This window comes from Tauraco erythrolophus, chromosome Z, assembly GCF_009769465.1.
Source record: "Tauraco erythrolophus isolate bTauEry1 chromosome Z, bTauEry1.pri, whole genome shotgun sequence".
In the NCBI taxonomy this organism is placed as follows: domain Eukaryota; kingdom Metazoa; phylum Chordata; class Aves; order Musophagiformes; family Musophagidae; genus Tauraco; species Tauraco erythrolophus.
The window spans coordinates 17355720-17499898 of NC_141496.1; the positions used below are offsets into that span (position 1 = coordinate 17355720).

A 144179-nucleotide genomic window follows, 5' to 3' on the forward strand; every position below is an offset into this window, starting at 1 on the left:
CTCCTGTTTAGCAAAGACATACCAAGACTAATGTGCTGTTTCAGTTAGTTGGTAAACCAGGTCTTAATGGTTATCTGTAAGGATTCACCTGGCTTTAGACAACAAAAACTATGTTGAAAACAGGAAAAGCAAGACTAAATTTCATTATCTAAATTGCTGTTTTGTACTTGAAGATTTAAACCTGATTAAGACCAGTTATTTAAGTTATTTTGATTTTAAACAATACATTTACAATGAGACTATTTTTTCCTCAGAAATTTCGCAGTTGCTGGGAGGAAAACAAAAATAAATGAACAATGCTAGAAACTGTAGCTAGGGTACTAAGGAGCAAGAATACAGGCCAAAAATGTGTAAGTCCTATTTATCACTTACGCTGTGCCTATGCCCACAAACTGCCTATTTCCAGAAAATCTATTTAAAATTGACCTTGCAAGAGAACTGTTGCCTTTTAATTGAGCTCTCTTATTAAATTAAAAACATAAAAAACATTTTTTCTTTTTTTTGTCTCACCTCCTCTCAATCCAGTGGCTTAATACAAAATTACTTTCTAGAATCAGAACCATTTACTAAGTACGTGTCTTACCTAGTGTTACATATGATTTACAGGCATCGGCACCTCATCTGGTTGTGTTCTCACGTATCATCAGACCACTATACTAACAGCTAGAACAGAGGCAACCCATATTTGGAATAAAGTAGCTATTGCAACAGCAGGATAAAGTTGGCCTGCTGATGCGCCTATTGGAGTAGTTTAGGAAAAAAGGAGAGGGAAGAGAACCACTTTTGCAAAGAGGAAAATTAATTCTGTGTACTGGGCAACCCATACTCTCCTGTTGGTAAAAGAGCACCTGTAGGGTAGGAAAAGGAGGGGGGATGTTTTAAGCTGCAGGCAAATTTAATTCATGGATTTCTGCAGAAAGGCACTGACAGAGAGGGCTCCTTGGCATCGCCCATCCTTCATGGAATCTTCTTGGGCAACTCTGGTAGCCTGCGCCTGGCTCCTTGACTCCAAACTGGGCCAAGTGAGAGGGTAGAGAGCGTGTGGGAGCAGAGCACTGGGGCTGAGTTTGCCTGTGCCTCTGTGGGAGAGGTGAGCAAAAGAGGTCTGTCCTGGAAAACAATGCCTCTGGCCTCGCTAGGAATAAATAGGGCTTAGCTCCCAACACTCACACTGCACCACCGCAGGACGCTGCAAAGCCCAGCCTTGCTGGCCGTGCTCCTGGGCATGGAGAGCTCTTGGTGCAGGGTCTGCCTGTGTCCCCCTCCAAGGAGCAGGTCCCTGAACCCCATGGAAGGCACTGGGGAGATGAGGAAGGGAATGACCTGCTGGCTGGCATGCCCTGGAGCCAGGCTGGAGGCAGTGGCAGGTCTACCCCACCAGCACCTGCAGCAAGCTGAGTTTGCATCAGTGGAGGGCACCCACCCCTCACCATGCCCGTATGAGCTACAGGCAGCAGAGCTGAGAGTGACCAGGGGAGCAACGTGACAGACCAACATCTCAGAGGTCTAGTCCTGGCTTCCCATCTCTCGCCTTCTTACAGGACACCAGCAACAGCAAGAGCCAGCAGCATGGGCTCATGCAGGCTACAGAACTGGGTCATACACTTTGGTGCTTGGGACAAATCAGGGCTGGAGAGCCCTGCCAAGGACTGAGGGAGCCGAGAGGCTGCTGTGTCGCTGGCAGCACAAAATCATCACAGAATCCTGTGATTTTCAGGGGTCTCACAGCAACCAGGTGGAAATGGTACTCCTGCTGTTGATACCCTCACAGGGCAGTCCACGTATGCCCCTAACATAATAGCACAGCCTGGGTCTAACATCTGACTCCACCTTGTATTGCAGAACTGTGTTTAAGAAGCCTCCTACATGTAAAGTCTTGAATGCAGCAATCAAGCCATAAACCAATACAGGTACCAGAGCTTTATTAGATGTTTTACTGGATACAAAGAAACTGGATTTTATATTACTCTTTTTTTTTGCATTAAATACACATTCTTGTCATAAAAATTCACATTTGCTATACAGAACTGTAGGCATTTTTTTACACAACATTTATTAAAGTACCATTGAATAGATCCTAAAAAGAGAAGGTGCAGCTCTGTGAACCTTTGTGGGCACAACACACAGGGAGCTCCATGTTCTCAGTATTACATAATCGTCCTTCCCACCAAAATGGAGAAAAGTCATTCAAATGCATTAATGCTCATTGGGAATAATAAGGCTTCTGTACAGAGACCCTGAACAGTGTCAGGAGGCAGTGTGGAAGTAACATCCTAATCATCCCCTAAATAATGTTAAAGCTCTTGATGGCTGAGGCAGTCAAAAACTTAACAACTGTCCTGGCAAGCCCAGATAGTTCTTTTTTATTTTAAAAACTATATTTTTAACCACATATTTTTATTTTCAGCAATAATAATTACACAAAAATCCAGGATTCTGCTGTAAGGAACCCAGCTTCACAGTAAAACTGATTTCAGCTACTTGAGGAATCTCTCCCAATAAATTGACTATTTGTAGGACACAGAGCTAAGGGAAAGGACTAGTATGTGTCATCTCACTACAGAAAAAAATCTTTAAGTGTACCTCCATCTTAGGAGATACTCACTGGCGTATCATCCAATCTGTTTTTCATTTGGAGGGAGAAAGTCAGTCAAGGTGAGGCCCATATAAAAGGACATGTCTACATAACTTGAAGTGTGGAGATAAACCATTCTGGGACATCAGATGTGGGACACTGCCATCTTTTAGCCCCCTGCTTAACATCTTATAAGAACTTGTGGACTGCTATGGTGTACTGAGAACGACAAACCTATAATACTCACTTTGAGCAGTGTTGCTCACAGCTGGCAGTTAAACGGATGTGTACCCAGAAGCTGAGATAAGGAGGACTGAGCAGAGGCAAGGGAGAAGAGTAGCAAGATGCTGCATTTTAACTAAACAAAGATAACAGAAGAGGGTCTGAAATCAGACTTCTGCCTTCCCTCAGTCACTGTTCAGGCGGATCCGAGTGAAGTTGACCTCACACCAAACATACTGCAGGGCAGACACACTCTGCCAACTCCTGTCCAACCAGCCAGGCACAAGGTAGACCCCCTCTGTGTTTAGTACATCTTTCAGAAGTACCCTTGGCATCAGGCAGAGCCATCTCAGACAGAAACCATAAAGGGAGAGCCAGACCTGGCTGTAGGAATGGCAGAGGGGCCATACCTGTGGGCATGTAGAGATTCCCAAGTAGAGCACTAGGTCCTGCAAGCCACTGGGAAATTATTAAAGCTTTTTTAATTACAGCTGCCACGGCTCCTGAAAGCAGAATGCTGTGTGTGGGCAGGCCAGGCCAGGCTGCTCAGTCTCTGACATTTATCATTTTCACAGGATTGTTACTGTCCAACCTAGACTGGAGCAGAGTTCAAAGCTCTTCCTGCGAATTTACAGCTACATTCCAGCACAGGACATGAGCAGTATTGCATAGCATCCAGGCACTTCCCCAAAGTTAGGGTATCACCACCCTCCTATCACAATTGTATCCCCAAAGATGAATTTTAGGCCATTCAATTACAGGATCACAATACTCGCTGGCATCAGCAGGAGCTGTGTGTGCACAGAAGTGACTTCATCTGTATCAAAGCAGAAACCACGTCTTTACCACCTTGTACAATCAAGGTAGTCGATCAGGCAAACATCCTATTTATTTACCAATATGTGAGTTCCAAGCAACTTCAAGTTAACTTCTTAGTGCCAAAAAGTGAGGGAGTCAGCCCTGTGGACAATCCTCAGTAATGCTTGAAATCTGAACTGGTAATACGGGATTTAAACAATATTAAGCAAATGCATTAAGGCAGGTTACATAACTGCCCTTTTCCTTTAGGATTAATTATTATTTCTTTGTACACTGTAGACAATCTGTACTCCCATACACACACATACCTACAAAACAGCAGCACAGTAAAAACTAAATAGATCACTGAACTCCAACATACTTGGAATCAATACATTGCACATACTATACAGCATATTTTAACCTCATCATTGGGTAAACATACACAATTTGGAACAACATTGACTATACGTAACACAGAAGCTACCACCGAGATATGGCAAATATATCATATACACTATTAGCTTTTACATTACTGAAAGGAGTTTAGAAGTTTAAAATGGTGTTAACTGAAATCTTGAATTCACCACATAGCCTGCTCTGTTGCTAATACCTAGTGCTCAATATACTATATTCAGGATAAACAGCACTGGAGCTGTGTTTTCAGGGCAATCTGCTTTTTTGATATTGTGGAGTTAAACTCCACAATTTTAAATTTCTTTTGCAACATAGCATATACTTACTACACACTGACTATCTGATCCTTCTCATACCAGGGTAAAGGTTTAGTAACTACTTTGAAGTTAGTAGAAACGGTCTAGATTCATATCAGTATGGCAGAAAGACTTAGCCCAGAATACAGGATCATACACTCCCTCTCATGCACGTATGCATATATATATACATACATGTGTATGTTTAAAAAAATGGCTTGAAGTGGCAGGACCTACAAAACCAGTAATGTAACCCTCAGCAAAGGAATGCAAATAACCCACTGATTTTAAAACTAGGTTCCTGTGATCTGATTCTGATCTTAGCCCCCTTTATACAAGGCAGGAACCAGACCCTGGGACCAGCTGCTATTTGGTCGAAATCACTGTGGGTTGGATCAGTACAGAACAAAGACATCTCAGACAGTGTAAACTGAAAAATGGAGCCAGGTAGGTTTACACCAGCTGAGACACTGCATGTGTTGTGCAGCGCAGTCACAATTTTTCAAGCATCGCTGAAAAGAAAGGATCAAGTAATCATGTGAAACCATCAGAAAACAACACTACATGTGTACAATGAACATAGCAAGGGAGAAAACGAGCACAGGAAGAAAAAAAATGTTTTGGTGGAGAATGACATGACAGTTTGAGTAAACAAATGCTTATGAAGATCAACAGCGTAGACAGTATTTTTCCTTTGATGGGCTGATTACAGTCATCTAATTTCCCATGTAAGATTCCTCATAATACATGTGTAGAAACCTCCCAAATGAATCAGACCAGAACAACCCATCTGACCCAACCCTATAAGCTGGTTGAAATCAAAGAGAATTTTAGCTGCATATGGGTGGCAAAACTGGGCTCCTGAATGGTCCAGTTGTGCTGCATAGTCTCTTCTGGCTTGTTCTTTTCTGGCAAGATCTCCCAAACAGTATCAACAAGGAGTGCATCCCTATCAGGACTTATAGTTTTGAGACCTCACAGATGAAATCGCCAGAAAAGCATGAATAATATGTCCCCCTACACACTTTTTTGTTTTAGTAATTAAGGCAAGTTTGTTTCCCTGTCCCTAACATAAAGTGCTGTGCTTGTCCAACGGAAAGGAGATCGACAGCTAAATGAAAACATAATTTTTCTGACCAAAATCTAACATTTTGCTTAGCCGTTTTTTCCCCCATTAATGGAGAAACTATATGACTTGTCTACTATCCTTCTTGCCAGAGGATTTTTTTTTTTGCTTTGCTTTTATTTTCCAGCACCCAAATAACAATTAGAATAAAACTTACACAAAGCAAACATTTCATAACAATGCTAACAAGCTCAAGATAGCTCTATATTTATTCATATATACAGGTACACATACACACACACACACTTTTCTTAAATACAGCAGAACATTTGCTTTGAGTACATCTCTGTGTAAGCAAAAAGCTTGGTGTGTCTGGTGTGTGTTTGAGCTGGGGGGTCCCAGGAGGAACTCAGTGTTGTTGATGCTCTCAGATCCAGCAGAATTTCTATCAGAATCCAAAAGAATAAACTAGCTTTTGCTCCACCCAAGGATTCAGAGCAATTTACTATATTAAAAGGATAGGTCAACTCTTCTGACTATACCTAAGCAGCTGAGGGGTGACAGGAAGAATCTGGAAGCAAATAAATCCAGCTAAACAGAAAAGCAAAAACAGCATTTCACACCACATCGCCAATAAATATGCAAACATCTTCATGTTTCTATGTGGGACACCCACACAAGGTAGGTTCAAAAAAACCACATGCTTATGTTTCATTTTATGTGTCTGTTACACGAATTTGGCCTGGAGAGCCTGTGGAAACTGGAAACAAAGTGCACCAACCCACTCCCTACCTTGCTCTAGTTGTGGGTGAAAGCACTAGAGTCCTACCCCTTGTTCAATGCAGAGATGGGCTATGACTCTTAGTAAATTTTTGAGGCAGTTTGGGTAAAGTTTTAATGCTATAAAAAACTTAACTGGCTTAGATTACAGATTTCACTGGGAATGAATCTTATAGCCCTAACCTACACAGAAAAACCACTACTGAAGGAGACATCATAGCTTCATAACAGCTGTACGTTTTTTTCAAACAAATTTATAATACTCCTGTCCAGAAACCCAAATATCATTACACAAGTGTGCATGGATGTCTTTGTGTCATATACATATATTTTAATGTGTCATTATACTACACATACACCTAAATGTTTCTTTATAGTACACACACACGCATGCTTTTTCCAAGGCACCCTCTCAGTACAAAATAGCAGCAAGTGTTCATTTTATTCCACTTTTTCCTAAACTAAAAGCAAAACAAAAACTCTATAACCACCCCCTGTAACCCTCCTGTTTGATAAGACCATTTTTGTTTTTCTAAACTCTGATGCTAGATGGTATTCCTTATCATCTGACAGAAAATAGCAAAGGACTGTACAATGCCATTCTTTTTTCTCACTCAAGTAAAAGTTCTAGTAGTATCAATGGAAACTTTACCTTAGTCTTATCCAATAAAGCCCTGTGATATTTCAAAGAGCATTTTCCTTGTAAGACATTATAGCATCTCTTGTTTTGCACAAATGAAATGTTTTGTTTCCAAAGCTGCATGTCTGTGCATTGATGTATCCAGGAGATAGGACTGCTTGCATTGTATCCCGTTCGGTGTCATACAGTGGCAATGCTCTTATTTTATAAACCAGTAAGTTTTCCATACATTTGAATTTTGTGTATGTTTCATTAAAAGTAGGATGACCAGTGATCCTGCTGCTAGAAGAGTGCCATTCTGTAGACTTCCAACCATGTGTTATGCAGTATTATAGCCCACAAACAATTTAAGGACTACAGAGTATTGTTATTAGCTAGAAATTGAACTACTACACACTTTAGTACAGCAATTTTTCACTGATGAAACTGACACTGATTTTTTTGTAATCAGCAGAGAAGTGGTGTGTTTGCATCTGCCTTAAAGAGACGCTTAGACTGCACCTATTTTTTTTAAGTGCAGTTTTAGTCCTGCAGAAAGCAAGTTTCCACTATGGAACAAAATCTTGCCCACCTTACAGTACACACAATTTATTGATTCTATGCCCCATCTATGCTAAACACAGGAAATTTTCCTATTAAATTCACTGGACATTGGCTCTTACATAAGATTAATCCTGGGAGGAAGTGGTGCTCCAAGCTGGCCTAACTTTGTTCCTGCTAGAACCAGGGGAAAATACGCACTGGCATCTCCTAGTACAGAGTCAGGCCAACATCACATATCTGCCGACTTGATCTGGGGCAGAGACATTAGAAAAAGCCATTTTGAGAATGAAAAGCAAGCAGGACTTAGTCTATGCTCTGTGCAAGCTACACAATACATTATGTTTACTGTCCACTGATTATGCGTGTGTTAGAGGCATGACTTTGGATTTACTTCACAAAGGCATTTAAACCTGTAGCTCACTGATAAATGCGATCAGCTTAACCACCTAGTAGATGAAGTGTAGTGGCTTAAATTTTTTAGGCCAGAAATACTGTCCTCAGTCTCCCGATGTAAGCTCACACTGTCGGGAATCCTGCCGTGGGCAGGCAGAGGGCAATATATATCCCATTGCTCCAAAAGCAGCAAATTTCTTGGCACTGCTCATAACCATAGAAGACACATGAATCGCATTTGGTACTTCATGGAAAACATGTAAATGGCCTTCTTTTATCAAACACTGTAAACACGTTTAGTTTTGCTCTTCACATGAAACACAAATGTAAAAAAATGATAATAATTGATTAAAACATTTCCCCTACGCCCACCCACTAAAGCCCTAAACACTTCAGTGTGTTATAGGAAGATTAGTGTTTTACAAGATAATTCTTTTAAAATGCGATCTTTCTTTTTCAAATTCTAAATAACAGAACACCGCACATATTACAGTACTATCAAGTAGTGTCATCTTCACCTTCATCCAGGGCATAGTTGAGCTTTATGACTGTGCTGATAAAGTCACCAAGTTCTACAAAATCTGCAGTGATAATATTCACACCACTTTCTCCTGGTTTCTGAGTTCGGACCCACTGCATCATTGCAGGAAGAGCCCTAAGGAGAAAACAGGAACAATAATTACTCACAAAGCAGCGACACAAATGCATTGAGGCAGGATTTACCAACAGTGACTCCCATTGATCTTAGTTTCTAAGGGAACCATGTAAGAAAGGACACAGGTTTCTGCTCAGGCTTTCTGAAAACGCTTCTTTTTATAATTTTAATTCCCTATGGAAATAATACGTTGATTGTACTTCAACTTCTCAGTAGAAAAGAATGAAAGGAAGATCATACAAGCTCATAGTAATTATTGAACTCGCCTCGGGCAAGGGCATGGACCAGATACCTTTCCGATATCATCCATCCATATGACTCCATGGGAATTGTTTATGAAAAAAGACAGAGAGCTCAAGCCATTTGCAAAGCATGTTTGACACATGCAAGGAAATATGGAAAATAATATTTTGGGGGACACTGGAACCACCATGATTTCTACAGTGTAAGTGAAGCATATACGGAACACTTTTTCTTTCCCAGTATTAATATCCCAGTCATGAACTATATTTAATCATAAACCAGTGGTTAGTAACCGAAATAGAAGGCACCACAGTCATATCGGCTCTTTTCTAAGATGGTATGTTTGTTATGTCAGACCCTTAGCTCAGGAATACTGGGGTGTAAAAGATGTCTGCCTAACTGGGTGTGTGAGTATAAAGAAATTTTTCTTACACTATGAAAATATAAATTAACAATCACAAAAAATATCTGTGGGAAAACAAAGGGCTCCTCAGTCCTGCTGAGGAAGTCAAGCAGCAAGATCCAGTTTCTGGAAGGCAGAAGTTAACAGTGTTACAAAAAAAATAAGGCAGAGATTTTTCAGAGAACAGACACTTTTCAGAGAAAGGGTAATTGACCACTGGAAGAAACTCCCAACGACTGTGACAAACTCTGCAGCACTTGGAGTCTTTAAATCAAGCTCCGATGTCATTCCAAAAATACACTCCCGGTCAACCTCAAGCTGCTGAGTTAAATAAAGGAACCTACAGACTGGGCAGGGCCACAGTCAGTTTAGATGAACATTGCGTTCTCCCTTTCCTCTAAAATCTATAAATCTGTGATTGCCCCTCAGCCAGTATATTATACAGCCTCTTTCACAGCGGCAAGGTACATGTAAAACGTTGGCCTGAGAGTAATTTAAATCAAGCCGAACATGCTGAACTTAAATCTGCTCCCAAAAGCTTTAGGAAAATAGATCTAAAGAAAACAGAACTATTAGACACAGAATGTACTTGTCAGTGGCCACTAGAATCAGTAATTTTTAAAACAATTTAGTACTGAAAAAAATCCAAGCAGTTTTATTTAGCCCCCTCTATGATTTTACAGAAGAATGCACAACACTAAGGTTTTGCTTCAGTAAAACGTGCTTAAATCCACTGTAAGATTCACATTTAAGTGTAGCACGACATTTTGATTCATGCATTGATTCTGTATGACTGAAGCACATGTATGTATGCACATCAGCTCATAAAACTGAGCTTAAGCACTCTGCTATATAAGAACCCAAGATTTAAGTTTATGTAACCCTGAAAAGCTGCACTCAGTAGAACTCTTTAACAGGCACAGGTCAGGTGTTAAGTATTGAGCAATGCCTGGGCTGTTTGACAAGAGCCGTGAGCAGCCAAACCTAGGACAGATCTCAGCAAAACAGCATGAACCACCAAGGTGATAAAAGGCAGTTCAGGGTAGCTGAAAACTCCACCGTATCTTCACATGCAAGAGATACTGCTGAACACTGGACAAAGACACAAGGCTGAACTTCTAAGATGGCAGTGTATTGCCTTTATCTTTAATATTATCCTATTTAAGCTCGAAGAGTTTCAGGTTTAAAGGTGAACTGATTGATTGCAGGCAGACACAGATTTTTGCTTCCTTCCTTCGGCTTAAGTTGATACCCTTGATATTTTACTCCCCCTTGAGGCATAATTAACTTCTTTTGATGTCCTTTGTTTGTTCTGAAGCTGTTTCTGATGTAATTATGTCTTCAGACCATACAGCTTCCTGTCTATACACTTTAACCATATAGACTGAAATAATGTTTTCTTTTTCCTACTGTGCTCTTACTAAGCCAGCCTCTAATAGATGGTCATGGCTCCTTTTGATTAGTGCTGTACCTTAAACTCAGTTTGCCCTGCTATTTAATTTTCGGTTACGCTTAGTAGTTAAATGGGTTATTTACATTTTACTGATATTTCACACAGGACACAGTTGCATGACCCCTTGCTCAGACGCAAATGATAAAGCGACAGAAATATTTGTTCATGAGACTAGAGAGCATTCAAAGGTAAGTCAAAAAGTGAATCCGATTGCCCGACAAAAAGCTTATTTGCATAGCAAAGCCAAAGAACGTAATCCTGTAAAAAAAAAAAAAAAAACACACAAAACTGAACAAAAGTTTCCACTGACCTCAAAGATTTGGTCTAGGCTATGCAACTCTGCTTATGATACAAATTCATAGAAAAAAACCCATATGGATAATCTTTCTCCCATAGTGACATCTTGAAAGTGGATTACACCAATGACTGTAAGAAACCACACGTTGCTCAGTTTCAGTACAAATATTTCACATGCTCACAATAATTATTAGAATAAGCCTGCTTTAACATTTCTCAGGGTGCCTTTGTGATAGCAGCACAAACCTTGTTCACTCTTCCTTGTAATTTCCAGTCTCTGCATGCTTCAAACTAGTAATTGTTCTAATTAAGGGTTTTAGTCAGAGGAACACAAACCATGCTGTGTGGCAGCCACCTAAATGGCTGTGCTCACAAAAACGCAGTACGTGACATGGTCTTGTAAGATATTCTTGCAATGTTGATAACAAACAATTTTGTGCATGAGCATATGCAAGTCTCTCAGCTTGTGAACCCTGATAGTATCACTGCTTCTGTGTTAGGCAGGTCCTGGCTCTCCTACGGAGGATGTTGATGGCCGTGCTTATGGGTCTCACTGAAGTTCTGGCATCAATGGTTCAGATCCCAGCCCTGCAAGGGCTGAAGACATCTCAGCCATGTGAGTATGTGCCACACTTGTAGATACTCAAGGTTAGTAATCTGTGCTGTTACTCACTAACTACAGGGCTATAGTCTTACTGTAATGATATCCACAGCTCCATTGTGCTAGTGTAACAAGTTTTCCTAATAAAATAGTGTCATGCTGGTAATAATGACAGCAATGGCACTGTTGAAACTTTATGCAGGACAGGCTCTAGCTCTCCTGAGGGCAACCTCAAGTCTTCCAGCCCTCCTATGCCTCAGCTGCCTCTGCTGCAAATGATACAGTGAAAGCTGGATGAATTGATCAGGAGTCCTACTGGCCTTAGAGATGTGTTGTGAGGCTTCCGTGCCATGGGTAAATATTCTGAAGGGCACACAAGATGTAAAGTCCTACACTGACATGCTGCAAATGAGGAGCCAGGGCATCTGGAAAAGCTCACGGATGAAGAATATTGTCAGGGTTAAACTTAAGTGAACTCAGCTCTGTCTCACAGCTGTGCAGTCCAGCCCTTGCAGCCACAATCCCAGTTCTTTGAAGGAATCTCTTCTAACCCCTAAGGGTTGCAAAAGCTGCTGTGTCATGCCGAGCCACACACAGAGAAGGCTGCTGCTTGCCTGAGCCTAGAGCCAGGCAGGAGAGGTGTGCTCATCAGCAAAACCTGCACGGGGAGAAAGAGGAGTCTCCTCCTCCCAGCCCACTACCCGGGGCACTGTTTTCACCCTGCTGCAGCTCCACTGACCTGGGTCGGGGCTGGCCAGATCCAACGCTGCCAGGCCAGTGCAGCACTGCCCCACAAACCAGCATCTGAAGTTGACTCCTTTTTCCACGTGCATGGCAGGAGGGAGGGCTAGCAGCACAAGCAGGGCAGGCAGAGGAAAGCCACAGGACTAGGGGGTAAGAGCAGTGGAAGGGAAGAAGGGGAATGGCACGTTACCTAGGTTTGACTATGGATTGGGATCAGTAATCTTGGTGAAAAATTTTATGTCCTGAAGGCATACGTAGAATATATCATTAATTTGCACTGACTGGGAACTAGGACGTACCAGGCTGCTGCCCCTTACACGCAGCAGGGTGGGAGACCAGGGGGATGAAAGCAACGCGACTGGATGCAACGTGGAAAGACATCATGGGAAGTGCTGTGGTCCAGTCCCAGCCCACCACCACTGCACGTCGGCACCAGGGGCCAGATTCACCCCATCACATATGCTACCCAGCAGCCTCCTGCATGGGCTCTTGGACCCATCAAAACATCTGCATGAGGAGGAGAGTGAAGGAGATGTGAGCAGTAGGAACCTACCCACGCTGGACAATGCAGTGTTGTGCAGAGATGCTTAAATTATTATTTTATTTATCTTTTAACCCTTCTGAGATCAAAGCTTTTATCCCTAGGTGGCACCTCACTAAGTCAGTCACAGGTACTAATCATTTGGGTATGGCTTAGGTATTAGGATGGCTCACATCACACATGCAAACATGTTGTACATCACCGTTTCCAGCCTTTTTTTGTTGAGGTGCCATGTACTTTCTCGTGTAGCATTGCTGCAGTGATTTTCATTTACAACCCAGTAAAAACTAGGCTCAGCTTTGACAGTTATTTTATTACCTCTATTTTCCCCGGTCGTATAAACAGAAATGCGTGCAGATTTCTTTTTCTCACTTCTTTCAGGAAGCATTTTCTGAAGCATTAAAGAACTTGGTTGAGAAACACTGCCCTAAACTACAAAACATGCATAGCCCTTTTCAAAGCTAATGAATATTCAAGACTTTTTTTTTTAAACGCTCAGAGATCTCAAGCGGTTTCCAATGGTATTTAATTTTGTTTAAAAAATAATAATTAAACATTCAAGTTGCTTCAGTTCAAGTAGCAAAACTCAGACTCTCATTACCAGCTTTCAGAAAGAAAATATGACTCAACTAGTTGTATTAAAATTTGCTTTAAAAAATTTGCTCTTAGCTGATTTTAGTTCAGAAAGAGGGGTGGTTTTAGTGGTGGGTTTTTTTTTAAATTCCCGAGTCATCAAAACCTGACAAAGTGACAGAAGACTAATGACAGCAGTGCTTTAAGCCAGGACCTCCCATGGCGAAACAGCCATTCCCCTCTGCAGAGCTTTCAAGGGAGGGGAGGAGGAAAAGAAACTTCGTAAACACAAAACAAAAGGGCTGTTCACTGTTTAATGACAGTTTGATCACTAAAGGCAGAGAATAGGTTTTCTTCGGGAGCCAGGGAGCCAGTACAACCTGCTCCAGAGTAAGAAACTGGTCTCATTTACAGAGTGTGGTGCTGCCCAGCATTAAGCGCCCATTACCAGTAACACCAGAGAAATGAAGCAGGTCCATTGGCTCAGGGCAAAGTGACACGTGGCATTTCTTCCCTCTCCAGCGAAGCACACACCCTGCCTCCCTGCAGCCTTTTGCAAACAGACATTACTGTTGCAGGAAAACAGCACTGCTCTGCAGGAGAATGTATGCACACGAGCCTGAATATGAATCCCCATACTCTTAACGTTTCACCCCCTTCATCCTATTTAACTCACATATGCAAGAACACTCATTAGTTCTGGAGCTGCAATTCAGCGCGCACTGACGTTGGTTTTTCAAATGGATGATGTCACTGAATCATAAAACCCACGACTGGAAAGAACCTTGAAAAGCTATTCAAGTTGATCTACACAAAGATCAACGATACAAACCACTCCTGATAAACGTTCAATTTAATCGGTACTTACAAGCCCCTAGTGATGGAGATGTCACAGCCTTCCTCTGTATTCACAGGATCGCTACGTAAATATCCTTATACATCCTCATTAGCTTCAATGGGAGAACCCACAAATAGATGCCATCAAAAATAATGGCATTAAGGTGTGCTGCTCAAGAGTGTTCACCAAGTCGTCACTTTGCTCCTGCTAAAGATTTACTGTTCATCAGTAAATAAACTTCCCTGCAGAACATGAACCTTAGGTACAATTCCACAGTACATCATTCTAGCACAATTTTCTCTGTGGCAAAATTAGTTTAAAAGATCCTCTTCTTTTACATGCCAGCTGTTTGTTTCTGCTCCCTGATCAAAATTTACCATTCTTTCAGTTGTGCTAATAGACCCGTAGGGATAAAATAAAAACCAGCACATGGAAATGGTGTGGATTAAAAGAAACACATCAACCATTTTTGTTCTCCCTCTGTCCCAAATGGCCCAGTTCATTGAAGAGATTTGATTTACAACAGGATCTCTCAAATTGTTGAAGTGACACAATCAAGGAACAAAAGAACTCAAGAACAGCAATCTACATGAGCTCACCATGAAAAGGCTGAGAAGGAACTCCTTAGATTCACTTCCTTGCTGCTCAGATCCTCTCTAGGCAGCAGTAGTGTGGCTATACAATTGGCACTATCAAGGCCAGACGGACTAGAACCAGAAAATTTGGGCAACACTGGGTGAAATTTTATTAATAGTCTCAAAGGTACGCAGGTGTGATTTCCTTTCCCCAGATCCTGAATGGATGTGACACTGCCCATGAGCTGTCATGTCACAAGAACTACCTACATTAATGTCCAACAGGCCTGAATTTATTCTTCTGAAATGCTTATCTGTCATTCAGTCATCTTCAATTGCTTTAAACAGTTTGGAAATGCATCTAATCTGATGATGCAGCCTACTGTGCTGGGGGCAGATAAATATTTTAATATAATTAATCATAATACTGTACTCTGCAGAGTCACCAGGGGCCAGATGTCTTGGCTCTCCTATTCAGCTGCTGATGGCTTTCTGGGTTTCGTTTTCGAAAGGAGGCAGAAACCAGCTCAAAAGGGCCTTTCTGGTCCCCCCTTCAAAGAACATTTCAGTTGAATTTATTGAACCTACACCTCTATGCTTGTACAAAAATGCAATGGGACATTTAATAGCAGCAAATAGTCATTCTGGAGGTGATTAATGATCAACATGCTATTTTTCCCTGATTCCATGTTTTTAGCCATTGCACCTAGGGCATTAACTAATAGCATTAGGAATGCAGACAGCTGGGAAAGGACTCAGTGGACCCTGTAGTACAAAAGATCTCATTAATGAGGTAACTCCAGTATTTTGGCTACTCTCTTGGTCAATGTAGTGGGGAACTGAAGTGGGCAATGCCGGAGCTAAAAGCTTGAACAGCTACCACATAAAGTGAGGCATTTAGCTTTTGCATCATGACTGAAGAAGGCCTTGTAACACATGTAGTTACAACACTATTGACAAATACATGATAGTCCATGGATTAATAGGAAAACTACTGCCTGCCATGGGGATGCCTGCATTGAAAGGCTGTCTCTTCTCGTGATCCAGCAGATCAACTGCTCTTCTAATCAGTTATCTCTCTGGAGATCACACAGGGGAGAAACATCTGCCATTTTCATAAGAGCAGTGCCAGTCTTAAGCTATGAAAAGGAGGGGAATAGAGAGAGCTGAGTGCTGTTCAGACGTAGTTCTTGTCAACCTTTTGCAGCTCAGAGATAAATCTGAACAGTCATTTACGCAGGTGCCTGCACGTGGCATGGTTTACCTGCTCGAGACAGTCAGTACTGATCTCAGTTCCACACAGAAATCCTACAGTTCAAGAAATGCCAAGAAATTCACAGAAATGACAATAAGTGTGGACTGTGGAAATAGGAACTGGAACTTATTCCACTGCCTGTGAAACAGAGAAAACCTCTGCTTTACATAAGAAAACATCTGTCACAGATCAAGGGAATAGCTAGAGGTTTGGAGCTTTTTCCTATCTTCTAGTTCTTTAAAAAAAGAGTTATGATTTATTCATACACTCATTATACTTGAATCACTGTATTACAACATTCAAATCAGGTGTTAGAGCTGACTGCAGAGCAGGAACTGCTTTGTCACAGGTGTGTGTTGTAGCCAGTACTAGACCATTCACAGCCAAGATTTCCTGCACCAGATGCAGCGAAGGGCTTTGTTTTCTCTAAAGGTTGCCACCGTGTGTCACCTAGGACCTTTCAAAGAGCTCTCCTGCTGAGGAACTTGGTAGGGGACTCCAGGTACGGAGCTGCTCAGTTACTCCCCAGTTTGGTGTCACTTCCTGCTGATGGCTCAGCCCTTTGTTACAAAACTCACATTCTTGAGCATGTAAAATTTGAATGATGTAAGAAAGAAGAGAGATATTAAAAGGCAACAAATTAAAAAATAAAAAAAGGTGCACGGAATAGATACTCTGAAATTTAATGTGGAGAATAATTACATAGGGCCCATCAGCGCAAACAAGAAAAGATGATTTTTACCAGGGTTTAGTTCTGTCCAGAAACTTGGAATTAGCAGAGCCATTCTGAAAAAAACTCACTTTTGAGTAACTGGAAAAGTTAGTAAAAAGGTACATACCATTATCAGGGAAAGCAGAGTGGCTAGGTGGAAGGCAGAGTTTATTTAAGAAACTTTTGGCTGCCAGCACTACCACTCAGCTGCATAATTTGTAACAGAATTTCACACATCGTTGCAGTTTCCACTGAAATAGGTATTACAATAAATCTCAATTACTTAATTAAATAGATAAAATATGGATTATTTTTTTGTAGACTAATATCATAACCTGCAAAATTAATGTTTTCTTCTTGAAGATGCTTCGAAATTAAACTATATCTCACCTATGTTTGAATCCATTGAATACAGAGCAAAGCAATTTCCATTTTCTTTCAGATAGACAGCTCTAACTGGTTCTAATTTTTTTGTTCCATCAAGTAGAGATATAAAGTCAGTCTGCAGTGGCAGAGAACAGACAACCAAAGTATACACAACTGCACGCAGTTGTTTGCCACAGTACCTTGCTCAGTATGTTCCACAATACATAGTGGACGGGATGCCATCCAGAGGGACCTTGACAGGCCTGACAGGTGGGCCTGTACAAACCTCGTGAAGTTCAACAAGGCCAAGTGCAAGGTCCTCAACACGGGTTGAGGCAATCCCAAGCACAAGTACAGGCTGGGCAGAGAATGGATTGAGAGCAGCCCTGAAGAGAAGGACTTGGGAGTGCTGGTGGATGAGAAGCTTAACATGAGATAGCAATGTGTGCTGGCAGCCCAGAAAGCCATCTGTATCCCGAGCTGCATCCAAAGAAGCGTGGCCAGCAGGTCAAGGGAGGCGATTCTGCCCCTCTACTCTACTCTCGTGAGACCCCACCTGCAGTACTGCGTTCAGCTCTGGGGTCGCCAACATAAGAAGGACATGGACCTGTGGGAGTGAGTCCAGAGAAGGGTCATGAAGATGATCTGAGGGCTGGACTATGAAGACAGGCTGAGAGAGTTGAGGTTGGAGAAGAGAAAGTTCTGGGGAGACCTTCTAGAAGCCTTCCAGTATCTAAAGGGGGCCTACAAGAAAGCTGGAGAGGGACTTGTTTGTGGTGATAGGTGTGTAGTGATAGGACATGGGGCAATGGTTTTAAACTGAAAGAGGGTAGATTCACACTAGACCTAAGGAAGAAATTTTTAACAATTTGGGTGATGAGGCACTGGAACAGATTGCCCAGAGAAGCTGTGGATGCCCCATCCCTGGAAGTGTTCAAGGCCAGGTTGGATAAGGCTTTGAGCAACCTGAACTAGTGGAAGGTGTTACGTGCCCATGGCAGGGGGGCTGGAACTAGATGATCTTTAAGGTCTCTTCTAACCCAAATCATTCTATGATTCTATGATTCAGGCAGACATACTGTAGAATAATTCATATTGAATGTAATGTTGAAAAATGCGAGGAAAATAACCATACTCAGAGAAAGTCGCAGGGAAGAGATGGGTCTTGCAGCATTCTCAGCAATTTAACATTCTCTGATTCTTCAGAGAAGGTGAAAATCTGCTTAATTCATGAAACATCAGCAAGCAGATTGCAATGAAGCAAACCACCTAGCAAAGTATAATGGAAACTAAAAAAAAAAAATTGCCTTTGAAAAAAGATACAGGGAAATAGTCATTTTTCATCACTCCTGCTATATGGACAGCAAGAAGAAGCAGAGAATATAGTAAAAGCTTCAGGCTGCGCATCCAAGTAACAAAAATTGGTCATAATTACAGCTCTGATTTGAATGATGTTGTGATTAAACCAAGTCAGGAAATGAGATGGTGGGGGACAAAATTATATAGGAATGTACAGTTTTTCAGTTAATTAAAAAAATTAGATGTGTAGTTAATGTTCAATGTAGCCAATTAAACATTCTTTTCTTACTTTTTGGTCATTTAAAATTTAAATGATTTTAAATTAGATGTAATTTTGAAATAAAGTTATTCTGAAACTGTCAAAACACTTCAATATTTCTAAAACATTAAGTTAGAAAATACCAAGGTGAAATGTTTTCTTATATTATTATTATATATATAAACATAATTAGTCATCAAGTTCGACCCATTTCCACAAATGGTAACAATGGTGCTCACAATTCTGGTTTTCCATCAAATTTCTGTTTAGCATCAAAATTCCTCCCTGCTGTACCTCTCTCCATCTGAGGCACCACCTCTTCTGCTTCCTGCTGTCGTTTCCTGTGATTATATTAGCAACTGCCCTTTCACATGGACTGAACTTCCTCCTCCTCTTTTTCCCACCAAGCTTTCATGTGCAAAGCTAGTTTTACCATTTCCCTTGTAAGGTGTGTATCAAATAGATACATGGCACCAAGGATTATTATTACACTGCTGTCATTGCCACCTAGGGTTTTGCCGTCCAGCACCCCTGCCCGGTGGCCAGACTGCAGGCTGTGGGGATCCATGGTCGTCACACACCCACTAGCTCCTCCACAACAACTGCTTCATCACACCAGAGAGGAAGGCTAAGCTGCTTAATATCTGGCTTCTAATTTTGGCCTCACAGCTAAACCAGCTTTGTTAATCAGCTGGATCCCAGAGGCAATATCCTCCTAAACAGCATCCTGGGCATTGCTGTGAATCATTTACCAGCAGCAGCCTTCCCTGAGCTATTCCTCATTCCTTCCACTTGCTTTCCTCACAACACAGTATTAACAAGCCCAAAGCATTCACAGGATAAACCCTGTATTATATCAATTATAACTAAGCCGAGTGCCCAAGAGATATTATGGAACAGCCACTGCTCTTTCACAGTGAGAAATGTTTGTTCTGGCTGGGGAGACACACGCTTACTGGGCTACCTTCCCGCCAAAGTGGTCCTATGTCAGGAGGATTTGTCCCTCTAACACAGACTTCTCTTGACACCTCAATAGCCAGTGGGGCTATGAACAAATATTGCAAGCATGCCTTCTTCCCCATCCCCAGTGGTGGCTTCTCTCGTGCCTTGAACCCAGGCTGCTCCCAGGGCTCCCGCAAGCAGCCTAGCAGGGAGAGGAACGACGTGCCATGCAGTCCTGCCCTCCCATCTCCAGTGACAAAGGAAGCGGCATGGACAAGACTGTGGACAGCTGCCATTGAAAAAGGAGGGCTAGAAGCTGTGATGTTCTCCTGCAGAAGGGGACCAGGGAGGAATTTGCTAATGACCTCTGTTCCTCTTTCAAAAGCTGATAAAATTCATCTTAAAAGGAGTCAGCTTTCTCTCTCCCGCTTTTTCAGCTGTAGGACTGTTGGAAAACTTCACTGCTCTGATGGCAGTTTATTTATTTAGTCAATTTCTCCTGAAAGCTTGTGGGGGCTCAAACCATTTCCCTGGCATTTTTAGATAAGGGCGTGATGTTTGCTGCTCTCCACTCCTAACCACTGTTTTCACAGGTCGGCTTTCATGTGTGCAATGCTCATGCTAGACCTCAGCAACTCTGCTATGAAGATTACACAGATCACTTGGCTCTCTGCTTGAATGTATTAACTTCTTACAGCTTTTATAAAACATCTTCTGCAGTGATATCAGGAGTCACAAAGAAGGCTCCAAGAGGAATCCTGACAATTCAAACACTGGATGAAAAACTAACTTCCAAGCTCCACAGTGAATACAGCAGAACTTAACATGAAGATAAGCAGGATTAATACAGTTATTTTAACCAACTCACAAGGGCCTATCATTAGGGTAACAGTGGTACAATTTATTTACTGTGCTGTGCAAAGGAATCCACTGGAAGGAATAAAATCTGCTTGTTTCTCTCTGGCAGATATTTCTTCTGACCTTTGAGCCCTCCTTTTTCACATTTATTACTGGCAGATTTTGTAATCAAATGCTAATAGTCATCTTCTAACTCAACATACAGCCAACGGTCTTAAAATGTCTGGATGATGCAATCAATGGCAACATAACATGGCTGACAGCAAAATTCAGATCAGTCATAAAGCTGAGTCAGACTCTGTCATGTTGCATAGTCCCGAATCACTAGCTGTAGACTACATCTACCATCATGCTGTCTTCCTTGACGTCAAATAATTTTAAATTTTAAAAAGGGCAGCCAGACCATTTCACTTTTGACCAAAATAATGAGGTTGAACAGTCTTAGAGAAAAATTAAAACCAGATTCTGACTTATTTTTCCTGCAAAAAAGTGAAAGTCTTGGAGATGTGCCACAGTATTACTTAGATGATAGTGTCTCCCTGAAGAACTCTTTCTATAGTGTTTATTACCATGCACATCTGGTGAATTATTATTGTTAATAGTACTGCTACTTTGCTTGGCCAGTGTTATTCACCCTATAACTAATGGATAACACTGTAATTTTCAAGAGTCATAAGCAAAATCAGAATGGACATTAGAAATGAGAGAAGAAGTACGATACTGCCTGCAGACTGTCACTTGATCAACAGTGATATCAAGAGGCAAGTAAATGCTGGGTACTTCAGTGCTATACACTCATCGTGATATTAAATAGATCTGGCCTGAAACCAAGATCTGCTGGTCTATGAGAAACTTCAGCATTTCAAAATGTAATTTTGTTTTGAATTAGAAAGCAAATACAAAATGTTGGCCTTTTCCATCAAACAAAGTTCAAGACCTATTTCTGAACACAAAAATGAAAAGCTGTGAATATAGTAACAGCATTAAATATTCCAATTAACACTGTAACATAAATCTGAAGACATTATTAATACAAGTACAAAGTTGAAATGTTTTGACATAAATTGTTTTGCTAAAATAGACTTCTCCCCAGAGAAAAACACTGAAAAAAAGAGCAGACTTTAAGATATCTGCTGTTTTCAATAAAAAGCTGCACCAATAGGAAAAAGAACAAATGGTTTTGTAATTCCTGGATGGAAACAATTTACACAAACATGCACTTGCTGCCACATCTAACAAAACTAACAACCGTAGACTAAACACTAAAAAAAGGAAATAAAATATTAACCAATACACTACTGTTGTGATTCCAAATTAGCTTTAAAAACAAAAATGTTTTGATGATTTGGAAAGCTCTTACTGGTTCTGATCAGCACTAAAAATAGTCAGACATAGTGAGAAGTCTCATGTTTCCAGTAATACTGATAACTTCTGAATTGATCTCATATTTTATTTAAGTGAGAACTCCGCATTGATGAACTAGGTTTGCTATATCACAAATGAAATAAACCACATCACAGACCATCAGGGAAAAGGTAAACTAAAAAATGCATTACAGCTTGTAAAAATACAGCAAGGGATTGTGAGGATGCATCAACGATCAGCTAAAATCCTCCTGGAGTTAAGCCAAGATAGATACTTGGTTGAGACATGCCACAACAAAGAGGTCACAGAATCATAGAATAGTTTGGGTAGGAAGGGACCTTTAAAGGTCATCAAGTCCAACGCCCCTGCAATCAGCAGGGGCATCTTCAACTAGATCAGATTGCTCAGAGCCCTGTCCAACCTGATCTTGAATGTTTCCAGAAATGAGGCAAATACCACCTCTCTGGGCAACCTGTTCCAGTGTTTCACCACCCTCATTGTAAAAAATTTCTTCCTAGTCTGAATCTACCCTCTTTCAGTTGAAAACCATTCTCTCTTGTCCTATAGCAACAGGCTTCTACTAAAAAAGCTCTCCCCATCTTTCTTATAAGCCCCTTTTAAGTATCAAAATGCCATGACAGGGTCTTCCTTGAGCCTTCTATTCTCCAGGCTGAACAACTCCAACTGCCTCAGTCTGTCCTCTTTGGAGAAGTGTTCCATCCCTCTGATCATTTTTGTAGCCCTTCTCTGGACACGCTCCAACATGTTCATATCTTTCCTGTGCTGAGGACCCCAGAGCTGAACGCAGTACTGCGGGTGGGGTTTCACAAGAGCAGAGCAGAGCGGCAGAATCCCCTCCCTTGACCTGCTGGCCATGCTTCTTCGGATGCAGCCCAGGACACAGCTGGCTTGCTGGGCTGTGAGCGCACACCACCAGCTCATGTCCAGCTTTTCATACACCAGTACCCTCAATTCCTTCTCTGCAGGACTGCTCTCAACACCTTCATCCCCGAGCCTGTACTGACACCAAGGGCTACCCCAACCCTTGGTGTCAAGGGATATAAAAAGCAACAAGAAATGGCAAGGGATATAAAAAGCAACAAGAAATGGCAAGGGATATAAAAAGCAACAAGAAATGCTTCTATAGGTATGTAGGGGACAAAAGGAAGTCCAAGGAGAACATAGGCCCCCTCCGGAAGGATACTGGTGCTCTGGTTACCCGGGACATAGAGAAGGCTGAGGTACTCAATGAATTTTTTGCCTCAGTCTTCACTGGTAAAGCCTCTTGTCTTGCCACCCAAGCTGTGGGAAGAACTAGCAGGGACTCTGAGGATGAACCACCGCCCACTGTACTTGAAGACCAGGTTCGAGAACATCTGAGGAACTTGAAGGTGCACAAGTCCATGGGACCTGATGAGATCCATCCGCGGGTCCTGAAGGAACTGGCGGATGAAGTTGCCAAGCCACTGGCTATTGTATTCGAGAAGTCGTGGCGGTCTGGCGAGGTCCCCGATGACTGGAAGAGAGGGAACATAACCCCCATTTTTAAAAAGGGGAACAAGGAGGACCCGGGCAACTACAGACCGGTCAGCCTCACCTCTGTGCCTGGCAAGGTCATGGAGCAGATTCTCCTGGGAACCATGCTAAGGCACATGGAGAGCAAGGAGGTGGTGGGTGACAGCCAACATGGCTTCACCAAAGGCAGATCGTGCCTGACCAACTTGGTGGCCTTTTACGATGGGGTGACAACATCGGTGGACAAGGGTCGACCAACGGATGTCATCTACCTGGACTTGTGCAAAGCTTTTGACACTGTCCCGCACGACATTCTTCTCTCTAAACTAGAGAGGCATGGGTTTGATGGATGGACCACTCGGTGGATAAGGAATTGGCTCAATGGCCGCACTCAGAGAGTAGTGGTCAACGGCTCAATGTCCAAGTGGAGACCGGTCACGAGTGGCGTCCCTCAGGGGTCCGTGTTGGGCCCGGCCCTCTTCAACATCTTTGTCGGTGACGTGGACAGTGGCATGGAGTGCACCCTCAGCAAGTTCGCCGATGACACCAAGCTGTGTGGTGCCGTCGACACGCTGGAAGGGAGGGATGCCATCCAGAGGGACCTCGACAGGCTGGAGAGGTGGGCCCGTACCAACCTCATGAAGTTTAACCAGGCCAAATGCAAGGTCCTACATCTGGGTCGTGGCAATCCCAGGCATAAATACAGACTGGGTGGTGAATGGATCGACAGCAGCCCTGAGGAGAAGGACTTGGGAGTACTGGTGGACGAGAAGCTCAATATGAGCCGGCAATGTGCTCTTGCGGCCCAGAAGGCCAACCGCGTCCTGGGCTGCATCAAGAGGAGCGTGGCCAGCAGGTCGAGGGAGGTGATTCTCCCCCTCTACTCTGCCCTTGTGAGACCTCACTTGGAGTACTGCGTCCAGTTCTGGAGTCCCCAACATAAGAAGGACATGGACCAGTTGGAGAGGGTCCAGAGGAGGGCCACGAAGATGATAAGAGGGCTGGAGCACCTTTCCTATGAGGACAGGCTGAAAGAGTTGGGGCTGTTCAGCCTGGAGAAGAGGAGGCTCCGGGGTGACCTTATAGCGGTCTTCCAGTACCTCAAGGGGGCCTACAGGAAAGATGGGGAGAGGCTGTTCAGGAGGGCCAGTTATGATAGGACAAGGGGTAACGGTTTTAAAATAGAGGGAGGTAGGTTCAGGTTGGATATTAGGAAAAAATTTTTTACCATGAGAGTGGTAGAACACTGGAACAGGTTGCCCAGAGAGGTGGTGGATGCTCCATCCCTGGAGACGTTCAAGGCCAGGTTGGACAAGGCCCTGAGCAACCTGATCTAGTTGGAGATATCCCTGTTCCTTGCAGGGGGGTTGGACTAGATGACCTTTGAAGGTCCCTTCCAGCCCTAACCATTCTATGATTCTATGATTCTAACCCATGTGCAGGATCTTGCACTTGGCCTTGTTGAACCTCATGAGGTTCACATAGGCCCACTTCTTCAGCTTGTCCAGCTCCCTCTGAATGGCATCCTGTCCCTCGAGTGTGTCAACTGCACCACTCAGCTTGGTATCACCTGCAAATATCCTGGGGGTGCATTCGATCCCACTGTCTATGTCACTGATGAAGATATTAAACAGTATCAGTCCCAATATGGACCCCTGAGGGACACCACTCATCACTGATCTCCATCTGGATATTGAGCCGTTGACCACTACTCTCTGGTTGTGACCATTCAGCCAATTCCTTATCCACAGAACTGTCCACTCATCAAATCCATATCTCCAATTCAGAGAGAAAGATATTGTAGGAGACCATGTCAAAGGCCTTACAGAAGTCCAGATATATGATAACCATAGCTCTTCTGTTGTTCACTGATGTTGTCACTCCACCATACAAAGCTACTCGGTTGGTCAGGCAGGACTTGCTCTTGGTGAAGCCATGCTGGCTGACTCAAATCACCTCCCTGTCCTCTTCATGCCTTAGCATAGCTTCGAGGATGATCTCTTCCATGAGCTTCCCAGGCAGAGAGTGAAGGCTGACAGGTCAGTAGTTCCCAGGGTCCTCCTTTCTACCCTTTTTAAAAGTTTGCAATGTTTGCCTTTTTCCAGTCTCCGAGCACTTCCCCTGACTGTTGCAACTTTTCAAATACCATGGAGAGTGGCTTGGCAACTACATCAGCCAGTTCCCTCAGGACTCTGTGATGCATGTAATGTCACAGACTTCTATAAGTCCCATAGACTTCTATAAGTCCCATAGACTTCTGTACGTTCAGGTTCCTCAGGGAGTCTCAAATCTGATCCTCTCTTACAGTGGGAGGGATTTTGCTGCCCTGGATCCTGCCTTGAGGTCTATCCACTGAAGAGATGCAGGAAGAGAGATTGCTAAAAGCAATCATTCCCTCATTCTTCAGTGTGACACAGTCATGCTGGACCACTCTGTTCCACTGGCACAAGCAAACACAGACCTGCCGTGTCAGTCATGCACTGAGCGTGATAGTCCCTGTGGTGGTTCACATTCCTCTTGTGGGATACAGACCACGCTGCACATTCACCATAGAGCTGCTGCAGTCCCCTTCCTGCTACAGACCTCTCACAGCAGATGCTTATGGTGGTTGGCCTCAGCTAAGCATCTGCCTTGCATCAAGTGTCAAAGACCAGCCAGAGAGACCTTGCACCCCTCCACTCAGCACCGACTCGGGGGACAAATCTGCTAGACAGCACAGCCTCTGTCAGTGTGACCCAACACACTGGTATATTGTGCATCAGCAGACATGTTATTGAAGAGATGACAAGTTCACAAGTATGGGCATGGGGAAAAACACAAATAACTGGGGGGGTGGGGTGTGTGTGAAGCAGATATGAGTCTGCCTCTCAGAAGAGATGTACCCTGAGAAGAGCTGCACTGCCAGTACGGTTCAGGCTGGCTGTAAGCAGAAGAAAAGCCTAGAAGGTTGCAGAGAGGGAATTACAGTAACTGAGCCTTGTGGTGAGTTCATCCAATTACTATAGAATAAAGAAAAGACCTTCCTGGGCTGCAAAATATTTTTCAAGCAACGGCCTACCTATAACTCTCATGAGAAATAGCTTGGAAGAAAAAAATGCTAGATGTTCATCAGACGGATTAATACTTCCACAAATCTCCCTCAGACTACAGAGCTCAAAGGAGGGAGCTTTCCACCAAGAGAAAACCATTCAGTTGGATTTATGTCTCTTCTCTACTAGCACAGCCAGACAGTAATAGCACTGATGGAGAGAGAGAGCCAGCAGCGAATGCCACTAGGTGAGACAGATCATTATCAGTCAAACTCTCTCTGAGCTGAGATTAGCAACTGGCTCAGAATTTACTGTGCCTGGTGTGAGAGGCATGCGAGAGCACAGCTCTCATTTCCAGTGCTGCAGCAGTGACCTTACTTACCCCTCTTTGCTGAGCCTTGTCCTTTATCTTCTGTAGAAAGATGCTTAACAGATGGACCAAACCGGGTGCAGACACTTGCCATGCCATGTGCTCATACTCTTCAGAGAAACAGGGCTGGTTTTAGACAACACACAAGTACTTCGACGACCTTCAAGCAATGAGCTTCAGGACCACTCGTCTAGCACCCAATGACAGCCTGAAACAGCATCTCTGGGTATGAAACATCCTTTCCTAATCCCTCCCAGTGGCAACTTTAAATGCTGATGGTAACGCTTTGGTTTGCCATTGAATTATTTCAACTTAATTGTCCAAATCCTAGCCATCACCGTGCCTGCAGCTGCAGTGGAAATTAAACTTGCTGGGCTGACTACTTGTAAGCCCAGAGGAAGAAATGAAAACAAAGTAAAAAGAGTGTGCGTGGGAGGAGAAAGATGTTGAAAGGCAGCGAAGGAAAGCATGTTTCAACAGTGGTCCTGAGCAGAGGCAGACCCTCCTCCTGATGCAGGGACAGTGATCACAAGCCCCGCACAGCTGACAGCTCAGTTGAGACAGCAGGGAAGAGTAGTGAGGAGTTAAGTCCTCACTGCTTCAGCATTTTCCTCAATCTTTTCCTCCGGAAAGCAGCAAAACCAAGGCAAATCATAATAACTTAGCTCTGAGACAAAGCCTGCTCACAAGGAGGCAAGTTTCTTTCCAATATCCACTCAAGCGTTCGAAAACAAGGCAGTGAATGCATTGGCTAAAATCATCCTTTCCCAGTTACACAAGCAACACAAGTACACGACCATACCTGTAGGAATTATATGGATTATGGCATTGTCTCAGAGCTGTAATTCTAAGAGTCTCACTGGAAAAGGACAGAAGCCAGTTTCAAACTTCAGAGTGTGTAAATCCAAGTAGGAAGGGAACAAAGGTCCATGGCTGTCCCCTTTCACTGTCCAGCAGAAAAATTAAAGAGCATATCACTCAAGATCTGATTTCATTCTTGATTTACTACCCAAGGGCTTGCTAGAACAACTGAGAACACCATGGCGCTGTTTTAAGGACAGAGTTAAGAAGGTTTCAATATCCCACCATTAAACAAGTGATGGTAAGGTTTCTTTTTGTGATACAGTTCAGAAAACAAAAATTTTCAGTGGGAAAGTGCCTGCATCTCACTACGGCTCCTACTCCACTCCAGCCACTCAGTCTCCTTCATATCTTAATACTATTTTATAATATAATACATTCTGGATGACAGTTGCTGAGTTACAAAAACTCTCAGATCAACAGCTACAATATAAAAGTCTCGCCAAAGGTCAAATCCCACTGTATAATCATTCAATGTCTTACGGGCACGTATTTTATTATTTTTCTTAGTATCTGAGATAAATGTTGAAAGACATTTTACTGTAATAGACTGTGCTCTGTTGAAGCAACTGTACAGCCTGGGACAATACATGCAATACTATTATTACAATTATGGAGAAAGCCTTATTATAATCTCTGAATACATAAAGTTTGTATATTAGCTCTAGCCCCTCTACAAAAAAAAAAAAAAATCAATCCTGGAAGAAAATGGAATTACAAAACATTTGCCTAGGGGTAAAGATGTAGAGAAAAGATCAGTAATATGAAGTTAAACATTTCCAGGCTTTAAGAACAAAAGAAATAAAAATAAGCCTTATATTGTATCAAACCAGTATCTTTCACAATGACAGTGGCTCCCTAAGGAAGAATCGCATCGCATCCCACAGAAGTTACCGAATTCCTAGGAACAAACTTTATCATTTCTGTTTAACAGAAGAAAAGCATGGCATTTTTATAGCCTATGCAAGTTCTGCATCATACAGAAGAAGGTATATCACCAAGACCTTTGGCCCGGCTGCCTTCCCTATTTACAAGTCCTTTTTCACTCCCTGTTTCAGCCATTTCTTTCGTACAGGATATCAGGATCCCTTACTGCTTCCTCCACATGCTTTGCCCCAACACAACTCTCGCTGTAGCCTGAATGCCTAACTGCTCATTCAGTCCACAAATGCACAGGGAAGCATTTAATAAAACCAATTGCAGGCTTGGACAATGGATCCCAGAGGCTTTCTGTAGCTGAGACTTCCTTAGCCTACCATCCAAGCAGAGACAGCCACTGCAGAAGCTGGGGATATGCAGGTGACTTCTTGTTGTGTTTTAGACCAAGCCAGCAACTAAGAACCAGGCAGCTGCTTGCTCACTTCTTCACCTCAGTGGCGTGGAGAGGACAAAATGTAACAAAAGGCTTGATGGTCAAGACAAGGACAGGGAGGGATCATCCACCCACCATGGTCACGGGCAGAACAGACTCTACTTGGGGAGAAATCAATTTAATTCATTACCAATCACATCAGAGTCTATAATGAAAAACAAAGGCAGATCTTGAAAACACCTTCTCCCATCCCTCCGTTCTTCCTGGCTCTACCTCCTCCTCTCCGCGGTGCAAGGGGATGGGGAATGGGGGTTGCGGTCAGTTTGTCACACATTGTTTCTGCCTCTCCTCAAGGGGAGGACTCCTCAAACTCTTTCTCTGCTCCAGCGTGGGGTCCCTTCCCATGGGAGATAGCTCTCCACTAAGCCCTTCAGGCACAGCCACCCACTCCAGTGTGGGGTCTTCTCCCATGGGCTGTGGGTGGATCTCTGCTCCACCATTTCTCTCTCATGCGTGGCAGGGGGGGCCGCCTGCCATCTCACCATAGACTGAGGGGAATCTCAGCTCTGGCACACCACCTTCCACTCCATCTTCACTGACATTGGTGTCTGCATAGCTGTCACTCTCGCATCTCACTCCTCTCTATATTGCAGTCATGCTGGGCCTGACCAGCTTGACGAACCTCAGTAGTCCTGGCAATCTCTGTCCAGCAGGCACCCTGGAAGCAGGGCACTTTGGAGTGCTCCAAGCGGCACTGCCACAGCCATCTCCATGGCCCAGCAAGGGCAATTGCCCACCCAGGAGACCGGCGAGCCAGGACTCTGGCCTTTCCTTTCTCTGCTGAAGGCTCCACATGAAGCAGGTTTCTTTGTCCCTTTCTTAAATACATTATTCCCAGAGGCTCTTGTGGGCTTGGCCCTGGCCAGAGGCAGATCCCACTTGGAACTAAGGAAGCTTCCAGCAGCTCCTGACAGAGGCTATACTTTTAGCCCCTCCTCTGCTGCCAAAACCTCACCACATTAACCCAATACAATTCTCCAGGAAGAGTGTGGATGCATTTTCTCTATATTATGATTAAAAGCCCTCTAAGGCTTTGGAGGATGCTGAGAACTGCCCAAATCCATCAGGAATGATACTCCATGTGCAATAGGGTTTTAAGAGTTGACAGGAATTTTTTGACAATTTCATAGAATCATAGAATGGTTTGGGTTGGAAGGAACCCTAAAGATCATCTAGTTCCAACCCCTCTGCCATAAGCAGGGACACCTTCCACTAGACCAGGTTGCTCAAAGCCTCATCCAACCTGGCCTTGAACACCTTGTGCTGGGTTTATGGGAGAGGCTGCGGAAATGGCCCCTGTAAGTAGCTGTGAAAAGCATTGCTGGCTCCAAAACCGGTCAGGCTGCCTCTGGCCAGGTGAGACCCCCCATCCCCTCAGGCCAGTGCTGATGCAAACAGCACCTCTGCAAATGCCATATTTAAGATGGGGACAAAGGAGCCTGAACTGAGGCTGGACCCACACTGAAGAGAGAGGGCAGGCAGGGGGCTGGCTACCCGACTGGAGATGGCTGCAGCAGCGCAGTTTGGAGAGCTCCGAAGTGCTCCACTCCCATGGTGCTTGCTGGGAGGAGTTCGTGGTGGAGGGACTGCTGAGGTTTGTCGAGAGGACTAAGACCTGAGAGAAACAGCCATGCAGACACTGAGGACAATGAAGATGAAGTGGGAGGAGTTGTGCTGGAGCTGAGCTTCCCCTGCAGTCCGTGGAGAGACGGCAGCAGCCCCTCTGCCACCCGTGGAGATTACTGATGGAGCAGAGACCCACCTACAGCCTGTGGAGAACCCCACACTGGAGCAGAGATGCCTGATCTTGAAGAAAGTCGTAGAGAATGGTCTCTGTGAGCTGCTGGAGACTAGTGATGAGGCTGAGAGGCATCTGAAGCCTGTGGAGAACCCCACGCCAGAGTGGGTGGCAGCTCCCTAAGAAGCTGTGACTTTGTGGGGAAGAAGCCCGTGCTAGAGCAATCTGATGGGTCAGGATTGCATCCTGTGGGAAGGACTCACGTTGGAGAAATCTGTGGACTGTCCCATGAAGAGGGGATCCACTGGAGCAAGAGAAAACAGTGTAAGGAGCCCTCCTCCTTTAAGAAAGGAACAGCAGAAACAATGTGTGATGAACTGATCTGCAACTACCCACATTCCCTGTCCCCCTGTGCCTCTGGGGGAGGAGGTGGAGCCAGGAAGAAGGGAGGGGTGGGGTGGAGGTGTTTTTGAGATCTGGCTTTGGTTCTTGTTATCCACTCTGAATGAACTGTTAACAAATTAAATTGATTTGTCCCCAATCCGAGTCTGTTTTGCCCAGGGCAATGGTCGGTGGGTGATCCCTCCCTGTTCTTATCTCGACCCTCAGGCCCTTTGTCACATTTTTCTCATCTCCACCTCACAGAGGGGATCGAGCAGCTGAGCTGCCGCTGGGCTGAACCAGGACACACTTCCAGGTACCGGGCATTCACGACTTCTCTGGGCAACCTGTTCCAGAGCTTCACTACCCTCAGAGGGAAGAATTTCTTCCTTAGATCTATTCTGAATCTCCCCTCTTTCAGCTTAAATCCATTACTCTTTGTCCTGTCACTACAGGCCCTTGCAAAAAGTCCCTCTCCAGTTTTCTTGCTTCTATCCACATCCTACCACTCCAGGACCACGCAGCAGCTACAGGAGATCAAAAACTCAAACTTCCAAACATAAAGGGACTGTATGTTACTTAGTCCAGAATTGCCCAGTTCTCTGCTTAAACATTGACAGGGACATGCCTATAGATCTACTTACTCATATAGTCCTGAAAGCAAAAGTTTGCAGCATGCAAGTGCTAATACAACATAGAGACATGGGTCTTGTTATACCTGCTGAGTTTGTATTAAATGTCTTTGTATTACAGAAAGTCATTATCAGCTGGAAAGCCACCGTGTGAATAAATTTGGAAAGGCTTGTTTGTGTAAACCTCTGTGCTCATTTTGTACCTTATAAATGAAGACAAGAAGGACCAATCCATCAAGGAACTGTTCCCTGCACAATGAGGTAAAAAGCAGCATCAACAAATGCACTTCCTCCAGGGTCAGCACTTGTTAGCATCTATTAGCTGCAGTGATCCAAGTAATGTCAGAAAGATGAAAGAAAACCTAACTGACTTAATGAGCCTTTTGCCATTTCACTACAGCAGCCATGCAGATTGAAGCATGAAATCTTTGAGACAAGTAGGTGTTAGTGACAGCTTACAGCAGTGGGGCTGAAGGAATGAACATTTTCTTTCACGATGAAAAACACTTGCTGCTTTCTGTGTGTGTGTAGGGTCAGACTGTGCACAGACTGTGATGATGGGATCACATTAAATATCTTTACAAGTAGTCACACAGCATATACTGTAACTGTAAGCAGGTGTTCTGGTGCATAACATGACACAAATTACAAGGAGGCCAAATAGAGGAAAAGATTGTGAGACACCTCCATCCCACAAAGTCAACTACCCCAAACCAACACCACAAAGGTAAGCCACTGATAATGCTGATGGTCACAGAGCTGGTGATCACCACGCTAACTTCCTTTCTGGACTAAATCCCACAGGTTACTAATAGGTATGTAGATAAATACTTTTCCCTGACAAAGTTATTAAACATTCTGTGCTCTTGTGTTTTGTAGCATTTTAATACTATTCCAGGTTCAAGACCAAAGCCATCAGACAACCACCCAGAACTTCCCAAAGTAATGCCATACTAAAATCCTTGTGCAGATAGATCCTCCGATGATGAAATGCCACTAAGATGCCTGCCAGCAAAATCAGCCAGAACATACACAGCCCATTTGAGATTATACTGTGCAGGCCTGTTGATGTGGTGGATAGATGCTTCAAATGAAAATAAGGTCTCCCTGTGCTGCTCTGTGTGCAAACCTGGAGATTGCCTCTTGTGTAGAAAGACTAGTAAAGTAATTAGGGTAGTCTGAGAAAGAATAGAAATATTAAGGATTTGGCTGGATTGCCCAAAGTCCTTTTGAATTCCCTCGTAATATACAAGAACCGTAGTTTGTGCCGTCTGGGGTCAATTAAAAAAAAAAAAAAAAAGAGAGAGAAAAAAGGAAAAAAAAAAAAGAGAGAAAAAAAGAAAAAAAAAAAGACAACTGCCTCCAAAGTCCAACGCAGTGAGGATCAAGCATGCTTGTACCATACAGATTAGTGAAGGATCAGGTCTACACTTGTCTCTCGGTAGTAAAAGAGCTCACACACCACCTGTGCTGCTATAGGGTCGCCGACTCCTAAACCCAAACCAGCTCATCCTGCTGCTATCCTGCAGCCCATAACGGAGACAGACATTGAGATTACAAGCAGGAAGGATGCCCAGACAATTAGCAAAAGACAGTTGCCACAGTTGCCATTTCTGTTGTTGTTCTTCACAGACAGAATGGCATCAGTCAGTACCAAGCATGGACTGAAATATTGTCAAACCCCACTCTTTCAGCAACACAGAAAAACTCAAAATTCAGCTGGCGGAGATACGGCTTGGAGGAGTGCACCCTCCATAACTGACTCAAAAATTCCATTTCTTGCAACTCCAGGGATTATTTTTCATATAATATCCACCTATTCACTAGCTAAATCTGACCCTGCTTAGTTTATGACTGTACTCAGAGACAGCTTTTCTCCAGACAGCTTCTGTGGCCTACTTACTACCCCTTTTGTTAATAGTGTGGCCGCTTTCCCTCCACTTCAAAGGTTCATCCTCATGTGCAGGATTTTTTTTTTCTTTTGCTTTGGTTGCTAAGGGGGAAGCTTAGTATGGTGGGTTGGGATTTAGTCACATGTGAGCTACAGGAAACATTATCCTTAGAGATTAATTTGGAAATAAAGTGACAATCGGCTGGGTATGTGTTTATTTTCTATTTCTTGAAAGCTTTAAAAGTACCACAAGATTTTTGCATCCTCTGAAGGAGATCTATTCTTCTTCTGTATTATTCAACCTCAGACAACAAAGAGAATATCATGCTTGTCTCCAGTGTCAGAGATAAAATTAGTAATTTCACTGCAAATCAGAAAACAAACTATATTATTATGAAGAACAGCTCTACGCTCATCAAAAGGTTGTTTCACAGCTGCCTTTCAGATGTACTAATGGTAGCTGCCTCCCTGTGAAGTTAATTCAATATGCAGAGGGAACGTAATTCATTTGGTACGTACTGCTTGCTAATCAAAGTGTATTTCTTGGCATCTAAACTGTGCGTGGCAGAACGTTAAGCCTGAAAACATATTGTTAGTCCTCCAAGTTTTTCATCAAATCCAAGAAAGATAACACGCACGCATGCAAGTGATTCTCTTCATTCAAGTAAGAAAGATGCAAGCTGTGCTACAAAGTTTCGTAATGCTGAACTGTGGTCCTAGGATGAAAAATGGCTTTTCCCTCTTGTATTTGTGCAGGATAGAAAGCTTGATTTTCTCCTTCTTTCAAATTATTGACCCACAAAGCATTACCTGTGATGACAGCAGCAAAGCCTGTGAGGAAGCATTACTGGTAAAAACCAGTCCTGGTACATCTTCTACTGAATTCAGTCTTAGGAGCATGAAACTGGTTTGGGTTTGGTTTTGGTTTGTTTTTTTTTTTTTTTAATCAAGGTTACCGTGGGCCTCCCATCTTGCCTATCTGTGCTGTGGGGAACAAGTTGCAGAATAACATCACTTCTGCTTCTGAAATGTGTCGCCTTAGGAGACCACTCTACTGCAGTTTTAATATGAGGGCCTCCGCCACCACAAGCAGCCATGATGAAAAGTTCTTAAAAAAACCATCTTGGCTATGGAGGAATATTTCACCGTGCTCTTTCACAATGTGAGCTAGGAAGCAGCAGAAAGGAGCACGGTGTCTGCTTACAGTTTTCCTGGTCTGACGGATGCTGCAACTTCGAGAAATCAGTTTCTCCCTCTAAGGTGGCCACTACTCTTCAAATCATAAATAATCTCATGAGTAACAATCAACTTCGGAGATCAAAACCTGGTATGTTTTATTGGATCTGAAAGGATATAAGCTTTGCTCTATTTTGAGAATTAAGTCAATATGTAAATTAAATGCCACTGTACAGATGGGGGAAAAAAAGAGATGATGGGTTTTATTTGAAAATGCCAAAGGAACGTATCCTAAATGTAGTATTTAATTTAGGGGGAAAAAACCCACACCAGAATAATTTGAAAAATTCAACCTTATTCCATATTTGCATTCAGATCTTTCAAAATTCAATGTGAGAGAAAAACCCCACCCAAGTATGGTTACAAAACTGCTGCCAAAAGTACGATACTGCATTCTTAATGCAAAGCTCTTTGCCAGCACTTCTTAATAAGCAGAAAATAGTATAAAATGTAAAAATCTATACAGGAACTGGCAACAAAAGCACGTTATCTACCTGGACACAATAATGGGATTAGATCCCTGTCTTTATTCTGAAAGGACAAAATAATATTTTTATAAATAACTAGGAGATGGTTCAAAGTAGTAAACAGCACAGCTGGAACATATGCCCCAGCTCCTTTAGTACAGACTACATACTTTTAAGGTACTGAAACATTAATACAGCAAGATTGAAGAGAATTATATAAAGTCTACTAATTGTGCTGCATCCTTTAATTGCTCATCTATTTATTTTTTAACAGTATCATCATCATATGAGAAGCAATTCTGAGTATACTTGATGTTTATTTTTAGAGCAGTTAACTCGATATACAAGATCAGTTTCAATGTAGATTAACACACATTCCAAGCTTGTGTCTTCCTGGAGTGTACTTTTGTAATAAAAATACAACTAAAAATTCAAAAGGAGATGCCACATTTGGAAGACTAAATGTTAGTTTTGGATAAAATTTAAAGATCCATTTTTTTTGCAATGGTTAAAAGAGTTATACAAGGAAGGAAAAATGTATTCATGCAGCAGACATGATTACACACTTGTGGCTCATGTGAAAAAACCCAGCTGCAATTTGGAAAAACAACATTTCCCGGTATTCTAGCCCAATAATTTACTGACATTTCAAGTTAGTTATTATTTCAAAATTTGCTGTAGAGAAGGGCATACTAAGAGTTCAATGGCTCAAGTCATTCAGAGCTCAGCCAAACATATCCAGAATTCATCTGAAATTTTTATTTTTCCAAACAGCTTCAAGGAAACACATTATAAGCCAGAGAACAAGAAAAGGGTTTTTTAATGGCTATTATATTGATGCAGCAAGTTTTAAGAACCTCCTAGTTTCTTGATGGTGCTACTTCATGTTCTAAAGAACACTCAGAAAGATGTTTACCAGGGAAAACAAATCCCTCAACAATAAGGTGAGTGTTTAACAGTAAAATTCATCAACAAAGTAGTATTTCAGTACAGATAAGTGCTTTTCAGACTCAGCAGAAAGGGAGATCCCCAGTCCAATGGAGCCTATAAAAGCATATGTGGAGGATATATAAACAGCTGCAAGCGCAGTTGCACAAGCACTTCTGAATCATATTCCACTGCTTATAAAACCTTCTGTGCCAGTGTTTTACCATTTCAGGTAAAGTTTTTCCCTGTTTTTTCAAGTTAACAGTCATTTGGGAAAGCTGTCATAAAAATGGCTCAACCTTTCTTAAAAATGAGGCATGTTGTCTTTGCAGGTTGTAGTGTCACAGGCACTGCAGCATTCATCTTATAGAAGGGTACACTGTCCCCAGTAGACCCTCCTAGCACAAGCACATCCATGCAGAGAGAAGAACATTAGCAGGCCATTGATCCCCATTATACTTTTTTTTTAAAAAAAAAAACACTCTGCAACTCTTTTTTTTTTTTTAAGGGGAAAAAAAATAGCTCTTGTGCCTTGGCATTAAATTTCAGGTTCCCTAAGAAGTTGTGAAGAACATAGTCACACATATATGCCTTTACGTTGAAAATTGGCTGTGATTTATCAAAGTCAGAATGGTATAAATAATGCATGTCTTGCACAGATGGCTTTTTTGGTAATGTAACAACTAATGGCCTGTCGACACAGTATTACACGTACAGAACCTCTACAATAGTCTGCAGTCTCTTTCCTGTATGATAAATGAAGGCCTGTTAGGAGGCAAATTCACTCTAATGGTGTCTTCATATCTTTGATACAACAGGTGATGGTATGCAGAGAGAAAAGCCATGCATCTTTAAGGTGTGTAAAGGCAGATAAGGATGCAAATTCTGCAGTGTCAGGCTTTGCTGATGAGCCAAAATAAAAAATTATTTACTCCATATCTGCAGACTGATGCATAAATAAAAACTTAAACAATCCAGATCATTCAGATAGATTTGTCCACATCCCGTAATGAAATCTGAGGAAAGATCATAGAATCATACAATGGTTTGGGTTGGAAGGGACCTCGGAGATCATCTAGTTCCAACCCCTCTGCCATGGGCAGGGACACCCTCCACTACACCAGGTTGCTCAAAGCCTCATCCAACCTGGCCTTGAACACTTCCAGGGATAGGCATCCACAGCTTCTCTGGGCAACCTGTTCCAGTGCCTCACCACCCTCAGAGTGAAGAATTTCTTCCTTATATCTAATCTAAATCTCCCCTCTTGCAGTTTAAAACCATTGCCTCTGGTCTCATCATTATATACCTTTGTAAAAAGTCCCTCTCCTGCTTTCCTGTAGGACCCCTTTAAGTACTGGAAGACTGCTGGAAGATGTTCAGTGCTTATGGTAAGAAACCACATCTGAAAACCAAAACAAATGGAAAAAAACAGCAGAAAAAAAAACGGCTAAGACAACCGCATAAAATCTCATTAAGCTTTAGTGCCATGTTTTCTTTCAAGATACAAACGCTTCTCCTTCAATGTATTTCTCTTTAAATATTTTAGGATTATGCCCAAGTTCTGGCTAATGTACAGTAGCATGGAAGAAACACATCTACTGCAGTTTCTTTGAAAGCAGAGTTACCAACACACACATTCATCACAGTAAGCACGTTACCTGCCAGAACCTTACCTTTCTGTGATGGTTTCTCTGAGACCACTAGCAACCCCCTTCACCACTGTACTAGCCTTTGGCGTCAGCACTACTTGAGATATAAAAAAGGAGCCCTTCTTTCTTCTTTCGGTGATTGATGCCTGGAGGAATTGAATCAGTTTGTCCGGATCTGTTGTGTTTGCCCAGGGAGCTGGCATCATCTGGCCTGGCCAAAGAAACGGTACCTCAAGAGCCACTGGACTGTGGTAGAACACCAGCACTTGGTGTTCCTTTTCCCACAGGTACTGGAGGCTGACTTCATGGGCGAATATAGCAGGACACATTTTGTTTCCGTATGTGTCTTTGAGCATTTGGACAAGCTTTTCATGATGGCATTTCTGCATCCCATAGAAGTGGTTGAAGTCCAAGAAGACCACTTCTTTTGGGTGGTCAGCGAGAAACGCATTGATCTCTTCCAGACCCTCCTTGACTTTGGCACTGAATAAACCATGAGCAAAGTACAGTTCATTGTCTGGGTCTCTGGGCTTGGTGGAAATTCTAAGATCAAAATACCGTATACCTGCCCCCAGCTGGCTGGTGAAGTTCATGGTCTGTGTAGCCAACCACTTCCTCATCAGCTTTTTAGCCACAGTCCCAAAAACAGACACAAAATTCTGGACAGTCTCTGGCTGTTCAGGCCCAACTGGAGAGGCTTCATCGATGTAGAAGCTAAATGAGTCATGAGACCCTAAAAACACAACAGAGGAAAATTATCAATAATTGTATTCATATATTAAAAGTTATTCATTTTCTCACCTGCACCAACACTCACCAAAGCACTCCTCCCCTGTCCTTCTTCTTAATACAGTACATTTGTCTGGCAGTATTTACCCCACCAGCACCTCGCACGACCTTCAAGGAAAGGTAGTGCCTGTTTCACTGCTTGTCTGGGCACTTCCTCCCTCTTCTAGCTGTTACTTACGCCTTTAAGCTTACTGAAGTAAGCAGGTTCTGAGCGTTAAAGCAATCCTGGTGTAACTCCAGCAAAGCTAGTCACATAATAAATCCCTGGAGCCAAGAAGAGGAGAGTCTGGCCCTGCACACTGAATTGTGCACTGTCTAGTTTGCAGAATGAAAGGAAAAACTAAATCAAACCAACCCAACAACATCCCACAAGCAACTTCATAGTCAGGTAAAATATGAGTTGAAAAATGCCACGGACATGTAACCTTTCTGATATTTTCTTTATTTCCAAGTCTCATGTGGTCATCAATAAGGTTACTGAATGCTGTTTTCCTTCTTAAATTTACCTCTAAAATTCTTTGCTAGGTTAACTACAACAGATAGAGCGAAGGATAGCATTGTATTCCACTGACAAAATACAGAAATTTCACTGCATGCTCTTGTCAAAGACAAGAGGTACTACTTAACATGCCTACGTACAGAAGTGATCGTTTTCCACAATATAACAAAATTGAACACAAGTATGTAAGACACTTTGCTATGCAAAATTCTCTCTGTCTCAAGGTATATCCATTAAAAAACAAACCCCATCACCACAAAATAAAAAACCAACAACTTATTTCGCTCAGCATTTAGACATTTATATAAAAGCAGCTAATAAAGCTAAGGATATCTCCAAATACATGATCGTTCCTCTGCAAGGGACTTTGTCTTGCTTTATGAAGAGATGAGCTCACCCTAGGAGATGCTTATCACTCTTGTCTACCACTAGCCTTCTGAATACCTGTTGGTGAAATATGGCAGTTTATAGAGAAACTCTGCCTGGCTACAGGCAGAGCCCCACTGCTGCTGTCCCAGCCAGAGGGTATGCTTCTGGTCAGATTCACCACAGCAAGCAAGTCTACTCCTCAGCCTACATCACACCGCTTGTAAAACTCCTTCAAGGTCAGCAGGACTTATATTTCTGAAATGGACTGTAGTACTAGGCCCTCAGAGATCCAAATCCTAGCATTAAAACGAGTTCAGAGCACAAGTTTCGCCTGCTACTGATGCTTTTGTAGGCGCTTTTCAAAGTTACTTTCCAAAGCATGCATGCTGTGGCAAATAAGTATCACATTAATGAAATGCTGCTAGTCAGTCATTTCTGATGGCAATGCTATTTTAACTGAACTGGAACAAACTCTATAAACTGAAATGACAGCTATAACATTTTCTTCTTTAACAACAAATGGAGTCACGACAAATCATCTTAGACTCTGGCTTGGATTTGGCTTTGTTTAATCTCAGAAATGTCTTAAAATTCTGTACACCCCTGCTTTTCATGGTTGTCTCTTTGAACTGCATTTTACTTTTAATATTAGATAAATTTTCCATTTTGATGAAGCTTTCTACTTCTAAGTGTTGAAATGATTGCATATTCCTTGCAGAACCTGATCAGATCATGAAGTATCTGGTTACACACTGATATCCCAGGGGACCAGATCTGCATACAGAATTTTAATGGTGAAACAAATGATTAGAGCAGTGACTTGTGTTTCAACAGTATTACAGGGAAAATCAATGAGATACATTAAATGTTCTGCTCAATGTAACCTGCACTAATCTAGAAATCAAAGTAAATCCAGTCTTGTTTAAAACAAAGCATAGCTACCAATATTAGCAAAGCATGGACCTTGCAAACCCTCACTTTGTCCATTTTTATTTCAGTAGGATTTTATGTCAGAATAAGTACATGCATAAATATGATCAATTGATTGCAGCAGTAGGCTCAAAATGGTATTAAGATTGATTAAACCATTTGTCCTTTATTACCTGATCTACAGCTACTGGCAACCTGAAGTTGCAGAAGAGGTGGCTAAACTTGACCACCACAGCAAACATCCAACACAGTGCCAAACATTATTTAAAACTACGTAAGTCAAGAGAGGCAGCACAGTTCTCACAGCAGAGAACTAAGGTGAAGAACTAGTCAGCAGGTAGCTTTTAGGTACTGGCAATGCAAAACAGTGAAGAGAATATGTGTGTGGGGAAATACCACTGTTAGAAATGACTGAACATTACAAGCAGTATAGTTTAGAACAATTTTTTTTTTTCTTAATTAAGGTCTTCATGCACATTTTTGAGCCTAAAAATGGGGATTCCTACATGGAAGGTACAGAGAAGAGTGCACAGTACACTGATAACCTCCATGTTTTGTAACTCAAACAAGGAAGCCTACAAAAAGAAAATGAGGCTTTACTTAACTTGGTTGACACTGAATGAAGCAGATGTCAGCTATTCAAGAGTATGTAAAGATTCCTCCTGACTGAAAAATACAACAAATGTTTTTTCTTTCCACATGCGTAAGTAATTTGAACAGGTCATTGAAATATTTATTTTCATCATACACTCATCTACATTTCCTTTTGCCTTCATCCTGCCATGTCCTAACCAGCTTAATCATATAACTCGGGGAAATTCAAAATCCTTACACTTGGCAGAGCAAATTAGAGCATGATCTTTTCCACTGTCATGCCTAAAATCACTATGTTCCTGGTAACAACAGAATCCTGTACAATCATACGCTTGTTTTTAGTGACTAGGTTTCCTTTCAATCTTACTTTGGTGCATGCGGACATTTCCATCCTACTTTGCCACTGGGAAGTAGACTTGCAGGTTCTCTCGATCACTAAATCTCAGCTCCCATGAAGACAGGATGCAGAGTGCATTGAAAAATACCAATGTCTGCAGTCTTAGGAAGGTGGAAGTGCTTGCACATCCGCTACCTTTTTATAGTAGGCAGGGGACAAACTGACCTGATGTGTGGGACAGTCTCTACCATAGAGACTTCACAGTCTGAGGCATGAAGAAGCAAAGACAGGAGAAATGACTCCTCTCAAGTCATGCAGGAAGAAAGAGTAAGCTGATATTCCTTGTGTGCAAACATACTTCCTTACTCATTTACCACATGTATAGCACTTTCTTAAAATACTGCACACTGGTTTTTCAGTATTTCAACACCACAACGTATGTTGCTCCAAGGAGTCAAGGATGAAGGCTCATGGATCAGGATCACAAGGGTGACGAACAAGGGGCAAATATGGTGCGCATGTGCTACAGACTGCCCACTCAAGAAGAGAACGTGGCTGAAGCCTTCTTTAAACAACTGGAAGAAGCCTCACAATAGCAGGGCCGATTTTCATGAGGAACTTTGAGGCATTTGCTGGAAGGGCAGAACAGCAGGGCACAGGCAATCTGGAGAGAAGTACTATTTTCCTGCAGGAACTCCTTTAAGTAGACAAGGCGCACTAGTGGATGCGGTACGAATTAAGGAAGAAACGGCTAGGGACATGAAGGCTGACGACAGCCGTTGCCAGAGTGACTATGAGGTGATACAAGAATTTAAAATACTGAGGAATATGAAGAAGGCAAATAACTGAATAAAGATCCTGGATTTCAGAGCAACAGTCTTAGCGTGTTCAGGAAATTGGTAAGTGGGAGAATTGGTTCTGTGGGAGAATTAACTTAAATGCCAAAAGACTCAGGAGAAATGGCTGAAATTGAAAGACAACCTCTCTGAAGCATATGAACAACTCACCCCAGTGTGCAAGAAAACAAGGAGGTAAAGCAGGAGGCAAGTCTGGCTGAACGGATAACTCCTGAGTGAGCTCAAACTTAAAAAGCCATGTACAGAAGGTGTAAACAGGGACAGGCTCCCTAGGAGGAATAGAGCAGCGATGCAAGGAGAGAGATAGAAGTCTACAGCTTGTCTGGAGTTCCTGCAAGGGATGGCAACAGAGAGCTACTGCAGATACATTAGCAGTAAAAGAAAGCATGGACAACATTGGCCCACTGCTGAACAAGGCAGGAGACCTCACAATTCAGGACGAGGAAACTACTGAAGTAGTTGGTATCTTCCTTGGCTTAGTCTTCACTGGTGAGGTCTGCTCTCAAGCACCCCATGTACCTCTGTCTCGTACTTTCTCTTTTCAAAACTGCTTCTCATTAGTAAAAGATGACCACTTATATAGATTAGACACATATAAGTAGACAGGACAAGACAGGATTCATCCGAACATGCAGAAGGCACAGGCCAAGATCACTGTAAGGCTGCCCTCTTTCACCTTTGACAGGTCATGTGGACGTGAGGAGGCGAAAGTTACACTCATCTTCAAAACAGGAAAGCAGGACAATCCAGGGAACAACAGTCTGTCAGATTAATTTCAGTTCCAGGGAAGATCACAGAGCAAGTCCTCATGGAAACCATTTCCAGCTTATTAATGGTAAAAAGGGGACTGGGAACAGCCACCATGTATTTAGCTGGAGCAAATCATGACTGTCCAACCTGATTGCATTCTAGGATGGAACGACTGGCTTTGGGGGAAAAAAAAATTCCTTTTACTTCAGCAAGGCTTTTAACGCAGTTTCCCTGAAAATGCTTGCAGTCTAACTGGAAAGACACCAACTAAACAAGTGCACTATAGAGTATGTGAAAAACTGCCTGGACCATCAGGCTCAAAAGGTTGTGGCTGAAGGTTCAAAGTCTTAACTCGCAGCTGATTACAAGCCAATTCTGCTTAACGTTCTCCAGTGACACAGATAACATGATGGGAAGCATCCCGAGCAAGTTTGCAGGTGAAAACAAGTTGAAGGGGTTAATGATCTGGAGGGGAAAGCTGGTATTCAGAGAAACTTCAGCACAGCGGAGAAGCTGGGTGACAGGAACCTTAAGAACTTCAAAGGCAAGGTGGACCCAGAACAGACAATCCCATTGAGTAGTACAGCTGGGAACCCATTGGCTAGAAAGCAGCTCTGCAGAAAAAGGCTTGTTCACTTGGAAGAAACAACTTCCCCACAAGACCAGTTAAAGCCCTGGAGCAGCAGCCCATCAGGGCTTGACTCTGTAAGCCTGATTCTCAACGCTTGGCTCAACAGCTTCATCTAACTTGAAGTTACCTCTGCTTTGAGCTGAGGATGGACTAGATGACTTCTGGAGCGTCTTTCAAACATGAATTATTCTGTTTTTCTTTATTCCCTCCTCCCTCAAAATACAAAAGTCTTGTTTCTAGTTTCTCAACCTTAGAACCACTTATTAAGAGACACTTAAAATGTCTGTATCAGCCGTGATCAAAAAAAAAAAAAAAAGGCAGCCAGTTTCAACCACCAAGATATTAATTTTTCATGTGGCCAAACACTATTTAGATATTCAAGAGTAAAATGTGCAGTATGACTTACATTGCAAGAAAACAGTTTCGTGTACTTTTACTTGGGAGAATGGTCTCCTGTCTTCTTTACTGAATTCCCTTAATAGGACAATCGGGAATATATAACTACAGCTCAGCTATGGACATATTTATGGCTTCCCTGCAGGGCCAAACCTTCCACTTAAAAAATAACGGAGCTCAGTGCTGAAAAAAGTCCCTAAGGACTAAAAGTGCGTTTTAGTTCAGAATCGTTTCTTCAGTCCTACAGAGATTTACAACAAGGCACAACAAAGCTACTATTTTTGGTGGCTAAGTTTTAACATATCATTCCTAAAGCAGACAAGCGTAGCTGAACTTTGCTCTGCCCTGCCCTTGCCTCACCATCAGCTCTGGCCATCTCCCTTAACAACTGCTTGGTAAACAGCACCTAAAACAGAGGTACTGAATCGAACAGCACTGCCCAACATGCTCCTGACAGGAGCAATCACACCCCAAAGATCCATAAGTCACAGGAAAACCACAAACAGATGGAACCAAAGTTTCACAGGTTTTGGCATGTTTTACTCTCCTTTCATCCTCCCACAGACCTCCTGTCTGCACTGGGAGTTACCTAACAGCTGTTGGAAGTGCACTTTTTTACTATTGCTTTGGGCATCATTGAAAGCTTTACCTGCTGTTGTCTTCCTACATTTAGGAGATGACTTCCCTTGGTGACTATTGCTGAAATGTCACATGCAGTGCAGTCTCACTTTTCTGAAAACATCCTTGTCAGTGAGGGCTATACAGTGACTGACACCAGATCACAACACCTTTCTTGCATGTTGCAGAGAACAGCTAGGACAAATTCCATGACCTCTCGCACACAGGAGACCAATATAGATGTTCTCCCAACTTCATATGGTCTGTTCTTACTATCTCGTTCGGCCTTAAAAATCAAAGAAAAAAACTACTATGAATCTTTACCTAGCCACGCTACTATTCCAAGGAAGAGCAAAGCCTAGTCAGGACCACTAGAATTGGTGCACCTCAATATTGTGTTTTACCTTCTTTTTAAGATGGCTCTCCACCAAAGCCATAGCACATCTCAGGAAGTCAAAAGGTTTTACTAAGAGCAATGCAGTTCAGACTTTACAGTTCAGTTACCTTTAGCGTTTAAAGTGCTTGAGTGATACAATCTTTGTTTGATAAAAACATTACCCAGGAGAGCAAAACAAAAACAACTAGGGAAAAAAGAGAATATAGATTGTGCAGAGACTCAGCTTCCCCATAGGTAAGTGCCTCACTTCTCAGCTGTTCTTCCAGTGTTCACTGCCAGTTGTGTGCCCCTGACATCAACCGAAGGTCATAGGGCTTAGCCACTTACATACACTCAGCACGCCATGATCCAAAGGAAGGCAAGACAGGCAGACACTACCTCAGGTAGTGCAAAAATCCAGATAATGAACAAGTCAGAGTCATAACAGGAGTACCTGTATGACCCATTCTCATATACTCAGACCCACTGGTTATGTATCTGATCACATTAAGTTATAAGGTATACAGACAATTCTCTGCTACCCATAAAACCTCCTTCTAGACTCAAACTCTGTCAACACTCTACGACAAATAGCTTGGTGTTTCAAGCACCATGCTGCTGTTTCCAGGTAAACCAGTGACAGATTCACAGACAGCCCCATGCTAGTCAACTTAGATCTAGTGAAGAAGAACTGAGAAGCCTAAAACTGCCCCTCTGCAGAGAGACCAAGGAGCTTTCTCCCTGCAATCCCCAAAACTTTTGTCTTGTTCTGTGTCTGAATTAAGAAGCCTTGGGAGACAGAGCTGGCCACCTCCCAGGTCTCACCCACCCAAACCCCATGGTCACAACCAGCTAAACCACCACAGTTAGCCAAGGGCGCAGGTGCCTGGCGAGGAAGCTCATCTAATTCCCCCCTCCCCGCCTCAGCCTCCAACGGTCATATGTGATTTCTGCCGCTTCCTACTCGCAAGCAGTTCCTGCACTGCCCATAAATTTGCCCATCTTTTCAGGCAAGATTGCCTGCACCACGAGCAGGATCTGGTGCTTTTCACCAGAAACCTTCTCAACAGAGAGCCAGAGCAGTGAGTGCTCTTCCCAGAGTCCTGGCCAGCCAAAGAACCATTCTCAAAACCCGGTCTCAGCATGAAGATTGGGATTTTATCTAAAAAGTCATATTTTGCTTTACATGAGAGGAATAATTTATAATATGTAAGAATATCTGGTTTTATTCAAGTGAATTGTCTGATCAGAAAGTAAGAAAAAAGTATTTTATAAGTCTGCATTTTGTAGGTGGTGAGCTAGCCCATATGTAACTCAAATCAAACTGAATCACCCCCTCTCAAGCAGTGAAAACAGAAGAGCTATTTCACTTTTTGCATATAAAGCTCTGAAGTTTCTATTGAAAAAAAGACATGAACCAAAATGAAGACATTTTTAAAATAAGCCTATTAAAGAAACTTAAAATGTCTGTGAAATAATGTGAACATAAATCATTCAACTTTTTAAACAAACTCCTTTTCCAGGTCATACAGCACAAACAGTTTCATATCCAGACAGTTAAATCTTTTGAAGTCAACAGTTTTAGCCTGTTAAGTAGGTATTTTAATGCTTTCAAACTATAACTACAGGGATGAATTAACCTTGGTCTTCAATGGGAGATTACTGAAAGTACAAATCCAGAGCTCAATTCTAAGCACACTTAAATGTTTGAATGATTTTAATTATGTACACGAATGTCTGCAGAAAGAGCCCCATTTTGCTTTAGCTTCTTTCAGAATAATAGAATTCCAAATTGCTTTGGAGTTACATTAACACTAGCTAAATTGAAGTCATTGAATATCTGGGAGCAAGAAGAGGAAGGCAGCGAAAAAAGAGAAAATGTATTCTAGTCGTGTTTGAGAAGGTAAGCAAAAAAGGTGACAGGAGTGACAGAGAGTAAGCTGTTAAAGCAACATTTGTTACGTTACTATTAACTTCACAGGAATTTAGATGCTTCTGCAAATACAGCACAATCACAATTTCCCCATCAGAAATCCACTCCTCAGTCTGCCCACGTCCTCTGTGTGAATCCTATCGCCTCCAACAAACTCTTTTCTTCTCCACTCGTATCCCTTTCTGCCTCGAAGGCCTTGGTGATAATGTGGGAAAAGGAAATGAAATGTTTGCTTCCTTCCTGCCTCGCTGCTTCACAGAACTGGTAGCTTCCCACCCTCGTCCTGCAGGAGATAAAGGTTCATTTTCCACCCGTCACCTGGTGAGTCCTGGACCAGCCATTGGAATTGCATAAAACCATAACTTGGACCTTGGTCCTGTGTGTCGGGATCAGGAGTTTGCACTGTGCTGCCTAATCAGGACTATTACTGCAGGTGACATTGTGTGTCAGAGACAATCTGAGAAACCACATAGGTGCACAGTAATTAGCGTGAAAACATTTTAATATGGTTTGCTTGCGAGGGTGAGTAGAACTACTTTGTATTAAAAAACCACTTCAAAGTCATATTTTGCCAACCTCTGCCAGCCATGGTTTCAAATACTACTCCTGCCATAGGTGGAACTCTGCATTTCTCAGCCAAAACATCTCAGCTAGAGCACCGCATCGTATGTCACGGCACAACTACAACAGACACACCAATTACTGGATCAACAGACACAGCCTAGAGCCACACGTGGCAAAGTTCAAAACATTCAAAACCCAGCACAAAGCAACTGCTTTTTGATCAATGTAATACAGAACAGAGAGCTTAGCCTTCACAGAATCAGAGAATAATTGAGTTTGGGAGAGAACTCTGGAGGTCATCTGGTCCAACCCTCCCTTCTTTTGAGTCCAAAAAGGAGTAAGTAAAAGAAAGAAAAATGTTTGCACAGATTACTATAAATCATTGAAGACTGCTCAAAAAGACCTGTCTGAACCAGCTTCTTAGCTAGGAAGAAAGAAGAACTGGTAGTCCCTCAGTCTGGAGATGGCATCCCGTATCTAGTGACCAACTTTCAGACCTGGAATGACTCTCTGTTTTTGTCTTCCCCATAAACAAAATTTTCACACACAAGAAAGGATTTTAAGCAACTAGTTACTCTTGTTCCTCCTAATCCCCTATCAAATACTCCTGAGGATCATTTTGTTTTGTGCCTTTTAACATGGCTAAAATTGCCTTCGAGGGAAGCCTAGGACTGTCGAGCGGAGCCTAAAACTGTTGAGGGGAGCCTGGGACTGTTGACATTGCCAGTAACCTCCCTGAGCATGACTAACGCTCTTGACTCAAGAAAAAGCTGTTAACACTTTAAGCTGTTTTTTAAGAGACAGCTTGTGGACTATGGCAGTGCCTGCACTGGGGAAGTGTTTCTGGTCACTAGACTGATCATCTCCTCCAAGTTCAAAGGCATTGCATCCCTAAAAGGAAGAAATCAGGCAAAAACACCAGGAGATCTATATGGATAAACAAAGAACTCCTGGCTAAAATCAAATACAAAAGGGGAATACACAAAGCATGGAAGCAGGGACTGGGAACCTGGGGTGAGTACAAGGAAGTTGCTCGTGTACTCAGAGACCAGTTAGAAAAGCTAAAGCCCTGACAGAGTCAAATCTGGCCAGCGATATTAGAAATAACAGAGAAGGATTTTATAGGTACGTGAAAGAAAGGAAAAAATGAGAGAGAATGTGGGGCCTCTCCAGAAGGATACGGGGTGACCTGGTTGCTGAGGACATGGAGAAGGCTGAAATATTCAACAACTTTTTTGCCTCAGTCTTCACTGGCAACCACTTGAACCACACCAGTCAAATCACAGAGGATGTTGGCTGGATCTGGGAGAGTGAAGAACCACCCAGGGCAGGAGCAGATCAGGTCTGGGAACACCTAGAGAACCTGAAGGTACACAAGTCCATGGGACCTGATGAGATACATCCACGGGTCCTGAAGGAACTGGCGGCTGAAGTTGCTAGGCCACTACCCATCATGTTTGAGAGGTCCTGGCAGTCCGGTGAGGTTCCTACAGATTGGAAAAGGGCAAACGTAACCCTCATCTTTAAAAAAGGGACCAAGGACAACCCAGCAAACTACAGACCAGTCAGCGTTACCTCTGTGCCAGGTAAAATCATGAAACAGATTCTCCTGGCAGCTGTACTAAGGCACATAAAAAATAACCAAGTGGTTGGTGACAGCCAACATGGCTTCACTAGGGGCAAGTCGTGCCTGACTAATTTAGTGGCCTTCTACGACAAAGCTACAGCGCTGGTTGATGTGGGTAAAGCAACGGATGTCATTTTCCTGGACTTGTGCAAGGCGTTTGACACTGTCCCACATGACATCCTTGTCTCTAAAATGGAGAGACATGGATTTGACAGATGGACCACTCAGTGGATAAAGAACTGGCTGGATGGTTGCACTCAACAAGTCGTGGTCAACGGTTCAATGTCTACATGGAGACCAGTGTCAAGCAGTGTTCCTCAGGGGTCTGTTCTGGGTCCAGTGTTGTTCAACATCTTTGTCAGCGACATGGATGACAGCATTGAGTGCACCCTCAGTAAGTCTGCCAATGACACCAAGCTGTGTGGTGCCATGGACTCACTTGAGGGAAGAGATGCCATCCAGAGGGACCTTGATAGGCTTGAGAATTGGGCCAGTGCAAACTGCATGAGCTTCAACAAGTCAAAATGCAAGGTCCTTCACCTGGGTCGGGCCAATCATAGGCACAAATACAAACTGAGTACATAGTGGGTTGAGAGTAGCCCTGAAGAGAAGGATTTGGGGGTGTTTATAGATGAGAAGCTCAACATGAGAAGGCCAACCGCATCCTGGGATATGTCAAGAGAAGCGCGGTCAGCAGGTCAAAAGAGGTGATTCTTCCCCTTTACTCTGCTCTTGTGAGACCCCACCTCGAATACTGCATCTAGGTCTGTCCCCACCATAAGAGAGACATAGATCTGTTGGAGCATGTTCAGAGGAGGGCCACAAAGATGATCCAGGGGCTGAAGCACCACTGCTACGAGGACAGGTTGCAGGAGCTGGGATTGTTCAGCCTTGAAAAGAGAAGACTTCGGGAGGACCTAATAGCTGCCTTCCAATACCTGAAGGGAACCTGCAGGAAGGCTGGGGAGGGACTGTTTACAAGAATGTCCACTGATAGGACAAGGGGAAATGGCTTTAAGTTGAAGGAGAACAGATTTAGATTAGATTTTAGGAAGAAATTCTTCAATACGAGGGTGGTTAAAACTTTGGAATAAATTGCCCAGAGAAGTTGTGGATGCCCCCTCCCTGGAGGTGTTCAAGGCTAAGTTGGACAGAGCCTTGAGTAGCCTGATCTAGTTGAGAGGCGTCCCTGCCCATGACAGGGAGGTTGGATTAGATGATCTCTAAGGTCCCTTCCAGCCTGTGCCATTCTATGATTCTATGAGCCAGGATAAGTGCCTTACCTAAGCACTACTTATTTGCTGTAAGGAACTCACTTCTAAACAAACCATTTGGAAGGTGAGGAAGGATTTACTTGGTTTTAAGGCCCAAGATAACTGGCAATTATCACAGTACGACAGGCAAGATAGGCTAAAAATCTGATTAGATTACTCATTATTCAATTCATACTAATACATTTAGTATACATAAAAGTACCCACATTCAGTCTCTTACAGCTCCCTCCTGCAAACACAAAAGCCACCTCCTGCTGCCCTTAGAACACTACCTCAGTTAATTCCACATTTCAAATTCTCAACACTCTGTTGAAAAGTAAAGAAATAAGAAAAAAACAAGCTATAATTGTATTTCCAGCCCTCCAAACAGTGTGTGCACATTCACAACTATGGACATCACAAGGCCAATTCTGCTAAAGAAGCTATTATTTAACAGAAAATTAGCACATGCTGCCCTCCTGAAAGCATGTTTCCCCTCTCACTTGGTAACTTCCTTACTGTCCTGTAATTACTTGTGTAGGAGGAGGTGCTACAATGTTTTCTGAGACACTGTTAAGCGTAGATAGCCTCCCACCTCTTCCCAGTCAAACCACCTCCAGACAGATTTCCTTGCAGACTTCACGGAGGCAGTGTACAGAAGACAGCACAGTGGAGCAGTACCTGGATGGTGGGGGCTTTCCAAGAGCTCCAGATTACTGTACTCCAAAAGCTCACCACTAAGTCAACTATTAGTTTCATTAAATGTAGGTTCTAAACAAGCCGGTCTTTACCCAGACAAATGTAAGATTAACATCACTGGAAAACTGAAAAAGGGCTGCAAGACCAGGCATGCTAATTCTGACATTTAATCAGCTCAGTGGAGACCTCATCCAATGCCACAGTAGGAGCCGGGCAAGCTCTCGGCAGCGCCACTGCTCACAGCCTCTCCCCATCTCCATGGCCCCAAGAGCCATATCCAGCTGCTCTGCCGAGTGCATATCAGGCCACCAGATTACCTGCAGCCATCGAAATGCAAACAGCCTGGGGAATAATTTTGCATTATAAATGTAGAAGTGGAAATGATTGTGTTGAGGATTGAGAGAATCAGTTGGTGCGCCTTCCCCACTATTTTTTCCAAGTATGATCTAAACCTCTCAGCTGTACGCAGAAGAAAAGCTGGAGGAGGAAGGCCGTAATATCTTTTGGGCATATACCAAATGCACACTGCCCCCCCTCCATTGAACATTTATGCACTGCATTGAAAATTTTAAAAGGAGGCGAAGGCCTTAGAATTTTTAAAACCCGCCCTACAATAAGCCACTAAAAAAGTTATTTTTATTTATTCAGTCAAGTGAAACTGTAAAGATGATTTCATGATGGTTTGTGAGTAGACACATGGCATGAATTCTGTAACAGAAGGCTCCGTTCACCTATCCAGTTGAAAACCAGCAGGATGCGTGGAAAAAGAACTTCAGCTGACACTTACAAAAATTATTTTATCATAGAATCATAGAATCATAGAATGGTTAGGGCTGGAAGGGACCTTCAAAGGTCATCTAGTCCAACCCCCCTGCAAGGAACAGGGATATCTCCAACTAGATCAGGTTGCTCAGGGCCTTGTCCAACCTGGCCTTGAACGTCTCCAGGGATGGAGCATCCACCACCTCTCTGGGCAACCTGTTCCAGTGTTCTACCACTCTCATGGTAAAAAATTTTTTCCTAATATCCAACCTGAACCTACCTCCCTCTATTTTAAAACCGTTACCCCTTGTCCTATCATAACTGGCCCTCCTGAACAGCCTCTCCCCATCTTTCCTGTAGGCCCCCTTGAGGTACTGGAAGACCGCTATAAGGTCACCCCGGAGCCTCCTCTTCTCCAGGCTGAACAGCCCCAACTCTTTCAGCCTGTCCTCATAGGAAAGGTGCTCCAGCCCTCTTATCATCTTCGTGGCCCTCCTCTGGACCCTCTCCAACTGGTCCATGTCCTTCTTATGTTGGGGACTCCAGAACTGGACGCAGTACTCCAAGTGAGGTCTCACGAGGGCAGAGTAGAGGGGGAGAATCACCTCCCTCGACCTGCTGGCCACGCTCCTCTTGATGCAGCCCAGGACGCGGTTGGCCTTCTGGGCCGCAAGAGCACATTGCCGGCTCATATTGAGCTTCTCGTCCACCAGTACTCCCAAGTCCTTCTCCTCAGGGCTGCTGTCGATCCATTCACCACCCAGTCTGTATTTATGCCTGGGATTGCCACGACCCAGATGTAGGACCTTGCATTTGGCCTGGTTAAACTTCATGAGGTTGGTACGGGCCCACCTCTCCAGCCTGTCGAGGTCCCTCTGGATGGCATCCCTCCCTTCCAGCGTGTCGACGGCACCACACAGCTTGGTGTCATCGGCGAACTTGCTGAGGGTGCACTCCATGCCACTGTCCACGTCACCGACAAAGATGTTGAAGAGGGCCGGGCCCAACACGGACCCCTGAGGGACGCCACTCGTGACCGGTCTCCACTTGGACATTGAGCCGTTGACCACTACTCTCTGAGTGCGGCCATTGAGCCAATTCCTTATCCACCGAGTGGTCCATCCATCAAACCCATGACTCTCTAGTTTAGAGAGAAGAATGTCGTGCGGGACAGTGTCAAAAGCTTTGCACAAGTCCAAGTAGATGACATCCGTTGGTCGACCCTTGTCCACCGATGTTGTCACCCCATCGTAAAAGGCCACCAAGTTGGTCAGGCACGATCTGCCTTTGGTGAAGCCATGTTGGCTGTCACCCACCACCTCCTTGCTCTCCATGTGCCTTAGCATGGTTCCCAGGAGAATCTGCTCCATGACCTTGCCAGGCACAGAGGTGAGGCTGACCGGTCTGTAGTTGCCCGGGTCCTCCTTGTTCCCCTTTTTAAAAATGGGGGTTATGTTCCCTCTCTTCCAGTCATCGGGGACCTCGCCAGACCGCCACGACTTCTCGAATACAATAGCCAGTGGCTTGGCAACTTCATCCGCCAGTTCCTTCAGGACCCGCGGATGGATCTCATCAGGTCCCATGGACTTGTGCACCTTCAAGTTCCTCAGATGTTCTCGAACCTGGTCTTCAAGTACAGTGGGCGGTGGTTCATCCTCACAGTCCCTGCTAGTTCTTTCCACAGCTTGGGTGGTAAGACAAGAGGCTTTACCAGTGAAGACTGAGGCAAAAAATTCATTGAGTACCTCAGCCTTCTCTATGTCCCGGGTAACCAGAGCACCAGTATCCTTCCGGAGGGGGCCTATTCAGCTCTTACTTCTGAAACCGCAAGAGTAACTACCAATATTTTAAAAGAATCTTTACATCAGGTGTGTCCAAGCACCTAAAACATACCATTTAAGATCATCAGAAGTTACAGCTTCAACAGCAGACTGGACATAACACTATGGCTTGCATGATGCAGGTCAAGTGCTGCAGCAGGCAGACTGCCATGGCCTTCTCATTTATGAATTTGACTGTGTATATGAAGATTGAATAGTATATTCTGTATAAAATTAATAAGCATCACATACAACCTTGTATTTTATAGACAACTAGAATCTGAAGACAAATTAGCTACCTAATCTCTTACAAATAACATACTTGGGGGCAGAGCTGTAGCTACTATCTGTCACCAGCACTCCACAAATGACAATTCTTTCAAGCTTTTGCATTTTTGGGAACACTGCAAAAAAATCTACTATGATATTTTTTCTTTTTGCTCTGCAAGCTCACTGCTGCTTGTTCAGATGTGTCAGAGATCTCCATCAGATCTGATGGTTTAGTTAAACATTAGTTTCAGCAGTACTATATTAGCTATTTTTCTTCTTAATTCAGGGACTAGCATACAAAATGTGAATATTTCAGTGAAGAAAAAATAGCAAGAGGTATATCTAATTCTAAACATAAAATTAATGTGCCAGGAATAGTTTGGGGTGTATTTTATTCCAGCACCAGCTTAGTTTGACTGAATATGTCATCAGCATCCAAATCATATCTCCTGGGGCAAGCAGCAGCACTTGAAATGTAAGCCAATAGCTTTGGGACTAGTGAGAAGCTGTGATGACCCCAGGTAGCTCTGCTGAGCATGCATCTCCTCAGTGACTGCCTTCCCATCGTAATTCTTGTTCATAACTCTAATGCTGCCATTGACAGGACAGGCTGGAAGGGCAGTATGCAACTGAGGAGGCTTATGAAAAGAGAACAGGCTGTTGATATCTTCATGTCCCTTCCTCTCCCTGCACAGAGAAACATAAAGCATTACTTATTACATACAGCCACAAGTAATTCAATGTTCGCACTCTAAACCAGGCACAAATCAGCCAGCCTCTGCTTCTTGTGCTTTTATTTAGTTGATTTCTTTTCATGGAAAACAGCCTTTAATACTCTTGGTAACAAGACAAACTCCCCTTGAAAAAAATTGCTTCTGATTACTTCTTTTGCCACTTACTGCATCTTTTCGGCAACACAGAACATTTTGGAGACTTGATTTTGCATTTCTCCCATCTCTTGCCTCTCTTCTTCGATGTGCATTTTTTTCTCTGGCATATACCATATAGCCCTCTCCTAATTCATGGCCACATTGACACATGTATTAGCCTCGTTACAGGTCTTACTTCATAGTGTTCCTTCTCTCTCTTTTTTTATTGAAAACAAATCCCACAAGCAACCAAACAGTGCAGTATTTTCTAATAAATCTGAGCATCACTACTGAACAGTTCTAGTGATCTTGTAGCTGACAAAAATTACTTGCATAGCATATGTAGCTACTGCATCTCTATCCATTATTTCAAGGTCAAGAAAAAGAAAACTAGGAGTTGTGGCTGGATAAAATGAAATTGCATTGCAAAGCCAGTGGAAGAATGATGCCTTAAAGCAGGTCTTCTGTTACTTTTAAGATCCCTGCAGGAAAGCCACAGCCATCTGAGACAGATCTCCAGAAGAACTTTAAAAGCAAGATGTTTCAATTGTTTGTACAAGGATCGAACTCTACAGCAAGGACATTTGCAATGCAAAGAATAAGGACTCCTCCCACACTGTAATGAACGCACTGATGGTTTATCAGCACTCCAGGATGGGCTGTCCTAGGGATGATATTGACAGAGTTTTCTGTTACCATGCAAGAAATATAGGCTAGACCCATTTTCCTTCTCTCAGTCACTGAGCTTGAAAAACTGGGACAAATCTGAGCAGCTAATCTGATTCCTGTGGGAGAAAGATGGGAAAGCAGGTGGGAGAAACATTGTTAGCTTTCTGAGTCAGTTTGCAAAGGCGTACTCATACAAACCCTTAAAAAACACCACTTCTAATAAATTGTCCATATAAACTTAGCTGACTAACTACACTAAGGCTGAAAGATAACAGAAGGATACAAAATAGTGCAAAGGAAGCAGAGGAAGAGGGAAGCATATAAGGTGTTATACTTTCACCATTCTTCTTGCTCTGCATATTTCCTTATCCTTTGGTTGCATCAAACCTTCACATCAGACGTTACTCTACATTTGTATATTGCCTGGCACATTTGACAAACTGCTACAAAGTAACTCCCTTAACCACTTTGCTGAATGCAAGACATGTCCTCCCGAGACCACATGCTCTAGAAGTCTCTCTCATGCAATGTCTCCCCAACTATGAGCAAAGACACTGTAATGTTTGACTTCATGTTCACTAGAGGGAAATAATGAAGTATCTTCCCTTGAGCCTTGAGATGCCATAGGGAACACTACGTCATCTTTTCCAAAGCATATTTTCCCTGCAAAAATCCAGAAAAACAGCCCTAAGCACTTGAATCCTGAACATTAGGAAGGCACCAGCTATGCATATACAAATGGAGTATCCTTTCAGCACAGGGGATCCCCTACAGTCAGTTTGTAAATAAACAAGGTGCAAAAGAACGGGCAATCAGAGCAGAGCAACATCACCAGGAGGAAGATCATGGGCTCATTCAGCTGGCCATAATAATAACCCCTCCATCTAGTTACCACACCAAGGTGTCACCAGCCTTTTCACGCCCAGAGTTGTGCAAATACAGCACGGCTCTGCTTTACCACATGCAACCACTGTTTTACAACATAACTCCCTGGGAAAGTACAACAAAGGAAAAAACCCTTCTAGGAGGCCTTACTGTCTCCTCCTCTTAATCAGCATTTTTCTCTTACATCTGACTGCAGAGCAAGGAAAATTATCTCCATCAAAGACTTTACACGTGACAGTTCAAGATGGTTGTAGGTTTTGTATGACACCGTCTGCAAGGCATCATGAACCACCTCTGGGTGGTGTCGAGCTCAGAGTCTGTCATCATCTGACAGTCCATGATGACAGACAAGAGGTATGGGATAATGTGCCACTGTTCTTTCTCACAGGTTCACAACCTGAATTCTGAATAAGGTTAAACCCTAAAACATGGGGTTTAATAATACCTCTTCCAAAGTTTTCATGCTTTTAATTATTACTCTGAATAATCTGCCTATTCACGCAAGTGACTCGTTTCATTTTTGACCTTGAAGGCCAAGTGATATCACAAAAGTACAGGAAAGAAGACACAGCAGAACACCAGAGGCCAAGAAAGGTCTCAGTCTCAATCAATAGGCAGGAAACAGGACTCACTTCAATGCCATTTTAGCTGGTAGATCAAATAAGTAAAAAATCCCAGCCTGTAATACAGGTAAGAGTTACAATTGCCACTGTTGAAAGAGTGTAGGATTGTAAAATGTGTTTATCAGCTACATCACCTGCTGCACATCCTTTCTGGTCCAGGAATATACAGAGACTGGTAATTTCATTTTACAAACAGAATAGCAACAAGTAAAGACACAGAGCAGAGGATTCACGCTGTCAATGCCTGCCTTTCACTCATCTCTTCTACCATCACTGAACAGCCAATTTGAAGCCTGGCATGATCGATCAACCTGGAGTCCTCTCAAAAACACTGTGCCTTGCAATCCAATTTCAATCCACTTCTTGCATTATTTGTTGCTAACAGTATACCTCCTTGATTCAATACAGCAATCAAGTAAGCCACTATACAATACAAAGGACTGTAAGAAATGAATGAAGCAAGTTATAAAAGAGCAGTATTCCTTTTCCTAAATTTCCCGAATGCAGTCCACACCAAATTCCCAGTCAGTGTTTATCAGTATAGCTCTAATGACCCATTAGGCCAGTTTAGACTGCTGCAGATCTGGCTGCTAGTGTTTACCATTTAGCATTAAGAAGTCAATGAAAAAGCACAGGCAGTACTTCTGACTAACTGAATGAACAGTCAGCTGATCTGCACTTTGTCCAGGCTCAGGATATATCTAATTTACACCGGACATGCTCATGTCTTAAAACCCAATAATTAGTTTAGCTGTTTCATACTAAGAGCACACAAATACAACATTTTGTAGTAATTTCCTAACGTGTAATTCAATACTATCCTCACCCTCCCTCTGACTCATTTCAGCTGTTTTCATCCCCCAGGTTTAAAAGTTAACTTTCTGTATTGAGTGTTTGTGGTGGGGTTTTGTATCAGGGGAGAGGCTACAGGGGTGGCTTCTGTGCAAAGCTGTTAGAAGCCTCCCTGGCTCCAAGTTGGACTCACCTCTGGCCAGGTGCCAGAGGTGCACCTCTTGCCAAGCTCATCCGCAATCCCACCATTGGGCCAGGAGTGAGCAAGCAGCTGCGTGGTGTTTAGCTGTTGGCTGGGGTTAAACTACAGCTCTTTGATACAGTAAAAATTACAAATCAGTAAATGTATTTTAAGGACCTTTCAAAGCATCTGAACACAGAATGCTTTCAGTCTTGGATGTGCCCAAAAAAGCCATGTTTTCTCTGAACATCATGGCAGTGACTGCAGTCCACCTAGACTGACTGTATTTTGGCTTTAGCGTGATACTTCCTCAGCTTGGAAGTCAAAATATTGTTATCTGCAATAATCCCACAGCTGGTGATACTGGTAAAACTGACGGTATTGGTAAAACTGACACAGTGCAGTGATGATGCCAGCACAAATTCTTTCATGCTTCCTTTGAATTCCCTAATAACTTCTGTGTCACTGTTTTCTTCTGTGTTGATATTGCCCTTATTACTCAGGCAGGAATATCGCAGAGACCAAACTGCCTTAACATCCCCTTTCGCTCCACTCTCTAGCTCTATGTCACCCTGAATATTTATTATTTCAAAGACATTTGCAAGGACTTGCTCAAGATGGCCCATTTCTGACCCAGTGTGAGAAGATGCGAGCGGCTTGTGTGAAAGAAGACCCTTTGCTTTAAACCATTAATTATTTCTTTAATAAAATGACACTATGAGACAGTCCCAGTTCAACAGTCCCACTCCACAGCCAAACATAATAGCAGGTGTTCTGCACTGCTATTATTGCTGGTTTTCAAGGAGACTGTCAAAGCTGAGTCTTTATCAGACAGTGGTTTTGTTTTTTTTCTCTCTCTGCCTTTGTTTCAGTTACAGACATATGTATTAATTCAGGAATTTGGCAAATTTTAAGTAAGATCGTTCAAAAAATAAAACGCTTGTTACTTCTTTTAGATGCAGTTGTACTGTGAAAAAAAACACAATCCAGCAAGCCACTCGCAATTATCTAAAAGAGGATCAATTTGGATAGAGATTTAGATCTTCATGTTTAGCTTTGTTTAAAAAGCTTTTTCATGACATTAACCGCTCTGTTGGATACAGAACCACCCTCCTGCCGGCACATCACTGAAGCTGTGGAGGATGTAAAGTCAAAGTTCCTGGCACCCTCCATCCCTCTTGAGGTACAGTTGTAACTCAGAGAGTGGTGTGGAAGACAAATTCAGTGCTTAGTTGTGGTGGAAATAGCTTCATCAGTCAATTGTCATTTCTGCAAAACGGAGGATATTAATACACTATCATTAAAAGTCTCCTAGTAAGAAGTGCTGCGTAGGATCTAGGTATTGCTGAATTTTCAGTTGAGGCAGCACCTGGTGCAAGTAGGCAGTCAACAGCTTAACAATATTCTTGTTAATGCCTGTCACGGACCACAAGGATATCCCTCTTGCCCACAAGAGCCACCTTGCTGCACTGCTAACCTCCAGCCCACAAACCCACACGCCACGGGCAGCCAGACAACCCCTCGGCATTGCTGCTGGTTCAGCGATCTGCACACAGCCATGACAGCAGCTGCAGAGCTTGTATTTCATCCTCGGAAGCACTCAGTGCTACAGATAGTGCTGCACGGAGGACATCATCCTCCCCTCCTGCCCCAGTAGCACTGCCACTGATCGGACAGATCCCGTGTACAACACAAGAGGCCTTCTTGCAGAAGTTCAGTTTTGTGCTGTGCTCACGACCATATAACACCCACCTCAACATACAGAGAAAATGTTCAATATTTTATGGAGTATCAAAATAATTGCATGGAAAAATTATTTCTCACCTATAACGAACACCTAGTCCATAATATTCTGTTACTAGCAACAGCACTGACATATAAACAAAGAATAAATACCTCTTATCAGAGGGCATGTTTTGAAACCTAAACATATTCATCAGAAATTTAAATTTGCAGGAAGCTCCTAAATCTGTTCCCACAACTGGCAATCAGCCATTTTGTACATTATGTTACTGACATACTTTAATTAGCTCTAATTCACACATTATAATCACTGTCTAGAAAATTTGCAATGCACTTGTTACGAAGCAGTTTTGCATCTTTATCAACACACAGTTGCTTTAAATGTTACAGAAGTCACTAATACAACAAAAAAAGATCTCTTTTTGTCTGTCCATCAAGACAAGTATGTCTTGTCTTCCAATTAAATACTCAGATTTTTTGAAAGCCACTTGCAAACAAATAGCTAGAAGTATTAAAATCTATCTTCACTGAACACAAGAAAAAAAGGAAGAAATCATTCCTTTGCTGTAGGGACTAGTATTTTTTTAAAATACATTTGAGCAGGACACAGAAACTGATCTCCTTCAGTTCTTCTGAAAAACCCTCTGAGCATATACTTCTATCTTTCTGTTCCCAAAGACCTTTGAAAACTCTGACTCACAGGAGTCTGTCTGTTGCTGGGAATCAGTGACATCTGGGCTCTTGCAAGTGAGATAGACAGTTCTAAGCCTGGCGGTGCTTAACTACAACATGCAGTTACCATTGCTATTGAAGAGGCAGGAATTTAAAGTGGAAATTAAAGATTTCTACCCTTTATAATAGCCATGTAGATGTCGGCGTTACTAAAGTTCCAATCTCGTTACTACACAGCTCTTCAACATCCACAGTTGACTTTCGAGCATTGTTCCAGGCAGGTTTAATGGAGCCCAGTTATCAAATGCAGAGTTTTACGAATTTGCTGGATCTGCTGAGTGAACCATAATTTCCCCTAAGTAGTAAGGATGAAAAGCAAACCTGGTGTGGGTGAATGAAAGCCAAAGGAATAATCAGCACAAAACCTTGAGATGAAAAGCTTTTGAATTACAAGCTATTTTGTCTGAGCAGAGACTGGCAGTGCAATGGCTTCTTCATTTCCCACAGTGCATTTCAAGCACAGGTACTCTCACTACAGGTGTTTAGCTGCCAAAAAAAAAACAAAATAAATGCCAGAATCACACCTGATCCCCAAGCAAAAGATATATTCCACCTTCTGCCTTATTTTGCTAACATAGCTCTCTCTGTGCAGAGGTACAAATCCACATTAAACACTAATTGGTTCCTTCTTCCTCAAGTGAGCCTCTTTTGAACAACTCCAGAAATAAGATAGTCCAGTTATTATTACAGTCCAGTTATTATTACAGAAAGCCAGATTTCACGGTACTGATTGATTTTCACCAGTCAAGTAGCAAGTGACATGCAAGGGCATTGCACTCGGGGCAGTAAATGAAATGTTCAAGGAGGAGGAGGCAAATGTGAATGCAGGTGCCCGGCACAGGTTTGAGTATGGTACTATACTTAAACAGTCCATAGAGAGGAACAGGAGCCATATGGCAACCAATCTGTGCTGAAATCCATCCCTCTCTGCTGCATGTTCTATTTAGTGGTTGCACACAGGCATGTCACCCAAAAAATCTCACTCATCCTGTGCCGCAAGAGCTGCAACAGAGGCAGAATTTGCCTCTCAGCGTAGGAGGAAGATGAATAGTGAGCAAAACGTCAGTCCCCACCCTCATGTCACCAGTTAACAGTTTTGCTGGTACGTGACCTTTTGTTTGCCATCAAATCATCTCTCTAGCAGTCAAATCATATGTTCGTCTATTCATCAGATCCTCTGAACATTCAAACCACCTGTTCACATACACAAAGGCTATTTGGATCCTTCCTGCCCTCTATTGTGGCAGCTCAATAACTAAGACAGGGAGCTCCCAGCTGGGTATGAGCAGCAGAGAAACACTGCACAGCCAGAGGGGAATGAGATGTCGGCAGAGTACACTTACACAGGGAGAAAATTAAGAGTCTGGAAACTCAGCGACAAGTCATCCCTTTTCTTGTGAGTGTCATAAAAGAAAGATGTTCAGAATAATTACTACAATACCAATGTTAAAATGTTAATTTGTACAGTACTCTGTGGAGCATGCAGTTCTGATTGACGTTTTGGCTGGAAAAGGAACCTTACATAGCAATCTCTGTTTGCCGAATTAAAGCACTAATAGAGGCAGTTTGATAAAAATGATGTCACCCTATTTGAAACCAAGCCAAAGGAAAGAAATGTCTTTATGATTTTGCTCCTGCAACTGTACAGTGATATTTAGACATAAAGATTTCCAGGATCTCAGAATGGGTGGATCTGAGACCTCAGCATTAAAAATTAAAAATTGTAGGAAATGTCTACAAAATTGTAGCAGTAAAATCGCCTCCAGCTGTACACATACTGTTTGGGTATTTAATTTTATTACACAGATGAACATCCACTTAGCTAGTCCATGTTAATCCCCCTGACCACCTTGCCCAATTGTAGCCACTTAAAATTAAGCCTCTCATCTAAACTGGTAGTGGTCATACGAATTCCTGCGGAGATAAGAGGAAAAGAGAGAGATGTCTGGTGTGTACGTATCTTGTCCATATACAGGTGTCTAATATGTTAGGATAATTCACCAGTGGAGGTGATTCTTTTTCTCCAGTCTTTAATAAAAGACAAACAGCTCACTTCAGGCAGCTAAAATTAGGTGAGCTACATCCTACAATATTTCACTATTAATGAATGCATCTTTAAGAGGAGGGAAATATTATCCCTGTATTACTAATGGGCAAGTCAGGCTCTCGAGAGGCTGAAAGTCATACCTTAAAAGTCTACCTGCATGGAATTTGGAAGTTTAAAGTCTAAAACTCTGACCCCCAAAACTCCTCTGTGGCAGACAGGCAAAGAGCAGGAAGTCTTACTTCTTACCACAGCATTTCCCAAGCAATGAGAGTTGCCCAGAAATGAGTCAGTCTCACGGATGAACAGTTCAGTGTCCAAACAGCATATAATCCATTTGGATGCACAAACTTAAAGTATTCTTGCTGTAAATCCCTATTCAGGAACTTGGCTGTGAGCACACACAAGAGAACACAAGAAAGACCTGAAAGTGCTCAGTAACCAGACATCAAGCCACATGGTCCAGAGCAAGGAGTATGGTTAAGATATAAGGAGTGTGTATTTGGGGGGGGGGGGTTTGAAAACAGTTGAGAGTGCAAGAAGCCTGAAAACCCAGGCCTACAATATTTCAAACTGAGCACCAGAAATGTTGAGTTTGTTTTCTGTCTCGCTGAGGTACAGTTATAGCATTGACATCTGTACTGGGATAGCTTGAGGAAGTCCTCACCAAGGAACATGGCTGCCTTGCTCGAAATACAAGATGGAGGAAGTTCTACAGAGACACATCACAAACGGCCTGTATCTCTGCAAGGATCTAACCAGCTAAGGATAAAAAGAAATGCATGAAGTAGAAATAAAAATCAGAAGAGAAGAGCTGGAAGAAACACTAAGATAATAACTAACAGCACGTAAAAAGGTCACCGCTCATCAATTGCTTGCTGAGTGGGTTCATGCTTTTATATCACAGTAGAGCTCAATCTTAGGGAAAGACTGGAATAAGATTCCCATTCTGAAACACTGTTTCTCCCCATATAAGCATAAGAGAAAAGGTGATGGTGCTTGTGGGAAATGCTGACTCAGGTTCAAGAGAAGGGGCTGTTACTATAGGAACACAGGAAAGAACCATTGCTCCACGGCTCCCAGGACTCACCAGGTGGGCTGAGGCAAGCTAGGCTCTGAAACCAGGAGTAAGCACCCTGTGTTTGATGTGATGGGTAAGGAAGTGTGGACAAGGACAAAACGAAGGAAAGCCTGCAAGACCAGAGTTGCTGTTACAAATCCGCTGAAAACACCCATGGGGAATGCACCTTTCTCTTTGTGTATTTGCTCTACACAAGTGGTGCAGAGAGGAGGTACATAGCTCCACACAGCCCAGACAGAACCACCACAAACCCTACCTGAGTGCTCTCCATAAACTACGAGACAGACATCCTACAGGGAGAAACAGGATATCACCTTGTAACACTTTAGGTTGGACAAACTAAAATTACACAAGTCATCTTCTGTAATTCATCAACATGAGGGTGGTGAAGCACTGGAACAGGAGGCCCAGAGCAGTTGTCGATGCCCCATCCCTAAAGGTGTACAAGGCCAGGTTGAATGAGGCTTTGAGCAACGTGATCTAATGGAAGGTGTCCCTACCTATGGCAGGGGAGTTGGAACGAGATGATCTTTAAGGTGTCTTCTCATCCAAACCATTCTATGATTCTATGATCTTAGTATTTCTCTCCCCACAACATGAAAACAGTGCCCAGATGGCCTGTCCTTGGCAGTGCAAGGGATAGCATCTTTTGGGATACACTCAGCACAATTCAGGCTGGACTTCATTTGATACCCAGATAGTAACTCTTTCATGTTTCACAGATTGAGCTACTCAGACTGTGTTCATTCTTAGATGGCACTACCATTAGATTACTGTCAGGTTGTATTTTTGTACTTAGCCTGTAAGTCTGCTGCTTCCATTTCAGGCCTGGAGAAAGGTTTCTATATGTAAAAGTATACCTAATTTTTCCCAGTTATAGCCACCAGTCTCCAAAGATACCATTTTCTGTACGTGCCTGGCTCTTCATATTCTTGGACTATCACAGCTGTAAGGAAACTACCACAATATGGGAAAACACTGAATTAGGTGTCTGAATGATGAATGCCCCAAATGAAGATGAATGACACCACATTACCATTTAGTTCGCAAATTTACATACCATACCCAGGAGACCTATACCCCCAAACCTCTTAAGTATTTACTAATTTTTAACTACTATGTACAACTAGATAGAGAATTTCAAACACTGAGAAATCACCTCTTTCACTCAGCTACTCAGCTCCACAGGAAATAACTGAAACAAGAAGTGTGCTCCATCACACTAAAAAAACATTCCTGAAACAAAACCAAGCACTACACAGCAAACTCCAAAATTCTGCCAAAATAATTTGATAACAGACAAAACAAGAAAAAAAGAAATCTCATTAACATGATGAAAACATCCACTGGCAGCAACAAATTGACCTGGGAACCCTATGAAAGCATAACAAAAAATGACAATAATGTCAGATTGGACACCCTTGGACACAAATTCTGAGTGAAGTCTTTAAAAAGACTATTTTTTGCACACCAAGAAGCTAATAAAAATGCAAACCTCTTAAACTTTTTATAATTTTGTGAACCCTAAATTTATTCATTAAGCTAATGGTGGAATTCAAGATACTTAGGGAAGCAAGGAGGGTGCACAGCAAGCTCACTACCTTGGATTTCAGGGGAGCAGACCTTGACCCCTTCAGGGATCTCCTTGGTAGAGTGCAATGAGATGAAGCTCTGGAGGGAAGAGGGGCACAAGAAAGCCCGTTAATATTCAAGGATCACCTCCTCCAAGCTCAGGAGCGGTGCATCCCAACAAAGAGGAAGTCTGGTAGGAACACCAGGAGGCCTGCATGGATGAACAAGGAGCTCCTGGATCAACTAAGACACAAAAAGAAGGCCTACAGAGGGTGAAAACAAGGACAGGTAGCCTGGGAAGAATACAGAGAAATTGTCCAAGCAACCAGAGATCAGGTTAGAAAAGCTAAAGCCCTGAAAGAGTTAAATCTGGCCAGAGACATCAAGGGCAACAAGAAAAACTTCTATAGATATGTCAGTGATAAAAAGAGATCTAGGGAAAACGTAGGCCTTCTCCGGCAGGAAACGGGGGACCTGGCCACCCAGGATATGGAGAAGGCTGAGGTTCTCAATGACTTCTTTGCCTCAGTCTTCACTGGCAAGAGCTCCAGCGGCACAGCCCAAGCCACAGAAGGCAAAAGCAGGGACTGGGAGAATGTAGAACCACCCACTGTAGAAGAAGATCAGGTTCGAGACCATCTAAAGAATATGAAGGTGGACAAGTCCATGGGACCTGATGAGGCGCATCTGCAGGTCCTGAGGGAACTGGCAGATGAAGTTGCTAAGCCACTATACATCATATTTCAGAAGTCGTGGCAGTCTAGTGAAGTTCCCATTGACTGGAAAAAGGGAAACACAGCCCCCATTTTTAAAAAGGGGAAAAAAGAAGACTCAGGGAACTACAGGCCAGTCAGTCTCACCTCTGTGCCCGGCAAGATCATGGAGCAGATCCTCCTGGCTACTATGCTAAGGCACATAGAAAATAAGGAGGTGATTGGTGACAGCCAACATGGCTTCACTAAGGGCAAATCCTGCCTGACTAATTTTGTGGCCTTCTATGACGAGGTTACAGAATTGACAGACAGGGGAAGAGCAATTGACATTGTCTACCTGGACTTGTCCAAAGCATGTGATCCTGTCCCACATGACATCCTTGTCTCTAAACTGGAGAGACATGGTTTTGATGGATGGACCACTCAGTGGATAAGGAATTGGCTGGATGGTCGCACTCAAAGAGTTGTGGTCCACGGTTCAATGTCCAAGTGGAGGCCAGTGACGAGTGGGTTCCTCAGGGGTCAGTACTGGGGTTGGTGCTATTTAATATCTTTGTTGGTGACATGGACAGTGGGATCGAGTGCACCCTCAGCAAGTTTGCAGATGACACCAAGTTGTGTGGTGTTGTGGACACACTGAAGCGAAGGGATGCCATCCAGAGGGACCTTGACAGGCTGGAGAGGTGGGCCTGTGAGAACCTCATGAAATTCAACAAGGCCAAGTGCAAGGTCCTGCACGTGGGTCGGGGCAATCCCAAGCACAAGTACAGGCTGGGCGGAGAATGGATTGAGAGCAGCCCTGAGGAAAAGGACTTGGGAGTGCTGGTGGATGAGAAGCTCAACATGAGCCGGCAATGTGCGCTTGCAGCCTAGAAAGCCAACTGGATCCTGGGCTGCATCAAAAGAAGCGTGGCCAGCAGGTCAAGGGAGGTGATTCTGCCCCTCTACTCTGGTCTCATGAGATCCCACCTGGAATACTGCATTCAGCTCTGGAGTCCCCAACATGAGAAGGACATGGAGCTGCTGGAGCAGGGCCAGAGAAGGGCCACGAAGATGATCAGAGGGCTGGAGCACCTCTCCTATGAAGACAGTCTGAGAGAGTTGGGGCTGTTCAGCCTGGAGAAGAGAAGGCTCCGGGCTGATCTTATAGCAGCTTTCCAGTACCTAAAGGGGGCCTACAGGAAAGCTGGAGAGGGACTTTTTACAAGGGCATGCAGTGATAAGACAAGGGGCAATGGCTTCAAACTGAAAGAGGGCATACTTAGATCAGATATAAGGAAAAAGTTCTTCACTCTGAGGGTGGCGAGGCAGTGGAACAGGTTGCCCAGAGAAGTTGTGGATGCCCCATCCCTGGAAGTGTTCAAGGCCAGGTTAGATGAGGCTTTGAGCAGCCTGATCTAGTGGAGGGTGTCCCTGCCCATGGCAGAGGGGTTGGAACTAGATGATCTTTGAGGTCCCTTCCAACCCTCATCATTCTATGATACTAATCCCATTAACTCCTGATCAACAAGTAACAAACTCAGCTTCCAGCTCCTAATGATACAAGACATGGTGCTTGGAAATCCATGGCAGAAATTTACCTTCTCCTCGGCCAAGTAAATAATTATTAATCTCAGACTGCTCTAATATCTAAGGCTCCATCATTAAGATGAGAAAGAAACCCCCAAAGCTGATTGAACTGTCTTGCTGTAGAGGTGGTACTTAAAGGCAAAGCCCCTCTCTCCCAGCCATGTCCACAACTCCTCCCTGCACATATGCACAACTTCTCCTTTCGGTATGCTGTAGGCATCTGAGGAAGACACATGCATAACAGGCAGCCCATGATCCAAGAGAAAGGAAAGATGCCTATAAATAAAAAGCATTACACATATGCAAATATGCTGATATTTTATCTATGTGCTTCCTGCCACCTACATGGCACCAGAAACCAACATTTTTTTAATTTGTTTGAAGAAATATATAGGTCAGCTCAGTCTTGTGCTTCCTGTGGGTTACATCACCCAACTAAGTTGCCAAGCACAGTTTAATATTTTCAAATGCAGCCCCATGTATCTTTTTCTGAAGTCTTTTAGCTAAAGGCTGGACACAAATTTGGTTGTCACTGTTCCCAAAACCAGCTATGTACAGCAGCACATCACCTCCTATAGACTCTGTCCCCATCCCTCTCCACTCGCTCAGACCTCCTGCTAGCAGCAAAGAAACAAGAAAGAGGAGACTATAACTAACAGAAAGCACATTTCAACTGAAGCCTGTTACAGCATTTTCCCATCAATCTATCAGTTATTTCCTAATAATTATTTATTTACACATTTGTATCCGAGCAGACGATAGCTTGTGTCACAAATGGTGCACCGAACTGACAGAGAATTACAGTTTCTTAAGTGTATTCTGTATTCCAGCTGCAAAAGGCGGCATGTCTAACAGGCTTTGGTTTTGCAGAAAACATAATGCAAAAGTACGATGGTGAAGTGAAAGGTCAATTTGACCTTCACTTTGACAGGTTTTAGACATTAAAGGTTAACACACACAAAAAATGTTAGCTCCGTCTCAAAGACTCCTTTCCATGCCCTCTTTTGTATACAGAAACAATGTTTCTGTGTAGAATCATGTAATCGTTCAGGTTGGAAAAGATCTTTAAGATGATCCAGTTCAACCATTAAACTAACACTGCCAAGTGCACCAAAAAGCTGCATGCGTACAAGCAGGACTTAAAATGATATTTTAACTGGCTTTAGATAAATCAATGCAAGCCTCTCAGAGGACACTTACATTGATTTAAGCGGCCCAGACTGCCCGATTCCTGTAAGAGACACTGTGTCCACGCACTGTGCTGCTGGGACACAGTGTCTGGCTCGGGCAGCAGAGCTGCAAGGACTGGCACTCGACAGCCATCTGCAGGGATGATGCTCCCAGGTGCCTCCCAAACCCTATGTGTTCCCAGAAACCATCTCATTAGTAATGCATCATAACCCCATTTTTCTTGACTGGGGTTCATCTTTTCATTACAGATGCAGTAATTAGTTAATGAAGAGAAACTGTCACTGTTAAAAAACTGAGCTGTAACACAAGGACTCGATTGGCATGAACTGGATTTCAAAACCTGAGTGGAGCCATATAATCTATTGTTTAATGGGAGACTTTGCAGATGTCTCTGTCACACTGAAATTTCTGCATTTGCATTTGCTATTACAGAGTTCCTACATTTCTCCCCCTGCCCTCCTCTCCAGTAATATACCCCTCTAAAGGAAACAAGAGGAGGGGATCAATTTGCAAAGACAGGTGGAAATTTAATTCCACAAGTACAGAGAAATTGTGAATAGAGTATTTTTATCTAGGTGATACTTGTGAGCCAGAACACTGACAAGGACATATTGTAAACTGTAGGCTCAAAAAAAAAATAAAATTCCTGTTCTAAAATAGAAGCAGCACTATTTAATTACTTCACCGACTTCTCTTCTGGCAAAAGCATCAGCTAAGTAAATAAAATATTTCAGTGCAGAGCTGTGATTCCTTATGGCTCTGGCTTTGGCCAGGTTGACAAATAAAAATAGCATAAACCTCAAAACCTGGGAGGCAAACAGTTATCTCATTAAAGTGCAGCACATTAACTTGCAGCCATCAGCTCTGCTGCACGCTGTGCTGTGAATAAATTAAATGTGAATTCAAAAGAATTCTGGCTGGCTGTGTCTGACAACCTTTATTACCGTGCATATACCAGCAATCATCTCCGCAGTTTTGCAGGAAAAAAAAAATTAAGGAAGCAAGAGAAAAAGACGCCAAGTCTATCTTCTCTGGCAGCGGAGTGGCTGAACTCGTAACACCACAGATGACCTCACATGAATGCTTCGACAGCAAATACACAACGGAACTGAGTTTTTGGACAACCATCAGTGAAGCAGATATTTTGGTGATGTACCATTTCTCCCCGTGGCCTACCTAGTGAGTGGCTGTTCTTACGCAAACACAGTCCATGCTCACTCAGACAGAAATGAAACCTGAGCACCAACTATGTTGGGTTTTGGCGCAGTCAGGCACATACCACAGTGGCAGTCACTGAATAACAAATTTTCCTGGGGCAAAAGGAAACATTTCCCCATCTTCCTCAGTTCTTTGCCACTATTTCTTGTAGTGTTATTAAGCTTCTTTATCCTGGCAGCATAAAGAGGCTATAACATTGTACTTGTATTTCATCCGTTGTAAACAAAACGATTGACTATGAAAAACAAGGATTAACATTTCTTTTCCACTGTGCTTTGTTAAGTTCTATCCCACTAATGAAAACTAGCATTTGTGACTATCATTCTGTATCTCCAAATACAGACATAATAGAAATTAATGAATTTTAATTAGGCAAAACCATCAGACAACCAAAACATGAATGAGGACAGAAGTAAGATGACCACAAGTTACACCAACAAGTTTTATATGTGTGCTTACAGGATATCATTTTTCAGATGGGCTCAATATTAATTTATTAATATATGATCTGTGGTATGAGCTCTTGAAGACCTTACGACTGGATTAGCTCAATGGAAGCAGCATTATTTGACAATAGTCAAAGAATATACAAGAGCAGAATTTGGGCCATTGACATAACTATACACAGAAGCACACTAAACCATTTTCTTCTATTAAACCTAAGACCTTGGCCTCTGGGAAAGTAAAATCCTATAGCCTCATGCTTATTTATGTGCTGATACATTAAGCCATATAATGTCAGAAAGTCTCTTGGACAAAAGCACATTGAATTCCAATTAGTTCAGATTGATGGGGAATTAAAATTTAACCTTTTACTCATCAATATTTCAAAGCCTTATTAGGTTCCATTCAGAAGAGAACATCTTCAGGACGCATCCAGCAGCATCCTACAAAACAATCACAGCAAAGCTGGGGAGGATGACAAACATTTAACTGAAGAAAGTAGAAGGACGTGGAGTTTACCTACCTTCTCCAAAGCCAGTGCCCATTTCATTGCCAAAAGTTTAATTCTACATCTGTATTCTACACTGAAAAATTTTCTTACCTCTAATGAATCCTAGCAAACAAGGTTCCTGTGGCCATTTTCTTCAGCCTACAGATGTAAAACGTTCACTTCAAAAGCAGCACCACGGTTAAATTAAGTAAGACTCCTTTGGTCAACTAATGATACATGCAGTTACAGAGACAACATCCATTTCAGCTTGAAAATGTGGTGACTTGGTACACGTTCTTCATTATACTGTCCCTGGAGAGGTGACTGCTCTCTCCACAACCATCACCATTTCTGAAGCCCTTCAAACCCACCAGAACTGGAAACAAACTGGCATCAGGTGAATGTGGCTACTCTGATCGTATCATTTTACAATTTCCAGTCTCACTGTAGCAGGTCTCTGAATTGCTCTTAACTTTTACTCCATGCCTCTCTTCTCAAGAAGGGAGTCGAAACATCTCTGTGTCTGTCCAGAGAAAGTAATTACTCCTCCTTGGCAATGATGATTCCTGTCTAAAGATGACTGTCTCACTAATGGTACCTAACCACTGTACCAAATGCAAATATTCAGCAGCCATAGAGAGGGCAGGGAGAGGAGAGCAAAGAGAGAAGATATTGAAAATCACAGCTCATAAATGGAAAATGGAAAAACCTCAAAGAAAAGACAGGAAGAGACAATGCAATAAAGCAGATCATCTGTAGCAGAAGAGACCAGACAAGAACAGAGGACAAGGCTGTGCAAGGGGACAGAAATAGAAACAGAGTCATAATAACCTGCAGTGCAAGAGATTTTCAGCAGAGCCACGGAAACACAGAGGAGCTTTTGCATACAGGCATTAGTTATTTTGCTTCAGGTGACCCATGCTTTAGTTTACAGGTAAAATACATGTGTTCCAGGGAAGCTTCTGTGTGAAGTTGCTGTTAATGGTCAGAGCCCTGAAGGAGCCTCCTTTGCGCTGCTGTCCACGCAGAGACAGAGCTTTGCCGAGGGCATGCCTTAGCTACTAAAAAGGCTTCCAGGCAGAGAGATGGCACTTGGCCTGGGGCCCTAAAACCTATAGTTTCATAACCTAAGAGGAAGTATCCACACCAAGTTATTCACAAGGAATGTGCCTCCAAGACAGGGTTATGAGCTTAAGTGTAATGTTGCAAACCTGCAAGATCATAGCACAAGACTGCTGCAAGTTCCTGGTAGCCACCTGCAGCAGGAAGGTAGGTTGCAGCTCTCACATGCAGAGGAGCCGGAGAAGTAAAGCCACTCCGCATCACAACACAATCCCCACTTCAAGCTTGCTTCCCCCCAGCAGCTTTTTCCAGTCAAATCAGATAGATCATGTACAGATGTTGGGGAAAAAAAAACTAATTCAGAGGAAGGAAATAGTTGTCATTCATCTTTTAAATACCTGGGAGATGTCAGACACTACAGTAGAGTGTCTGTGCAAAGACCTGATCATTGAACCTAACTTTTCTGGGGTACTTTCATTTACAAGAAGTAAAGATATGAACTATCTAGTTAATAAAAATAATTTGCCTTGACAAATACACTTTTTCATTGTCAAACAGTATGGCAATCATTACTATAAAGTCCCTGAGCAGATACAACTTACGTATGCTCTCTGAGAGTTCTCACGTGGGTTCTTGTCAGCCCATGTGTTCAACAGTGCAACATACATGGAGAACAGAAGAACAGAGAACTGGAGAAGATGGTGGCAATGTTTACTCTGAAAAAGGATTGTTCAGCTTTTCAAAGTTTCCTACAAAGACAAAAGAACTTCCTAAACCAGTTTTCCTTTCCTAGCTTGTTCATCGGTTACTCGATTTGTCCCATATACCTTGTGCAGCTTGCAAAATAAATCCTAAAATCCTAATTTCATCCCTTATAAACTTCCAATACAGAGTTGTCACCTGAACGAGCACACATAGAAAAATATATGCACAGATATACAAACACACACGTGTATTGCAGTCAACGCAACGATTAATGCATGTTCAAATTATGGTATCTATTAACCAAGTGATTAGTATCACGTGAAACCTAGTTATTTATCCTTTGAAGGGGCAGTCTGCTTTCCTGGGGAGGAAAAGTTTTGCCTTGTCTTCAAAAATGCAGGCTTCAAAACAATCAGGATTTGTCCCAAGATAGTTTTTCAGTTCTTGAGACTGCTACTCTTACTCACTCATCAAAAAAGCCCAGCAGCCAGTGCAACACCAAGCCTGGTCCTTTACCCTGTTGTTTGGTTTTGGTTTTTTTTCATTTAAGGTTTGTTTGTTTGTTCTTTTAAAATATTTTAGAGTTTTACTAAAATTACCCCTGTGTAGCACTTAAGCGTGCTAAGCCATGGGCAGCCTTTGCATTGTACAGTCTGAAACAAGGACAAGAGATGGACAGACAGTGCAAAGGAAGAAAAAGACAGTGCTGCATAACACTACTGATGGCAGCCACAAATGGAGAAAAAATTGATTTCTCAAATCTCTGACCATGTTTATGTTGGGTTTGCATACCTGTTCCCAGTGCAGGAAGACTAACACAGCTACTGCCAGGGACAACCTTGGCACTCCTGCCTGGAGAGCTGGTCTAACAAGGAACTGACTCACAAAAGTAATATCGTGCTGGTCTCTAGCAAGTGTTTGATCATGTAACTGTACAAATTCAACAAGACTTTAAAATAACGCGTCTCCTAACAACTCTTTTCAGCATGCAAGCTCTATGCCCAAGTACAGCACAGAGCAAGCCCAGGCTTTTTGATCTTCGAGCTCTTTCAGTATCCGCAGCAGGGAGAGGGACAGGTTGGACCAACCTGCCCCTAGGGGTCCATTTTTAACAATGTGTTTCAAAGAGCTAACTTCCAGAATTTAAGAAAGAAATCCCAGTCACTAAAGCATCTCTCCAGAGAAAAGGTAAGCGAGTAGTCTTGAAGTCCAGATATGAGCGATACTACCACTTTCTCTCAGCTTTGAGGAGGTAAGTTAGCTACAAAGCCCTGTGTTCAGCTGGTTACAATATTTGATAAAGAGAACTCAAGTCTTTCAGGTACTTTTAATAACCACCTTTCAAATCAATGGCACAGCTGGTGTCCAATACTGACATTAAGGACACTGAATATCGCCAGCTCTGACATACTGATTAAGTAGTGATGAACTTTGAGCAGAAAAGTCATACTGCATTTTTACTTTGCCCGAAAGCCTGTACACAGAGGATAACTGAGATCACTATAGGTGAAAACCTAGCTCAACACTTGGAAAAAAAATATTAATTGGTTATATACATACACACACAATGTTTTTTTTCCAGTCATAGAATCATAGAATGGTTAGGGCTGGAAGGGACCTTCAAAGGTCATCTAGTCCAACCCCCCTGCAAGGAACAGGGATATCTCCAACTAGATCAGGTTGCTCAGGGCCTTGTCCAACCTGGCCTTGAACGTCTCCAGGGATGGAGCATCCACCACCTCTCTGGGCAACCTGTTCCAGTGTTCTACCACTCTCATAGTAAAAAATTTTTTCCTAATATCCAACCTGAACCTACCTCTCTCTATTTTAAAACCATTACCCCTTGTCCTATCATAACTGGCCCTCCTGAACAGCCTCTCCCCATCTTTCCTGTAGGCCCCCTTGAGGTACTGGAAGACCGCTATAAGGTCACCCCGGAGCCTCCTCTTCTCCAGGCTGAACAGCCCCAACTCTTTCAGCCTGTCCTCATAGGAAAGGTGCTCCAGCCCTCTTATCATCTTCGTGGCCCTCCTCTGGACCCTCTCCAACTGGTCCATGTCCTTCTTATGTTGGGGACTCCAGAACTGGACGCAGTACTCCAAGTGAGGTCTCACGAGGGCAGAGTAGAGGGGGAGAATCACCTCCCTTGACCTGCTGGCCACGCTCCTCTTGATGCAGCCCAGGACGCGGTTGGCCTTCTGGGCCGCAAGAGCACATTGCCGGCTCATATTGAGCTTCTCGTCCACCAGTACTCCCAAGTCCTTCTCCTCAGGGCTGCTCTCGATCCAATCACCACCCAGTCTGTATTTATGCCTGGGATTGCCACGATCCAGATGTAGGACCTTGCATTTGGCCTGGTTAAACTTCATGAGGTTGGTACGGGCCCACCTCTCCAGCCTGTCGAGGTCCCTCTGGATGGCATCCCTCCCTTCCAGCGTGTCGACGGCACCACACAGCTTGGTGTCATCGGCGAACTTGCTGAGGGTGCACTCCATGCCACTGTCCACGTCACCGACAAAGATGTTGAAGAGGGCTGGGCCCAACACGGACCCCTGAGGGACGCCACTCGTGACCGGTCTCCACTTGGACATCGAGCCGTTGACCACTACTCTCTGAGTGCGGCCATTGAGCCAATTCCTTATCCACCGAGTGGTCCATCCATCAAACCCATGACTCTCTAATTTAGAGAGAAGAATGTCGTGTGGGACAGTGTCAAAAGCTTTGCACAAGTCCAGGTAGATGACATCCATTGGTCGACCCTTGTCCACCGATGCTGTCACCCCATCGTAAAAGGCCACCAAGTTGGTCAGGCACGATCTGCCTTTGGTGAAGCCATGTTGGCTGTCACCCACCACCTCCTTGCTCTCCATGTGCCTTAGCATGGTTCCCAGGAGAATCTGCTCCATGACCTTGCCAGGCACAGAGGTGAGGCTGACCGGTCTGTAGTTGCCCGGGTCCTCCTTGTTCCCCTTTTTAAAAATGGGGGTTATGTTCCCTCTCTTCCAGTCATCGGGGACCTCGCCAGACCGCCACGACTTCTCGAATACAATAGCCAGTGGCTTGGCAACTTCATCCGCCAGTTCCTTCAGGACCCGCGGATGGATCTCATCAGGTCCCAGATCTCATCAGGTCACATATATGCATATATGAATGAAAAAGTCCTTTGAATGGGAGCATAAAGAGTGACCTTGCAACATGTACAGCCACCTTTAAAAGGCTGTGATGGATCCTTGCAATCATTTTTTACATCCTAATCCTACTCACTGCCCTCTCCAGGAATTCAAGAACACGTGGTGAAATCAGGACACCTAGACAGAGACAGACAGTACTCTGCCCTGTGTTAGGGAAGGGACAAGTGTCACAAACATGGTCACATAACAGAGACACTTTCAAAATGCCTTGAAAAGATAAAAAACTTGGTGTCCTCAGGGGAGCCCATATGCATTTACTTAAGGCTCAAGTAGGCCAGCTTAGGGCAACACATACATGGACCTCAGCGCTGACCTAATTCTGACTTCTCAAGAGTGTGGTTTCGTGAATTCCAGGTGCATTTGAAAATCCACATATAAACTTTTACCATTTCCCACAAAAGTAAACTCATACACATGTTACCTGAGCAAGTGACAGCAAAATCCCAAACTGGCAGGTACGCACTTGCTAAATATGATAAATATCACAGAAAAATACTTGCATTCTGTAAATCACCACCTGACATTAATCACCTGGAAGCCTGAAAAATATATACAGGTATCATTTGCTATTGGGAGTCCAGTGCTTGTGTTGTAAACAAGGAATTTTAAAAAAAGTTTTCATGCATGTTACCTTTATCTTTTCCTGATCACTTATTGAAAAGATTCACTGCCTTTAAGTCGGCTTGTAGGTTGTTTTTTCTTATTATCTTGTAGCTCAGCTGTTTATCCTTTCAGTTCTTACACACATTCCAAGCACATAGATTCATTATTCATATTACGTAGCTTAGTCCACGGTTTGCTTTGAAACAGTGAATTTGGATGGGACTAATACTACCGTCTGCACCTTGCAGCCTCTATATATCAGTCAGATTCATCAATTTATTCTCCTATGAGTACTGGTGAGGAAACCTCTCAGATTAGTTTCATGCACAGAATTGCTTCTCATAAAAAAGGTTATGTGAGTGTTCAGTAAAGTTCGCTGAGTCACTGCATTCAAGAATTACCTTCTCATACTTTTAATTTACTATGTCTCAAATGTTTTTAACCTACTGAACCAGGATCACAGCCATGTTACACCCTACTCACATTCTGATTTTTTCTGTTCTGAGGATATGAGTAAGCTTTTAGAATTGGAGCTTTTATAAAAACATTCTCAGGACAAAGCCCTACCTAAGGAACTCTGATACTGAAAGGATTACACTTTAGCCAGAAAAACTGAACATGAGTCGTGGCTGAAAGCATGCTTTTCATTGCTACGCCCTGCTCTGTCTACCCTAATCTACTCCACAACAGTCTATGTCTATAAATTCATTCTAAACTGTCTTAGATCTTGGTCTGCTGAAGGGAAAGTAAACATCCAAAGAAAAATTCTTACCAAACATTACTTTTTCTGCCACAAAAGATGAAAAGACAAAAGAAATCACCTAATACCAATCCTACAAATTAATAGCTTAATTTTTAAAAGATTGAAGATGAAAAATTTCATAAAAGCAAAAGACAGTAAGAACAAGGAAAGTAAAAAATCTACAAGGCAACAAGATTGCACTATCTGTTGTATAAGTCAACTGAGTAAGTCTAGTGCTTATGAAAGAATAAATAAAGTCAGAAAAAAATCTGGTTATAAAAAATTGTTGTAGTCATGATTAAATGCCCTTGAGTAACTGTGCCACAATTATCACTCCTTGCTCAATCTGGAGAGCAATACTGCGCCAGCCCATGAATACTCCAAGTATTGTTTAAGAGAGTATTTTCAGATATCATCACTGCATGTTTCTGGCTCATAAACCCCAAACTTTTGCTCCTAAAAGACCAAAAAAGACTCACTGCTTCAGAGCGCGTACAAGTAAATCAGTCATTTAACCGTACAGGCAAAATTCCTCCTAAAGCAGAGGGCAAAACTGGCACTGCAGTGAAATATTCTGTCATAATCTTGTCAGGATCAGCCTCTGCCTCGTGCAGGCTTTTTTAATTTTAAAAAAAAAAAAAGAGGTGATAATGCTGTGGATTCTGACAGAGATCTCAGAAGCCTCTGCAAAGTGATGATACTACCACACTTTTGAGGTCTTGCAGGTGATAAAAAATGTTTTATGAAATGGAAAACATGTCCTATTAGTTTAGGATCAATGGTCTAAAAAAAAATAATCCTTTTTCTATTACTTAAATCAGTAAGAGATAGCATTAATTTTTTATGTGTGAACATGTATCAATCCAAGCTTACACATTTTATTGTTCAAGAATGCCTGCAAGGTATTATCTTAGAGGAAAGTAATCTTACATGGCTGGTTTACAGAACAGAAACATGTAAGGGAATTAACAGACAACATGTAGAGATTCACACTGAAATCATATTAGAACTCCATATAGGCTGTTCAACAAAACCAGCCTAAACCAGCCAGCTCCACAGGAGAAGTTTTAAAACACTGGATGCAGAAACATATTTAGATCTCAAGTATTTCCAGCTCACCTTGGCTCTTTGTCAAGAGTTTCCATCCTGCAAGTCCTACTTCTGATCTAAGTCCACACTCACCAAAACCTAAAATAGGTAATGTGTTTTTTTTAAGAGAAATAATCTCTATTACAGATGTAATAAAAAGGGAAATTTTCAACTAGAAATCCGTTCATTTTTGAAATAACTTTGAAATAGGAGCTTAATATGGGGAGTTTCAGTGGAGTACAGCATGTCGTGCAGGGGTGTTCAGCTCTCTGCAAATGAATCCTTTACAAGGATACCCTATTTGTGAAATGTCCCAGACAGAAATAAGAAAACCATCAAGATCTGGAAAAGCTCACAGAATAAAAAGCTACCTAACTAGCTCAACATTTTTCATGATCTTGAAACGTATGCATCTCTCCATCCAGCATCGCCAAAAGACTTAGAAGAGGCACAAGTATTTCAGTAAAACAAAAGCAAAGGTTATGCCATTTTTAGTAGCTGGAAACTGAAAAAAAATGTACAAAGGAAGTAGCAGATCTGCTTGTTCCTGTTCTTGCTCTTCCCTATGACTCTGCATACAACCACTGCTGGAAAGCAGGACAATGGGGAGATGGCAGCATAGCTAATTATATGGTGCTTTAAACATAACATCTTGGTTTGAAATAAATCCTTTGGATTCGATATATCTTGCCATTACCGAAATAATACATTTAAATTGGCTCATGACTGAAATATTTTCTTAATTTTTTGATGAGAAAATGCCTATTTTTCCATCCCAAATAAAGTATTTCTTTTTTGTTGGCTTTTGCCAACAGCTAATGAAAAAAAGGCATCTGTTACTTTCCAAGTTCTTTTCCTGACAATATGGAAGTTACTAGAAAACAGACAACAGCCGCTTTAGGGGGTTTCAGATCAGAGTCTCTTTAAAGGCCTCTAAGGCCACAAATGGTTATTTATGCTGGACTGTTGCATTGCACAGAAGAAATTGGTTCAAGCCACAGAGTAATTCCATTCAGTAGACTCTACAGCAACCCCGAAACCTCATGCTGAGATGGAGTGTTTTTTCTAGAAAAAACTCTAATCTCACTTTAACAGATTTCACTTCTCAATCTATCAGTTGTGCTAGCAGTCTTGTTGGTAAAAACGCACAGTTTAATTCCGAGCTGAATATATATGGAGTAAAAATGACATTTATATTCCACTTCTTGACTACTCCCAGAGCATGCTGTGATAGTTATGTTCTTACTGGAGAGCCATCCTGAAAAAACATTGCTCATGTTCTTTAATCAGCCTCAGAAACATTTTCATACTCTGTAGAAAGAGACAGTTCCATCAAAAATATGAATCTCACAGGGTTTCTTAACACCAGCCTTCTTCATGGGCTTGATGTAGTAAATGGTCTCCTCAGGATTTCATAATTTCTACTGTCAGAATAAAACATGTCATTCAAAGCTTTGAAAGGGCAGCTCGTGGAATAGTTTACAGGACATCATCTTCAACTGATCTCCAAAGATATGAGATTGAGATACACAGGAGCAGCAAAGATTTCAGCTTCTTCTCCTGATATCACCAGCTTCCCCGTCCTCCCTGTGGCTGGGGTAAGCAATCCCTCACCATTTGCTCTTCTTGAGGCTTTGAAATCCTACTTCAGCATATTACACAGCAACATCTTCTTAGGCAACCAGAGAACTGTGATTATAGATCATAGCACAGTCAGAAACACACTCTTCTACACAGAATGACACGGCCGCAAACCTGAACCTCAAAAACTATTTGAAAGGCATAATGTCTTTTTGAGGGTAAAAAGAGGACTGTATTAGGGTATGAACAGAGTAAAAAATTGTGTGGTAATTGTATGTGGTTTGGCTTGTTCTTCTATTCCTCCACAAATTCAGGAACAGCTCAGAAAACTAGCACCACTCTCTAAAGCAGACGAGCATAATTTGTTATCATGTGAGCTCCCTCCTAGACATCACAGCATTTTAACACACACATTCAGGAACTGTGTAAATTAACACTAACAGGAACTCTTTTAAAGTATATACTTTTAGAAGATAAGCTTCAGAAAGGGAGACACTAGTCATTTTCTCCACATCACCAAACCTCTGGATTTCCTTCATCTTATGGAAGTATTTCTGCAACACAGAATGCAACAAGCACCCCTGAGCCACACATGGAGGGGCCAAATTTTCTCTCTGTCTGGATGTTGCAGAGGTTCTTCCATGTGGTTAAGGCTGAAGTGCTGGCAGAGCAGTATGAACAGTGTAGATAGTAGCCAAAAAAAAAAAACTGTTCAGCCTGCCTAGCTCAATGCCGATGGGAAGCGGGCTGCAGGCAGCATGGATGTCAGGCAACTGCTTTGGTGCACTGTTTGGTTGGGTGCTCCCCATGGCTCAGGGACAGCTAACCTCAAAGTAATACAGCACCTTGGAAAGTAATATTGCATTTAATTGTTAACATATACTTCTTCATATCTTCCCTGACTTAGATTTTCTTCTAAGACAGAATGTGCCTTGATTCCAGCAAAGCGTTAAGGCATGAATTTCATTTTCATCTGAATTACACCCATGACTAGTTAAGGCTGGAATGTGGTTCTCATCCTCCAGGTTCGTATGAGGTTTCTTAAGGTGTAAGCAGTCCTACCAGCGGGCCTGTCCATGTGAAAAAACTCACTGGTAAGAGAAAAAGAATTCAAAATTTGCTTCTCGATGAGGCGTGATTTCTGCATAATTATCAGGCTGTAATTCAGTTGGCTAGGCTCTGCCACATACACAACTGTCTAGAGAGGCTCCTAGGTCACAGATCTTGGCTGTCTACCAGACAGCTCCTCAGCACAAAATTTCACTGAAAAGGAACACTGCATTCTGACAGAGTTTAAGATGCCCCCTGCAGAGAAGGGCAGGTCAAGTCATGTAAGAAAATTCACTCTTCCAGTGCTTGCCCAGGTTTTTTACACAGTGTAGCAAAACCAACCTTACCGAGGCATTAGCGGCAACAATTTTTATGAAGCAACAGTTCCAGTAACTCACCCGCAGTTTGCACCAGTAGCAAACTCTGAATTTACAGTAGCCCTGCATACTTGTCCCTGATGAAGAACTATAAAAGCACCCTAACTGCTACTCTCTAAACTACTTCTTCTAAATATTTTTTGCCAGAAGGTGATCTCAATTTGAGAGAAATCAATGAGGCATGGATGAACATTTTTCATCTCTTAAGAAGTTCCTGGAAGCGCTCCATGGAAGATTCCCTCACTAGTGTGCTGCCAACCCACAGCAGAAAGTCTCCTGCGCAGCTGATGACCAGTACTCAGTGGAACCCACCAGACAGTATCCACATGCAGCGTAACTCTCCCAAGAGGCCGGACAGCTAAAGCTACTGGAAGAGAAGGGAGATTTGAAGACAGCTGCAGGTGATGGTGAAGATGTGCCAAGCTGCAGCTTCTAGAAAATTGCATAAGCTTGATTCCCCAGGAGCCCTCAAGTTTTTACACATGAACTATTGCGATTTATCACTCATTACTACAACTGAGGCTGGTTGAAAAGTACTACGTTTCAACTTAGGTTTCCTGAAGATAAGTAAAGGATGGCAAGAGAGGGTTTCCAAGTTCAGGTAGGGCGGCCACCTGGTAACGTGACAGCCTTCTGTTTTACAACAAAGCACTCTGTCCAGTCCATGTTTAAAGGAGCTCAAAGCGATCACACCTCATTTCTTCCTTAGAATCATGTAGTAAGTTAATCCACCATCAATACGTTTTCCTGTTGTTGTCACCTCTTGCTGATCTCAGCCTGATTTCCAGAGCTCTAACCAGGTGCTTCACTACTCCTCACACTGACACACTGTCTCAAAGGGCTTTGTCCTTTCACTCCCAGCTTCCATTTCTGCCCAATTTCCAGTGACGAATACCATACCTCATTTGTGCCACAAATCACATTTTAATGTGATCACATTTTAAATCCTTCTTCTGAAAAAACAACTGCCTTTTGAATAACTACATGGTTCAGCCCCAGCCTATTAGTTTATTTTTATCTAAATGAAGTTTATTTCACTGTCATGCAATACGGGCTACTGCTCTCCTCATGTGCTTCCTTCAACTGTTATTACTCATAGATTTCTATAACAAGCTTGTTCTCATCTAGGTTATAAATGAAAAATATTAAATGAAACGGGACCCCAGCATTGCAGCAGTGAAAAAAGACCCTGACAGAACCCAATTTTACCAATTTAGTGCTGTCTTCACCCGAAAGCCATTCAGATTGACTAGATGCAAACACTACTACAAAGATTTTATTTTATTTCTTTTTTTAGCAAGTATCATACAGAACAGGACAACAGTAGGCAAGTTTTAACCTGCGGTTTTGCCGAAGTCATTCATCAGCTCCCCCCCAAAAGAAATTACTTGAAGCTTATTTCTCTAAAGTCAACATGAATTGACCGTCAAGGAGAGCAGCAAGAAGTGCCCAACGGCAGGCACAGTCCTACTGGCAAACATCATTTCAGGCTCTCAGCAATTCCATATCCTGATTTAAATTTGGCAGCTATAAAAAAAATCTTCCGTCACCAGTTTTCACTTTAAATATCCTAGCTTGACACTCATGGAATATTTCAATACTGCAAAATAGCTTGATCTCAGCACCGAATCATCAGAACACAGCCCAATTCTGCTGGGAGCTCACAGAAACCTCTTCCCTGCACGGTTTATCATTCGTTTTACTTAAACTTCTCCACAGAAAATTCTGCACACTAACATTTTTTTAAAGAAAGGCCTGGGCTGCAATCGTATACAGGCAGTGCTTTCTAAACAGAGGTTCTGAGGACAAAAATTAATAGACAAGGACATCACAGAGATACGTATTTTTGGAACATATGTAAGAACAACAAAAGTAAGGCAGTCTTTTCAGAGCCCACAAATGAACTTGACAGCTGGTGAAGTGCTTGAGTATATCCTTTTATTTACCAGTAAAGTGTGGGTTTTGTTACTACAAATTTCACCTATTTTCCCCAATAGCAGCATAATACCTGTGCGCCCTCCTTCTGAGTACTCGTTTTCCCTCACTTTTGCTCAAGTCTTAGAAGCTAAATCAGTCAGCAAACCACTCCTGGGCTGCCCTCCAGATGCTTTCTGAAGCAATGCCTTGCAAAGAGATGGAGCTAAATCTGGCAGTGCTCACCCCCTAATCTGCAGACAGGGATTCAGGGTAGTAACCTAAACGGGTTGTCCTCATCCCTCCAGCCTTCAGTGTACTTATTCCCCTTTTAACTTACGATAGTCTCTCTTGCACGATTTTGGGCAAACAGATGAAACTACTGGCGCCTTCTGGCTTCCAGACAGTGCTAGAGGAGGCTTCCGAACACTCACACCTTGTCCCACTCCCTACTAGCACGTATTAAAGACTACAGTGATTTGCAATTTGGTCAACGATCTTCACTTCAGGAAACAAATCACACACTCCGGATCTTTGCGCAGGTGACTGAAGGATACAGACAAAACCAGCTGGCTATGGTTCATCTGCTGGAAGGGGAGGAAGTGCTGCTGGATGGCACCAGGAAGCATCCAGTGCAACGATGTGGCAGTGTTAGCATGTATCTCCAATGGACGTCAAGTGCAACCCTTAACATAACTCTGAATTTGTTGCTAGCTGGCCAGCCCTCCCTCTGCAGGCTTTGCAAACCTCCCATTTAGATGAAGCTCCTGTTAACACTTTCTTTGATTTTCAAATGAGGCCAGAAACCTCATTTCCCTGCAGGTCCCACTCTAACCCGTGGGGATCTGCGACAATCAGTAATGGTCTGGTCTCACCTCTGACTGGCCCTTCTCTTCAGACACCACCTCAGAGGTGGGTGATGCAATCCAGTGTTCTGTATACTGTCACACCCTCTGAAGACTAATGAACTCATGTTGCTTTCCAGTAGGAAATGTTTCCTTTCCTTGCTGGTATGACACAGTGCAAACCACACAAGTCTCACATACAAGACACCTAAACTTTATGTGTCAGCTGTCATGAGAAGCTTTAGATACCCTCTTTGTCCTCTATTATACGACACTGTATTTCACGGTCAGAGCAGAATACATCAATTCTAAGTTACACTACTGTTTAGGAAAAAGCACCATTCAAACACCAAGTCACTAAATTAAGATCTACAAATCTCAGGTTCATTTCCTACCACTGCTTCAGCCTCCCCCATTTTAAGCAAGCTATTTAGTTTTCTGGTCCATGAAATGTGGAAAACATCCTGTCGCAATACAGAATATGAATCTGTTACAATATGTTTAGTGTAAAGGCTATGGAGATGGTTAAATGATGTACGTACTTTCTTTTAACAAGCTTTAAGTACAAGTCTTGACTCTAAGTCCACTTTACCGGATCAGATCTCGCACTTCTCTCTAGAAGCATCAGAAAAAAACAGAAGTCAGAAGGCCTATCCTAGATCTGCCATACCACCAATCATCAGTGGGTTTTCTTTTTTTTAAAAAAAAAAAAAACATTAATAGAGAGATGTGTCTGCTGCACACTTCAGTTGGGCTAATATCAAAGTCACCCAGTCTGGTCACTCGCACTATGATGTCTGAAGGATCTCCAACTATAATGCTTTTCTCAGCGCGCAGTCCGCTCCATAAATCCTTATCTTCAATGCAATACACAAATCCACACAGTGTTTCTGACAGTTGTTCTACTGTTTTCCCTTTGCACCTCAGTATTATTTAAACTACTTGCTTTCAAACTATCCTGCAGTTAGAAATATAAGATGAAAATCTAGTCAAGATTAGATTAGATCTAAGGAAGAAATTTTTCACTCTGAGGGTGGTGAGGCACTGGAACAGCTTACCCAGAGCAGATGTGGCTGCCCCATCCCTGGAAGTGTTCAAGGCCAGGTTGGATGGGGCTTTGAGCAACCTGATCTAGTGGAGGGTGTCTCTGACCATGGCAGGCGGGTTGGAACTAGATGCTCTTTGAGGTCTCTTCCAACTCAAACCATTTTATGATTCTATGAAGATCAGAGACCAAAGCAAGAGAATCGGTCTTTTGTAAGAAGCTGTTCAAAAGAAATATAAAGACTCTTGTGTTCCAGGCCTTCAGAAAACAGACTGATGATGCTGTTGTGAAACAACCATACATGGCTTCAAATACACCATGGACATTTTAAAGCCCTTTCTCAAAGAATATTTTCTGTTTCTATGTGTATCTCAATTCCATAGTAATTCCAGGAACAGATTGCTGCATTTGACCTGGGAGACAAAACCCAGAAATTATAACTTTTACTTGTCCCAACAGTTCTTCAGACTTCAATTATCTTAAAAGATATGTTAAGACTTTGAAAATAAGTTTGCTTGGTTTTGAAATACTGCTGCCTAAATATTAAAACATATTATTATAAACAAATGTTAATACATTTGAAAGCCTTATATATTTTCTTAATTTTACAGTAAAAAAGAGCAAGTCTATGAAAGGTCAGCTAGCGACAGTATCATTTAATGCAGATCAAAACACTACCTAGTGGTATTTCAATAGGGCACTGTCTCAAAAAACATTAGATTATATGCTATTTCCTCCTTTTCTGCATGTTCCTTGACTCACTACAATAACAAACTAAAGGCCTGATCAGGCACTATTAGTCATCACAGCGTGTCTGTCAGTTGACTTTGAAATGCAATAGGTAAAATCCTAAATCTTGCTTTTCTCTGGTTGCTCCCTAATTTATATTTATGTCATAATCAAAGACAATGGAATTTTTGGATAAGGCTGAATTGCAAAGCTTTTGATTTTTTCACTTTAAAGACACATTATTTTTTTTTTCATGTAGCTATTTAATAACAGTTCACTTAAAGACCAGAAGCAACATAAGCTGGTACTCATCCTTCTGATAAATGAGTTGCATTGGATATTTTAGAGAGCCATATTTAAATCCATTGCCTAATGAGCATTGCTTTCTTTAGCTGGTCAGAGCAATCTATCCATCAAGAGCTAACACAGATAGACGTAGTTCCACATGGCATAATGCACAAAGCAAAACTACAGTTACTGCTCTGATTCAGTGACACTTCATACAGATGGCATTTACACGTGGTACAAGGCAGTGGAAAACCAGGCCCAGACAGACTAATGTCAGAATTTCTCCTGGCAGCTGGTGAATTCTATTATCCAATAAAAAGTCCAAACCAAGCCTAATCAAAAAAACCCTAACCACCCTAATTTAACTCTGAACTGGGTTGAACTTGTGCAAAAAGCTTACTTCAAGCATAACGTTTCATTCCCTCCCTCCTGGATCTTTCTGGTTTGTCCATAAGTTGGTGGGAGTTTAGAAAACACACTTCTTTGCCTTCTAGATTAAAACAGTGCTCACAAATTATTGCCTAAGACAGAGACATGATTGCCAGCCTCTCCCCGCTTACTTTTAAATGTGATTTCCATGTTAGAAGAATATGTCTCCATATTGCTACTGGCTTTATGTATTCTCTAACAAAGTAATTCTGGTCTGTATCCCACACTTAACACAGAGCTGAAATGGCACCTGAAGGAAAACAGGACGTTAAAGGGATTGTGTTTAGCTGCTTGATTTCTGTGCTGCAACAAGAGCATGCTCTTGCAGTCAACAGCAATTCCGAAAGGAAAGGGCATTATCTCTCACTTGACTCAGAGAAGTTGCTTTCAAGGCATTAAGTTTGTTTATTGACACTTCTGAATACCATTTGAAATAGGAAAACACCTATTATTATAACCTTAAAATAACAATGAAACACCATGACCTCTCCTCTCTCTGATAAAAATCAAGCTAATTCACAGCCTAGAAAGGTGGTTTGAAGATTAAGAAATCTCTCTTGGCACATCTCAGAAAGCAATGCCAAAGAAAGATAAAATCCAGTTCTGAAAACTACACTGGTGGCTTATTGTTGCCTGAAGACTTACTTGAGAAGCCAGCTGGGCTGGAAAGAGGCCACCACAAACATTAGCTCCTCCAGGGCAGGTGGCACAATGCATGCAATTCAGAAGGATATATTCTTCCTCCAAAGCAGAGGAATTTTGATTTATATGGATTGCAAATAGCCAGAAGCTACTGAGCATTGGGAGGACAAAGAGGACATCCTCCAGCTGTCCCCTGCAACTCCACAGTGGTGGGTGAGATTCAAAGGCCTCAGGAGACTACAAACAAGACCAACACCCAGGCTTGGCTGGGAAGGAGGTGATGAGACTGCTGTCCCGACACAGTTTCTGTTGCTCCGTCCAGTATATATTGAGTGTCAAAAACCTAACCAGTTCCAAAAGTAGGGACACAAAGTTGTCTCAGTCTTCTCTCGTCCTAGTTGCGTTTTCCCGTCACTGACCCAGTGTCACAAACCCTCTTGTGCCCTCTCCCCACAGCTGTACAAACCTCACACTCTTCAGTGGTCAAGGGGAATAGGAAAAACTTCTACTCCAGCCTCATTTACAGCCTAATGGACATGGCTCCCCCTTGAAAGCTGCTGGAAAAGCAGTACATCAATGGTTAAACAACATAGTAATTCATATGCAACCTTTTGGCTCAAGAAATCCACAGTCCAGAGGAATAAAGAGGTACATGTCAGTGTCATGGTTTGATGTGAGGGGGAGGGAGGTCCGGGTGGCAGAAGCTGCCCATCAGACCGGACTCCCATCCCCCTCGGGGCTTGAGCCAATCCGCGTCTCTGCGAATTGCCCTATTTATGTCGGACAAAGGAACCGGAAAGGTGTGCCTGTGCCCAGGAGCAAGGAGAAGGGAGGGGGGCACACACACACACACCCCCTCCCCCTGTCAAGGATGGCCCCGACGGAGCCGCTTGGGGAACTCGGGGAGAGCCCCGCTCCTGGGGTGCCCACTGGGCCGAGTTCACTCAGAAAGGACTGAGATCTGAGAAACAGCCACACAGATACAGGTCAGCGAAGATGGAACGGAACAACGTGTGCCGCGGCTGAGTCCCCCTTGCCAGCAGCCCCTTTGCAACCAGTCCTCAGTGGATCAAGCAGAGACCCACTCGCAGCCCGTGGAGGATCCATGTCGAGAAGAGATGCCAGAGCCTGAGCACGGTACGCATCTAGAGTCCGTGGGACGACCCCTGCCGATGGGGAGGTGCTTCGTTAAAGGAGATGCCTGAGCCTGAGACTATTGTGAATGATGGGCACAGGTCGAGGTGCATTTACGCATTTTAAGTCTGTATGGAGACGCATTTAAAGTCTGTATGATGACCCACGCCAGAGCAAGTGGCAACAACTCCTTAAAAGTCCAGGACTGGTAAAGCCCACACTTGGGGCAATCCGATGGGGTAATCCGATTGCCTCCCAGCGGGTAGGACCTCACACTTTCCTGTGAGTAGGGGATCCACTGGAGCAAGGGATAATGGTGTAAGGACTCCTTCTCCTTTGAGAGAAGCAGCAGTAACAACATGGAATGAACTGACCTGCACTCCCCCATTCCCTGCCCCTGGCGCCACTGGGGGGAGGAGGTAGAGCAGGGAAGAAAAGGCAAAGAGGGGGGAGTCGTGTTGTTTTTAAGACCTGGCCTTGTTTTCTTGTTATCCTCTCAAGTAACCGTTTTTGTTTGCTTTTCTCTTTGTAGGTAGCTATTAATGAACTGTTTTGCTTTAAGAAAACAGCCTCTTTTGCCCAGGATCGTGGTTGGTGGGTGCTCCTCTGTTCCTGTCTCAACCCTCAGCTATTTTATTATATTTTTCTCCTCTGCATTTTACTGGAGTGGGAGAGCTGTGTGGGGTTTAGTTGCTGGATTGGCCTAACCTACGACAGTCAGGGAATATCCCTTTATTCTCACCTAGTACTTAAGCTCTTTCCCTGACACAGGCCAGAGGAGACACCAGAGCCTGGCCACTGAGGTAACTGCATGTTCCATAGAATCATATAATGGTTTGGGTTGGATGGGACCTTAAAGATCATCTAGTTCCAACCCCCCTGCCAAGGGCAGGGACACCTTCCACTAGATCAGGTTGCTCAAAGCCTCATCGAACCTGGTCTTGAACACTTCCAGGGATGGGGCATCCACAACTTCTCTGGGCAGCCTGTGCCAGTGCCTCACCGCCCTCAGAGTGCAGAATTTCTTCCTTAAATCTAACCTAAATCCACCCTCGTTCAGTTTAAAGCCATTGCCCCTTCTGCTATCACTACCTGCCCTTGCAAAAAGTCCCTCTCCAGTTTTCTTGTAGGCCCCCTTTATTTCATAGATTTCATAGATTTTCTAGGTTGGAAAAGACCTTAGAGATCATCCAGTCCAACCATCCCATTAAACCATATCCCTTAGTAGTTCATCCACCCTTTTCTTAAACACATCCAGGGATGGGGGCTCAACCACCTCCCTGGACAGCCTATTCCAGTGGCTGACAACCCTTTCAGAGAAGAAATTCTTTCTAACATCCAACCTGAATCTCCCCTGACTAAGCTTATACCCATTTCCTCTTGTCCTATCACCCATCACTAATGTAAAGAGCCCTTCCCCTACCTCCCCACCATCCCTTCTCAAGTATTTGTAGGCTGTAATCAGGTCTCCTCTCAGCCTCCTCTTCTCCAGGCTAAACAGCCCCAACTCCCTCAGCCGCTCCCCATAAGTTTTATTTTCCAGCCCCTTGACCAGTTTAGTCGCCCTTCTCTGGACCCGCTCCAGGAGATCAATATCTCTCTTAAAGCGAGAGGTCCAAAACTGGACGCAATATTCCAGGTGCGGCCTCACCAGTGCCGAGTACAGGGGCAGGATCACTTCCCTGTTCCTGCTGGTCACACTATTCTTTATACACGCCAGTATCCCATTGGCCTTTTTGGCCACCTGGGCACACTGCTGGCTCATATCAAGCCGGTAGTCAACCAACACCCCCAGGTCCTTCTCCGCCAGGCAGCTCTCCAGCCACTCTTCCCCAAGCCTATAGCGATGCTTGGGGTTTTTATACCCCAAGTGAAGGACTCTGCACTTGGCCTTATTAAAGCTCATGCCATTGGCCTCAGCCCAATGATCCAGTCTGTTCAAATCTTTAGGTACTAGAAGGCTGCTAGAAGGCCTCCTCAGAGCCTTCTCTTCTCCAGGCTGAACAACTCCAGCTCTCTCAACCTGTCTTCTCCTTCAGCACAGCAGTTTTCACTCTGGCCTTAGCTCTCCACCCTCGCATCTCCCACACCGTGTAACCCTAGCTCAGTTTAATGCTTGCTAGGCTTATTGTCCATGGGCCAAGAGGGCTCCCCTGCAAAACTGAAGTCACTATCCAGTAGCAGAGATACTCCTCTTTTTGTAAAGGATGCAGCCTCAAAGGAAACTGTACAAGTTTTGTGGTGTTGGAAGTACACTACCAAACAACAAGGCATTGAAGTCATAAAGGTGGACCAAGCCAGCCAACCTTTCAGTGACTTGTTCTAACACTTGTGGAGCAGGAGGATGCAACAGGGCCAAATGCATAATGGCACAAAGGCAAACCATTTCTCTGCCACCATCCCGAGATCTCAAACAAGTCAGTGTCTGGTTTTATCGGTTCATACTCGCATTGTTTCCAGCCAGTAGAGCCTGCATCATTGACAGTTCATTAAAACTCGTCTGAGGAATCCCAGTTTTCTCCATAATTCCACACTGTGATTTTTAAAGAGATTCCTGCCTCTGGCGCACTAGAAGCAACAGCATTCATCTGTACATGCAGCGTTCATGTCCCTCCCTGCGTCCCTTGGCTTGCTTCCCCTGTAAGACAGCTACGTCCAAAATTACTGAAGCTGGCTTCATTTCTCCTTATTTATTGTCAACTTATAAAATGTTTCTCAAAACATCCACTAGGCATATGCACTAAATAACACTTGGCTAACGGCACAAGTCCAGCTCCTCCTCACAGCAAAATCCTGCACTACTAGATATGCCATGCAGCATGACTAGAACATGTTAGAACATGTCTAGAACAGTAGGTCATGTCTAAACACATGTCCCCATTCCCATCCCAGACAGGACTTTTTAGAGGCAACCTCGCCTCCTGGAAAGCGTAAAGGCTGTCCATTTCGCATCAGAAGCAGGGTAAGACAGAACTCCAACTGAGCAACACTTTGAAAATTAAAGTTCATCAAAACTGAGAAGCTCCGTGCCACTGGAAAAGCTTCCACTGCAACCCTGGCAATGGTGAGAGAATTACACCAGGTGGGGGGAAAGTTGAAGTACGAAAAATAAAAAAACAAAACCAAAATAACCAACTCGCAAACATTGCCTAAAACCTGATCTAGTGGAGTGTGTTCCTGCCCATGGCAGGGGGGTTGGAACTAGACAATCTTTAAAGGTCCCTTCCAACTCAAACCATTCTATGATTCTATGAAAACAGAAAATTCCAGATTTTAATTCACCTACTTAAATGGCCTAAGCAGTCCTGAATTTAAATATGCAGTTTGTTGACCAAAAACGGTACACTGCTGACTCCTGTGGTGTACTCTGAGGTCCATGATGCACAGGTAGCGAGCACAGCTGAGAAGGGGTTCTGGGGGACCCAGTGATGCAAAACCTCTAAAAGCACTTTTCTTAGTGCAGTGAAGACAAAGATGAATGCAGACAAATCCACAGCATCTGCTATTCAAAGACTAAGTTGGGTCTTTGCCTCCAGGAAGACTTTCAAGGATAACTTGAAGCTTTCCAGGAGAACTGGGGATAACTGTGGAATTTCTGTTCAAAATCAGCTTCATCCAGTCCCAGCTCACCCTGGTGCACTAAGGATTCACTTCTGCTGCAGTGCAATACAGAGCACCAACACAGTCCTCCTTGGTTTCCAGCAACAGAAAAAGCAACCGGCAGGTATCTTCTGCAGTAGCTTCAAAGTGATCTCCTGATCTGTCCATCGTACACAGATAAGCCACTTTCGAGATGCCAAAGCAGACACTTCAAGTCTGAGGGAATCAATGCAAAAAACTCACATTTTTGGATCTCATGATAGGAACATGCACCTGTCCATGTGACATATAAGGAACACCACCTCCCTGGCTTGCATGGCTTCTAAGACAGTATTTGTGAACATGATCTACACTATTAGAACAGTCTTGCAAAATTTAAGGGCTTCAACAGAATGAAGTAAGACTTATTGCGTCCAGTTCTGGAGTCCCCAACATAAGAAGGACATGGACCAGTTGGAGAGGGTCCAGAGGAGGGCCACGAAGATGATAAGAGGGCTGGAGCACCTTTCCTATGAGGACAGGCTGAAAGAGTTGGGGCTGTTCAGCCTGGAGAAGAGGAGGCTCCAGGGTGACCTTATAGCAGTCTTCCAGTACCTCAAGGGGGCCTACAGGAAAGATGGGGAGAGGCTGTTCAGGAGGGCCAGTTATGATAGGACAAGGGGTAATGGTTTTAAAATAGAGGGAGGTAGATTCAGGTTGGATATTAGGAAAAAATTTTTTACCCTGAGAGTTGTAGAACACTGGAACAGGTTGCCCAGAGAGGTGGTGGATGCTCCATCCCTGGAGACGTTCAAGGCCAGGTTGGACGAGGCCCTGAGCAACCTGATCTAGTTGGAGATATCCCTGTTCCTTGCAGGGGGGTTGGACTAGATGACCTTTGAAGGTCCCTTCCAGCCCTAACCATTCTATGATTCTATGATTCTATGATTCTAATGCTAAAACAGCAAACGTGTTTGGATTCCTGCATCAGCAACTAGAATCAGTACCTACTCAAACTTCCCCTCTGCCAATAAAGCAACTTTTGGATGACATTCACATGGTTGGAGAGCAGCACTCCACCAAAAGCTGTACAATACAGAACAAACAAACAGCCTTTTTCCCAAAGCACTGCCTAGGGGTTCGTGACTTGTTCCAGAACCCATGGAGCACACTTTCGAACCCAGCTCTCCTCCTAAGAACATGGCCAGCCTCAGTATCAGTGGTGGTCTTGAGATTGCCAGCTCTGGTCTAAAAAGAAAAAAACACGGTAGAGACTTCTAACAGCTTTCTTAAGATGATATAGCAGCTTCACAGATAGTGAAAATAACTAAAACTTCTCCATTTCTCTTCTACCCTTTAATGGCAGGCATCTCAGTGAAACTTCAGAAGACAGTTTCAGTCACACGCTGGTTCAGAAGATGCACAAATATGTCATTTAGCTTTCGTGTGTACATCCAGGCTAGTTCAAAGCATGTATTTTTGAAGAATACAAAGGTTTAACAAAAGGATTTGGCAAAAACAAACTAATACACTCAGGAGGTCCTAAGCCAAGAGTTTGATTGCATAGCACTACACGTTAACTCATATATTGTACATTTTTCCTGCTCTCACTTGAGTCTGTTTAGCAACCTTTTGTAGTTTAAAAAACAAGTTGCATGGCTGCCAAAGTATAAACACATGCCAAATGTTTAATAAGATTTAAAAAAAAAATTATTTTATCAAAACACAAATACATTGTGGATGATAGCATGACAAGGTAAAGTATAAAGTATACTAATCATCTCACTGGGTTTTGTTTTGTGAAAAAAAAGCTATAGAATTTATTTAAAGGACACATTAGTTCAATGCCCTTTAAACTGGCTTTTTTTAAATCACAGGCAAAATTTATAATTCAGGAAACTTCGTGGATGTGTTTTCGCCTTTTAGCAGCAGCAACACATGTCATACATCTCCAATCATCTGAAACATCTTGAGCGTCACACAGAGAGGGGAGTTAAGCCTGGAACCACAACTAAGGAAATAAACTTTTTCTTCCCTCCCTTCCTCTTTTTCTAGCTACTCTGCAGTATTTTATTTCATAGTTGAAACACTAAGATGAAGTATTTAAGCATGAAGTATGAGAGCTCACCAAGAGATTAGGTGAAGCAAAGATTAAATTTTATTTAATATGAACAGAGATGTTTTTAAAAGGTGGCAAAGCATCTGAAGACTGTTCTAGTGATTTGTTTTAAATTAGATCATAGTGAAAACTGTGAGATGGTTTTAAAATAGATAGAAAAAGATCAAATCTGTACTTCCAAACAAAGAAAATAACATTTTCCATTTCATCTCAAGAAAAAAAACACTCTAAAGTGACTGTGACATTTCTGTTACAGGAGGAACATCACACAGTGAATATTCTCTTTGGATTCTTGGACCTCAGCTTCTAAAGTGGCACTCAGCACCTTTCAACATTTAATCACCCCCTACCAGGCACTAATTTACAAGGGAAGAAATGGTATTATAAACTGCAATTTATATTCCTGTTGTTTAGCTGTTCTCCCATGTAGCCAATGGTAAAAAAAAAAAAGTTATTTCAGAACTCTGATTAACCAACTGCTTCTTAGTGCAAACTATTTCTTTAGCACCTATCTATATCAAATAAGGAAACTGAACCCTTACTATAAAAACATGAAATATGACCTCAAGTGGTCTAGCTGTGCAAACATATACAGCACTGGTACAGTTTTCTATCAGAAGCATATATACATGAAAATAAGCACACACACAAGCTATTCATCACTGAAATCCCCCAGAGGAAATCACTAGTGATTCCCATTTCTGGCAGGCTACTTGAGAAGGGAAAAGAAGTGTTTCATTGCATTGCATTTGTTTACATTGATTTACCCCAGCATTTTGGTATTTCTGTACAGTTATTAGTTGATACCATATTTTCTGTTATTTTGAACAGCTGTATAAGATTAAACTAAAGTATGCTACAGTAGTGGGTCAAACAAAAAAACATTCAACTTTGCAAAAGTTTAGATTAAAACCCAAACTTTCGGATTTTGAATCATCTTTCTTTCAAATTGTATTCTTGGCAGTGTCCCATGGGCTTTACTGTAAGGACTGCACAAGCAGATCTGTTCACAAATTAAGCACCTATAGTTTGTACTTACTTTGAAGAAAGGACAAGATGGGCATGGAGGTTATTCTCCCTGAAACTGGATGCTCTTTGAAGAGTAGAACTGTTAAACACAGATCTGTTTACTAAATCTGAAAAGTATTTAAAGATATCCAATCAATTTCTAATTAAGTAGGTAAAATTTTAATTAATACCTCTACATAGAGCAGAAGAGACTGCACAGCCCTATTAGGGGACTTAAAGTTATAGGCTCCATAGCTTGTCTACTTTGCACTTGCATTTTTAATTACTCACACAGTGTAAGTAAGTGTGTCTGAGCATCTCCAAAGCAAGCATATTTTGTGCAACACAGCACAAATTGCACTACAGTAAGAGCTGTAGAAAGTTACCAAACATGAAACACATACCAAACACAAAGTTAAAAATTGTCAGAAGGTAAAGGCGGTTTGTACACACAGAACAGTGAAGAAGTTTTCGGCCAAAAGATTAAATGAAACATAAATTCAATGAGGTGGAAAGAGGAATAATTCCAGATGGCAATAAAGCCGTTCCCTCTGCCGCACCTGCCACGGTGGCAGGATGCAAGGCATCTCAGAGAGGAAGCCAGCTCTACTGGAACTAAGCCACAGGAGACAGAGTGGACAGAGATTGCGGGATTAAATAAATAGCTCCTGTTGGGAAACCAAGTGTGATAGTTTGATGTGGGGGGGGGGGTGTTCTGGTGGCAGGGGAGGGGTTTTGCTCCCTGTGCCACCAGATCTGAGTCCCATCCCCCCTCGGGGGGTTGAGCCAAATTGGCGACTCTGCGAATTGCCCTATTTAAGTTGGGACAAAGGGGCGGGAAAGGGCTTTCTGCTCAGGAGCGAGGAGAGAGCAGGAGGGCGCTGCCCTCGCTCCCGGCTCCCGGCTGAGCGGCCGCTCGGGCCCGGGCCAGCGCCATGTGCTCAAGATGGCACCGGGGGAGCTGCATGGGGGACTCGGTAAGCGCCCCACTCCCGGGGTGCCCGCTGGGCCGAGCTCCCCCAGAGAGGATTAAGAGCTAAGAGAAGACAACCACAACGACCGGGTCAGTCAAGATGGAGCAGCAGGAGGTGTACTGGAGCTGAGGTTTCCCTTGCAAATCGGTGTGAAGATGGCAGGCGGCCCCCCTGCAGCCAGGGTGTACTCGGCGGAGCAGAGACCCACTCGTGGCCCGTGGAGAAACCCACGTCGGAAAAGAGATGCCTGAGCCCAGGAGAGGTCGTGGAGCAGGGGATGTGCGACCAGGTACTGTTAATAATGGGGCATGGAATGCACGACGAGGTCGTGGAGGCATCTGGAGACCGTGGGACGACCCACGCCGACGCGAGTGGCAGCAGCTCCCTAAGAGGTCGAGACTGGTAAAGCCCGAACTGGTACAATCCTTGGGGAAGGATTGCAATCCTGTGGGCAGGACTCACGTTGGAAAAGTTTGGGGACTTTTTTCTTCATGAGTAGGGGATCCACCGAAGCAAGGGAAAAATGGTGTAAAGACTCCTCCTCCTTTAAGAAAGGAGCGGTAGTTAACAGCATGGATGAACTGACCTGCACTCCCCATTCCCTGTCCCCCTGCGCCGCCGGGGGGGAGGCTGAGCCAGGAACGAAAGGAAACGGGGTGGGGAGGTGTTGTTTTAAGATCGGGCCTTGTTTTCTCTTTTCTCCTCTCAAGTAACCGATTTCGTTCCCTTATGTCTCCTGTTAAGTAACTGTTAACAAATTGTTTTGTTTTATGAAGAAAGCCTGAGTCATGTTTTGCCCGGGACCATGGTTGGTGGGTGCTCCCTCTCGGTTCTTGTCTCGACCCTCAGTCCAAAAACCACAACATCAAGCAAAAGCAGTTTCAAATTAGTTCTTGTAGCAGATGGGCAAGTAACCGACAGGCTTGAACTCTTTGATTTTTAAGGCAGCATGAGGAACCAAACAGCTTCATTCTGTGTGTGTTAAAAAAAACTGGTGTCAGGAGTAGTTAATGGTGAATGCCACAGGAAACTGTATCACATGGAATTATTTCTGAAAGGATTGGAAATGACACATTAGCATGTGCAGGGCCAGTGAGAGATTGTTTGATGGATAGAAGTGATATAAAAAGAAGACCATCAATAAGGAAGAAGAGAGATACACTAAAAAAGTTAGGAGAGTCACTTATGAAGATCTTCACTCATTTTCTGAGCAGAAACTAAAGTACTTATTTCAGGTAGAAGAAAACTGAAATAGGGTATAGGGTGCACTGGAAAAAAGAAACACTTCTTCCAGATTCCTCATGTGCATGTCAAAAGCTAAGGGGGTAACATGCATTCTAGGTCTACTTGTAAGTTTACCTGCGTTATCAGTTTACAGTTCCAGGCAGAGCCAATTTTGTAGAGAATGGGACCTTGGCAAGCGAAGCAGAGGTACTCTGTTGACCGCCAATGGACATGTAAGGCTGAAGCAGGTCCCAAGCTTTTCCCAAAAGCAATCACTCTTCGAACATCCAATTTATCAGCTATTCAAGCTCAAAATTAAAGAGCTCCCTAATAATATTTAAACAGTGAAAATGTTGTGTATCTATGTAACCAACAAGGAATTATTTCTAGCCACTTTAAAGATGGAAGAATTTCCCCATGGGCCTGAGAATGAAAAGTGTCCACACAAGAAGTAATCACTTGAACATTTGCAAGGTGTTACATCAGAAGACCGGAATTTAAAATATCATTTGAAACAAAGGTGTTATGTTATCTCAGCAGTGCTGTCATTCACAAAATGACTAAAATATTGCAGATACAATACCATGCATGCTTTTCCCAAGTCTCCCCATACCATCTTCCATCTCTTAATACATCTTTGACACTGACACACATCTCTTTTTTGTAAACTAATTCTCTGTAAGGTCTTGCTCTTTCTTTTCAAAGCATTATGATGGTGGCAGAGCGACAAATACAAATTTCAAGTCTCAGAGTCTCTTTCTAAAGATGGGTAGTGTAAAAAATATTCCATCTGCCAACAGCTTCTTGTTTAAAATGAGCCAACTTTAGCTCTGCTGTGTCTGGTAATTGCCTTCTGGCTGACAGACAAAGAACTTTACAGGTCAAAATGCAAAACAAAAAAATCTCATCTGAGAAAAAAAAGAAGCCAGTCAGGTCCTGTGCATTCCTCTCAAGGAACTACATTAAGCAAACACAGCTGCCAAGCTAGTACCACTGCAAAAATATTTTTCACTGAGAATTGTATTGCACATGGTCAATCCTCCAGCAACAAGAGCACATGCTGAGGCTAAAGGTTTCATCTGCTCAAAGAAAGTAGAAAACTCTTCTATGAAATGTAAGCCTAAAGAGTCCCAACTGTCAAAATTATGCATTCAAGGGATATTTTGGGTGTCAAATTAATTCAGAATATTTAATCTACACTATATGAAGGACAGACATATCCCTAGCACACATCACGATTGCTCATATGGCAGATCTCAGGCTAGCACCAATTTTAGTGGAGGATGTCACATGGGGAGGAAAAGACTTTTTTCCATCATAAATTATTCTTGAAGACATTTCAGAGGCTTGGAATAACAGCATCAGGGGAAAAGGCAACATGTATTACACATATTATTTGTACAAAAGCTCAGACTGATATAAAACTAGATACATATTTACGGATTGTCAATAAGATAAAGTTAATTGATCAGTAAGTGGCTCAATTCATAAGGAAATGCTGCCTACTGATGTCTATTTTACTGCATTGCACACAGCTCATATCCTCAACCCAGATTAAGAAGAGAGCATTAACACAGCAGAATACGTGGACTCTCTATACCTCACCTTCTAGCCTCAGCCTGGCGGCACAAAGATTTCAGTTCTATAAATGTACATTATCTACAAAAAAATTTCTTACTTCAGTCAAAGAGGCACAGACATTGAACAAAACTACACTTTACCAACTTCCAAAAGACACACCTCTAACAACAAAAATAATCCACAATTCTCCACCTTTTTCTTAGCCAGCCTGTTGCGAGTTTAGCCGGGCAGATCTTTTGGCATAAGAGGCAGTTTACAAATACTAGGAGACATACACCTTGAGCTAAAATGCTAAAAATGTATCCTTTCACTGTTCTAATTGTCATAGCAATAGAAGATTAAATATGCATGGTATTTTCTGGAACGTAAGAGATCGTTTTATTTCCAAATAGTGTATACTATTATTTGCTACTGGTATTCGTCACTTGAAGAAAGTCTGCCATTTGCAGTGCAAGAGAACACAGACATCGCCAGCACAATGAAAGAAGAAAACATCACGGTATAACACATCATCCTCATATTTGGAAGAAATTCAAATGGAAGAGTTTCGGATTGACAGAGCTGGCACAAGTTATATTAAAGATCTCTGCTTCATCTACTGGATTCCTGGTTTTAGGAAAACAAAAGTATCTGGCTTGAACTGCAGAGAACAAAACGAGTAAATTAATTTCCTAGAATACTAACAAAATCCAGCTCTGACTATGGAAGAATAAGTGCTGATAAACAGTGTATAAATTTGTGCCTGCGTAAGCTTAACAGCTGACCAAATAAAAAAGAAAGAAAAAAAAAAAGTGTGCTTTATCATGCTTTTAAACATAGTATGAACATAACATACCTTTAACAGTATTGTTTAAATATGATCATGACAGAATACTATGGGTTTTGTCGTTCTCTTTGCAAGAGTTTAAATATTACACGCATGACTGTGCAAAGACAACACAGCGTATCATCGCAGTTCCAAGCACTCCTTCTAAACCATGAGAAAGGTACCGATGATTTCTAATAAAACAACAACATTTTTCTCTTAATATACTGGAACATCCTCTGAACTGGATAAGTGATGACACATTCATTTGGAAAATTCATTCGAACATTTTCAAGCTAATAGTTTAACTGTTGTCTTCAACATTAGCGCTAGACTATTACGCTGGCTCTGGAACTGAATTCTATCCTGCTGAATTAATGTCAAAACCAGTATTCCTACTGCTGCAAGGGAAGTTTACATCCTGCTGGAAAAAAATAAAAACGTACTATTAACTTCTTTTTAGTAAAGAAAAAAAAAAAGCGATGTAAACAAAATGCTATTTACAAGATACTAATATATTAATAGAATTACTGCAGTAATTAAATGATAGTTTCCAAAACAGTTAAAAATTCACAAGTTAAAACTATGAAGATTTGATATACAAAATTTTGGATTTTACACATGCCTTGCATTAACTACTTGAATAGCAGTTACATGTTAATAGCTATTACATACACATAGCATTAATGTTCCACTGTGGTCAAAGTCATATGGGAGGAAACTTCAAAATAAACATTATGAACATCTCAAAGGATGAAACCAATCCCATGTTTGTCTTTGTACTAATATTGTAATATTTCCACATTGTAGTTCAATATAATAATAAATCTACTGTTAAAGATCATATTTAAACTGCACTGATACCTACAGCCTGTGTGCCAGGGTCCCTTGTGGACAAATTCACATGAAATATATAGTGTGTCCCCCAGAAGGTTCTGTGTGCCGAGATAAGCAGACAAGTGAAGATTGTGTCAATTTATAACAAAAGAAGGGCAAATTTCAAAGGCCTTAGCTCTATGTCACTCAAGTCATAGAAGTTTTGCTGCTGATTTCACAAAAAGCAAGATTGTGTCCACGGCTGTTACAGGAAAGAAACCCTTCTGAGAATGTAAAGGGTCAACCTCTGCACTTACAGGCTGCAGAACTTGCCCACTGCTTAATGCTGTACTGAGATTAACTGGCACTTACAGTCCACAGTACGTTAATTTTTATTTTTTTAATTTAAACATGTTAAGGAAGTGTGGAAGTTTCTAATATTACTGCCAAAGCTCTGAAAAATGTCCATTGTGGAAAATGGTCCTATATTTTACAAAGAGGCCTTAAGAAAGTAACTGAGAGATCTTGGTGAGACAGATGCACCAGTAACTTGTGATGCTTCTGCCAAGGAAGCCAGTTAAAGGCGATGCAGATCAAAGGTAATTTCTTGTGTCTGGAAGCAAGTAAGTTTGATCATGATCTCCTCAAAACAAGTCTCTAAAACAATACATTTAACCTGTAAAGGCCCAATGAATAGCACACAGACTCATTTCTCGTCATAGCCAATATTCTGAACGAACATTACACAGCTTGTGGGTTAACGAAAAGTTATTAACACCAAACGCTTCTAAAGCTCCAGCATGATTTGACGTGACAGTTATGGATGCTGTATTCCTGTGCCTTGGAGGGACACAATTTTATACAGGATACATTCAATCAATGGCAAAAGCCAGTGTAGCAAGTAAAATACTAGATACAGCTTGTGTCAACTATAAGAAACTGAGACACATGATTTTAAAAGGACACACCTATGTCTAAATTAAGCTACGGAAAACACATTCTCACCAATAGCTGCTGCAATTACATTGTCTTAAAAAGTATCTTTGCCTAGTGTTATAAAAATTGCTCTAGCACAAGAAAGCTGCTGCACAAAACTTGCATAAAGTGAACATTTCTCATAAGGAGCTTAAGAGACATTACAGCTTCAGCGTCTCTGAAGCCTCATTCCCGTTAGATGTCTCAGAGGGGACGGGATGCTGTTAAAGAGGTCTTGCAAAATGAGGTGCTCTCTCAAATCAGGAATCATCTGATTCAATCACTGGTTTCGATTCCAACACGGATTTTTTGTAAGTCTACAGTCATAGTTAGTATCTAAAACAAAAACAAAATGCAGAGGGCACGGAAAGAAGAGAGTTCATGATCAGAGCACCATGACCTGCCATTTCTCATCTCACTTAAATTCGCGTTGAGGTCGAATGTTTTCTGAAGGCGACAATGAAGAAACGAAGTCGCACAATGGTGCAGCCCGCCGTCCCTCCCCACAGCCGGCAGCCCCGCACCCTTCCCGGCCCCCTCCCGCGCTCAGACCCCACCTCGCCACACAAGTGCGTGAGGAAACGGGCGATACCGGGCATTCTGCCCGTACATGAGGTCCAGCACACGGCCTGTCACGCCTGTGGAGCGGTAGAGAAACACGCTACTTTCCCACACAAATAACGGATCCAGCCTGTGCGCTCTGCCACCCATCGCCCCCAAGTTCGTTACAGTTCAGGGCCGCAAGAACCGCGTCCTGCGGGCACCTCTCCATCCCCCGGCCCCGCACGGCAGCACGCTAAGGTGTCTCAAGAGGAGAAGCCGCCGCAGCACGGCCCGGGGCGCGCCGCCTCCTCGGCGGCACGAAGAAGGGAAACGCGCTAAACGCTCCGCTCCCGCCGGCGCGTCCCAGCCCGCGGGGAGAGGAGATGGGAGCCCCTACCTGGGATGGCCAGGTTGGTGAGCGGAGTGCGGTGGATGCTGCCGGGCAGAGCTGCCATCCAGTCGGCGAACCGCAGCTCGTTCTTCCCTTGCGACGAAGCCATGCCGCCGCCGTGCCCGTGCCGCTCTCCCGCCGCCGCCGCCGCTCGCTCCAGCCCTCCCGGCCCCGGCCCGGCCCAGCCCCGCCCCACGCCGCCTTCCCCCGCCCCGCCGAGCCCGGGCGCTGCCCTCGGCCGCCTCCCCGCAGCGCCGCGCCGGGTCCTGTGAGACCCCCTCGGGGCTCCCCGCCGCTGCCGCCCGGTCCCCTGTCAGCGGCGTGTACTGGCGGGGCCGGACGGCACCACTGGCGGCGCGGCCCCGAGTGATGGGGAGGGCGATCGCGCCCTAAATAACACAGGGGGTCTGGGGGAGGGAGCAGGGTCACGGCCGGGCCCTGGGCGGGAGCCACGTCTGAGCCGGCCCCTCGCTCCCGCCACCGCGCACGTGTCCGGCCGGCTCAGCCCATCGCCGCCCCCGCGGGGCGGGGGCAGCATCGGAGCCCGCCGAGAGCTCGGCCGCGGCCGCGGAGCTGTAGCCGACGAGGCTTCCGCTCCCGGGATGGGTTTTGTTCCCCTGCGCAGCCCTGAGGCTTTGCAGTAACCTCCCTGACTTTGGCGATGAGCTGGTTAAATGCCCTCTGCGCTGGGACCTGGGCGCGTCCCGCAGCTGGTGGCTGTGGCGGCTCGTCTGCCTCTGGTTGGAACGTCTCCTTCGGCAATGGGTTACTCACTTTAATAAAAAATATTGCTCCTTGGAGATCTGTAAATTTTTTGGCAATAATTTTTTATTGTCCTTTGAGGATGATCGGAAGCAGTTTCTTCATTTCACGTTCCTAACCTGTCTTTGGAGCAGCATCTTAAATGTTGGCATTAACAAAGCAGTTATGTTACTGCCTCCAGATCAACCAATGAATGAACCCGATAAAGTTCTACGGGCCATCTTAAAATGTTACAACAAGCCTGATCTTTTGATTTCGGCGTGACTGTTTTTTATCAAAGTTGTTGATACATGTGTGGAAGTTCACCTAGTAGATCTATCAAAAACAGTGCCTGCAGAGAGCCATACCTAACCCAGGATCAGTCAGTTCACCTCGAATTCCTATGAGGGTCAGCTGTGGTCCTGTAGCTTGTATTCTCACTCAACATCTTCTGTAACAGCTGGTTTTGGAAATAAAAATTCAGAGAAAAACTCATGGTAATCCTCTTCTCTCTTTCCACTCAAGTTTCCAGGGCAAGTATGAAGATAAGCTCTTCCTTCAGCTATGAAATAAAGGAATGATTTCTTGGAAAATGAGTGAATATTTCTGAGCTATTTAAATAAAGGACATTTTGCTGACTCACTTTTTTTCAATAGAAATAGCTCTTAAGGTGGGATTTGGCTGGTGAGATATGAACAGATGGTTCACCTCAGGGGAAATGTTGAATCTGAATTGAGTAGAACATGAAAAAGGAGGAGAAGTAAGCAAACAGTCACTGAGACAGGTTTAATTTTGCAGTATTACTTCCTGCCTATTAGGACACTAATCCGCTCCTTCCAAAATCACTGGTATTAGTAAATAAGGGAAAAAAAAAAAAAACCTAAATATACAAATCCACATTTTGGATACAAAGACATAAAACCCACTAATGACCTAAAGATGGAAGATGTTGCTTTACATCATCTTCAAAGGACAGGAAGAAATTATAGTAAAAAAAAAATCAAGATTTCTAAAGGACATTCAAGTAAGGAGTAATGAATATTTTTATCAACGTGATTGGTTTAAATCAGTTTAAGTGGCAAAGTTATGAATGGATTGCACTGGTTACCTGGAAAACTGCTGCTGAATTTTTATCCACTCCACTATATGTTCTATATTTTCTGAGATAAAACTGAAGTATACAGCTTTTTGAAAGGTTAAACATGTTGTTAGTACTGTTGTTGATCTCTTACAGTCTCTAATGCTTTGAGTGCAGCTCAGAGCAAAAGAAAACAAATACCTGCAAAACCCTATCATTTTAGAATGTATTATTATGTATAATGATGCCTAAAATATCTGATATTATTCTGGGTTTCTCAGTAATGCTTTCTGCTTTACTCGAGAACTGTAAACGTCCCTCTCTGCACTGACTAGAAACTTGGTGGTCTTTGCTTCCACAAGTAGATAGAGCTTTTGTATCATATTTTTTTTTAATGCTCAAAGTAAGATTCTTCATAGTCTGGATTTTCGAACTACGGATACTCTGCTTTGTAAAAATCAGTCTCCTCTATCATGTTTGATACTAATCATGTTTGAAGAGGTTTGCCTCTCTATATAATGCCTTGTAACTGCTGAGATAGCAGGCTTAAAAACAATCACTGGGTCTCTATGAACTTGTGGGAACCCAGGCTTAAATAACTTGGAGGGAAGTGGGATAGGAGAGGAAGCTTTTACAGGATATAAAGTAGGAAACATTTCTACAGCAACCTGAAGAAAAATTTGTGTGGAAGCTTTGACTTAAAATAAAAAGGTAGGCTTTTTGAGCTTTTCAGTGGTTTGAAACTTCAGGATCTGTCTATGTATCTGCTTGGAAAGAGTATAATAAAAACCGGAACCAATTCTTCATTTATCTTGATTGAAGAGCAGCTTACTGTGATTTAGCTTGAACCTGCTGATTTACTGATTTTAACTGATTTATAAACAATGGCAGCCTGTAAATCAAAATGAGAGCATCCATACAATCTTTAAAAGGAGTAAAAAGAAATAAATCATATTTTTGGTCAATTTACTGAAATCCCTACACATAACAAGTCTGAACTTGTCAAAGAAAGTGGATTCCAGGAATGAAATACTTTAAAAGCTTAAGAGGGACCAGCTACAACGAAAATGAAAGGCAGCAGCAAGATACTGAAAAATACCCTCTTTGCTCTTTTATTCACAGCTATGCTGAGCTCACTGAAGATGCCATGAAGAGAAGGAAAATTGAAATTGTACTATCTGTTCATCATGTACTGTATTCTCTCCAGTCTGCAGCTATGACAGCATGGATGAATAGTGACACCTCTGCATCTATGGAACAGAAAAACAGAGTAATTTAGCCAGTAGGAATGTCACTTCAGCACTCAAAATTAATTTGTTAAAAAAGGTTTTACATTGTTTTTATTCCCTTGAAAATTAACATGTTAATGGTAAACATTCACTGTGATACTTTGTCGTTTTAACAGTCAGGTACTTTCCCTTTTCACATGTCCTTGGCATCTATTTTAATCATGTGAATAACAGAGAAGTAACACGATCTTTTTCCTCTAAATTACATAAAGTACATTCCACTCTGAAAGGTATAGGAAAAAAATGGCTTAATGGGGAATTTTCTCTCTTTAATTTTCCTTTTATATCAGATTTATTTAGAGGCTATTCTGAATCTCCTGTTAATGAATTCAAAATCAGGCTTTGAACAGAAGAATTACTGTTGTTTAAACAGTTGAAGTTTTTCAGTGGATTCTGCTTCTGAGGTGTGGTCTCTTCCTCCTTCTTACTGCCGGTTTCTATTAATAGAAGTTTTTTAGAACAAATCCTGGCTTCCATCCCATGTTTGCAGTTTTCATGGCTTTAAATGATGCCATCAGTCACATCTGGGCAGCAAAGCCCTTCCAGTTTTTTGCAGCTGAGTTCCCAATTATCTTCTTGGTACCTGAGAATGCAGTGGATCCACATTATTCTCAGCGTTGCTACTCCTTGTGGCTAGCAGGTGTAAAAAGTCATTTCTATATTTAAGACAAGCACATAAAACCCTGAAGGGTCAAAGTAAGTAGACTGATTGAATGAGAAGAGATCATTCTCTAAATGACCATATGGGTGAATAGAAGTGCAAGTGTTTTTGTTGTCATTTCATACTGCATCTGGCTACTTTGACAATCTCACCTTGCATTCATTAAGCAATCTCTATTTAGCAGTATTCATCCTGTCAAAACAGCTTACAAAACTTCTGAGTAGACAGAGAAAAAGCCATGTAGAAACAGGGTAAATAATCTTTTCTTCATTTTATGGGAAAGAATACGTCTGTTTCTGCTTTTCAAGCAAAAGAAAATGTGGCTTATTCTGCGCTCTAATTTGTTATTCTTTACTGAGAAAATCCGAGCATCCTTGCTGGTGCTTGTGTTGAATCTGAGAAGGAGCCGTATTTGTTCTGGGCAGTTGACAAATGTCAGGACATTAGTGTTATCCCTGCTCTTTGTTGTTGCGAACTACAGAGACTGTGAATGTCATGGATTAATACAAAGATCTGACATACGTTTTTACTTGCATACCTTATAACTAAAGCAGAGACATTACTATAATATAAAGAGGGCCCAAGGGAGTGTATGTGTCTTAATGCAAATAAAAATCAAGTCCAAAATGTATACTACACCTCCTATTAGAAGACAATAAAATAATTCAAGTGTGTGAGAAGACTGTTATAGTTAACCAAATTCTGGAAACTTGAAATAAAAAGGCTTAAAGGCGAATGATAATATTTGTATCCAGTCCTCAGGTGGAAATCGATTTCACCATAGATACTCCTCTCTGAAGAATACTTGTCAGGTTTATGGAAGGTTTGTTTTGATTTGTTTCTGGAAGAAAAAGAAAGCTTGTGTGTTTTTTTTCTTTTCTATGTTTTTCATGCAAAGTCATGCTGTGTCTCACCTAAGATTTTTGCTTAAAAACATAGCAGCATCTGCTTTTTTACCTCATTAAAACCAAACAAGTTTGGGTATGTCGGCATTACTGCAAAGACTCTAAGGCATTACCAAGCACAGTGACGGCACAACGTGAAAAGCCCTATTTTCTAGCCAGTGCTCTAAGATCACAGCAAAGCATGCTACTTCAGTAAGAAGAGGACAGGTTGCTTGCTGTTTCTAAACAGATCTGACAATTTTCTGTAGAAGCATGCTTTTGTCATGAGCAAATGTCTCTGTGATTTGAGGGCCCCACATTTAGCTTGGTAAAGAACTCACAGAGAAAACTTGATTCAAGCATTTGAATTTCAGAACATTCTCAAGGTAGAAAATCGTCTTTTAACAAAAACAAGAGCTACAGAGCTAGTTTAGTGATGGAGTTACCATAGGCAATGCAGAAGCAGGCTCCAGTGCTGATCATAATCCATATAGCCACCCAATGTGGTGTCGAGGTGTTCATAAAAGACTTTATCAACATGAAAATACCTACCTTTGATTAAAAAAAAAGGAGTTGAAAGTCCCAAACCAACCTCTCTCCTCCTAACTTTTAAGTTTTCCAGCGGAAGCAAAAAAGAATGAAGAGTTTTCAAGGCAGTTAGACAGTTCTATGACTACTTAGTTTTGTTAGAAAACAGATCCCTTTGTATGAATAGAAAACTTTGACCAGTCTAACTAAAGTCATCATTAAAAAGCAATATATAATAGAAAACACAATCTAGAAGAATTCAGGTTGGATGCTGAGATTTTACCTTTGGTGTTGTAGCTACCATAGACAAATTAAGAATGTTCAAGGCAGGGTAAAAACTGTTAAAAGTGCAAGACAGAACCAAGGCAAGAAAAAAGACTATTTTCATTGAAAATATTTGTTATGTTATCACATAGCGGTAAGAAAAGACAATCCAATACACAGAAAAATCAGTTAAGGTAGCAAGGATGAAATGGATGAGATTATGAGAAGTGGATAGTGCTTGTAGGATTTTGCAGTGGACCACCAGAAACAGAAGATGCAATCAGTTTGTATGTTTCAGCCTTTTAGGATTCAATTCAGACCTACTGGGCAGGGTATTTAGCAACTGAGGGAGAAGAGGAAAATAGTATTTCTAAACAGTAAAGGAATTTTTAATTTGTTAAAGTATGGAAATTAAGTGCTATAAAAAGAAATTCTCGAATTTTAAAACTGTTTCTTTACCATTAGGATATTCGGAATGACATTTTGTAATTGATCTTGACTATAACTGAGCAGCACACATGCAGTATTAGGTAGTTCCCATTTCTTTGCTATAGGATTATTTTTAAAACAGCAAACATCAGTGAAACCATTCATGTTCTGTAGTAAATGTTATTTAAAAGAGGCTAAAAGAAATGGGAACTGCATTAAATGAGAAACCGTGAAAGCAAATAAGTGAATAGCTGCTTAAGAAATCGATGTTAAGCAATAGTAAACAAATTATTTTTATTTCTGTGCCTGTTGGATAATAGTCCAAAATCAGTGGAGAGAATGAAAATACTCCACTGAATTCAGTGGGATTTGGATCCCCTGGATGGAAAATGAGTATCAGTTGGTAAATAGCTGATGCATCTGCTGTGCTTATATCCTAAGCCACTGGAGATGAAAAGTCTTTTCTATTTTTAAACAGAAAGGATGATGGATGACACCGAGACCTTCCAACAGGAGCTGCAGAGTGTTAACAGTGGTCAGTTCCACTCTTGGCAACTGGAGTCATGTTTCATGAAAGATGCATTTCTGCCTCCTGGATGAAGCTTTCCAAACAGGCTCTTGCTGTTTGCATGGTAATGAAGCATTCCCAAAAGGTGCTGAAAATAGTCAGCAGGACCAACGAGATTTTAGCACACTACTTGGATCGGTGTGCTAGCCACACTTCACAGGCTGCAGTCAGTGCCTGCTGAGGGGGATGAGGGGTAATGTTCCTTTTTAATTACACACACCCCATGACGGGTGTGAGCAGTGCGGTTGTTCCAGCTTGGCATTTGCAGGCCGGGTAGTACAGGATGCAGGGCAGCATCTTAAGCCCAAAGAAAGGGGTGATGCACCTGCCTTCTCTAGACAGAGAGGCAGGAAGAGGCCAGCACGGATGCTAGAGAAACAGAGATGACAACTAATTGCAGGAGGTCAGCGTTGCTGTGGTGTGCCCCACTCCACCTCGTGATGTTAAGGAATGCTGCACAGTCGTTGCTCAAAGGTAATATCCTGTGCAACAACTTAAAACAACTTGCCCAAAACTAGGGATATTCGGTCTTCCAGGCCAAGAAAATGAGGTGAGAGAGAAAAAGGGATAGAACAAGACAATGGAAAAACTGGGTGGTAGCGAGGAAAAGAATCTCCCAAGGGCACGCAGAAAGATGATGTCCAAAGGTGGTGGAATCACCAAGATATTAGAGACCAAGTTCTAGGGCTTATCTCTGCCCCTGGACCTCCATCTTCTGGGGCGATGGGGTGGAGGAACTGGTCTTGTGTTTCCTTCAGAGAGCGTCTGTCCCTGTGCCATCCAGCTCCTCCTGATTCCTGCAGACTCTGCTCTGCTTCTCTCTGCTTTGAATTGCTGCCTCACTCTTGACCTACGTGGCAAATTAAATGAGGCACCTAAGACCTTAATTGCCTGACCACGCTGTACCTAATGAACCATTCCAAAAGGCCATAAATATTTCTAGTTAGAGCTTGGAAATCAGGCATCAGTTTCTGAAATAATTTTCTGCCTGCAGGATTGGGCCCTAATTGGTGTGCATCACGATTCGCTACCAGAATGAAAAGTTGTTAAAAACAGTTTCATTAAATGCAGTGCAGCTCTGGATTATAAAGATAATTAAGTTTGAAAACGTAATGATCCGTATGAGGCTGAGTGAATAAAAGAGACGAGGAATACCTAATAAAAATACAACTCTCTTAAGATTAAAGCTCATTATTTTTTGCATTATGAAGTCACACGTTTTAGCCTCTAGGCTGTAAAATATTTGCCTAATTCTCTTGGGAAGCACCAGGCTTAGAAAGGCCACCAGAGACCCCTCCCCACATAATCCGCACACACCATAAACCAGTGCAAAGAACAAAGGTGCAGTTGAGCTCCCACCAGCCTCCTCTCACAGCTCCTGAGGAGGCAGGAGACCCTGCAAACCACCCTCCAACGCGCTGCAAGTGCTGCACACTTCCAGCAGCTCATGCAGGCTGCAGATTTAATACGGTGCTCCTCACAGCCTGCTGGTATTCTAATGGTGATTTCCCGTTTTACCCATTTTTAGCTATTTTTCATCGGATGCAGTAGCTTGGAAATCAACATGAGACCTTGATCCACTGAAGCACCTATATATGGTTGTAGTCTAATGAAGAGGGTTTCAGCACCTGTTTATTTAGATTCAAGACCTTACAAGTCTGATGATGTTTTCCTGACACTCAAAGCCCTGTTGAAAAACACACATTGGCCAAATTAAAATCATCCTTTAAAAATTGTCTTTTGCCATCAACTAAATCAAATACGAGTAAGGAAGATGCATCCCAGCAGGATGGCGATGGGAGCGATGGGGCCATTCAGGATGAGCAGCTGGAGGGAAAGGCAGTGCTTGTGCCCTTCCTGGCAGGACCCAGGAGCAGCGCTGGGGCTGGGAGAACAGCTCTCCATGCCTTACTCCTACAAGACCCACTGCAAGCACTAGAGATCATGGGGGAACATGGCTTCAAGGGAACATGGGAACAAGGGAAGAAGGATGTCTCAGCAAAAGTGGAGTCTAAATTCAAAGTGTCACTCCGATGACAAAACAGAGCCCTAGTGCTTCCCACAACAGCATTGGGCAGTTCCTTTCCTCAACACATACCCTCAACTCAGCATACCATCACTTTGCCATAATATACATCTCATCTATTACTTGTTCTGCTTTTTTTTTTCAGATACTCAGTCTTCTCGTGACAATTTTTGGAGGGCAATAGGGAAAAGCAATCCTTTACAGCAATAAATATTCCCTGTCCTTTCTGCAAACCAGCTGCTTTCAAGACGTGTTTTAGCAAGGGCTGAGCAGGTTAGAGTACAGCAGAGCTGTATTGTGCAGCATCTACTTGTCCTCATGTCGGCTCCAGACCCTGTGGAGGTCAGTGGGGGCTCACACAGATGAGACAACAAACAGCCAAAGATTTCTGCAGTGATGTGCACACAGCCGTACGCGCTTCACTGAAATACCCCTTCTTGTGTGTGCAAAGCAACAGATTTCCAATTTCTGCTGCTGTGGGAGGTGGAAACTTAATCCGGCCAGTGCACCTGCTGCGTCCTCTCACCTAAGGAGAGATCTGGGATGTTTTTCTCGTGGCAACTAGAGCTTTGCAAAGCCTACATACCAGAAGATGAAGCTACACTAGCCTCAGGAGGAGTCTGGCGGGAGTGGTGCTGGGAATGTCAGCATCGGCAGGCTGCAGTGCAGGGAAAGCTCCTCGGGCGCTGGGGCTGACACAGAGCCTGGGTCTGGGGAGCCAGGGGATGGGTGGGTCATGTCCACAGCTGCTGTCAGGGCCATCTCCAGCACCAGCAAAGGCACTGGGAGGTGAAGAAGGCACGGATGGACTTGGAGAAGAGGAAGAAGCTGGAAAGAAAAAGACTGGTGTTCCGTTTATCACTCTCCAGACAAATGAAAAGACCTTTCTGAGCAGAGCACAGTGGCAGAACTTAAGAAAGTATTTATGCAGGCTTAGTGTTATTTTAAGTGCTTAGGTTCAAATTGAAGGTTTTTAAGTAGCCTTTTGTTTTAACAATATTCATTCTGAGCTGAAGTGTGGTGAGATGCAGTTCTGTGTGAATCTACATATTTATGTGAATGTATGTATATAAGCATATCAAAATCAGACAATACATATATATGAATGGAGGAAAATGTACATTGATTCAGGGCGTGAGTATTTTGTTGAAAATCTGTATGTGGAAGTGATACAGCATATTCAGCAGCAGCTAAATTGTAAAGATAGACTGATAATGTCTCCTCCCTGTTATGTTTAGCATATGCCACCTGAAAAATGAGCGCGTTGATGTGTAATTCCACTAGCCATATGAAGTGAAAAAGCTAGCAAAACTCAGTCTCCTTTTTAGAATTTCATTTTTGGAAGAATGTTCCACTGCTGAAAGAGAAGTGGCAGCAGGAGGTTTGTGAATGGTCTGGATGATAAACAACTTGAATCATCCACAGACTGAGGAGACACAGTGGGTAAAATCCTCGCCCATTTGAAGCTGATGGGAAGCTTTGACGCCGAAGGCAAGGGAGCCAGCCCTCATGAGCCTCATTTGGGCTTTCCTTGGGACATTGCAAGAGCTTTGCAAGTCATATTGTTGGCTAAACAGCCAGAGTGTTGTGGAAGGCGGAGAAAAAGCAGGAGCTACTTTTTCCATTGCAAATCAAAGTCAGAAACACACACAGATCTCCTGCATTGTTCTTTTTCCCTGGAAACAAGCTGGGGATCCCAGGTTGAAAATTTTCTTGCCCTATGTGGAGGCAGATGTCTTTAATCCACTAAACTAAAGGCATCTCAGGGGGCAAATGAAGTACTTTGAAACCCTACTGCCTCCAGAAAAGGCAAAGCAGTTTTCAGAAACATGCTTTGAGCACACACATGTGAAGCTGGAAGTCCATTTGGGATGAGCTGCATCGCCCGCACTAGAGGGATTTCAACATTCTGAGAAAAGAATATCTATTAGTCATTACCTCAACTCTCTCCTCCAATACTTCTTGCTAGAAAATATTCTAGAAATTCTCTTTATTGGGAGAAGCTGCTTGAGCAACTTCCAGTAAGTTAGAGAAGTTCAGCTGAGATTGATTTGAAGTGCCACCTTCTTTCTGCTGCATAGAGAGGAGTTGTAGGACAATGAAGAAAGATAATTAAGAAAAATATGAGAGCAAAGGATTTCAGAAGCTCTGTGCGTGCCAGCAGTGGATAAATGGTTTGCCAACCAGGAAATAATACCTTCGGAAAAAAAATCCTCACAAAAGTTCAGATTGGTATAATCTGAACGTCCTTTTACTGTTCACCTAGCCCTTGAGAAAAGGAAGTCTTGCTAGATATAGAAGGAAATTCTGGCATTTCGTGTACACACAATTCATACAGAAAGTATTTAAAAATATAAGTATGAAAAGGCAATAAATGTCTCTGCTAAAACTGCCTGTGTCTGTGAGAGATAAGAGGGCAGGAGAAAGGAGAAAGAACAGTAATTTCTTTTAAATTCTCCTTTTAATCCACCGACAGCACAGCACCTACAAAACACCTTGCAGCCGTCGGGCAGATGCTCTGGCAGCACCACGTACTACCCTAAGCAGAAGTGTCTCGCTGTCTTCTCACTTTTCCCTCTCCTTGCTGTTCACTTTCTTTACTACTGTACTAAGTTCTTCAGCTCAGCTGTTGTTCACAGTGACATGCTAATAGGGACCTCTACTCACTAATGTGAGCAATTACTAATTAATAATTAATAAATTGAAGGAATAGGTAACATACTAGTGTTCAGGTGGTTAAATGCGCATGTGAAATCCGGGATGGGTTTTTGCTTCGGCATTCCTACATCGGCATTCCTACATCTTGCCTCAGTGGCTCCCACGGCTTCTAAGTCCCTTGTGGTGGGGAAAGCTGCAGGACCCACCACCAGTCTGACCCTCCACCAGACCCCATCGGACCAGCCGTTCCTGCCATTGGTCTTGCCCTGCATCAGAGGGGAGGAACTACTGGGAAAGATTTGTACCGTTTGACATTTTTGGTTTATCTAAAGAAAGGTGTTCTGGTCAGGCTGACAAAGCCCAGCTCCGTTTCTTGAATTTTGATGGCAAAGCTTCTCAGGAGGATAAACAATGGGCATTTAGGCTGGAGTCTTTAAAAGGTTCGTAAGAGGGAACAAATGTTGTTGCTTGTGTTTTGTCTGATAAAGCTTGGTTAACTTTAATATAAATCTCAAAAATTATGAGGAACTCTTAGGAACAGGGATAAGTTCTTCCTTTATTGGTTGTATAAATCAAATGAGACATAAAGGAATAATTATGAGACCTGTAAATCAGTGCCAATACTGGTAACAGACTCTAAAGGTTTAGGTATCGCTAAATCTCTTAATAGCTCTTGAGAATAAAATTTCCAAGTGTTTCCCTGTAGAGACAAAGTTTTTTTCCAACACTATGCAACACATTGATTTGGTATGCTGCGCTGGTTAGGGACTTACCTGTGTTTCGCAAAGGATAAAAGATGAGAAAGTTTGTCTCACCTGGAAAAAGGAAAAATAACATGCTGCACATTGTGAAGTCATGTCTACAAAAAGGGAGCTATTTGCACAATGTTTTCACCAAGGGGAGAGAAGAGCTTAGAGCAGAGGATGCCCGACTCCATCCCACTGCTCTGAGGGACCAAGCAGCAGCAGTAGTCCACTCAACCAGCCTTTGCGCTTGTGTCACTTCCCAGTTTCCTCTTGGGAAGGAAGCCTAAGGGAAAGCTGGGAGAAATGTGTTCATAGTATCCCTGTTGTTCCCCAAGATACATTCTTAGCTAACTCTTTAACAGGCATTTTGTCAAGGATGACTGAAGTATGCATCTGTGATTCTTCATTAGCTTGACAAATTCATTTCTCTTATGGCCTTCCTGAAGGATAAACTAGCTTCTCAAGCCCAATTTTCACTTTTACAGTAAAGCTTTTGGTAGCAAAAATTTCTTGGGTTTTTTATTTGAAACTCCATAAACATTAGGATGAGCAGCAGGCACAGCTCTACAAGTTTAAAAACCCTCAGAAAGTTTATTGAGTTTTTATGCTCCAAATCCAGATTGTGTCTAATTATTCTCCTCCATCACACAATGTGTTCGAATCCTGTGCTTCCAGTAATCACCTCCAGAAGAAAGAAAACACAGTATTTGTTCCCCAAGAAAGCTGTTACAGAGCTGTGTGTTGTGTAGTTTCCTTTTCACTGTTGTTAAATTAAAGCGATATTTTAAATATCCCGAATACAAATTTTGTTTGCCTCCCTCATTACAAGGCCTGAAGGAAAAGCAGGAGACCGTCTTACTTCCTTAGCAACAGAGTCAGGTGTGATTTATGCCACTGTGCGTCCCTGCAGCTGTCTCCAAGCAACAAACCCAACTGCAATGCCAACTGTTGTATGCACAATATATGGAGGGGGCTGAGGGAAATCTCTGGAACCCAAACACCTATGCCTAGCACCAAACAGGTCGCAAGACTGAATAAACATGGGATTATCTTAGAAATGGAAATCGATCAAAGAATCTAAGCAACTCGGTTCAGCCTGCCAAATGCTCAGTATGCAAAGAATAATCTATTTTAAATCAGTCGGCGCTTAGGTGACAGCTGTAGATGTGTGTTAATACTTCACCGAGGCTTTCCCTTAGCTTATGAAAGTGGTACTGCTGCCTCTGCTGTCCCTGAGCTGGCTCAGCGGGAGTTCTCATGGAGAACAGAGTAATGGCGTAGCAAAAAAATATTTTCGGTAATAATTCACTGTTAAAGTGGTTGCCAAAATTTGCCAAACTTCATTTGCCATTTCAAAGCTGTTTCCTCTTTGAAGTAAAGAGACTTTCATCTACGACTGTGTCGTGTTGGCAAACACTGTGTTTCTAAATAACAACTGTAAATCTAGCAAGGCTTGCCAAATGCAGTCATGACAGATAGCACTGAAAAAAATTACTGTTTTAGTTGAGGTGAAATTTGCTTTGGAAGCTGAGGTTTTGTGAGCGAAATCTGCTGTTTATGTGCCAGTTTCCCTGAGACAATGCTTTTTAGGTGCTTTTCAGGTGCAGACCTAACACCTGTGGGTTACAAAGAGCAAGCAAGCAAGCACGCACTCCCTCTCGTCAACACTTCATCCCCATCCCTAGTGCACCCGTACTGGAAATCCATAAAACCTCTGGAATACCAGTGTTTGTTCCACTGCTGAAAACGCAGTTTATGTGGGAAGTGCTGGATCCCATTGCACGGAAATCAAGGCAGACCTGCTGACTGAGAGGTGAGGATGGGGCGTAGAAACGCTGGGACCTTCCCACAGGTTACCACCAGCCAGTGCCGGAGCCATAGCCCCCGTGTGTCACACCCCTGAAGACGTGCCAGGCCTGAGGCAGCGGCAAGGGGCAGAGAGCATTGACGCTCCCCAGCACTTCCCCGCCGCGTCAGCGGCGGGATGGACTTCTGCCCCACAAAGTGGGTGTTCTTTCAGTGCCTTGCAAGATGGAAAACACTCCCCGGACAGTGCGTCCTACCTGCACTGCCAAGGGGCAATGCCAGCATCAATGACCTGAAAATACCAGCAAGCAGAGGGGAGAGGCTTAGTAAAGACCACCAGACCACCCCTCGTTTTTAGGGATCAGCTCTGAAATTGCAGCCATGATGTGGGCGCGAGAAGGTCTCCGGAGAGCCGGGTGGCCAGGGTCAGGTTTGTGTCACTACTCCTGCCAGCAACAGTCAGGGTTGATCCCAGCTGGGCTTACCGCAGCTACCCACAGGTAACCACAACCGACCACAGGTACCCACGGCTAACTGCAGGTACCCACGGCTAACTGCAGGTAACCATGACTAGCCGCAGGTAACCGTGGCTAACCGCAAGGAAACACGGCTAACCACAGGTACCGCAGTTAACCACAGGTACCGCAGTTAACCACAGGTACCGCAATTAACTCCAATTCCTGCTCCTTTAAGCTTTCGACTTTTCTCTTCTTGGGGTGCTAACACAGTGGTTGTGCCCTGAAGGCAATCTGCCTAATTTCTGCACATTAGGCAATAGCCTCCTTGCCTTGTACTTGCAAAAGCTTCTAGACCACTTGTTTTTTTTTTCACTTGCATAGATTTGCGCTAAACGTTTTCCGCTCTTTTTTACTTTTTGGCATTTCTTTGGGCTTCATCCTCTTGGAAAAGTAACAGTAGAGTCTTACTGCAGAGCATTTCCTACTTATTACGCTATTCCATTTCACTTTATATTTTTGTCCTGATTTTAAAAGTTATCTTTCTGTAGGGCTTCTCTGGCAGAGCTCTCTCTCACTTAAAACTTTTCATGATAATCTACCACAATTCTCATCAGCTGGCAGCTGTTCCTTAATTTAAAAAGAGCATAAAGCTGTAAGGCATAATGTTGAAATTATTTTTAATATAATTTTGTCCTGAAGTGGTAAATTCTTGCAATAATATAAGCCTTGATTTATGCTAAATATTGGATTAAAATACTTCGGGATTTGTTACCTGACTGCAGATATACACTTCTGTTGATGCTCCTCCTGTGGATCAGGTCTCACTGCAATTTTGAACATTTGAAAAAAAAAATACAATTTATCTTTGAGATCTAATGCAGTACCAAAATCAGGCTTGTTCTCTCATTCCGCTTTTTTTATAAACACATTCAAACACAGATTTTTACATCAAACAGCAATCCCTCAGAGGTTCAGGAAATGCTATCTGGCCCTATCACTACAAAATAGTTAAACATGTGTCTAATTTCTTTTATGAGTTTGTTACAAAAGAACTTTAATCATGTGAACAGTATCACCAAACCTGTGGAGCTAACTGCATGCCTGGTGCTATCAACAAGCTCCAATACCTTTTTCTCCAGTTTGAGACACAAATTCTCATTCAGTTTTATGGCATGCACCTGTCTCCTGCTCTCTGCAGAGAGGAACGCTGTTTCTGCCTGCCAAGTGGCACAAGGTGCTAAAACAGAGAAGCTGATCCTCTTTAAAACACAAGGAAGGGCTGTCTGGGTCCTTCTCATCTGGGCAGCTAAAGGGTCTTTAGGTCCTTCTAGAAGAGTGAAAAACCCAAATGTCCCTCTCGTGTGTGTAAGTACACAGATATGAATAAGGTTTTTCTGGTATAAAACCTCTGCAAAAGGAGAACTAAACCTGTGGAAAATACAAACCCGTTTATGTTGTTTTAATGCTCACCTGCTTATTATTTGTGTATATGTTTTTACAAAGTTGTATATACTTTTAGTGTAAAATTTGAAAGGATTGCAATGGAAATAAGCCTCTCTGTAGTATACTTTCCCTGGATTGCAGCTTTTTATACTTGAAAGAGTTAAAAAAAAAAGATTCAAGGTACCAATTCTTTTTTTTTTTTTTTTTTTGCTTTGCCTTCCTCACAGGAATATTTAAAGGATGAGCTAAAAGTGTGAAAAGTTTTATTATTCATCAGTAGTCTATCCCTTTTATTAGCCATCATGCTTCATGTGCACTTGCTTGCTTCTGGCAAGCTCATTTTAAATGTCATGACTTTATTTCAGTTTGTTATTTTAATTAAAAGAAGCAGCCTGTGATTGTTAGAGAGAAGTTTTTGTCTTAATCTTTTACCCTTTAGCTTGTCCATAAATACTGATTTCTTCAGCATCCTACTGAGGCTGCTCCTAGTTTTTAAGTGAATGTTTAGTGCTACACTGAGAAGCAGACAGACTGTGGGGTAATAAAAGACTGATTTTGACACTGCCTTGCATCGGCTCAAGTAAAACTAATTAAATTCAGAGGTGGAAGAGGCTGTCAGTGGGTCTGCGTGTTGTGGTTCCTTTAGAGGAGTTGGAGGCAGTCTTCTCCATCAATACTCTGCAATACCCTCCCACTTCTACAAGTGAGTGGATGCAAAATATTAATGACTAAAATCATCACCAGAGAAGCCTGAGAGGAAGATGAATTTAAAGAAATGCAGACACAGCCATGGGGTCAGTATGGAAATTGTGGCATGTGGCTAAACAGCAGCACTGGGGGACCTGAGCACTGGCCAGCAACTGCAGACTGGCGAATGTCTGCTCCAAAAGTGCACATTCTCTGTGTCCCTCCCTTTCCCCTCCTTAAAACTCCTGAAACAAACCTGAGGTCCACCAGACACCCTTTTCTCCCCGCAAATCTGCAAAGCTGCAGTTTGTCATGAGAGAGGAGGCCAAGAGAATACGGCAGTTCTATGTCCCCCTTCTTTTTTGGACCAAATAGGTCAGATGGGATCATGGCAGACAAATGTTCTCCCTCACAGAGTGACTCACTAGACCTCAGGAAAGAAGCAGTGAATGGGCTGCGCTGCTGGACCCTTCAAGGCATCATTTTCTTGACCCTTCACTCATCATTGGACTCTTTATGTCCTGAATTCTACATTTTTCTGCTTTTCCTTCCTTTCTTATTGCCATAGAAATGGAAAAGCATCTGTGAAATGTCTGTGCTTGACATTTCTGAGATGAGTTTCCAGCCCTGGTACACTTCTTGGAGCAGCAGCTTAGTACGTATCTGGGGGTTTGCTAATTTTTTTAGGTTCTTTCTTTTTCTTTAGCTCCCATTGAACTGGGTTGCAAATTTGCAAATTTATCTCAATGATATACGTGTTCTTTCCTGAAAATTTTTCTCTGGCCTATGTGACTTGAAGTAATTCCCAATGAGGTTGTCTTCTGTGCTTGTACTCTGCATCATAAGTACACACGTTAACCCTAGAGATACCGATTCCCAATCGACATGCAAAACCCAGTCGCAAGAAGTTCCTGCTTCTTTGCTCACTATCTAGAAGAGTCATTTCTCATTCCTCGATGAAGCTTTAACCAGTAAGGGATCACAATGACTCCATTTAAAATTTCCCTAAACAGCAATAAAATATTATTAATCCCTGCCTCCTCTCTGGTCCCAGATCACTAACAGCCATCATAAACACAGCAAACTGGGCTATTTGTCTATGCTTCAGCTCATCCAGGAATAATTTTCTGTTTGATTCTTCAATCAGATCTGCAGACTTTCCATCAGCTGCCTCTTTTATTCTCAACCCACACAAGTCAGTTAAATTGTCATCTTTTAAAAGCAAATATTGTACCTTCCCCCTTACATTTTCATTTTAAAAATAAATCAATAGGGTTTGTAACTGATAACCAGATTATGATTGCTTTTAAGATTCTGGTCTCTTTCCCATGAGATAATCTGACAGCACAATAAAATACATCTATTTATTATGAGGAACGCTCACATATTCAATTGGCCAGTTTTAAAAGAGACCATAAACGAGATTTAGGATTTTAAACAGCCTGGATGACTTTCCTTCCTCTTAATTTCCAGCTGCTTCATTTTTGTAAGTCCTTCATCCCTGAGAAGCGTTTTTAAGAATGATTCAAGACTTTATATATATATAAACATGGACATGTACACCCCTACCCATACCGCAAAGCAAGAAACTTCTTTTTGTGCTTCTTTCACAAAAACTGGAAGGAGATGAGCCACCCTGTTCTCTGCAAAGCTCATCTGAAGATGTTCCTCTCCGCGTTGTCCCTGTTTTCTCTCTACAACCTTCACCCCTAGCCCTAGCACAAGCACTGATCCTTGACTCAAGAAACTGTTCTGCAATTCACCTGAAAGCAGAGGCAGAGAGCATCAGTAAAATATTTATATCCGACAGTGCTCCAGCACTGTTTGTCTCACAGTATGGGGCCATTGTGTTTTCACAATACAGCAAAAATATTCTTTTCACTCTGGGGTTGGAACTGAAAAATGTTAAGATTTTCCTCATTCTCCTGGGCAATACTGAGTGTTGTTATGCTTCATGAGGAGCAAAATTACTGCCCAGGTGACCCTGGGGTTATGTTTTACTACTAAGAACAAGCACAAAAAAAGCAAAACAAAATATTACTGATCTGGGAGTGACGATGGGGGAGAAGATGGCCAGGCAGCGACTGGGGGCTTGTGAGCAGTGCTGGCCTCGGAGCAATCACAGCACCACCCCTCCCAGGTGGGAAAAGCAATCCCAGGGGAGAGGTGTTCCCTGGGTTGGTAATTTAAAATTTTTAATCTTAATTAAAAATTACCCTGTTTGGGAATTTTAGATGGCTACTTTTAATGGTTATAATCTTGACATGATGGGAGCCAAGCGTTAGGAAGCAGGGAGGTGAGATCTCTGGCACCTCTGCACTAGAGGCTCCATGAGGAGGAAGAGGGTCTCTGCAGAGTGGTGGCAGCCCTATGGCCCATCTCAAGTCTTGAGCGAAGGTGCAGATACTTGGCATGCCGGTGGAGGAAGGAGGAGGAAAGGAAAAAAAGCAACCAAACCAATTTGAATGCTATTACCAATACGTAAGCATATAGGCAGCAGGTGCTTATGTGTACCTAGATGTGATATTTGTTGTATGCCAGCATGAAAACATAAATAAGATGAAGCAAATATTACTTATCTTGCCAGATTCAAATCTGTTTGTCATCCTTATTCCACAAGGCACCAATATTGTGGCTGTTGCACTCCTTTTGCGTTGGAAATCTGGACGTAGGATGGAGAAAGGACACCATCACTTTTCAGCAAGCTAAACCACATTTTATTTCATTATGTTTTTCAATTTGTGAACCTGTAAGTGCTGTCAGATGAAATAAAAGTCACACACAACCTTCTACTCATGCAACGGCAATGACAGCTGAAAAGCTTGAATTCATGTTGCTCACACATTAACAAAATCTGATAGCGATGTTTGTTAATTTTCAGTTTTTCGGTCGATCCTGACTCTTAAGAAAATTTTAGGGCTTCTAATATTACCCTCTGAAGCAATCATTGGACTTGCAGCCAGCACCACGTTACCAACTGCCTAACGCAAAGGAAAATTTCAAGAAGCAGCAGCACGTTACCATTTAACACCCAAGTGTTGCCCAAAGTCCCAGCCTTCACTCCAGTTCGGTGCATCCCTTGAGTGAGTCCAGGAGGGCTCTCAGCTTCCTCCTGCCTGCACCTGGGCATCCTTCAGAGCTCTGTGAAAGGAGACAACCTGCTTGAGTGTGTCCTCTCTCCTGGGCACCAGGTTGCGTGGCCAGCAGCCACCATCCTTCCGCTTCCTCAGGGGCCTCCACCTCAGTGGGGACACCAACATTGTGGGCTCACCGTGTGTGTGTGTGAGACACAAACGCCACAGCAGAGCTTTGAAGACAGGCAGAAGTTGCAGTTGAAAACTAGGCTGGGCTGTTGGAGACCTTGCTCATGGCTGCAGTCCCCTGACCGGCACAGCTGGCAGCTTCCTGTGAAACCAGCCATGGTATTTCGAGCTGCCACCCTGTTGTGTGTGAGGCCTGACTTTGCTGTCAACATTTTTCGTGAACATTCAGATACTGTAACAGCATTAAAAGCAGGACGGCAAGTGTGTGCAAACGTATTTTAAGAGTTTGCCTGTAACACTTTAAAACACTGTTCATTGTATGTTTCTGCTTGTCTTAAATCTAAGCATTCCAATAATTCTAGTAATTCGCTGGGAATTTTTGTCATTAAAAAAGGGTTAACTATGAAGTGCATCATTCTTAGTGCTTTAAAGCTACAACATTTCATTGATGGAGAGACTCAAGTGGTGACCTTATACCTGCAATTACCTCCTGCCATTGCCACAGAGAGGCTGAGTGGGGGCATTCGACATCCCACCAACTCATGGCCCATGATCTCCTGGTTCCCTGAGCTCCCTGGCAGGGACGAGCAAACAAATGAGGTCACCACATGGTGCAGAACCATGCCCCCGCATGGCATAGCCTTTAGTGTCAGCAAACAAAGCAAGTGCCAAACTCCTGCTTTTACCTGCTGACCTTGCTGGGAAGACGTGTTGCTTTAAATGGATAAAGATACGAAAAAATATACTGTAGGAACTCTGGTAAGTTTTCTATCTCTGCCTTCCTTCTCTTTCTTTTATTCTGTTTTCATGACTGCAGATGTTGCTATAGGCACTTAATCAAAATCAGGTCAATCCCATTACAGTGGGAGCAGTGCTTTAATGTCAGAAAAGGCCAGAAAGCCACCCTTCTGGAAGCAGGAGATTTCCCTGGAGTGAGAGACAGCTTTCATGCCAGCGACCCCACGACCCCAGAGTTAAGCCACTTACATCCAACTCCCAAGCTAGAACAGGAGCAGTCGAAGCACACTCTCTGTTGGTAAAAATTACCAGCTGTATGTATTAAAGCAACTCTAGTGCTGCTCCCTGGCCCGGACCAGCCCTTCTGGTGTTAAAACTCAGCGGAAGGCAAAGGTGATATAGCTGCTGGCTCATCCCTGGCGTCTCTGGCTGGGACTGCGCGGACACCGGGCACGTGCAAGGTCAGAGCTACTTTTATATCTGTACCTTCTCAGAACTGAGACTAATCAGAGATGAAGGTTACAGCTTCTCCAGTGTTGGTGCTGCTTGTTTCTAGCAATTTTGTGCCATTGCAGACTTGAACCTGCAATGGTTTCTAGCACGGCCACTGACCCTACACAGCCCGCGGCTGCAGCATGTCCTGCCGCTACGCTGCCGCCGGCCCCGTGCGTCCCATGCCGCGGGCCGGGAGAGGCAGCTGCCTGACCTGAGGCATGCTGGTGAAAATGGACATGTGCTTAAGCTCCATTAGCACCTTTCTTCCCACCACTTCCAATGCTTGTTTTTCCTGCTGCATTGGCTTTCTGGCTCCTTAAGCAGTGTTAGGTACGTTTCAGTGGTATTTAGCAAAGGCAGAGACGCATCCCACCGTGCTGGCTTTAGCGTGTCTAACATTTATAACAATCAAATTATGCCATACTGACTCAAAAGCCTGATCTACACAGTATTTTCAGGATGAATTGATGTGAAAAAACCATACCAACACCACAGAAGACGTCTTCATTTATGTTGTCATGCATTTTAATCTTGTTCTCTTTTTATTTTCCTAAAGAAGTGTTGATTCATGTTGTGAAGGTATAATTATATGTGAATTTTTAAGCTGCTATAGTTCTTTCAAATACTGTAGTTCTTTCCCTAGATTTCATAATTCTTGATAACACAAAGATGCACACAATGAGTTCACAAGATTAAATAAGACTGAATAACTATGTTAAGCTACATAATAATTTACGATTCAATAGCTGCTTACATAAATGTAAACAGCATATGCCCTGTCTCTGAGAAACTTCATGTTTGTAATATGTCAAAGCAACATTCAGATGGAAATTGGAAGTCAGCTAAATTACATGTAGCAGAATTGAAGAGTAGTTTTATTTGTTAAATTGCCTTAAATTTGCTGGACATAAAGAATAAGCTTATCAAATTATATTCCACATCAAAAACTGATTTATTAAGAAATACAATGAACTGAAGAGATTGTTCCAGGGGACTATGTCCTTCAAGATTTTAGAACCAATAAATTTCACTTCAGCACTTCATTTTTATGCATAAACTAGAAAACAAACTTGCCTACTTTTTCTGCTCCCAACTGACTTTTCATTTGTGATGGAAATCATCTTTGGTAGAACTATTTGGTAGACAGATTTGGTAGAACTGTTCTATGATTCTGTTATTCTATGATTCTATTTCAGGAAAATGGACTGGTCTCTGCAGATGCAAAACAACCTACTGCAATCAAAAGTTGATTCATCATTTCAAACAACTTTTTTTCCAGATGCATAGCCACCGCATTGTATTTCAGGATTTTGACATGCTTTAAAATGCTGACAACAAACTTGCACTGCTTAGCATCATTTTTCGTCATGCAGCAGAGATGTAATCATATAACACACGCCGAAGTAGAAGACAGGTGAGCAAGAAATTTAAGAATCAGAGATGCCAACTCCCCTTGTCTGTCTCTAAGTCTACAGGGACAGCAAAAGGGAATAAGATTAAGACATTAGACCTGAACATTTCATGCGATCAGCTCCAAAGTTAAACCACAAAAATGTCCTTTGATTTTAATGGTGTGTTTTTCCTTCCTGATGCTGATGTGCTGGTTTCATAATAAAAAGGCCACAACTTCTTATTTCAGTGAGTTTAAAAGAAGCATCTGTGTAGGTACAGCCCTGTCATACAGTACAAATCTCCATACTAGAGAAAGGTGCAAAATTAGCTTCCTTGTTCCAGTTAGCACAAATCTTGACAGTACTTAGCCCAAAACATGGAGCTAGATTAAATGGCCAGTGCAAGACAACATGGTTAAATCAGAAACGTAAGGGTTAAGACCATAGAAAGAGGATATATCATGATCTTAGCGCAAGACTGTTCTTTGCTCCCTGAGGCTGCCCACAGCTTCCTTCTGGCCAAGTGAAAGCAAGAACTCAGCTCAGCTCTCTCACACGTCTCTCTTTCACCAGAATAAACAAATTCCGTAGTCATAGTGCCATAAGGCCTTTTACAGTGGCATAAAAAACATTGCCAGCTCAGACTATTGTCCATAAGAACTTTTGATCTTTAGAGCTGTTAGAAATGAAAACTTCATTCCTGTACTCTTGACTCTGTCTAGAATTGGAGATGAGAGTCTGAACCAGTTGACAGGAGCTATGGCCAAATCCCCAAGATATACCAAATACTCAATTTCCCATTAAAATTAAAGGTAGATTAGGTGTCTTGTCACTGCTGTGGATCTCATCTGATCCCTAGCTTCCTTTAAAGATGTTGGCCTTGCCAATGCATCACTGAATAATACATTCCTGTGTGAGGCATATGTACACACGTATATATGAGTGTGCTATCAGGTTGTCTGTGCAGTGCTACCAAGGGACTAGTCCCACTCTTCCTCACCATTGGGGACGAATACTTTCAGTTCTTTATACTGAACATGGATTCAGGAAGCCAGTGCACAAGTGACTGTTGCAATCCGTTATAATTCTGTTTCTTTTTGCATGGTTTATGTTTCCCAACACATTACTACACCATCATATTGTATTCTTACACAAAAAAGACGGAACATGCCACTTGTAAACATACTGCATGCAACTTGATGTGGTGAACAGTTGTGTGCTCTTTCTAACACTGCTGCCTGTGCTCCAGCTGCAGCAATGACAGGGCTTTACCTCTCTTGCTGCAAGCAGTTATTATTCTGCCCTTTCCCCTTAGTTTTATCTTAGTCCATTTCATTTCTGCGAGTTACAGCTTTTCCATCTTCAAATTAGTTCTGTTGCTATTAAGTAACTTCCATTTAAGACGGTGAAGAGCCCACTGCAGATAACTGTGCATAGCACTCTTATTAGGTTAACCCCCTCTGCAGCAGGAAGGCTTAGATCAGACATTGGCCCTTTTCAGTCCAAATGTCATTTCCAAGAGTAATTTCCCCTGGTTGCTTAGCAACTTCTCTTAATCTTTCCTATCTCTCATTCATATCAATATCCAGTCCCTCAGCCACATCCTTAAGCCAGGGCATGCTGCCTTCGGCTCACTGTTCACAGTGTCCTGGTAAAAACAGTCAGAAACTCAGCGGGACCCATTTTCATTGTTTTCCTCCTCAATTTAGTTGCTTTTATTATTGGTTTGCCCAAGGAACACATAAGGCATAAGACCTGCAGGCAGCAAGGAAACAGATTTACTGTTGCCTTATGCACTGGGGTACAGGGATGTAACTCAGTTCAGCTTTCCAGTCCTTGATGGACCTCAGACTGGGCAGAAGCTGGCTTGCTCCACTCGTAATCAAGCACCTGAAGAAAGCTTCACACCAGTGTGTAGGCATAAGCTTCAAGCTCCTAGAAGTTCCTGTGCCTTTTTTCCTTTCCTTTCCTTTCCTTTTTTCATTCTGAAAACCTTTGGGATCTTTATCTGAAGCTGGCAGAACTGCCAGCATGGCTCAGGAGGAAGATGCTCAGAGCTTAGACAGCATCAGGTGTACAGACTCCCTTTCCCTGTGTGAAAGGGGACACAAGCTATCACTCAAAATACATAGCACAGTCTTGCACAGTTGAAATGTAACTTCACTTCTGCAGACTAATCTTGGACTCCTGCTGTTTTATACTCATTTATGGAAAACTCTTTCCCTTTCTCTTCTATGTTGCTCAAGACCATATCTCACAGATAATGCTGCAATATCACTATTTGCTTATAAAATAATCATGGGTTTAAGCTTTTCTCATACACCCAGGTGCAGCTGAGAATTCAATGAAGGTGGCATTGTGTGAAGTAAAATCAAAATTGTCCTGCTTATATCTTAAAAGCAATTTTTACTGTCCCTCCCTCTGAAGGAATTATTTTCTCCGAAGGATATTTAGCAGTCCTTGTCCAAATACAGGAACCTCCAGCATTTCTCATCCTTGTGATTGCACTGGTTTGTCTACTATTAAGAACAAAATATCATTATAGCTTCATGCAGTTTGATTTTTAACTCTGGTAGCATTCCTGTGTTTGCTTATGCACGAATAACAAAGATGTGCTCTGCAGTTTCGGATAGGAACCCCACTGGCACCTTATGTTTCTCAAGCTGTACGAAAAAAAATGTGACCTTCTTGTCCTCAGACATATCACCAAGAAAACTTCAGCAGATACCTTTATCAGTTTTAAAGTCTCCTTCACTCTACAAAGCTAGGCAGATAGCAATGTTGGTTCAGATCAAATGACCCTTTCAATAAAAAACTAATTAAATGTCAAAATAAAGTCACTTCAAGTTCTTGGTGATATTCAGTAGTTCCTGCAAGACTGGATAAAAGCTACTCTTGTTTTATATACCCCAATACTCATACTCATGTACAGTCCAGACTGGAGGCTGCTACTCAAACATACAAAATAGAAAGAGTTTTCAACACAGCTGGAGATACCAGATGGTTATGAGGTTGTTGGCAAGTCAACTGCCAAGAAACCTGTCTGTTAAAAAGCAAAACTCAACTAAACAGGACGTAACCTGATAGGCATCCTTGTGGTATGAAGTAAGCATCAACCAAGAGTTCCTCAGAAGTATCAAGATTATGGAGAACCATTATCAATATCGAGAATATACACCATTTGCCTCGATGGCACAAGAACAACAACGTAGTGCATGCTGTCTCTTTGGAGAGGAAAAACATGAATCCTGACTTTTTAGTTGAACTGCAGGAACTGGATAGAATTATGAAGACACCCAGAAAACTGCTGCTAATGATTATACATCCAGGGACCAATGTGGTATTAAACAAAACTAGACGGATGAGAGAAAAAACATTGTCTCTTGTTTTTCTGTCCCCAAGAGTGAGATGAGGACACATCTTTACTCATATTACTAGAGTGAAATGGGTTTTCTTTTAGAGAGCCTTCAACAGATGAGTTTTTTGAAAGACTGGGTAAACAGCATCTCCTATGTTAAGAGCAACAATTATTGGGAATGGAGGCAAGACACTAGTAAGGAAGATAGTATTTTAAAAATATGAGGGAATACACAAAGGAGACAAATGTATCACAGACATTAACTCAGCAAATCGTGAACAAATTGACTTACAATGACAGAAAATGTGAAAATAAATAGCATTCCAATTGCTAGAACTTGCAGTGAGAAGCAAAAAGAATTGGAAATTTCTCATTTATAAGAAGAGATATAATATAACTGGTATTACAGAAATCTGGTGGAAGGATTTGCATGTCTGGAATGTTAAAAACATTGCTTTTAACCTGGTTAAGAAGAACAAAGCAGGTATAATGTTGGTGGAAAAATTACACTCGGTGTCATAGGCACCATTGCTAACCTTAGGGATCTGAAACTACAGTCCAGAGCACTAATAATAATAATAATAATAATAGTAGTAGTAGTAGTAGTAGTAATAATGACTGGATAGCAGCTTGAAACCTGGTTATACCACCTATGAGTTTGGGTTTTTTTTCTTTTTTTTAGCTCTATTTTTCCATGTTTGACACATTCGAGTAGATTGAACATGGTTAGAGGATTAGAGGAGCATACATGTAGACTATTAAGACTGTTGTCTTGGTCAGGTTGCTATTCTGAAATTGCATCTTTACCTTGCATGCTACCTTGCATGCTGCTGGATCCTATCCTTATCTGTTCATCCCTTCAGACCGCTAACTGGTGTTTCTGTGGGGTTTTTGAAGCTTTCTTTGAATGTTCATAGATTCTAATTCAGCACTAAACGATGATTGAACAAAGTTGCTTTTCTTCTCCCAAAAGTTTCATTATTTACATTCTCACTTAGGAGTCTTTCAAAGTCTAAAAGTTTTGCCTGTTCTAGTTCTTCCTGAATCCTGTAAAGTAAGATTTGTGGATTAGTGTCAGTACTGATAAGAGAAGACAGTTCTTGTCTTGTATATGAACAAAGTTTGGGGCAACTTCATCTGAAAGAAAGATCAGACAAAAGAGAAACGGTAAGAATAAATATTGTACTTCTTTAAGAAAAGTTTTAGACAGTCAAAAGCTACAATCAAGGCAGAGAACAATTTTGGGGCAAAAGATCCTACTGGATAAATGAAGACCAGACAGAAGATAGATATATAATAAAGAAACAAGGAGGAATAGGTAAAATGAATATGATGTCTACCTCAGACTATAGAAAGGTCTAATAAGAGAAGTTAATGATGTTAGATAAAAAATCCATGGCAGGAAGGGCAAAGAACAAAGCAACTTCCATTTAAGTGTTTTAAGAAAAAAAAAATAATGAAAGTAAGATGGAAACCTGTTTACTGAAAAGCTCTTTCTCCCTCATTAGTAATGGCCTTTCTATAATCATTTACTGCTTTATATCTGGAAAAAGGCAAGATGAGGTACTAGAAGTATTTTCATGACAATGGTGAAATTATTCTCATGCCAGCAGTAACTGAAGAAGTGCACCAAGCTATATAAAAGGAGTGAACACTGCAGTCAACAGGGCCAGGTAACTTTTTCACAAGTCATGAAATAAGTTTTCTGAGGAAGATTCTAGACACTTGATTTTTGATATAAAATAAATTTTAGGAGAGTCCAGAGAAAATAGCTGATGACTGGAAGAGCTGCAACATTGTCCACACTTCAGCAGGAGCAAACAGAATGACAGATGGTGGCTTAATTTGATAGCAATCTCAGGCAAAATTGTGGGAAATCAAATAATCAATTGTAGGAGATTCAGCCCACAGAAAATGAGCCATCTTGCATCTGCCCATCTGCCATGGCAACCCATTTGCCACTGCTGCTCTTTATTCTGCCCAAACGTTTAGAGAAGGTTTTTGCTTTGCAGGCAAGAAGAAGATACAGCTAATCTCAAAGGTTAAGGCCTTTTGGCCTTACCTCCAGCTTTCTTCCTGAGTCAATGCTCTTTAGTTTTAGCTGGAGAAACAGCTTATTCATTGAACCTTGGTTGGTACAATTAGATAGAGTCTGTCCAATCTATCTTAGGGGTTTAATTGATAAAGAATTAGAGGAAGACAGTAATTAAATTCAGTCAATGTGATTTTATGGAAAACAAGTCTTGTCAGATAGTTGATTTAATTTACTGAGTGGCTGAAGGTAACTGGCTTGAAGTCTTGAATGCTGGTAACATGTACTTGACTTTGTTCTTTACAAAGTCACGATTGAAAAATGAGTACTCTAAAATATCTTCAAAGCACATGAGCTGGCTAATGAGTCGGAATGTTTCTTAAAAGATAATAGGGAAAAATGTTGCCTGAAATTTGAAAAACCATCATCAGCTATAGTTTCTAGAGCTCCAGTGCACAGTAGCTTGCTCATAATCTAAGCAATGAGCTAAAACAAGAAAGAAACTCAATTATACAGAAAGTTTGCATGGTAGCAGCAGAAGACTGTAAATAAAGTATAATACATTTGAGAAATCAGCAGAGAGCAGATATGCACAGCAGAATCCTTACCAAGATAATCCCCAAGCTGTGCAAATTCAATCATAGAGGAAGAAACATTCACTTGACCTAACTACAACTGCAAATACAGACTGTACCGACCTTGCATATGCAGTATGACCTCTGTTGCCCTCAGGAATCCAGTTGACTTTTAAGGACTGCTCAAAATGATGCACCTAAAGAAGGGAGACCATGTTGGATAGTCAGAGGTGTATAGAGAAAAAAATAAAATTAAAAGAATGACTGCTCGCAGTACTCGATAAAACATCTAAAGTTAGCTTCTTAGCTTGTGAGAGAGAACCCTAAGTTAAAATGGCAATTGTTGAGATACAGAAAACTATGGCACGAGTGTGTCAAAGCATGAGTCAGACATGGAGTGGAAAAAAGGGCTAGCAAGGGTTTCAAACTTGCCGTAGGACTGGAAGAGACTGCATGGCTTACCAAATTCAGCGCACCACAATTTAAGAGAATAGGCGTGGCACAGAGATGTCTTTGGACTCTCAAGGGCCACGCCTTGGGTTGGGTAACCCAGCCTGGACGGGATAGCAGGAGGTCACCAGTGCAAACGCCTGCTCAAAACAGCGACATAAAGAAGGTCAGACCATGTGGCTTGGGGCTTTCTCCAGCCTAGTCTTGAAAAGCTCCAAGAACGCAGACCCCACTGCCTCTGTTGGCAATGTGATCCGCTCTGGACTGTCCCTATAGTGAAAAATGTTTTCCTTTATATATAATGCGAGCTTCTTCTGTGTCAGTTTAGACCCACAGTCACTCATCCTGCTGCCTTGCACTACTGTGGAGAGCCTGGCTCTGTTTTCTCAGTGATCTGCCCATAGACAGGACAAGGCTACTCTGAGGTGCTCCCAAAGCCTCCTTTTCTACAGGGGAAAGCAGCCCTGTCCCACAGGCTGCCCTTGTAGGGCAGGTTCTCCAGCCCCTGAGCATCCTGGTGGTCCTCCGCTGGGCTCACTTCACCTAATCGACCTCTTCAGGTTTTGTTATACAACAAAAGGCTGCAAAGGTGCTCCCATTAATTTCCCAGCGGAGATTTTTAATTAAAACAGACTACTGCTGGTCTGATGGTATTAGGAGAAAGACATTTTTGTTTGTTGCTTGTATGAACCCAGAACAGCTCCATTGGTCAAGCAGCATCAGTAAGGAGGCCAGCATTCCCATTTCAGGATGCTCACAATGATATCCGTATCTTGAAAAAGACTCTTTTAATAATGAAGATCAGACTGCTACTGATCAGGGATTGAGACAATTTTGACTGGATTTGATTCTCACTATGTCTTCTGGAGCAAGACTTAAACTCATCAGATTTTCACAGAGGAATGGGAAGGATCTGTTTTCTGACTTGGGCAGTTGATCAGTTAACCTGGGTGAAGCGCTTCCAGGAAAAAAATCCCTAAAAAAACCCAACTCTATCTGTGAATATTAATTTAAGATTTTACAATAATTTCACCTGACTATAATGAGATCTTTTTGTGTTTGTTTCTGTGAATATTCTGCTCAGTGAATTTACTCTATGATCTGACATGGAAAGCACTAATGTTAAGTTGATTTGAGTTCTGAAATGTTTGACCTGGAAACTTACACTGAAGTGCCATGCAACATATGCATTAAATTAAAACAGCTCAGATAATTCCTTCTGAAGACTAGATACTCTTCAAAGCAGAGATCTCAAAAATGCATTTAGTAGTAAAAAGTAATTTAATAGCAGATAGTATATCAAATATCATTCCATTTCTAGACAAGAGAAATTGAAATTGTTCGGATTATATGTCATCTTCTACAAGTCTCACATGCAAATGTCTCTCTCTGAAATATCAATTTCCCTCCTTTACCTCTATTTTTTATACTCAACCCAAAACACTGCTCCCAATCTCAGTTGCTTCTTAAAAATTTGCTTTGGATAAAATAATAATTTTCACCATCTTTCATTTTGCAGTATTGAGAACAACAGAAATATTACAATTGAGATGTAAAGTTCCCAGAATATATCCTCTTAAATGAGAATCAGTTTCATCCATGTCGTGGTTTTTGGACTGAGGGTCGAGACAAGAACCGAAAGGGAGCACCCACCAAACATGGTCTCGGGCAAAACATGACTCAGGCTTTCTTAATAAACAAAACAATTTATTAACAGTTACAAGAGACACAAGGGAACAAGAAAACCGGTTACTTGAGAGGAGAAAAGAGAAAACAAGGCCCGATCTTAAAACAACAACCTCCCCACCCCCTATTTTCCTTTCGTTCCTGGCTCTGCCTTCCCCCCAGCGGCGCAGGGAGACAGGGAATGGGGAGTACAGGTCAGTTCATCCATGTTGTTAACTGCCGCTCCTTTCTTAAAGGAGGAGGAGTCTTTACAACCATTTTTTTCCCTTGCTTCGGTGGATCCCCTACTCACAAAGAAAAAGTCCCCAAACTTTTCCAAAGTAAGTCCTGCCCGCAGGATTGCAATCCTCCCCATGGATCGCACCAGTTCGGGCTTTACCAGTCTCGGCCTCTTAGGGAGCTGCTGCCACTCGCGTCGGCGTGGGTCGTCCGGTCTCCAGATGCCTCCACGACCTCGTCGTGCATTCCATGCCCCATTATCAACAGTACCTGGTCGCGCATCCCCTGCTCCACGACCTCTCCTGGGCTCAGGCATCTCCTTCCCGACGTGGGTTTCTCCACGGGCCAAGAGTGGGTCGCTGCTCCGCCGAGTACACCCTGGCTGCAGGGGGGCCGCCTGCCATCTCACACCGATTGCAAGGGAAGCCTCAGCTCCAGTACACCTCCTCCTGCTCCATCTTTGCTGACCCGGTCGTTGTGGTTGTCTTCTCTTAGATCTTAATCCTCTCTGGGGAAGCTCGGCCCGGTGGGCACCCCGGGAGTGGGGGCGCTTACCGAGCCCCCCATGCGGCTCCCCCGGCGCCATCTTGAGCACATGGCGCCGGCCCGGGCCCGAGCGGCCGCTCGGCCGGGAGCCGGGAGCGAGGGCAGCGCCCTCCTGCTCTCTCCTCGCTCCTGAGCAAAAAGCCCCCTTTCCCGCCCCTTTGTCTCAACTTAAATAGGGCAATTCGCAGAGGCGCCGCCTTGGCTCAACCTCCCCCGGGGGGGATGGGACTCAGATCTGGTGGCACAGGGAGCAAATCCCCTCCCCTGCCACCAGAACACCCCCCCACACATCAAACTATCACATTCCACCCCTCGCCTCTGCGAATTCCCTATTTAGGCACAACTTCACTTAAAACATTGAACAAGAACACACATTTCACAAACAATCCACCCCTACTCCCTTCACCAAACACAACAATCAAAGTTTCCCAAGGTCCCTCTGTTTTCACCACTCTGGAGTCCATGTTTTGCCCGTTACCTCTCCCAATCACTATTCCTATCTCGAATTCCTCAGCCCCACGTTGGGCGCCAAAATTGTCGTGGTTTTTGGACTGAGGGTCGAGACAAGAACCGAAAGGGAGCACCCACCAAACATGGTCTCGGGCAAAACATGACTCAGGCTTTCTTAATAAAACAAAACAATTTATTAACAGTTACAAGAGACACAAGGGAACAGAAAACCGGTTACTTGAGAGGAGAAAGAGAAAACAAGGCCCGATCTTAAAACAACAACCTCCCCACCCCCTATTTTCCTTTCGTTCCTGGCTCTGCCTTCCCCCCAGCGGCGCAGGGAGACAGGGAATGGGGGAGTACAGGTCAGTTCATCCATGTTGTTAACTGCCGCTCCTTTCTTAAAGGAGGAGGAGTCTTTACACCATTTTTTTCCCTTGCTTCGGTGGATCCCCTACTCACAAAGAAAAAGTCCCCAAACTTTTCCAAAGTAAGTCCTGCCCGCAGGATTGCAATCCTCCCCATGGATCGCACCAGTTCGGGCTTTACCAGTCTCGGCCTCTTAGGGAGCTGCTGCCACTCGCGTCGGCGTGGGTCGTCCCGGTCTCCAGATGCCTCCACGACCTCGTCGTGCATTCCATGCCCCATTATCAACAGTACCTGGTCGCGCATCCCCTGCTCCACGACCTCTCCTGGGCTCAGGCATCTCCTTCCCGACGTGGGTTTCTCCACGGGCCAAGAGTGGGTCGCTGCTCCGCCGAGTACACCCTGGCTGCAGGGGGGCCGCCTGCCATCTCACACCGATTTGCAAGGGAAGCCTCAGCTCCAGTACACCTCCTCCTGCTCCATCTTTGCTGACCCGGTCGTTGTGGTTGTCTTCTCTTAGATCTTAATCCTCTCTGGGGAAGCTCGGCCCGGTGGGCACCCCGGGAGTGGGGCGCTTACCGAGCCCCCCATGCGGCTCCCCCGGCGCCATCTTGAGCACATGGCGCCGGCCCGGGCCCGAGCGGCCGCTCGGCCGGGAGCCGGGAGCGAGGGCAGCGCCCTCCTGCTCTCTCCTCGCTCCTGAGCAAAAAGCCCCTTTCCCGCCCCTTTGTCTCAACTTAAATAGGGCAATTCGCAGAGGCGCCGCCTTGGCTCAACCTCCCCCGGGGGGGATGGGACTCAGATCTGGTGGCACAGGGAGCAAATCCCCTCCCCTGCCACCAGAACACCCCCCCACACATCAAACTATCACAATCCAGAATAAATATAACACGACAGATGCAATGCACATTGTGCTCAGAGAAAGCAGTTCTCTTCCACTTCGAATAGGGCTTTATTAACTAATTACACAGTAATAATCAGAACATGCTGATCCCAACGATTAATGACTAGAAATGTTTGATTGTTTCTGTGCACACCTTGGCCCATTAGCTCCCAGCAAGCCTCTAGTTATTCATCCTCTGTAAATTGTGTTGGTCTTATTGGCATATTAAGCTGCATATGAAAGCAGAGCCTTCAGGTTTACGGAGAGCTTAATTTTACTGGCTAATGTAGAGATAGCTGGTGTGTACAGCAAAGGAAATGAATGCCATGTATATCAAATTAATTGGGAATAATCCCTGAACTTTCTATTCGCTTGATAATCACAATAGATTATTTGGTAATAATGTGACCGATTTCATTTCACACCACTGTACTTACTGCTGGTAAGATTTTCACATCACCAAAATTTGTCTTTTTTTAAAAAAAAAAACAGCGGTATATGTATAATTTGACAAATTTGGAGCTCATTGATTTCAAAATAGTAATTGTAGTCATTCACAAAATTACAAAAAAATTTTGAAGAAGGGAAGGAGTGAGTTGAGTTTTTTTCGCTGCCAGCAGGTCTTACTCTCACACAGAGGAGTGACTCCCATTAATTAATACTAGTGAGAAACGTGACCCCAATACTCCCAGAGAGTGGAGGAATGGCAAGTCCTCGCAGCTGACAGCCCCTCTTTCCTGAGGGAGACAATCTTCTTCCTTCAACATAATTTTCCACAACATAAAATATAATAGAACTGCTTTTTTAAATCCCAGCTAGACTAAGTAATTTCTTACAGTATGATTTTCTAAGACAAAATAAAAGAAGCTGAGCATCCCCCCAGACCTGAGACACACTGCCAGCGCTGCTACACATTAAACTAATGGCTTTGTTTTATGATAAGCAGTGTGAGGGGCTGGTTTCTTCAGCTCAGCAGTTTTTTCAGCATCAGCTATTATTTGAGGTTTCACCAGGGCGTGGACTGCTACTGGCAGCAGTGGCTTGGTCATGTTTGGAAGCACGGCATGGCACCACCATGGTAACTTTTCAGACAAGCACGCGTTGGACATGATCTCTGGACTTGTGCCATTTTGTAGAAACAGTGGTATTCTCCTTTAAGCAAGAACAGTATGAAAGCATTGAACATGCCTTCTAAAGAAAGCAAGGCTGAGTGAAAAAAAGGGAAAGATGCTACTCTTTAGTCCAGTGTAGAAATATGATAATGAGTAATTTTATCTTGACTTTCAAGCTAGTTGCTAGAAAGGCTTAATTAAAAATATCTTGAATTCTTTATTTGCCCACCATTTGTAAGTTTAGAAAACATTGTTATTTATGCATTAAGTTTGATTTCATCCAAGTAGGACCAAAGATTCAAAGGCGAATGGTATTTTTCCTACCATCATATTGTCCCAGTCCCTTAAAATCACTCATTAACATAATCTCATTTTATCTGGATAAAAGACAAAAGCCATATTTCAAGCGATCATTTTACAGATGAGATAGCAACGTTCAGAAAGACTTAAAAATTGGGCAAGAGAAGCCTAGAGTTGCCAAGCATTGCCTGTGTGCAGCACCTTAATCACAGGTCACATCATCTTCCTGTTTGCCTGGCCCATTCCCTTGCCCTGCTGCAGGATGTGAATGTATATATTGGAGGAGGTTAGGTATCTTGTTCTTTTATCTTTTAGTATATATTAGAGTCATAGAATGATTTGGGTTGGAAGGGACCTTAAAGATCATCTAGTTCCAACCCCTCTGTCATGCTATTGGCTTTAATACTAATCCCTGCTCTTAAAGAAAAACGTGCTATTACACTTTGCAGTCAGACTCATGCGCAGCCCACTCTCCCCTCTTTCTACAGGGATACTCAACTGAAGATGCCCTGTGCATCTTAAGCAAGCACAAACCTGTCCTAGAAGTATTATCTTCCTTGGAGCATGGAGCTTTCTGAAGGGTGAAGTCTCTAAAGCAGAGAGTTCATCATTATTCTAGTAATGACTTTGTAGATGATAGGATTTTTAACTGTGTTCTGAAATTGAGGAGGATGAAACGTGGTTAGCAAAGCACAGATGCAAATCGCTCACATAGACCATCATTGTTTATGAGACATGTAGCTGCATGTCTATAGTGCTCATGTTAAGATAGAGGAAAAAAAAAATGTAAGAGTCTATTCTAGACTTGACAGGAATGTGGATCAGTAGAGACGTTTCCTTGCTGGAAAAAAAAGAAAGTTTCTGGACCACCTGAAAACTTCCTGACCAAAACAAAAAATGTGAGCACAATGCTATATTCTACTCTGGTAGCCTGCTTTGAAGTGCTCAAATGGGACTTAAAGATGAAGTTGAATCTTATAAGCCTTTCCTTATACTGGTTCAAAATGATTAATGCTCATGTATATCTTGGTCAGCTAAAACTTCGATCAACTCCTCTCTGCCCATCAGTTCAGATTTTCCAAGCTCTGGAGTTTCTGCAGAAAGAAGGAAAGGAAGGAAAGTCATGGCTATCTCTACAGAAATGTGGCATAAATGTCGTCGCACAAGCTCCATGGAAATGAACAATGGGAGAGAGAGAAGGGGGAGACATAGAGCCTGGGTGACTTGCTAATATACAGACCTATATAGCCAGACGTATCTGCCTACTCAGGATCCAAAAAGTTACTCTTCTGTGCATGGAGGTCCACAAGTCCTCACAAGAGTCTTTAACGCTCTGTGATTTCGAAGTCCTGCCAGATGCCTCTCAAAGCATCTGCTCTTGGTACCTCCAGCTTCAGGCCAGCAGCAAGCTGTCCATGACACCAGCAAACCCTCATCCAAAGGAAAGGGCTGAGACCCTGAAGATGAGCATTCCTTCGCACTGAGTTGTCACCATGGTGAGGATGGCAACCTGGCTCTGGCAGCGGCAGAAGGTCATTGGCACCAGCTGCATATAGTGACAATCGCAGGTTTGCAGATGGGAGGTCAGTCACAGCTTTCTGTGGAGGTGTTGGTACTCTCAATCAGCTGGGCCATGTGGCCTCCCTGTTATGGACAAACTGAGATTCAGTAGACCACAAACAGCCATCTGGGTTTCTGTTTGAGAGGGTATGTCTAAATTTCAATAAGGCCATTTCTTGGGTTTTGTTACCTCTAAGCAAAAATCACTCTAATTTTATCTTGGGAAAAAAAAAAAAGAATAGAATCTCTGAAAGTATAACTGATAGCCAGGGCTAATTATCGGTGTATCACATGGAGCTGTTACAGTAGAGTCATAGAATCATAGAATCGTCTGGTTGGAAGAGACTTTCAAGATCACTGAGTCCAACCATTCACGCTGCACTGCCAGGGTCCCTAAACCAACACCATGTTGCTCAACACCAAATCTGCACAGCTTTTAAACACCTCCAGGGATGGGGACTCCACCACCTCCCTGGGCAATCTGTTCCAATACTTCACAACCCTCTCTGTAAAGAAATTTTTCCTGATATCTAACCGAAATTTCCCCTGGTGTAACTTGAGGCCATTCCCTCTCGTCCTGTCATTCATAACATGGGAGAAGAGACCGACTTCCTTTCAGGTAATTGTAGAGAGCGATAAGGTCCCCCCTGAGCCTCCTCTTCTCCAGACTAAACAGTCCCAGCTCCCTCAGCCGCTCCTCATAGGACAAGTTCTCTAAACCCTTCACTAGTTTTGTTGCCCTTCTCTGAACCCACTCCAGCACCTCAACGTCCTTCTTGAAGCGAGGGGCCCAAAACTGGACACAGTACTCCAGGTGTGGCCTCACCAGTGCTGAGTATAGGGGGACAATCACTTCCCTGCTCCTGCTGGCCACACTGTTTCTGATACATGCCAGGATTCCATTGGCTTTCTTGGCTGCTTGGGCACACTGCTGGCTCATGTTCAATCGGCTGTCGACCAGCACCCCCAGGTCCTTCTCTGCTGTGCAGCTTTCCAGCCACACTTCCCCAAGCCTGTAACGCTGCAGGGGGTTGTGGTGGCCCAAGTGCAGGACCCGACACTTGGTCTTGTTGAATTTCATGTAGTTGGCCTCGGCCCATCGATCCAGTCTGTCCAGGTCCCTCTGCAGAGCCTCCCGACCCTAAGGCAGATCAACACTGCCTCCCAATTTAGTGTCATCTGCAAACTTGCTGAGGCTGCACTCGATCCCCTCATCCAGATCATTGGTAAAGATGTTAAAGACAACAGGCTCCAACACTGAGCCCTGTGGAACATCACTGGTGACCGGCCACCATCGAGATTTAACTCCATTCACCACCACTCTGGGCCCGGCCGTCCAGCCAATTTTTGATCCAGCGAAGCGCACACCCATCCGAGCCATAGGCAGCCAGCTTCTGCAGAAGAATGTTGTGGGAAACAGTGTCAAAGGCTTTGCTAAAATCGAGGTAAACAACATCCACAGTTCTTCCCTCATCCACCAAATGGGTCATTTTATCATAGAACAAGATCAGGTTGGTCAAACAAGACCTGCCCTTTATAAAACCATGTTGACTGGGCCTGATCATCTGACTGTCTTGTACATGACACATGATAACACTAAGGATGATCTGCTCCATGAGTTTACCTGGCACTGAGGTCAGGCTGACAAGCCTGTGGTTCCCTGGGTCTTCCCTTGTGAAGAAACCTTTTGGCTGCTGCAGGATCCTGTGAAAGTTCTTTCCCTATGCAAGCTAACTAAGAAACACCTGTAGCTCGTTACACTGGGAAAGTTACCTTGAAACAGGTGCTGTAGCATTCAGCCAATCACTCTGGGAGATGGATGGTCAAGTGACCAATAGCCTTGACCCATCTAGCAAACCATGTGACTCCTGACTATTTAAGGCGGGGCGTTTACTCCTAAGGGTGAGGCGTTTCCTCCAGAGCCTTGGAGGAGTGTGGGCCTTCCTTAGAGCCTAAAGCCTTTGCATTAGAACATTGGTCTGCTTGGAGCCGCCTGAAGCCTTCCAGCTGTGACATTCCCTCTTACCTTTCTTGTAGATCGGCGTCACGTTTGCCAACCTCCAGTCAGCTGGTACCTCCCCTGTTAGACAGGATTGTTGGTAATGATAGAAAGTGGCTTGGTGAGCACTTCTGCCAGCTCCCTTAGAACTCTTGGGTGGATCTCATCCGGCCCTATAGACTTCTGCATTTAAGCTGTGCAGCAGTTCACTTACTGTTTCCTTTTGAAAGAAACCTTGATAAAGCTCTCCATCTCCACCATTTGGTTCTAGAGGTATATACCCAGTGAGTTAGTGTGACCATTAAAGACTGAAGCAAAGAAGGCATTGAGTACCTCAGCCTTTTCTTCATCCTCAGTCACTATTTCTCCCATTGCATTTAGCAAGGGGTGGAGATTCTCCCTAACCCTCCTTTTACTGTTAAGATATTCGTAGAAACTTTTCTTGTTGTCTTTTATGTTAGCTGCCAGATTAAGCTCCAGCTGGACTTTTGCCTTCTAATTTTTAAGTAGGTAGAATTTATCTGATGCAGTTGTGCCTAGGAGAGAGATTATTTATGTACCTGTTGTAATGGCAACACAGAAAGGCATAAAGAGTTTTCAGCTATGCTTAGTTTGAGTCTGAATGAGTTTTCTGCAGGGATGCTGATCTCTGATCTCTTTTTTTTTTTTTCCCTACTTTTAATATACTCATCACAAAACAATGAAGAAACATGGGACTATTGAAGAAGTGCAGCTGGGCTTGATCTGACATGGTCAGAATTTGTCCTACTTCATCAGAGTATTGACGTGCTAATCTCTCTGGTAGTGAATTTTCTTCTGTGTTGTCTGGAAATGCTCAGATGATGTTTTTCCAGCAAGGTACTGTCTTGAGGCTTTCAAAGAAAAGGTCAGTTAACTGAACTGTCCTTTGCTAGGTGATAGTTCTCCTGTTTCTGAGGTTTAATCCTCAGCCAAAGATAAGGGACGAACTTCTGACTGGGTCTAAATAGTCTTAGCACAATATATTAATTGTATAATTAGAAAATTACTATATATTTTCTGTTTAGATGAAAAAGTGTAGAGCTTGCTAGAACTGTAGAGCTCAGAAGGTGAATAAGGGCTCCTTTTGCCACCCACCAAAATACAACCATGAGTAAAGACAAGCCATCTTTGTCACAGACTAAGAATAACAAGAATGGATGGCAGACATCTCCACCTTAGAGATACGAGGACATAAGGTCTGGCAGGTGAGAATGCTGACAGCTGGAACAAAGCACCAAGAGACATTGATGTTCAGCCATCGCTTGGTCTTTCCAAATCAAGACTGGGTATCTTTTTGGAAAATAAACCATGAATCAATGGGCGAAAGTGAGTCTTTATAGCACATGGCATATTGGCCAGACTAACTAGAGCTATCTTCCAGCCTTAATATCCATTAGTCAACCAGTCAGAACATCGAAGGGAAGATCATGCATTCAATAAGAACCACAGACAGGAACTAAGGTACACAGGGGATATAATCTTCTGACCTTCCAGTGCACAAATCGCTTCTCCTTAAATAAATAAAGCCACAGCGTATTCTGTAGGAAGGTGCACAGGGTCTTGATTTCGCCCCTACATGGTGGGGCTGTTTTTCCCTAGAAAACTTCCTGTTTCTTTCCGTCTTTTTTTTGTTTGTTTCGTTTTATTATGAAACAAAGGAAAGGAACAGTACCCTGCTTTATTTTGTAGCTCATGATTTTATATCCTACATCTGAAAATGAAATGTAGCATGAAATTTACTTTTTGTCCTAATGTGAAATTGAATCAAGTAAAAGCAATTTTTATACTCTTAGCAAGGAGAGCTCCTTAAAAAATGGCTGAAACAACCTTTATTCAGTTTTAAAAAAATAACCATCAGATTTGTACCTCTATTCACAATGATTTTATTACCATCTGATATAAGACCGATGATATTGAATTACAGATGGATCACCATATCAAGCAACAGAATTACAAGATTTTCCTTTTGTACTAATGTATTGTTCAAATCTTGGCGCTGACTCAATAAAAAGCACCAGGCTCTACATACACAGCTGCAGCTAAAAGAACTTCTGCCATAAAACATTGGCTTTGTTTGTAGCAACTAGGACAATAGTTTTTATTTTAATAACAATGTTCAGTGACTCGTGTTAATCAAAAATCCTCAAGAAATATAGGCCTGGAATGGTTGGATTTTTTTTCATTTAGTTATTCTCCCATTTGAACATGGTTCAGAAATCTCTGGAAAAAAATAATATTATTACTATTATTCATCCTAAGGTTTGCAGGACAGATCAGTTGCTTGGGAGGTTGCAGCGAAGCAGGGAGGAAGCACAAGGGCTGATAGCCTCTTCCCCGGTGACTTCCTTGTGCGCTTGGTCCTGCTGCAGGAGGCAGGTGGCCAACACAGGGGCTGCCACAGCACTGCCCAGCTTCCCCCACTGCCACCCTGCAGCACTAGGCAGCAGCGTGTGCTCTGCTGTGGCCCCGGGATGGCAGAGCACAGATTGTTTGGTGCAACAAGAGATGCTCTTGTAAGAGCTTCTGAGAAGATGCTTTTTACAGACCCCATCAAATAAATAGCTCCAAGACCAAGCTGGTCCTTAGAAGTCCTCAAAAATACCCTCCTCACAGTGAACGTTAAATAGCATTTATACACATAAGTCAGCAGAATAAACAAAATGTGGGTGACTCCAGGCATCCATAACTCTGGCCAACCTGTGCATGGGGAAGACAAGCCCTCTCAGAGAGCAACTCTCTTCTCTGTGTTTCACGTTGCCTTGCAAAGTACCTAGAAATACTGCCAAACTGCTGTGGTCTGAGTAAAAAAACAAATAGTCCCAGTTTGTAATTAGTACAGAGCAGAATGACAAAATATAATGAAAAAAGAGACCTTACCCAGGCCGTAAATAGTTGTTTCTGGCACAGTGTTGGAAGAGTGATTTGTCCGTGTACAAGACCGATGCAGGATGAACAGCAAACTGCAAGAGCTTTTATACATCAATAAATTAAAATGATCTAGGTGGAAATTATACACAGACATGTCCACTCCTGTGCATACATAGAGATTTCAGTGAGAAAATTACTCTCAGGCTGTTCCTCTGAAGCCGCAATGGTCGAATGACCAAACTCTCAAACAAGCACTTGGGTGCTTGGCTTCACCTCCTTGGCAGCCCTAGCTCTGGAAAGGGATCAGCCACAAGTAACAGCTTAAGCAGGTGCAGGGTGAGCTCCCAGGCACTAAAGCTGCTATTATTTTTAGGAAGACTGTTGCCATGGTTTCTACAAAAATATTCCAGGTAATGCTGAACCACTTGCTCTTCCTATTTCAGCAATGTTCCCCCTCCTGATGGCCATGGTGCAAGAAAAATCCCTGCCCCGGCACATGAGCCTTTCAGCAAGAGAGTTTCCAGCCTGTGGCAGGCAGCTCGGGGTTGATCTCCCCGTGCACTGCCATTTTGCAGAATGGGTGAATGTGCCCAGGTCACCACGGCTGAACGGGTGCCCATGAGCTATGGGAGTGGCTTACAGCGCAGCAGCAGCACATTGCTGAGTCCCAGAACTGCTGGCTTGCCACTCCAGGATGCAGAGTTACTAGTTTAAACCCTGTGACTCCCTCCTCACCTGCCACGTTGGTTCATCAACATGCTGTGTCCCTGCTGTCCCCTGGACAGACCCTGTGGACCCTCAGAGCCTGTCCAGATCCCCATAGCAAAGGTTTCCATGAGGAAGCCTCAGTGAGAAAGGTGTGAGGCCTCAGAGCCTGTCCAGATCCCCATAGCAAAGGTTTCCATGAGGAAGCCTCAGTGAGAAAGGTGTGAGGCCACAGCGCCTGCCTGAGTGCCCAAAGCTGGTGCTTTCCTCTCCTGGGGAAAAGCTCTGTGAGCACCACTTTGCAAGAGATAAAGAAATACTCATGAGGATGGAGAGGGACTGAATGCACAGCAGCGTGGTCAGAGCTCCCATCCACCAGGCTACGGGCTTACTTCATCCAGTGGATAACATCAAACAAGATTATTGCAAAATATAGAAAATTAAATGCTAACATAATCTGATTTTTAAATGCAATGGCGTACAATGGAAGTCATTTGTCTGCAGTACGAAGGAATGTGGACTAGAGCAGGCACACGTCGAGGCTGGTCAGAGTGGCTAGCCCGTCCCTGTGAGGGCATGAAACACCCTGGAGCAGTTAGCTGTGGAGATCCTTGGCAAGGAGAGGTGGGATTTTTCTCCTGAAATATAGCATGGATAAACTAAATACCAGAAAGAAGAACTATGAAGGGCAAGAGGTGTGTTTGGCACTACAGCAAAAGGTACAAGCTGCCACTAACAGTATGAGGCTGGAAGCAAGAGGGAAGTTCCCAGGTACCAGAGGCTCTGGA

General features: G+C 42.9%; 1 protein-coding gene across 1 annotated transcript; it reads right to left on the bottom strand.

Annotated features, from left to right (window-relative positions):
• Nucleotides 1-8228: 8228 nt before the first annotated feature.
• Nucleotides 8229-102217, bottom strand: PLCXD3 (phosphatidylinositol specific phospholipase C X domain containing 3). Its single transcript, XM_086629661.1, has 3 exons — nt 102115-102217; nt 37802-38510; nt 8229-8385 (listed from the first exon to the last, which is right to left on the bottom strand). The coding sequence occupies exons 1-3, from the start codon at nt 102215-102217 to the stop codon at nt 8229-8231; spliced, it is 969 nt and encodes a 322-aa protein (XP_086485787.1).
• Nucleotides 102218-144179: the final 41962 nt, after the last annotated feature.

Excerpts from the sequence above, each read along its gene's own strand:
- PLCXD3 (XM_086629661.1), bottom strand. The coding sequence starts at position 102,217 with ATGGCTTCGTCGCAAGGGAAGAACGAGCTGCGGTTCGCCGACTGGATG. Across the intron at positions 38,511-102,114 it reads CACCAACCTGGCCATCCCAG|GGTCTCATGACTCATTTAGC; the intron begins GTAGGGGCTCCC and ends TTGTGTTTTTAG. Across the intron at positions 8,386-37,801 it reads AGAGAAACCATCACAGAAAG|GGCTCTTCCTGCAATGATGC; the intron begins GTAAGGTTCTGG and ends TTTTCTCCTTAG.